General features: G+C 39.4%; 1 protein-coding gene across 2 annotated transcripts; it reads left to right on the forward strand.

Moving 5' to 3' along the window:
• The first annotated feature begins 3,241 nt into the window (after positions 1-3,241).
• nlgn2b (neuroligin 2b) lies at positions 3,242-119,792 on the forward strand. 2 transcript variants are annotated; one of them, XM_036143357.1, is made up of 9 exons: positions 3,242-4,305; positions 39,655-40,396; positions 61,862-61,915; positions 78,836-78,985; positions 99,531-99,716; positions 106,289-106,554; positions 106,654-106,807; positions 109,493-109,859; positions 113,522-119,792. In XM_036143357.1, exons 2-9 carry the CDS (start codon positions 39,907-39,909, stop codon positions 114,420-114,422), a joined length of 2,568 nt encoding a protein of 855 aa, XP_035999250.1. In that variant the 5' UTR covers positions 3,242-4,305; positions 39,655-39,906; the 3' UTR covers positions 114,423-119,792. The 2 variants fall into 2 exon arrangements, with proteins under 2 accessions (XP_035999250.1, XP_035999251.1); XM_036143358.1 differs by having other exon boundaries at positions 109,499-109,859.
• The last annotated feature ends 2,879 nt before the right edge of the window (positions 119,793-122,671 follow it).

The following is a 122,671-nucleotide window of genomic DNA, read 5'->3' on the forward strand; positions in this document are numbered from 1 at the left end:
TAATCCTGGAAATGTTCTTCAGGTGATAGAAAGCCGACCTTGTAATTGTCTTTAGATGCTTTTGGAGGTCCAGGTCTGAGTCCATCACTACTCCCAGATTTTGGGCCTGATCAGTGGTTACTAGCTTTAGCAACCGAAGCTGTGCACTAACTCTTGATTGTTCCTCAATTGGTCCAAAAATTAATTCAGTTTTGTTTTTATTCAATTGAAAAAACTTTTGCCTCATCCATCCATTGGTTTCTTTCAAGCATTTACTCAGCGCTTGAATGGGTTTGTCGTCACCTGGTGACATGGTGATGTAGAGCTGTGTGTCGTCTGCATAGTTATGGTAGCTGATGTTGTTTTTTATGAACTGAGCTGGAGGGAGCATGTAGATATTGACTCAGAGGGGACCCAGAATGGACCCTTGGGGAACCCCACATGTGATTTTTGTCATCTCTGATGTAAAGTTACCTACTGACACAAAAAATTCCCTGTCCTTTAAGTACGATTTAAAGGAGACAAATGCTGTACCAGAAAGGCCGACCCAGTTTTCCAGGCGTTCTAACAGAATGGAGTGATAGACAGTATTAAATGCTGCTCTGAGGTCCAACAGTACCAGCACTGTGGTTCTTCCACAGTCTGTATTTATATGGATGTCATTAAACACTTTGACAAGGGTGGTCTCTGTACTGTGGTGAGCACGGAAACCAGACTGGAAAACATCAAAGCGGTTGCTCATTGTTCAGAAGGTGTTTAATTGTTGAAACACGGCTCTTTCAATAATCTTACTGATAAAAGGAAGGTGTTAGATGGGCCTGTAGTTCTGCAGTAGTAATTTGTTCAAATTGTTCTTTTTCAACAGCAGTTTAATAAATCACATTTTAGAGACTGGGGGAATACTCCTGACAGAAGGGATGTGTTTGTTATCTGAGTCAAATCAGACATTATGACAGGCAAAACTTTCTTAAAGAAAGCTGTGGGTAGAACATCAAGGCAGCAGGAGGAGGAATTTACGTGGTGAATGATTTTTTTCAAAGCTTTTGTAGCTTATTTGGCTGAATTGGGACATTTTGTCAAGATAGGTTCTAGTTGGAGACAGGATAAATCCAGCCATGTTCTCAGATCAAATATGGGATCTGATTACTCTCTGGAGTGGTCTCCATCCTTTTTTCCAGTGCTCATTCCAGCTAAACACACAACACGCAAATATCCCAGTGGCCATCGTAATCAGATCCCTGATTTGATTCTACTGACTCCATTAAGGTTCATTCATTGGTTCTGATCTCCACTGAGTCAATCATCCTTGGAGAAGAGCTTTTTTGTGTTGCATATCTACCCTCTTCAGTTTTTCAGTGGCTAAAAAGAGGTTTGTTCAAATCCAAAATTATCTTTTGGGAAGTTGCTTCTAATAGCCTGTGGACACCTCTTTATGTGGTGGTAGAAAAAAAAATACACATACAGCCTTATCTAGCCCTCAAATGTAAGTGACCAATGGGGTACAGGTGCAGTGCCTAACAAAAACATTCATGGCCCCATTTTCATATTTTATCATATTATAACCACAAAACTCCACATATTTTATTGGGATTGTAGTGCAAAGTAGTAGGGAGATGATCCATGCTTTTCAAATTTCTTTTAGAAATAAATATCTGAAAAGTGTGTTGTGCATGTGTTCCCCTTCCTTCATTGTGATAGCCCTTAATCCACCTGTATTTAATGTAACCTGAATATAAAGCTATTCTGCCAGAGGTTTGTTTTAGAAGACAATTGAACAAACAGACAAATTAGCACACCAGCCAAGTCAGATCTGGATAAATGTAAAGCAGATTGTGGTTGGAAAATAATTTTAGAAAATGGAAAGAAGGTTGAGCAACCAGAAACCTACCCAGACATAGCAGTCCACTTAAAGTGTCAAACCAGGCGAGCAGAACTATCGGAAGCATGATGAGCTGCAGATATTCACAGGTCAAGGAGCAGAATCAGTTGACCGGACAACTTTTTACACTTAACAAACCCGGCTTTATGGAAGGAAATGGTGAAAATAAAAAAATGTTGAATGTAGGTAATTGCTGATATGTGGATGAAGGTGCTCTGGCAGGATAAGACCAAAACTAAAAGTTTTGCACTTCATGCAAAAGACTATGTATGGCAGAAAAACCGACCTTAATCCACCTGCCCCACTGTAAAACATTCTGGTGGCAGCACCTTGCTGTGGGGGTGCTTTTCTTCAGAAGGAACAGGGAAGATGGCCAGAGTTCATGGGGAGAAAGATGGAGCTAAAAACAGGGCCACCCTGAAAGACAATCTGTAAAAGGATGCAGTGCACATGTGCTCTGTCTGAGACTTAGCTATTTTGTAAAGAAAATTGGCAAAAAAAAATCAGTATGTAAATGCTGAAAACTGATCGAGACACACCCCCAAAAGACTCACAGCTGTAACTGCTGTGAAAGATGCTTCTAATAAATCACTCAGTGTACCTGGAAACAAATACATGCCAGACTTTTCAGATTTCTAATAGGGGTGGGAAAAAACGGAACCATGTATCATTTTCCCTCCGCTTCGTAAACATGCTCTGCTTTGTGTTACTCTGTCACCCTAAATCCAAAATGAAACCTACTAATAGTTGTGGCTGTAACATGACAGAGAGAAGTCCACTTTAGCAAGGCAGCTGTATTCTTCAGTAACTTTTAAAGCCCCTGCTGCGTGCTACCAAGAGCAGCTCCACGTGGACAAACACAAATCACTTGGCAGCTAAAAGGCAAAGGAATTTCCCACAGGAGCCGGCGAAGAACAAACGGAATATAATCGAGAGCAATTATCGGACCCAGGGTCATCAAAGAATCAATTGATAAGATGACTGATGGCTTGGCAGTCACGTTGCGTTTAGGCGTGCAGCTTGCTTTTGCTGCCCCCAAGCGGCCAATTTGGTGATATTTGAATGTGAACACAAGTTTATTTTTTGAAATTACCAGTAGAAATTATTATTATTATTATTAGTAGTAGTAGTAGTAATGTTGTCTTTTTTTACTGCCACTGTTGATGTACAGGTGCTATTTAATATTTACTACTACAACTACTTCTAGGACCAATATTTGAATAACCATGTGCACTTTCGATGGGCACCGAGGCACGAGGTGGAAAATCGTATAAAAAAATAACAAAACCACGAAGCTGACAGTACACGGCGACCAAAAAGCAATCAGAGGAGGCTATTGCTTGATTAGCAAACAGATGTCGTTTGCGCGATTCGAGCAGCAGCAGCATCAGCAGCGCCTGTTGATGGCAAATATGCGTCGCGCCTCGTCGTCACGAAGCACCACCGTAAGCTGCGAGGCTGAGATAGTGCAAGCGTGTGCCCTATAAGCGAGAGGAAGTCGATGAGACCGCACTGACGGAAGAGGAGAGGTGGGCTCTTCAAACGACGAGCCGTGGAGCTGTGCGCCGGTGCGGGCATCGACGGACTTCACATCACTTGCCTGCCTGATCCCCCTAACGTTTGATCGCGCCCCCACCCCCGTCTCTCTCTCTTTCTCTCTCTCTCTCACCATGAGGTCCAAGCGGAGGATGCCTGCTCTGTTTGATATTCCAACCGAGAGAGCGCAGCGAGCGAGCGCGTAAAGAAGAAGAAGAAGATCGGACACCGTCGGAGCGCTCGTTCATATTTTAGGACAAACCCTCCGGCGCTTTTTGTTGTTGTTGTTGTTGTTTTCCCAGGGCCTCAGCGCTGCACGCATCCTACCTTGGATTATCATCAGCTTGAACATATGGGCAAGAGAGAGGACACAACGGTGCGTTCACTTTTGAAGCAACGCACGGGGTCTTGACGCTATTGCGTTACGCATCTGTTTCCCAGTGAGTCTCTCCCTTTTCGCCCCCCATCCACGTCCACGTCCCCGTTGAAAATTGGCTTCTCTGCAGCATTTCTTTCGCCTCAGAAAAGTCACATATCGGTGGGGGAGAGGAGAAAAAAAAAGGAAAACAGAGCGGGGTGTGTTGTAGTCTGAGAGGAACGAGAGGAGGAGGAGGAGGTGGTGGTGGTGGTGGAGGAAGGGGGGGTGTGCAGAATGAGGTGTGTTTTCTCTCTTTTTGGGAAAAGCCGGAGAAAGACGGGAGAAGGTGTCTAAGCCCGCGTCCCTGCGAGAGCCTGCGTCGCGCTGCCCTCCCGAGAAATAACAGCGATCTGAGGAGAAATGGCCTAGTTGAAAGAAAGAATAGAAACCCAAAAGATCAGAGGACGGAAGAAGAATCGTGCCGCGGATGGACGAGCCAGCCAGCGTCATCGAGATCATCCTAAAACCCCGGCGCTCGCGTCTCCTCTCTAAGGTAAAAACCAATATGTTGACCAGGGCATCCTAAACCCGTTTTCTCCCCCTCCTTCCCGTTGTCTGTCACCGTCTCAATATGTGCGCAATATTGGTGACTTTGCACATTGCGCACCTTACTCGTCTTGACGCACTGTCACTAACTGGGTGAATGAGGTTTCAATGTAAGTAGTTGCCATAGCACACATTTTCTTCCTTTCAGGAGGGTAAGGGGGGGGGGGGGGGGGGGGGTGGCGGCTGGCGGTGGTGGGGCGCCTCGGATTGGCCTTGCCTGTTGATGAGCTGTCACATCCCAACATGATCAGCTTACTTTGTATAAGCAGCATGCGGCCGCCAACAAGAAGACATCAGAGTGATTTAATTGGAATCGGCTCATCATCAGTCAGACCGGTTGCTCTTCTCAGCAGGACCCTCATTTCCCTCAGATGTGAGGGTATAGATCATTCTGATAGGGATTTTTATTGCGCTGAATGATGACAGCTTAATTAGACTCACATGCTCCTGAGCCGCAACATAACTAATCTTAAACAGGAGTGTGTGTGTGTGTGTGTGTGTGTTGATTCAGAAGATACACCTCGGAAACCCACACATGTATCCCCCCCCCCCCCCCACCCTCCCCTCCATCCCCAGCCTAGAAGTTGCAGATAGGGGTTTGTGATTTAAATGCACACACTCTTGATGATCCAGGGGGGAAAAGGCTCCCATTAATATTCAGCGGTGGTTTTGGGCAGCGCTCAGTTAATGGCAGACAACAGGACCTCTGTTCTGACAGGTCACGGATGAGAAATGGTGTGGTCAGGTTTTGGTGGAAGGGTTCTTTTCTGTTATCATTATTACTTTAACACCTTCACCAAAATAGCAGTTTATAAAGTGGAGCATTATTATTTATTTATTTATTTTTTTTTTTTTTTTTTTTGTGGGACTGGCCAGCCAGCTGAATAAGGCTTAGGGTAACGAATCAAACGAACAAACAAAAAAGCATTCCTGAATGAATTTTTTCTCCTTTCCCAAAAAATGCCTCTAGTCTTGACGTGGAAGTGACATTTAAAATCCATCAGGAAGCCAATAAAGTACCATTGTAGACTTTGCGGAGGATTTCTCCTGCCGCTCTTGTGGGTGAAGTGTTGAAAGAGCTGTGATTGCTTTCTGTAGGCCGGCATCATGTCAGCCTGGTAGATGGCATTTGGCCTCCTATTGCTCAGTTACAGAGTTACGGTTGCCTTCATGGGAAAGATTTGTTTAGATTAAATAAGGTGTAACTTCTTAATTACAGTCAACTTGCCAAAAATATGCATAACTCTTAATGTTTTTTTCTTGTTAAAATTATATTTTAATGTGTTTTATTGGGATGTTATTTCATCAAGGGATAAAAAGTAGCAGAAAAATGATAAATGGTTTCCAATGTTTTTTTTTTTTGCTTTGTTTGATTGTTTTGTTTTTACAAATACAACTGTATGAAGGATGGCCCGCAATTGTTTCCAGCACCCTCTGCTCTATTGGTCCTAAATAAAATCCAGTGCAAACTATTTTCCTACAAAGTCTCCTAGTGTTTAATCTCATCATAAATGAAGCTGCTCTGGGAAGGCCTTGGAGGTTTTGTTGGAGAACATTAATGAACAAACAGCATCACGAAGACCAAGCAAATGGGACACGGGTTGTAGAGAAGTTTTAATCAAGATCAGGTAATAAAGCCACATCCAGAGCTGTGGATATCTGTTCAGTCCATGATCTAAAAAAGAACAGAGTCAACTGTGAACCTGCCAAGCCACGGCTGGCCACCTGATCTCCTGTTAAGGCAACTATTAACTGTAGCTTCCATAAATCGGATCTTTACGGACAAGTGGCAAAAAGAAAACCATTTCAAGTCCAGTCTGCAGTTTGCTGCTAGCTGTGTAGCGAGCAGGGAGATGTAGAAGAAGGGGCTCTCGTCAGATTGTACCAAACTGAATGTTTTTGGCCTTTTATGATAGCAGAAAACTAATTTTGCACTTGACCCTGAACACATCATCCCTGTGGAGAAAGAATGGCAGCTTCATGCTGGGGCATGGGAGGGTATCTGGTTAGAGTTTATGGGAAGGTGGGTGAAGCTAAATACAGGGAAGCACTGGATAAAAAAAAAATGTTTTGGGAGAGCAGCAAAGGTTTGGATCAAAACATGTTTATGGGTTACAAGGGACTAAATGAAGTCTTTACGTAAACTTAATCGGGCATTTGAGATAGGAAACAAACCAAATGTTCCCCATCCAGTCGGACTGAGCTTGTGTTATTTTGTCTCTATAGGTTCAGGGATGGTGGAGACACATCACTAAAAAAGGTTTCTATTTGTAAAACAATTGAAAATTGTATTTTTATATTACCTTTTGGTGCTTTTTCCTATAAAATCCCAATAAAATACACTGCAGTTTGAGGTTGTAACATCTCAAAATGTGAAGAAGTCCAAACTTTTACAAGATAACGTATTGATCTGTGAAAAATAGGCTATGTTGCAGGCTATTTGGAAACCAAACAGCCTGCAACACTTTGCCATGCACACTTAGTGATATGGGACCATTCAAATATCATTTGTAAAGCAGTTGTTTCTTTTATTCCTGCAACATATACTTTGTTTTGCCTGCTATTTTTTGCAGATTCATGCACGTGCCTTGCCTTCACATACCTCATGTTTCCCGCCGTAGAGCAGTGGACATGTGCTAGTCCAGCTTAGCCGTTTTCCAGTCTCCCGGAAGAGAACGCGGTGATCAGCAACGTTCTTAGAGGCGCCACAGCAAAGAGCCAGCAGAGCTGCTACTGTGGCACGCACAGTGTCAGCCGGTTTTCCAGAGAGCATACGGAGGTTAAGTGAAGATAGATGGAGAGAAAAAGAAAGAATGACTGTTTAATGGATTGGATGACAACATTAGGGGGAGACTTACAACCCAGAACAAAATGTGTCAACTTAATGAGGTATGTTTGGCTGATATGGCTGTGAGTAAGGTGAAGTGTTCAAAGGGGTAGTTTGCTCACAAACGCAGTGTGAGTTGATGTTTATTTGTTAGACTGTTTATGTCGGGGGGGAAGGGGGGGGGGGATTCTAATTATTATTCTACAGTTAATTTCTTTGCCATACCTTGGTGGGATTTATTAACAGGAAGTGCAGTTGCCTCCAGAAATATCAATTTAACCGTGTTTTTTCTAACGTTTGTCCGAAAAATCTTGAATAAAAGTTATTTTTTTCCCCACACACGCACACTGTATGCGATGTTAGCCTGAAGGGAGTAATACTGAGTTAAACAGGCAGATTATATGTTTAAAAGATGTAGGCTGCTGTCAAGTTAGTTTCCTGAGCCTGGAGACCTGCGCGCAGGAAATTTAAAGGCTGCCGGGAGTAAATCACCACATCCAAGGGTTGTACATTTTAAAGTTTCAATTATATATATGTATGTATATATATATATATATATATATATATATATATATATTATATATATATATATATATATATATATATATATATCTATATATATATATATATATATATATATATATATATATATATCTATATATGTCTCTATATATATCTTATCTATATATATATATATATATATATATATATATATATATATATATATACCCTCTCAAAATAGTTTGCTGGAATTCCGACTATTTTATCCTGACAGAACTGCTCTAACCATGTCCAGTTTATAAGCCGCCTTGCTCACACACACCATTTCAGCTCAGCCCAAAAATGTACTATGGAACTGAGAGCTTGGCTTAGTGACCGCCACTCCAAACCTTGACTTTGTTGTCCCGAAGCCGCTCTCTAAATAATGAATTCATTTGTGAAGACCACATAACGTGTCTCCAAAACTGATGTCGTTGCCCCTTAGTGCATTTGCAAATGGGAATCAGTCTTTTCATGTTGCTTTTGGAGTAATGGCGTCTTTCTAGCTGAGTGGCCTTTTAGCCCATGTCGGTGCAGGACTCGTTTCTCTCTGGGATACGATACTCCAGCACAGCGGCTTCAGCCAGCATCTCCGCATGGTCTTTTCTTTTCTTGTGTTCAGGGTTTGATTCACACATGAAGCTTTGAAAACAGGTTTGGTGTCCCTGAGTGTCTCCTTCCAGAAGGGTATGCAGGCTGCTGTAATTCTTTAAACGGATAAATGTGGCCCCTTTCAATCATCTAGCAATCGCACTCAAACATGAGTGACACTCGTGGAGGTCCAACATTCTATCTGTGACATCTTGGCCGGTTTAAGTTTCCCATGATGCCACACAAGGATGCAGTGTGTTTGTGGTTCGTCATGTAACACATCTACAGGCATTTAACCTAAACATGGTGAATAAGTGTGTAATAAATGTGCAAAGCCATGACCTCGACCCAAATAGTGTTAAGGCAGAGTGGTGACCTTAGTAGTCTTTAAGCTTCGGACTTCTAAGGTTGAAAAATAAAACTGATCCTGAAACTGATCCTCCTATACATCCGGCATTCAGTGAATAGAAATAATTGTGGTCATCCTAACTGACCAAAATAGGAAAACTTAAGCCCGAGTAATCTCAGACAATTGGAAACAAATGGTCAAAATTATTTACAGTTGAAAGCAGATGTTTAGTTAGACAGTGTAAAAAATGAATAACCTGTTGTACCACGTTTTTGTTTTTTCTTTCTTTCTCTGGGTGTTATTGGGGTTTTTCCCCTATGCTTGCTGTTTATATTTGATGGCATTATATGAAACATGAGCTCGTCCCTGAAGGACTGTCAGCATGATTGTGTCTGGGGATCTGTGTGGGTTCTGGGTTTGCACTTTATCTGGCCTCTGGTGTCATGTTTAGCTGTATTTTGCTTATGTCTGTCTTAGTTGTGTCAGTATTGTTGTGAGTTAGCACTGTTAGTTGTATGTATCCCATTTCCGTGCTCTGAAATCCCGCTTCATCCTTTCCGCATCTCAGTTTTTAGCGCTTCCTGTAGTACTCATGCCGTAGTTCTATTCCCTTGCTTATCAGCATCTGCGCGCAGGCTCTCTCTCTTTCCTGTCACTGGACGTCTGTGTTTGCCTTTTGCCTTGGTTCCCCTTCCATGTGCCTTCACGTTTTTGGATTTATGTTTGTTCTCTGGGTTCCCTGCCCCGCAGCGCCTTTAGTTATTAAAGTTTATGTGGTTGTTTAATCTGCCAGCCTCCTGCTCTGCCACTCTGTGTTTTGGTCCTTCACCTCGATAGGGCTGCTTCTCAGATTTTGTTTTCACGTGTGTGTGTCAAACCCATGAGAAAACACTCATGAATAGAACAAGTCTGTCAAGCACATCTGTCAACAGTGGAATTGGAAGGACTTTTTTTGACTTGAATATGTGGACGCTGTGTATCAATTGGGTAATTTGCACCCAAATCAATGCATCTGCAAATTTTTTAAGCCGTCATTCATACTCATAGATACACTTACTATGTTAGGCTGGACTTTCTAACACTGCGTCTTCATCTTTAAATGTTTAATTTACTGCACACTGGGATTCAAAAGTCTTGCTGTCAGTGCTCTGGAGTTTTAATTTCAGCATGAAGATGTCAAAAAGCAGGTTAAAGTGACCCAGCTCCTAGTCACGTCACCGCCATGGAGGAGAGGAGCAGGAGAATAGCTTGACCTGACCCATTATCCGTGAGCAATGTAGAACCTTAGACACACCCGTGCAGATGCCATGGTAACCACGTTGTCTAACCCTCCTTCTTTTTTTTACCATGTAGCATTAACAGTCATCCATAACGTAAACTAGGAAAGTGTCATCCAGTCTCCTTGTTGCTGGGAAGACTTTCACGCCGCAGCCCGTCAAAGTATTACTAAATTCAATGTGCCGTTTGTTAGCGGCACAGACAAAAGCTCATTAAATGTGGCAATAAGACAGAGCTCCCTCCCTCAGCTCTTCAAACACGATCCACCAAGCACGCCGTACCATTTTATTCCGGGATATTTTCGGCCAGTTATGCAGGAGCTCGAGCTGGCGTTCAGACCTGGCATGGGTTCTTGTAAAAATATTTATTCCTTACAAGCTGTGGTGGTGTGTCATTGAACTACACGTATAAGGCAGCCGGTCCTCTTATAAAAGGTGTGGGATGTTCTGCCGCTTTTACACCTCTCATCCCTATGCAAACTGTGCTTTTGGTGAGAAAGGCGAAGAGTTTCTGAAATCCCCTTCAAAATGGAAGATTTTTTTTTTTAAAAGGTTGTTGCTGGCACACGTGTCCTTGACATATAAAGATTTTGGGGGAATCTAGGACATCACAGGCCCAGTTAGTGCACCTCATTTTAGTACATGGTATTGTGTTCAGCATGTACAAGAAACCAAATCAGCATTGGTTCTGTTATGGCGCTTTTATTGTAGACCTTCCCAAATTCATCTGAACCGTATTACCAGACTTTGGCCAAGTAGCGAAAAGGGTAATTGTACTATTTAGTGATGTGTAAATTATCTAGAAGAAGAGGACTCTGGGTTAAGTTTTTGAGAACACTAGTTGGATCTTGCTGAACCTTCATGCCCACATTCAATGCTATTTTTACAGAATCATGGTGGTGGTGGTGGGGGAGGGGGGGGTTAAGGTTTGTCAACTTTTTGCTTAGCATGGTGCCTGATAGATACGTTATCCAATCAGTACAAAATGATCTGCTTATACTGTTTCATAAAAGGAAGCAAGTTTCTTCTTTTTTTTTCTGCATATGATCTTTTGCCTGATGTGTGTTGGCGCCATTGTTTGAATAGGAGTGTTTTTTATGCTTTATGTGGCACTAGTTGGCCTCCAGGAATGTGGACAGCGATAGAAAGGGGAATATATGCAAGAAATGGCCCGGGTCAGGAGTCAAAACCAGAACAGCTGCTTAAAAGACAGAATGTCTCTCTGTATATATGGCCACGCTCTACCTACTGAGCAATGAGGCTCCCGTTGAATGGTAGTTTTAGTCAAGGGTCTGATGCAGTTAAGGCATAGCAGATATCTGTGAAGAATCCTTGGGGACCATAGCGTGCTGGTACAGATGAAGTTTACATTACACAAGCTTTGTGGTCGAGTAGATGGCACAGTGATAAATATGAATTGGTCATTGAGAGTCTCTAATACAGGTCTGCACAGTGGTAGGCACTGTTGCTTTGCAGCAAGAAGGTCCTTGGTTCGAACCCTGGGTGCATGGAGTTTGCACGCTCTCCCTGCGCATGCATGGGTTCTCTCGGGGTACCCCGGCATTAGCGCACACTCCAAAGACATGATTGTTAGGTTAATTGGTTGGTTGGGTTTCCCCTTAGGTGTGCCTGTGTGTGCGCATAGTTGTCCATCCTGTGTTCTTTCTATGTTGCCCTGTGATAGATAGTGTGGTCCAGGGTCTACCCCATCTGTCACCCAGTCTCCACTGGAGATTGGCACCAGCATCCCCCACAACCCTGTACATATAAGTGAGTATGGAGGGTTGACGGATAAATGCGTGGCGTCTTGAATACTGTGTTACATTTACCTTATCATGGTGTTTCAGTTGCATTTCAGAAATCTTGCAGGTTTCGCTTGTTTTGCTTCGCAACTGACGTTCACAATGCAAGATTTGTATTGTATCAAATACTATAAGGATTTCGTCTAATAGTTGCTGTTTAGCAGATCTGATGCGAAACAGACAGTGTGCAATGGATTTTGAGGTTAGGATTGGTGAGAAACCTTGGACTTGACTCAAGCCCTTTAAATGCGCTGCTCGCAGAATTTAAGTTGTGTGTTGGTGTACATCGTCCCACCCCAAGTCCCTGGGTTCTTTGCTTTGACTCAGACTTGGTGTTTCTCTAGGTCCAGTTGGTTTAAGCCTCTTAAGTTGTGGTTTGCTCACAAAAATATCTGTTTGGAAGTATTGCACTGGTCTAAACCAGAATTAAAAAGTGGAAAGAAAAAAAAAAGAATTTAGAAATTTGAGGTTGATGCCAAATTTGTCTGTAAAAATAAAATGGAGCAACCTGTGTTGCTTAGCCCCCTCCATTAGCTTTGTTCATGACCTAAAGTGCCATTTAATAATCCAGCCAAACACCTACTTATCTAAATTGGTCATGATCTGTTAAACCAGCCTTTATCCTAACCCAAATTTGCTTCTACTAGTTAGGTTGTTTTCCTCCCTATTATTTCACTTTTCACTCACATCTCTGAACATTACCTCCGAATGTATTATTGCACATTTTTCATTGTCATCGATAAAATATACTTCCTTGTAGCATTTAAGTAGGTAGGTTTTGTAGTTAGTTTGTCTTCACTCCACTGTATATGTTTTGCAATGTTTCTATTATTTTTAATACAGGTATGACTAACTAATAATTATTATTTATTATGATATATCTGGAATAAATTAGCCACTGTTAGCCACTGTTACAGATGATCAATAAAATGATAAAATTGTGATCAAATGGGGTCAGCATGAGCTTACACCTCTCCTGGTTGCCCTTCTTCAGAAATTACTGTAATTTTACCTGAACTGAGCGAATCATTTGTTTCATGTGTTCCTGTTTTTTTTGGGTTTTTTTTTTTGCTTTTCAGTCTGTCATTTTGTACTCACAGCTGTTGTTGAAAACGGAGCAATGTAAACCTAGCTAGCACTTAAAAATAATGTGCAACTACAACTTGAGCGTTGCCAAAGTGTCACATTTTGGAACAGCTATTTTAAAAGCAGATTAGAATTGATTGACCAGGACAATAACAGGACCCAGTGCATTTAATATCTCCCCTACACTTCATCACAGTGACAGCACAAATAGCTTATATATATTGGCGCCCCTGCGGAAACAGTGATGTCCTGATGAGGCAGGCTACAAGTCAATAAGAGTTAGGGGTGCTCAGAGAAAAATCTACATAAAGATGTCATCTGCATGCACATATATATATATATATATATATATATATATATATATATATATATATATATATATATATATATATATATATACAGTTTCATTATTCTGTTCATCTATTTTATTGTGATAGCAGAAAACAGCATGTGAATAAAGAAGAATAACAAAAAGATGCACATGAGTTCAACATATATTCCATGTTATGTGATGTGTAAATCCACTTAGTTATATATCCCTCACTGGCTCAGTCTACAAGGAGCTGTTTTGTCTAATTATCCAACTTCTTTGCGCAATTTCTCTTAAATGTGTGTCCGTTTAGCTTCACACAAAACAGACAAGTTGATTCCGCTTTAAAGATCATGCATTTTTACTGTGTTTAGTTATTTTGGGATATACTGTTTGAATCCTCACTACTGGTAATAGGCCTTAGCTTTCTGACATATATAGTAGTTCTTTATTCTCCAGCCCTCCACCATTGCCCTGAGCAGGACAGTGAATGCAAATATACAAAAAACAAAACATTACTGTGAGTGAATGAAGAAAGTAAAAACAGATGCCCATTATTACAATTGTTTGTTGTAAGGAGATATCTATCTATCTATCTATCTATCTATCTATCTATCTATCTATCTATCTATCTATCTATCTATCTATCTATCTATCTATCTATCTATCTATCTATCTATCTATCTGTCTGTCTGTCTGTCTGTCTGTGTATATATATGTATATATATATATATATATATATATATATATATATATATATATATATATATATATATATATATATATATATATATTGGATGATTGGGCGTCTAGTTTGAAAATCAGCTCCTTAAGATGTCGTCGAGGTTTGTATGGCTACATTAAAGCGGCACTCCTTCCTTACCACATCTGTGTTCTGTCTTCACCTATACAGTATGAAATTGAAAAGGCTTTTATTATTGGTGTGGGCCAAAGGTATAATGTTGACTTGCTGTGTGTACTCACTGGTTTATGTCAGAGTGAAACAACTCTTTATCCGCAGTGCTGTATGTATTTCATCTCTAACAGTAAAGCTCATCCTATAGGTTGCTTGTCTTTATGAATTATAAATGTAAAGCATACAGCCATGTACTGTTGATGCAGGAAGAAGTATCCTCATTGTAAGGTTCTGTTAAACCCTGAATCAGCTCTTGTTACTATATACTTTATTTTTGGGGGAATTAATTCTGTTTCTGCATTTCGAAATGTAAGAAGAGCCGTGTTACATCCAAAGCATTAAAGGCACAATGAGAACAGCAAATTTACCACCTAGTTTAGCAGTGACAGCAGCTGTTTTTTTTTTTTTTTTTGTTAAAACAAAATGACATATTTGAACTGGATTAAACTGCCATTTAAAAAAAAAAATTCACTCTCCATCACATCACTTTTAATTTTTGCAGAGAACACGGAGAGCCAGTTAGCTGTTAGATGAAGAGCCGATTATGACAGATTGCATATTTGTAACTCCTCGCTGAGGTAACCTCCTGCTGTTGTGTAAAGACCTACTTGTGCCACGTGCACCATTAAATCAGATCATGATTTTGCGTTTTTTTTAAAGGCAGCTTATTGTCTGGGTTTTTGATTAAAACAGTGGGAGTCCACTGAGCTTGCTCTGTTAACACATTCTTCGTCTTCCCATCCATTTCTGACAGGCCAGCTGCTTTAAGATTCCTAAAAGCACTAATGCTGTTAATAAAGTAGGCACATTTGTTTGCTAATTAGGTGAGTCCAAATCTTTATTAGCTTTAATTTTAGCCAAGGATTTTTGCTGCAGCCTTCTATTATACAGTTTAACAACGTGTGTTTGACTGGCCCTGATCTATCGAATACAAATGCTAACAACACTTTTAAGTGTGGATGTTGTTACTGTAGGAAGAATACCTAAAGTTAGCTATTTTCAGTATATGTGTGTTACTGTTTAAAAATGAAGCCAATTGTAACACAAAAGTTGTAATACGTTTCTAGACAGGAAACTGTTTTCTATGGAGGCGTGTCAGCTATTCATTGAGGCTGCTATAGCAGGAAGTTAGCAAATGACAGGAAGCCGACATTGATAGTAAAGTTGTTTTTATTTATCCTTTTTGATGAGTCCATTTCTATCTGTCATTGCATATATTTGATTTGGAATCCAATATAAGCATTTTGGAAGTCCGAGTGGTAAAAGTAAGACTGGTACTCTAGAAATTATACTTTTAGTAATGCTAACTGTGTTGAGTGTGCTAATAATGTGAACCCATAAAAGACAACCTAAAATATATTTTTTTCAATACTGACATTTTGTTTCAGCCTCTAGTGAATATTTATATATTTATTATACCTGAAAGCTGAGGGAAGGGGAAAAATAGTCTATTTGTCAATGCATTGAGACTTGATTAACAAAAGTCAAAACTCAATTATCTTGACCAAGTTTTGAAGAATTAAGGCAGAACTCAGGACCACCTTAGTGTGACACCTGGATAGCCCATAGGATCAATGCCCTGCATCCCGCACCCTCTGCACTAAAGCAAAAATGACTTGGACAGGAGCCACACCACAGGCAGTGAATAATGTGAATAATAAAAGTTAAAATTAAATTTAAATGCAACAAAACAGGGAGCCAAATTACTGGCTTTGATTTGAAAGTTGAACTAAAACAGCTGATATTCCCTTCCGCCATAAACCAGAAGACTATTAAGCAAGTGAATGAAAAGCTTCGTCCTAACTTACTCAGAAAAGGTTAAGCTTGGTGCAGATGCGATTGTCAAGGGTTGTTGAATATCAGGGCCTTTGCGCTACAAATCGCTAATTGGTCATAACATCCCACCTGAAAGATTTTTCACTGAAACGGTTATCCCCCCGTACAACGACAACATAACCCCAAAGTGACGCAATCGCAAGCAGGTAGAACATCTCTTGCATCTGATGCATGGACAGCCATTCCCATGGAAGGTTATTTCACTGTACCTGCGCAGGATCGCATGTGTGGCAGCTAGCATGTCTACTCCAAATGGGAGGAGTGAACAAGAGTAACAATACTTTAGTCTAAAGATGAATGAGTTGGATAAGATTTTAGCAGAATGGCTCATCATGAAGAAGGACTTAGTTTTATTTACAGATAAAATGAGAGATCCTGGACTATGTTGGACAATCCGCTGTTTGTTTGCTCAAAACTTGGGGAGGTCCACAATGTTCAGATCTGGTCGTGCGGTTTAATCATGGGTATCATGTTACAACAATAATCAACTTACAATTGCATCATATCCCCTTGCATTGAAATTGAATGATAAATTGATTAAAGATTTCCAACCCAACAGAAAGGCTTTTTAAAGCTCTTTAACAGGTCCAATGAACAAATCAATTATTTAACATACTAAGGTTGGAAAATAGTTAATATCTAGATATAATTGTTACTACAATATTAATTACGCAAAATACTAATTTGTGTGAAATGTATATAAATTGACAGTTTTTCATTTGCCCAAATTGCTACAGTTATTCTTTCAGCGGAGCTGCAATATTAAAGACCCTCAGCAACTCCCCTCCATGCCACAATCAGAATAATGAGCTGCCGTTGGAAGCTTTATACTCTGGTAACATGTCAGTAGAAAATATAAGCCACCCTCTTTAGCCAGCAAGGCAAACACAAGAGCGTTGTTTAGAAGTACTTTTCCTATAAGGCAGACAGACAGGAAAAAACAAAAGTTAGTTAGTTGCAATAACCCAACAAGCTAGTGGTGCTGCAATGACGTTTGAGAGCAACGTAAAAACGTCTGTAAAGCTCCTTTATCTGCATCCGTGAAGTTGTAAACCCGCCGGAAGACATAAACTAATGCTGTCTGTTTCATTAGCTTTACGGACACAGACAGCCCGATAGCAGGGATCGGTCAGTCTGAGCTCCCTTGTCGAGGTGCCTTTCCAAGGCATGCCGTTCTGTACCATACTTTCCTTTGAAACACTATTATTACACTTTTATTATCCTTTTTTCTTCCCCCAGTTCTAAAATGTGTTTTTATCAACAGTAAATGGACAGGCAAACGGAAGCACACAGTGGCATACCAAAGATAGGCAATTATAATGAAATATAATAATTACAGGACTGAATCAAAGGTACATACTTCCATAAAGGATATTAAAAAATATTTTTGTGTTATCTTGTCTACTGTTCTGGCAAACAGGGAAGAGACTCTTATACGATAAATTTCTCTAAGCAAGGGTTGAATTGTCCCGTCAATGGTTTTGCCCTAATTAAGTTATAATTTTGCCTTATTGTAATTTATAATATATTTTGCTCTTAATCAAAAAGAACCCTATGCCTTCAAAAAATGTCGGCGTATAAAAAATAGCATTGAATATTGAGTATTTCAGTATTGTGACAACCCTAATAATAGCACAAAATATGGAATCAAACTTTTTCTTTTGAAATAGTAAGAACAGTTATATTGTAGATTTTGGTAGAAAATGATGTATATCTTCTGATATGAATAGAATAGCATACAAATACACTTTATTTTCCCACTGTGGGGAAATTTAGGGGTTAAAGCAGCAAAGGGAAACACAATGGAAGCATACAGATTCACACAAGTGAAGAATTAAAACAAAAAAAAAAATAGGAGTATGAGTTTATATAGTAAGTGCAAATTTACAACACAAGAAAAGATACCAGTTATTACAAATAGCCTACTTTGGTGCATATTCTCATGTACATTGTGGACTTCTACGTTTTAATTTGTGCTAATAATGAGAAGAATAAAGTAAGTAAGCAACATGCTGACTTGTAAAGGATTAAATTGAATATGTTGTAATGTTTTTGGCAATTTTTCATTGCAAAACTTCTTTTTCCTAACTTGAAAGATTTTATTGTATTTGTAGATTTTCAGTAGCCACTTTTGTTTTACGTGTCCTGTCTGGCACTTACACCCCTGACTTGGCAAGCAAAGCAGTCACAGGTCTGCATCAGCTGACCTGCATAGGGCCAAACCAGCTTTGCCTGTCAAGGGAGCAGCGTAGTTATGACTTGTGGTTTTTGTGACCAGCCAGCCACCCGATTTGAAAGTGTAAAATGGACTAATTTCAGAAAAATAATTTCAGATGACAACAGTAAGAAGGCAAGATATATAATTTAAAGTTACGTTTTTTGTTTTTTCTCCAGCCAAAAACCTAGATAACTACCCCAAGTTTATCCGCCATTATCGTTTTGGAAAGAAGGTTATGGGGATGCAGATTTTACACGTAGCACTGACATCGATGCCGCACAGCCGACATTATATTTTGAAAACTGACAGCTGTGTGGAATATTGTTGTATATACCTCTGTTTTCTGAATGGCCAGAGGGAGCACAGAATTGGCTTGTCGTTTGCGGATTTATGACGGAAATGTTTTCTGAAAGGGGTTAGTAATTCAGCAAGGGGAAACAGCTCTGTCAGTTCTGGTGGTTTTGAGAAATACTTATTTATTAACTATAAACATTATATTGTTTGAACATTATTAGTTTGTCTAAAACATAAAAAAAGTATTTTGTTATGATCCCTAGCTAATAAAAAATAAATTAATTTTGGGTGTAATTGAAAATAGCACGTTAGAAATTCACTTAATCAGTGCTAAAAAAATTGGCCACAAAATTTCGGATTGGTACATCTTTAGTTGGACTGTGACTAACAACAATTTTTGGTCTTCTGCACTATAGTTAGTCAGTCTGAAGAACAATTTAAACCATAATTCAGTTCTATTATTTTTGCCCACCCAGTCTACACAATGAGGCGACTCTTGGTTCGTCTGATTAGCTCAGAAAATGTCCCAATTCTCTGCCTTAAACGGATGCATTGTATTTTTCCAATTTCTTTCTGAAATGCCTAAAACTCTTGGAGACTGGTAGTGGAAGTGTGTCACCCGAAATGAATAAGCAATGTTCAAAGAAAAAAGAAACAGCTTGTTTAGTTATTCTTAGCTTCCCCTGCCACTATTGCAAGGGTAACTGCATTTATACATATAAAGCTCTTCTACTATTTTTTTTCCACCAGAAAATGGTTATATGCTCCCAAGACTGACTAACAACTCTATGCGGGTTATTCCAGACTTTTTGAATGCATGTGAATTATTCATTTGTTTGGATACTCTGAACATAACTGGACCACAGTGCATTATCACAGCGGCTAGAGAGCCTGGTTTTTAGCAGTAGTGAAGGACACAAGCCTAACAAACAAAGGTTGTACACCAAATGGATGATATGTACTGAAAGAAAGAATATATTCAGTCGCAAAATGGGAGACAGGTGGTGACAATCTGTTGTCAAAAGCAACAATTTTCTATCTCAAATGATAATATGTAATAAATAAGGTTGATTGAAATTTCTCTAAACTGGGTCAGGCATTAACAAATGTAACAATCAACAAGTGAACAGTTTGAGTTAAATAATTTTTTTTTATTATGTGGTGTAGCCCCCCCCAAAAGTTTGTAATGAGAATGCAATCTTGTTTCAGGATGAAGCTAGATTTAGAGAGTTGTATGAACCAGACTTGCCATCCATGACCTTTATTTCCATTTGTGTTGTCAATGATTATATTTCTGTCGATTCTTGTTGGGTGTTAGTATATTTTTATTTAAACAATATAAGCATTATTAAATGATAAGCTTGTTCTTTTCTTATTTCTTTTTTTTTTATTTGATAATGCCTGTGTTTGAATAGGAAACTGATTATTGAAGCCAAGGTTGTTGCTTTGATAGTCATTGCATTTGCAAAGATTTGTCCTCTCTAATGTCTAAAAGCCTGTTTCATTTTGCTGGCATTTTTTTTTTTGTTTTGGATCCTGCTTAAAGCGTAATCATGGAAATCAGAAACATGAATATTCTGTTGCCTAGTTTCAAGCAAATTGAAGACAGGCCATTAAAAAAAAAGCTAAAACAATCTTGTTACTTAATTTATGTAAGTTTAATCAGTCTACAGGTCACATTGAATGTGACGGGTAGTACTGCTGGGCCAACTAAGAAGTGCCCACTTTAACATAAATGAGCCGGTACATCGTGCCTTGCAGGTTGCATCCAACATATCTCTGTTGCTAATGTTTTCAAACCTAGTCCAAATATGGGATTTAACCCACAATGATCAACCTCAGATTTGAATTATGTAGTTGTTCATATTCTCCTGAATTGTATTTGCCTGTGGTGGAAGTCGAGAAAGATGTGAAACATGAGTACCGGCGTTAATATTTATACAGTTGTAATTCTTTGAGGTAGCGGGTAGCATGCTAGTGCTAATTAGACCAACTACCTTCCAAGCTAAGGATGGTTATGACCAAAGATAGCTAGCTTTTGTATTACAACACTTTGACTGATAAAAATGCAGTTTTATTTCAGTCCTTTTTGCATATTTCATTATTTGCATTATTTTAATTGACTTACAAAAGTGGATATTTAATGTGTTGCTAAAAACATGCAAGGGAAATGCTTTCTATTCATTTTAAATGTGATTACACCCGCTTTGCTTCAAGGATTATTGTGTTTAACCTACTTGCTGCAGTTTGTGCTACATTGCTGGACATGCTGAAAACTGGATGGGCATGTTATCACATAGGAAACAAAAACATGTCTAGACATGTAAGCTTATTCAGCGTGCAAGTGGATGTTCTAATAAAGCATTGTGTCTTTGGTTTTTTTTTTATTGGAAATTTCCCTCATCTTGCTTGTGAAATGAATGCCTCTGAACGCTTTTCCGAATTCACTTTCATTACGACCTGTGTTGTGTCTTATCCTGCATAAATGAAGCAGTTTACCTACAGTCAGTGTGTTTCACGTTGTGAAGACTCTCTCTTGCTTATGTTTTTTAAATCAAATATTCATCCAATCTGCATATTATACGCTGCCTTAGAAACAGATGTAGTGATCAGGGATTTCTGTTGTGACTGAGCAGAGGACTTGGTTAAATGGTTTGTGATATTTGTCCAAGCTATGTGGTTCTGTATTTATTACGTGTTGTATCTGAGACAACTTTGGGCTTGATTAGTAGGATTGAATTATCACTAAGAGGGTTTTACTTATTGTAAATAGACTTCATGCTGCACTTAAGCCAGCTACATACATACATATCTAGAACTGACTTGCTTAGTTCTCTTCTGTCTTAAAATGTGTCTAAACACATATGCAGGTCTAAATGAACTGCAAAACAAAAACAATTGTCTGCTATTACCCTCGTTCTCTAGAGTAGGGATAGCCAGTTACGTTCTCCAAGGGCCACATAAGTAACAACGTTGATGTTGATCATTGACTGCACTACATTATTCCTAAAAGATATGTAATATATTTTAGGAATTCAAGTATATTTAATATTATAGTATTTAACTCTAAATATCATTATTTTGTAACATTTTGTAACATTTAACTAAACAGTAAAATCAGGATATGATGACAACTAAAGCTTTATGAGTTTATTGACTCTAGAAAAGGCCATACGCAACTTTTTCCTCCAAGCTAGACCTGAAAATTATATAAGTTTAGCTAAAAAGCTTCGCAAGTAGGCGTAGTACTTCACATAACTCCATATCAGTGGGACCACTGGACATTTCAACTCTGTGACCTGCTGCATATATTTTGTGGTACATTCAGCAAGAAACAAAATTTGTAGGGTAGTGTCACGCACATGTCTGACTTGTCTGTCTGTTGACAACATTACAACAAGAAAAGGGCTGTGTAGAGCTTGTTTGTGACAGTGTAGCCTTGGTGCCCTGTAAACTATGTCCCTACAAAGAAGACCTATCTTCTGTGTAGGGCTCCACGGTATGAGGATGATATTTATTTGCAATGCTATTGCTGGATATTGTGATAATATGGATTATGACCCATTTCCTATACACTTTTGATTTATTAATTGTAAAATGGCCCCACCAGTCTCAATGCACTTCAGCCACTAAAGACAAAGATCTAATGTCGCCGTTAAGGGGAGTTAGCATCCATCCAAAGGGCCAAATATATTACTAATATGCAGACCATGAATTCCCAACACATAATATAAACCCTACCAAATATTGCATACAAACAATCTTTTGTGATTGCTACATTGGAGACTGTATGGTATTGTAATGAAAACTGTAATTTGATATATTGTGCAGCTTTACTTCCTTGTAAATTAAATGGGGAGAAATCAACCAAATAAAGGTTTTGTGTTTCCCAACTGAATTGCCACAATAAAGACTTTTTGGGGGCTCACCTGAGTTGTACCAGAAAATGTATTCATCAGGTCACAGAGATGAAATGACCAAGACTTTGTTCTTACTTTATTCAAATGAAACATCTAATTAAAAAATGCCGGACAATGACAATAGGTGGGCATTGATTTTCATGATCTGACCAGCTCATCTCACATTTCGGATGATTAACATAAGAAACCAAACAGGCCAATAAAGTGACAGTAGGGTAGTCTTGTGAAACTACCCCCCCCCCATTTTGTTGTAACAAAATGCATCATTGTGTGAATTTATTATTTCTCATATACTGATTTTGACTTGATTGTAGTTTCCAACAATAATCAATCAATCAATCAATCAATTTTATTGTCAACTACGATTTGCATTGCAAAATCGAAAGTTTAGTTCCAGTACAATCGTCCATCATATAACACTTAACAAACATTTTGGGGGAACGATTGACTGAGTCCTTGCGTTGCCAAGGAACGCAGCCAGTCGGCCGCTGCTATTTCAGCGCAGCTGTTAAGTAAGTTCCTCCAAACTGCCCCGGACCCCGCCTTACACGGACTCCACAGGCGCTGCCCTTGAAATCTGTAAAAGAAAGATTTTACATGGGGGAAGTGGAGGGAGATAAAAAAAAGACAGGTGCTTCACAATTTATGTTTCCACATATACTGTGGAGCATCCAACAAAAAAACTCATTGCACGAGGAGCACAAATAATTACGAGACACATATATGCAGAAAGGTAAACATTTGAGAGTGGTCGCTTTGTTCATCTATTTTTGTGAGCATCAGTTTATGTGTGTCTGCTTGGGTGAAGTGTTTATATTTCTGTGGAAGCTCTCCAGAGGCCATTTTCCTTAACATATGGATTGTATAATAACTGGATTGTATATTTTGTCACAGATTACTGTTTTTGGATCAGTTTTGTTGTAGGTTTCATGACTCTTAACAATATACAAAAAAATAAATCTTGCTGTTTCAAAGCAACAGTATCAGGACAGCTCTAATGTATGGATGTCGTAAGATGAAAGATCAATCAGTGATTATTGGCAAATTTTCTTAAACATAGTAGATTAATGAAAAAACTGTTGTAAAAAAATTACCTTTTGTCAGTTTGTTAATAAAAAAAGAAAACAACTTGTTTGGCCCAACATCTGTCTACTTCAGTAGTAAATTTGGTGTTTGTTCTTAAGATACAATACTTGCCTTCAAAGTCAAAACTGATGCAACAGAGGAGCGGTTTTCCTTTGTTCTTCGCTTCAAAGATTTCAATAAAGTGAGCAGATTTATATCATAGATGTTGCCGCTTTTTACATTGACGTGTCTCAATATTAAGAAATTCAGTTTCTTAATATTCAGGCAAAAATTTGTTGGTTGATTTAGAGTATTTTCTTAATAGAAATAATGAGAAGAAAATATTGAGTTAATGTACTTTCTGCTGTTCTGACAAACAGACCCGATGGATCTTCAAGCTTTGTAAGGCAGAGTTGTTGTTAACAACACAGAGATAGTGCAGGCATCAGGTTTTCAATTCAACTTGGTTTTTCGCAGAAAATACAAGAACATATCAGCATGCACTTACATCATTTTATGAAGTCACCCCATTTGAATCTTATTTTACCTATTACACTCTACATGTATTGTCTTTTAAAATAAGAAGGGGCTCTGAGAGTCTTTGTGTCTGTTTCTGGGGGAGCTCTAGTTATTTCACTTACATTTAATTGTACATTTTATCATTTTGAATGCAATTTTATCAGACAGTTGCCACAATGTATTATTTATAATGTGATATAAATATTTAAAGGACATGCTTGTTACTGTGACAACAGAGACTGCTTTAAGAGCTCAGTTAAGTTACACATCAAACTAGTTTTTATTCAGCATCGGTAAGCTTGATAAAAAAAGAGGTTTTGTCATACATAATAATTTGTTAGAAAGAAACGCTGCAATTCTGACATTTTTTTTTTTTTTTTGCTGTTTTTGTTTGATATTCAATCAAAGAATTAAAGATTTTGTGACAACTCGCTCCACTGCGAGCCTTTTAAATCTTAGGTACTTCATTTATGTTTTTTTATGTTTTGGGTCTAAATATAAAATTTGCAGCCTAATAAAGAAGGAAGAAAAGTTTAAGTTTTTATAGTACCTAACGTTTAGAGGTTAAAATGACTCATGACTTATCTATCTAGATTACTGCATCTTAGAGACTCATTATCCCATGTAACTCTCATTTGGTACAATGGATGCTGACTTGGTTTGAACTGATATGAGAGTTAGTGTTTGACTTGGGGGTAAGATATATTATAAATGTGTACAGTGACAATTCAAATAACAAATATCAAAACTTGGTCATTTCAATATTAATCTATTGACCTAGTTTTAAGGGACACAAAAGGCAAAACTCAGCATATACTTGCAGACAGTTTATGGTGAATAAGTAACAAAGTAACAAGGAGAAATCTATCACTCTGTATAGTAAAAAGTTATGGAGGTGTAGAAAAGCCACGTAATGTGTGAAACTAAACCGAGATATTTTAAAATGCAACAAACATGAAACGGTACCATTCAGAAGCAAAACAGAATCAGCTGACTGTACCTCCACTTTCATGTCACCATAACTTTTTGAAGGGTGGCAGCTATCGTTCTGTGTGCTCCAAAAAAAAATGGCGAATGAGTCACACAGGTGCAAATATTCTGGAGCTATAATAAAATGTAGCAAAGGAATCGCAGATCGATAAAACCATTGAGTTTTAGCAATTGATAAGGATCTGAGAGATCTTGGACTCATTATTCACTTGTAATGTCATGTTTGTTTGTTAATTTGGAATGTGCAGATGTCAGTACGCATATCTTTCAGAACCGATTATAAAAAAAAAAAAGATTTACTTTGTGGTTTTAAATTTATTGTATGAGGCATTTATTCTCAATTTTGTTGTTGAACTAAAGTATTTTAGGCTCTTCATTATTATCCGTGCACATAAGGGGGAGGGGGGGTCACTGGTTGTGTTGCGAGCGTATTAAAATGGCTCCATGTGAAGTCAATTGCATTACGTCTTTCTATATTGCAACTCAGTTTAACCATGATGGGACTAAAGGTTCTTATCTTTCGTGGTCATGGGTTAGTTTTGGATTGTCAGGGTATCATAACATTTGGAAGAGATGTCGCGGTTTAATGGTCTGCTCCTGCTATTAACACAATCCGTTAAAATAAATACTGTATGTTTAACAAAATCAGTTTTTTTTTAAACAGCCTGCCAGCCAGCTAGCTGCTTGCTTATTGTAGTTTTAAAACATTACCATGAAATGACTGATGACCAGCGCTTCCTCAGTTACCACACGCTCACTGTACATGTTTTTTGTGACTATAAACAGACGCGTTGTTATTTTATGTAAGCATGAGAACAATGTAGCAGCCTTCTTTCAGCCAGCTGACCTGTAAAGCAAAGCAATAGGCTTGTTATTCTAAGCTTAATACAGCCACGAAAAACTCCAGCCACACCAACACTTCTCTAGTATCGCCTTAAAATACCTTTGTGAAACATAATTCACATTATGATGAGATTACTGTTGCACAATGTTGTCGGGAAGTACTGGAACATAATAGTGTAATTTTAATATTTAGTCCATTACAGCAGGAGTTGTTGATTTTAGTTTGTAGGGTTGTTTAAGGTGGGCATCTTTATGCTGGATACACACAGGGCATCACTAACATTGCTGTTGTTAAAGTAAAAGTCCAATAAAATGTATTCATATTTCATAAGACAAGTCTCACTCAGAGTGGGAAAAGGACCCCTGACCCATTTTCTGTGCACTGTAGGAGCAGCTGGAGACAACTGGAATAATGTAACGAGACCAGAAAAGCTTTGCAAAAAGATCTATGGCCTCTACGAGGGAACCCATTGCAGAAACATTTCTTTCATTCCCACAAAGGTTTGGTCCCTGTAGTTTAAAAAGGATGTTTTTTTTTTTTTTTTTACCATGACTGTTTCCCCCTTTTGTGATGGTAATATGTGATGTTTTCCGTTACAGATTTTGGGTGTAGGTATTTCGATCTGGAAAGGCTCACATAGACAGAAAAGGCAATTAGAAGGATTTAATGAGAAAAGTTCTTTGGCACTCAGACCCTAGCCTCGTGAGACCATCCTGATCTCGCGAGCTTTCAAGGTTTTACTCGCAGATCAGTCTGGCTACTCTCCGTTAAAGAAAATTTGGAGCCGTTCACCAAACGAACGTCCAATCAGCGTTGGCTTTGAGGCGGGTTGAGGTGTGACGCAACGGGAAGCGCGACAGTTCAGTCTAAAGAACATGGCGGCTTCAGCCGATGAAACTAGCGTTAGCGTGGCTATCGAGCAAGTTTTATCGGAATTACAGAGTATTTCTCTGCTGAGCTAACGAGCCTTTACCTGCAGCAGCAAGAGTAGCTTGGCTTGTGGTTGTGTTTTCGTCGTCGCTCGTAACAGAGTAACGACAAATCTGATTGGTTTATTTGGCCCGTCTATCACCAACATGGGCCAATCAGCTAACCAGTATTTTCGCCCCTTCCCAAAATTACTTCAACAGAAGGTTTCCAGATGGATATGCGGAGCAAATCTATCTGGCGGAGTCAGGTAACTCAGACCCCGGCAGAAGACATGAAAGCTGCGAATGGCTAAATGCATGAATGTTCATTTCAGGATTAGGATTAGTAAAGTCTTTCACCCGGGGACCGGACACTGCTGGTGGAGGCCAGAGAAGGAAGCCAGGAGGAGCCTGAGGGCATGAAGGAGGAGATGGGGTGGATGTTGGTCGAAGCTCAGCTGAAGAGCAGGAAACTCCACGGATGGAGAGCTTTTTGAACAAAGCCTTGAAGGATGATTGGCTGAAGTAGGATGAGGACTTGACACAGATTGACTGAAGCACAGGTGAATGACGGGACGGCCGGGGAATGCAGGAGAGGCTGGGGCGAGTCTTCCAGTTTGGATTTACTTCTAAACTTCATGTGGCAGGCGGCAGAGGAAGGGTCTCTTCTCATCTTTTCTAGTGATACCAAACTTTGACGTTTCTTGACATTGAAATATTATGATCAATTACCAGCCTTTGAAATTCCTGCTGTGAGCCTCGTTATCTACTCAGATTTAGAGCAGAGGGGGGCATCATGCCTCGTATGTGAAAGAAAACAGGGCTTCGCTTTTTTTAAGCAAGCTAGCAGAGCAACTTTGCTTTTCTCTAGTCAGCCATCCTGTTATCTGCTGAAGGTCTGTCTGTCTCAAAGTCAGAATGAACCGCAGACATCTATCAAGATGCTATAAAATATAGTTACATTTTAAATAGCTTCTTAAATCTCTGTTTTTTTCCCCCCTGACTTTCAATTTACGTTTAGACGTCTAACTGATGATGAAATAGCTACATGTTATTTGTTCTTCATTTAGCAACAGCATCCACAATAGAGTGTTGTTGTCAGTGTGATTTGGTATAGCTTACGTGCCTTACATTTTACCATTTGCAAAAAAAAAAAAATTTCAAGATACTAACCAGAAAACTCTCAGATTCCAGTCACAAGCTATTTTCTGTGTATTACTAAAAAAAAAAAATCAAAACATGTACATGTGTAAAAACCATGTGTTTCCCTACACCTGCCTCTCTTTTAGCCACAACACCTCTCTCTCTCTCTCTCTCTCTCTCTCTCTCTCTCTCTCTCGTCTTTCTTCTTGAGTCATATTTAAATCAACCTCTACCTTATTTTAGTTTAACACCTTGCTATTTTATAAATGCCCTCACTACTTGATTTTTTTTTTTAGTTTCTGAGATAGGAAACCTTTCCCCTATTGCCAGGCTTTCCAGTCAACGTCATGAACCCACAAACTCTTGCAGAAACATTATCAAAGACTCATCGCCAATGTTGTGGCAATTTCAAATCCTTTTGAGGAAATATATGTAAAAGAAATGCAGCGAGGAACCCATCAGAACCTGCGAAGAAAAACTGAGATTTCAGTCAATGTCGGAAACCCCCATCGCGAGAGTTTCAAATGTGAAAAGAAACAGTTTAAATGTGACACCTTTAAACATTTAAATAAACCACCGGCGAACGGTTGCACCAGCATCCGACACCGCACTGCACATTTATGAGCCTAAATAAAATGGTTTTTGAAAGGCTTTCTCAAGCCATTATTTTCACATAATATTGGTGACCTAAATAGCTGTCTATCCATTCCGCTTTGATGGCATATTACTATGCAGACATTATTGAAATGAAGCGAGAGGCATTCGGTTGTCAGCTGGATGAGGTTGTCACAGACGGTAGTGAATCAGTCAGACAAAAATGTTCATAACCCACCCACATAGCGAACATGAGACGCGCGTTGACAGCATGTTGCCTGGGACTCCTCCAACGTACAGGGTACTTTGAGCGATGCTACAGCGAAACTGGGCTGTTGTCAGCGTTTCTCCCACGGAGGAAACTAAGCGACGGTGGAAGCATTTTGTAAAAAAAAAAAAAAAGGAAAAAAAATACATTTTGTAATAATGTCTTCCTCTGTTTTTCGCTTGTGCAAGCACCATCTTATCTGTTTAAACTGAATGAGGAGGATAACGACGCTGCTAACTTTTGTGGGCTATCTCGTTCTTGAATTGGCTCGAAGCGCGGGTGCAGAGCTGCTGTCAGACTGCTCCTTCAAACTGTGTACTTCACCCGCAAACACCTCCAAACATGCTAAAACAGCTAACATTTCACCTAGATCACCGCTAATTAGTCTGTCACCGGGCTGTGCCCTCTGTCTGGTGTCGTTATGACACATTCTTTTTGCGTGTAATTACCAAACAGGGTAAAAAAAGAAAGACAGCAGATAAATAACAGCGCCCAAAGGCAGAGGTATTCAGCCATAGCAAATTTTTTAAGAGTCCAAGGCAGCAGCTGTCAAGATAACTTTATCTGTTTTTTTTTTTTTTGCGTTGGTGCAGAGAGGGTCCGGACAAAGGGGAATTCCCCCATTATCCACAAGTGCTAAATAAATTCATTTTTTACACAAAGCAGCACCAACCAGCGGCAACGTTGATTTACTGGTCCAACAGTGACCGAGGGCCTTTTCTTTTAACATCTCCTATCTGCTACTATTGCCTGCTGCTTTATGATCCCTGCTGCTGCTTTAATAACCCTACACTGATGCTTCATTAAGACCCCCTTAATTAACCTCTGCTTGATCAATGGGGAGCTGTTTTTTTTTTTTCTCCCTTCCCTCAGTCGTGGTGTGTTGCATGCCTACGCTCTTTTGTAGTGGGGGAAAAATAGGGACATTTAATTGGTTTTGACCTGATATTTAAATTGAGCTCGGCCTCTGCTGCACGGTCACAGTCCGTCCAGACGGACTTTATCCCTTTTCGAACGAGGTGTGCGCGGTCATTTCTTGTGTTAATTGCAATTCTAATAACTTATAGGAGACACTTCCTCGTGAATATTGTTAAAGTCCTCTGGCTGTGGTGTGATGAAGGTGAAAACAGTGGCATATTGAGTCCGGCTGACTGAACAACTCTTGAGAACAGGAGAGCTTAGTTTAATAGTTTCACAGCTACCTCATCAGTTAGAAAGGACATTGGTGGTAATAAATATCAGTTTAATATGTAGAACAAATTATGGAGTAACCCCTTTTAAACATACCTTCTCGAGAAAATAATGTGTTTTAAATGTCACAGATGTTAGCCCTTGGCCCTAAGTCCTGAATGTTTGAGTAATATATCAATTTTCTGCATGATGGAGAAAATGTCTGTAACATGATAAACCAGCCACCATAGAATAAAAAAATCATCTTTTCAATTAAAAACCTTTCCAGTGAAAACCAGGGATAACTGTCAGCAGAATCTTTAGGACTTCCGTTTCTGTGAAAAAAAAAAATAAAAAATAAGAAAGAGGCTTGGCAGAAATGGGTTGTATACGACAGCTCCAAGGCCAAAAACACCCCTGACTCAAAAAGAACACAAAGGCCCAGCTCAATTTGGCGAAAAATCTTGATGACCCCCAAGACTTATAGAAGTATATTCTGTCCTGAAGGAGAACATCCATCCATCAGGTTGAGTTGAGACCTTACACTTAAGCTCACTTGGATTTTGCAGCAAGTCAATAATCCAAAACACACCTGCAAGTCCACCTCTTAAAGGCTAAAAATGGAGCTGAAGGTTTTAGAGTGAGCTAGTAAAATTCTGGATTTAAAGTAGATGCTGTGACATGGCCTTCAAAAGCCTGTTCATGATCACAGGTCCTCCAATTTAGGCTGAACTAAACCGATTTTAAAAAGTAAAAAATGTAATACAGGGTGATGTAAGATACTCCTGGCCATTTATTGCAAACACCATAAAGGCCATAAAGGGCGGACACAAGCAGTTATTAGTTGTGGCGGCAGATGCTTTTCCAGACATGGTCAGATTGGTTTCGATAACTTTTTCATAGTAATAATAATTTTTCCCTCAATAAATGAAATCCTCATTTGAAAACTGCAGTTTGTATCTACTCAGGTTATTTTTCGCTAGCAATAAAATTATTATTTTTATGCGGATCTTGTAAATGTGACAAAGCAGAAAAATTTGAAGAAATACTTTTTAAAGCTTTTCATGATTACATTTCCAACTTTTTTCAGTTATAGCGAATTAAATCTGCAAAATCTTCAGGACCTCAGTCTTTAGTAATGCGATAAATCATATGATCAAGCCCATTGTTCTAGTCAAGTTGTTGTATTCAATTACCCATTTGATTTGAAATAAGTTTGATAGTTTTTATTCCACAGAGCATGTCCAGATGCTGTGACCCTAAATTACATGTTGGCTGCAGAGAGTTATTTTACTTAAAGTTAGCACTGGTCTCAAAGCAAATGAATCAGTCGTGATGGTAACTGACAAGAAGTGCCTCAGACTGGGCTATATTTTGAAATGGACAAATGTGTTCCTTACTTGTTTTAAATATTTCATCCATGCTCCATTGCCGACTGTGTGTCTGCACTGTCAGTACATCATATGCCTGTTACAGATTACAACGCAGGGGTACTGAATCTTGTAGTGGTAGCCTTTGAACAAATCACATTTAATAACCAGCTGTACCTTCTAGGAATGTCAGTTGTATGTGCCCTGCTCTTTTGTTGGTGATTCAATGAGGATTTTGTAAAAGCTAACAGCTATAGCTCTTGTTATGGTCTCTAATGATGTTTTGGTGCAAAGTGACACAGGAAATCAATCTGCCCTCCTTATATTGGACATAACCAAATTAACCGTAGCCGTTGACTACCAGATCTTGCTTGACAGGTAGAGTTATTGGGCTGGAGTATAAGGACCTGCCTAACAGTGGTTTCCTTCATACAGTATGTGTCTGATCGTTCATTGTGTTTGGCCGCTTCAAATTCTAGGTCTTCCTTAAGTCATCTTAGTTTTGGTGTACCTCAGGGTTCTGTTTTGGGGCCCTTATATTTTCGCAGATGGTGTTCAGTTTTACATCTTTTTTAAGCCATATGAGGTGTTGAAACAGCATGTCTTACGTACATGTTTAGACTGTGTAAAACTTGGATGGCTAAAGAGTTTGTTCTACTAAATAAAAATAAAACTGAAATCATTGTTTGAGCCCCAGAAAAGTATAAACTCTAATTGTGGATACGCTTGGTCTTATAGCTCTATTGGTCTTATGGCTCTCAATCTACTCTAGTACACTTCAAGATCTTGGTTCTCACTTGTAGGGCTGTGGATGGTAAAGCTGTAGGGGAGGATAGAACCTTAAGAAGAAATAAAACACAGGCGAAAAACCAGACTCCGCAACTTCTCTTCAGTGACCAGCAGGGGGATTAGTTTATTCCAGACTTACAGTCATCTTCATTTCACAGCAATCCCCACAATATGGGGATTGCTGTGTTTCAGCCTTTATAGGGATACAGTATAACGTAAATGGGAACATGATCGCTTACTGTGCACAGGCGCTGCTCCGGACCAAAGTCCTCCCTCCCTACTTGGAAGGGTGTGTGAGTGAAATGGTGTGTGTGTGTACTTCCATTTCTAGGAAGTCTTATAAACAGATCTTTGGAAAAAACAGCAACAGAGTAGGAGCCAAGAGTAGTTCAACTAAAGTTCCTTTGACCTTACTTCACCTCTGTTGTGATTCAGTAAAAACATTCTAGAACTAATCATTCTTTGGACAGTGTTTTCAGTTATTAATACAAACAGGATTCAACCTTAATTAATTAATTGAGCAATAATAAGAGATCAGGCCATTCTCTTCAGTACCATACTGATGATTTCCTCCATACATCCCCCCTTGCTTCACTTAAGTGAAACATATCAAAGGGAAATCACACTGGGGACTATAATAAAAATGGAATAATGTAAATGTGGAGTAATAGGTCAATATAAAAGGGTAAAAATACTTGCTGTTTCTGTTATCAAACAGAAAAAGAACACAGAAAAATTAGTAACATACGGTCATAAATGTAGAATAAAATGAAAACATGCACTCAACTATATACAAAGGTACAAAATGTCCATTGCTTTTCCATAGGCCAGTTATTTCTGGGCCGTATGCAACCGAAAAATCCCTGTTGCTGGTATTTATGTGTTCATTTAGGTGTGTACTTTGAGAAATCAAGAGTATTAATTGTCATTATGTAACCATAATAAAATGTTTGGTGAGAAAATAGGCCAGGTTTAAATATTGTGTCAAAAGACTCATGTAATAAATTGCCAATAGGCAAAAGAGGCTTCCAGACAGTACAATATTTCACTGTATTTAGCAGTTAAATCAACACAACATAGCTATAGTAGGTTAAGTCGCCATTGCAGTTCAAATCATCTACATAAATCATTTACATCCCAGAAAAGATGTAGTACTTTTTACATGGTTTTTACTCTCAGAAATGGCAGGAAATCAAATAGGAGCCTGTTTGAGATTTTTAGAATGAGTTCACACAAGTAAAGATCTGTCAGCAGAGAGCTTTGCTCCATTACGCAGCAGTAGTATTTACAACATTGTTAAATGTGTTGTCAATAAGGCTGTCAGCAAATATTTTAAATAATAAGAACCAAAGATGATGAAGTTAATGGAGAACTGTAAAATGTGCCTGTGTAAAAATATATAGTTCAGTCAGTTTATACACCAAGCTCTGCAGGAAAAGCTTGAATATTGTGTAACCGAGTTGTGCAGAGAATCGTCCGACAACTGATGAAACAACGACAAGCAGGCATGTAACCTCATGTAAAAAGAGTGCTCTGGAAAAAATACCCCACCCCCCCACCCCCCCATGCATTTCTTGATGTTTTTGCTTTTTAAACACATTTTAAAGGTTAATAACATCAAACATTTTAGGATCATACAAATATAACTTTAGAAAATACAAAGAGCAGTTTTCAAATTAGGATTGTATCTACTAATAAACTGGTTGTGCCAGCCTTGGCTGCAACAACTGCCATCAAGCATTTGTAATAGCTGCCAGTAAATCTTTTACATTGCAATGAAGGGATTTTGGTCAACTCTCCTTTATAAAATAGTTTTAATTCAGGCACACTGGAAGATTTTGACCCTGGACGAGTTGTTTAAGATCATGCCACAGTTTTTTTTTCTTTTTTGTTAGCTTTAGGTCTCAACGCTCTAAAACCTTTATTTAGGCTTTTTATTGCTTTTTTTTTTAGCAATTTATATGTGGAATAGCTTGCGTTGTTCAGATAACTGTCCGGGTGCATAACCAAGATGTGCTTGAGTTTAAGGTCATGAACTGATGGTCGAGTAAGCTCCTTCTGGAGTTTCTGCTAAAGAGTTGAAATCCTGGTTCTATCACCAATGACAGTCACCGATTCATGAAACAACAAAACCGCTCCGGTCAATTAGACTATACCATGTCTGACATTCATTTTGTGCTAGGCTTCTGTTTTAAGACAAATGGTTGCAATCTTTCCAAAAATATATTGCCTAAAACATCTTGACTTTCTGAAAATATTAGGTAGAATGCTCAGATGAAAGTCAAAGAGGAGATGGGACTTATTTTTGGTCAGCAGTGGTTTTAGCCATTGGAATTCTATGGACACAGTTTTTGCCAGGTCACTTTCTTATTGTTAAATAATGGAACACTGACCCTAACTAAGGCAAGTGAGTGGAGTCATTAAGATGCTCTTGGATTAATTTTGATAGGCCAACCACTCCTGGGAGGTTTAACAATTGTTAATTTTTTGTCTACATTTTTTAATATTGGCTTTTGCTGTAGTTCACTTAAGTCCAAAGATGTAACCCTTTCCAGATGGAAAGATGTCAAGGTTTTTGTCAATGTGTCTCATCTGTTCTTGAATGTCTTTTTATCAGGGCATTATGTGTTGCTTTTTGAGATCATATAGCCTCCTATATGTTGTTATTCTATATCTATGCAAGCTATTTTCTTGATTATACGACTCTGACACTTATCAAGCTTGGGTGTGGCTGGTGAAATTAAATTCAGCTTACCGAAAATTGTGTTTTATTGCAATATGAGAGTTTAACAAGGGAAGTGATGACTTTTTTTTAACATAGGCCCTTTACATGTTACTTTTGTAGAGGTTATTTACTGATTATGGATTACCACTGCATATACATTAAACAGATTCCTGCATTTACTGCATGTTTAAAGAGCACGACAACACGTAATGATCTAATTTTACAAGAATAGTTAAAAACTTTGTGTCCTTTTAATAATTCAGCAGGACTGATTTGTTCACAAATGCCGACTTTTAAAATATGGCGTTTTTACATGGGTTGGAAAAAAAACTAACGTGGAATACTAAAAAAAAAAAAAAACATCCATTGAACCTTTTAGCAAACCACTCAGACCATATCATTATTTTGGTATCCCCCTGTGAAGCCAGTCTCACCTTCTTCCAAAGCCTCGTTCAACAGAAATATCTATTATATAAAACTGAAGGAAAAGCAGCTTACATCAGATTGCTGATTTTTGTGCCTGTTTATCCCGTTTTATGTGCATAGATGTGCATTTGGTGCCGTTGCAGCTCACGGATGGTTAACAGGAACAGATGTTAGGGATGTTAAGGTACTGCTATTTGCGACGCACACATTAGAGGTTGAGAACAGACCCATTTGTGCTCACCGTCGAGTCTCTACTGACGTGCAACGTTTGATGCATCATTGGACTTTACACATGTCCGTGTACATCATTGGTTGTGCATGAGAGAAGACGAGGAAAACAGAGAGCATTGTGACAGGCGGAGAACATTTAACCCGTCTCTGAAATCGGCAGGAAGGATATACCTCCGCAAGTGTCTCTGCAGCTACTGTGGCATACTAGAGGTGCTCTGACCTTGGGCTTGTGCCATATGTTCATTCACATTTACCAGCAGAATACAAACACAGATGGCTCCTCTGAAATCCAAATGTGTACACAAATATAGCCAATGCAGGCAATGAGCAGAAACAGCAGCTGTTGTGTGATTTACGACTATTTGACTATTTGATCTCCCAATCTTTAGTGTGTACAGTATTCAATATAATGGCTACGTTTTTTTTTTGTCTCTAAGAGTGTATGATGCTACGCTTGTGAATTTCTGATTTTCTTTATTAGTTCTCTATTAATATATCAAGCTTCACTACATATTTGCTGGATTCTGTTTGAATTACATGCTTAGCTGATTCTGCACCTGGCTGCCATGATCTGCTTTTTTTTCCTGTCATTCCTTCAGTCTTCTCATTTAGGGAGCTTGAGTTGCACTCTTTATAAAAAAATATCTTTCAAACTTTTAACCCTGGAAAGGAGTCGGGACGTCCATAACTTGTATGGCTTGAAGCGAAATTAAGACCTTGTGTTTAACACTTGAATAAATCACATACTGTGCAGGTAGTTGTAAGAAATCTGGCTGGTTGCTTCATGTATGTAGCAGCTGGGGTTCCGTTTCCAAGGTCTGAGGAAGTCCTCGGGAAATTGTTGCTGTTATTTCTTCTTTTGTTTTCACTATCAGTTATTCACACAGCCTATTTACATATGATTATTTCTATATTTCTTTATATCAGTATCCATCCTTTAAGGATAAACACAAAAATCGTATATAGACATCTAGGTGGAAACACAAAAATACAATTAAATGAAGGCTACAGCAAAAAAGACACATTGAGAGTGTGTAGTTAGAAATGATAAACCTATTCAACTCGCAGCTCATGTTTCGTGTAAAAGCCGGGTTTACATCAACTACAGGTGCATCTGAAGAAAATCCAATGCCATTTCATCTCTGCAAGATATCCAGTTAATGAAAGCCCAGACTTTTCTTTCTCACAAAGTCAAAATATTGCATTAGCTCAAGAAAAAAAAATTAATTCCAAAATGTTAGTCTACAGAACAGTATATCCATGTACTTCATAATATATGCACTCAATACTTGATCAGGGATCAGTTTGCTTGAATTACTTCATCAGTGCAGCATGGCATGGAGATCAGCCTGTGTTGTGTTCAGAAAGGCCATGTCGTTTAAATGGCATCCTTCAGCTTGTTTGCACGGTTGACTCTGGTGTGACTCCTCCTCCTCTTAATTATAGCTCCCACCTAGTTCATAGACTCTCTATAGGGCTTAGGTCAGGCCAGTTTGGACAATCAGTATGCTAATTGTCCAACAAGTGGTCAGTCATGGTCATTAAAGCCTGTATTGGCAGCGTGGGCAGCTGCCCAGTCCTACTTGAAAATGAAATCAGCATTTCCATAAAGCTTGTTAGCAATGGAAAGCATGGAGTGCTCCAAGATTTCCTGGTAGATGGCTACACTGCGGGAAACCCCAGTGGATCAACAACAATAACAGTGGAAACTTGGAAACTGAACCTCCAGTGACCTGGATCCTACTCTTCTTCCTGACTCCAGGATTGTTTCAAAGTGAAAGGCAAAATGTACTTTTATGTACAAAGAGGATTTTGGTCATCTGAGCGGTAGTCCTTTTTCTCATGTTATGACACATCTGACAGTATCTGTTTAGGAGTGGCTTAACAGAAGGAATTCAACTTTTGTATGCCCTGTGTCTGGTGGCTCTTCATGCAGTTCATTATCAGATTTGTTTCTCAACCCTCTCAAGTTTGCCTGTTTTTTTGTTCTTTTTGTGCCTTTTGCAATCACATGTTTTCATTCAACGTAACTTTCCATTGACATGCTTGCATACAGAACGCTGCAAACTACAGGGTTCTATAGCGATGATGTTTTGTGGCATACCCGCCTTGTGGAAGGTATTGATGACTGTGTGCTGGACAGCTGCCAGGTCAGCAGTATTCCTATAATTGTGTAGGCTATAAAATGAATAAAACATAATATTTCTGTGTCAAAAAGATTTTATTTTTTTTCAGTTGATCTTATGTAATATTCTAATTTCCTGCCAAACTGTCTTAGGGGTTCTCATTAACTGTAAGTTATAATCAACACCGGAAGAAACGAACCCTTAAAATAAATCAATGTTTGAAATGAATCTAAATAATGTATGAGTTGCACTCTTTAGAAAGAGTCAGTAAAAAAAAAATAGTTTTCGGTTATTTTTAAGATAGCCAAAAGAGATATAGCTGTACTAGCTAACTCAATTCACCAACAGATCCTTTGTTGGAGAGAAAAAAATTTGGTCTGCACAGTTACATATCATAATTTTTTCTGTTAGATTTCTCAGCATGATTTGTTAACTTTTAAAAAAGGATTAAAAATGTCACGACACATCCCATCCCACATCCCAGGGTGATGCAGAGTCTTCCTTTTTTGCTGGCTTCTTTCAAGCAGCTTTAATGAAAAAAAAAAATTTCATTTTCAGTTCTAAAGAAACAGAGAACCTCTCACATCACCAACTTCAACGTTTTCTTCTGATGTTGCACACAGTCTTCTCTGTGTTTGAGGGTCCTTCCCCTTGCTTGCTAGCTGACTGAAAATGGAGATGTGGACACTGCGGGGTCGAGGGCGGAGGGATGAGGTAGCATTTAACCAACAGTTACCACCACATAAAGCCTTTATCTCACCTAAACGGCTCCGACTCCCAAAGCCAGACTGCGATAAGCGCAGCCCATTCATCTGTAATGACGTGGAAGCAGGAGGAAGCTGAACTAACTTGAGAGGGAAAGACTAACTCTGACACAGTGGATGGCTGGAAAAAGTGCAAGGGCTTTGGCAGGTTTCTTTTTTCTCTGGAGACTAATTTGTTTATTACTATCTTTTTAGTGTGTTACTACTATTCAAGCGTTTTTTTTTTTTTGTTTTTCAGTTGTTTGTGTCCTGTCATTAGAGTGGATATCTGCCATAGTATAATGTGTCAGAACCTAAATATGTATTATATTGAACATTTCTAAAAATGCTGAGACTTGTGTAAAGCTACAACCCAAACACACTTCACAAAAACATAATACATTTTGAAACAGATTGGGTATGACTGCTAACAAAAAGTTATGAACTGAAATCCCAAAGGCAGCTACCCCCAAAAAACGTTTTTGTTTTATTTTGATTATTACTTAACTGCAATTTGTCAAGTAAATGCTTATAGACCAATGTTATTTTAAAAAGTGAAACAATTCCGTCATCACTTTTTAAGGTTTTATGTCAACTCTCCATTCATTACTTTGTCTTTTCATAAGGACACATGGTTGTATGACACGAATAAATATGTCTCAGCAGGAAGTTGCTCAGTTATTTTTACCTGATCAGGATGTCCTAATTTCACATTTCATAAGATTCAACTGGTCCAAATATTGATCAGAACAAAAAGTAGCTGTTGAATATTGTAAAGTATGACTTTAAACTACAGATCAAGCAATAATATATGTGATCTATGACCTGCTTTCCTTACAGTAGACATCAATATTTAATCATCCATTGTCAAATTAGATATCAAATATTTCAAAAGTGAGTTCAAATTGATGCATGGACCTTTTTAAAAGTCTGATGCGAAACACGTGAAACTGCAACAGTAAGAAAAGGTGATGGGCCAAAATGACCAGCACCCGATAAAACATCATCTCACCGGACGGAAAGATGCCTTTGTTGATTTTCACCTGATAAAGTGAAGGCTGCTGGTATTTCAGGCAGTGTCTGTTTGCCATCTGTTGTTCCAAAAGCTGGAAAAATCATTCAGTCAGAATGGTAAACACCATTTGCAACAGATTTTTGCATTTCGAAGTTTGGACTAACAAATCCGTCTTCATAATATATTTTGTTATTATGCCATATAACAGTATAATTATATTTTCTGAATTTATCTAAAGGTTTTATCCAAAGCTTAGTGATGTTTAGGTTGTGTCTCCATCTTGCTGGTCCTTAGGGGCTTGGCTCGTGTAATCCTAACCGCAACCCTTCAACACAATGAGATGTCTGACAACGCCGTTTTTCAGCCATGCTTACCACAATCTGCAACTTGTCTGTGTCTTTCAGGTTTAATTGGTGTCCTGACTGCAACGCTGGACTTAGTTTGAAAGAGCAAGACGGATGACCCCACAGCGTCTAACTGAGAATGCTCCCCGTCCCATCACCTCCTCATGTCTCCATAGAAACGCCTTTTACTGCCCCCCTTCCACATCTCCTCCTTTTGCCTTTGTCATTTCCCTATAACCCCCTGGGCCTTTGATCTCCCCTCTATCCTAGCCACAGTCCCTGTGATCTGAGTCCAATAGTTTTATTTTGGAAATGTTCATTTTTCCGTTCAATGCTGCCAGCCACCACGGCTACAGGGGGAAGCGTCTGAACTCTTCTCAACAGGCCCCCAAACCCTGTCTAATGTGGCTCCTGGGAATAGTGCTGCACCTGACTCTCTCTTCCTCTCAGCGTATCGACCTGAAACATCCCGTAGTTTCTACCAGCTACGGAAAGGTCCGCGGCGTCAGGAAGGAGCTGAACAATGAGATCTTGGGCCCAGTGGAACAGTTCTTAGGCGTGCCGTACGCCACCGCACCCATCGGCGAGCGGCGCTTCCAGCCGCCAGAGGCCCCGGGCTCCTGGCAGGAGATACGCAACGCCACCCAGTTTGCGCCTGTGTGCCCCCAGAATGTGCACGGCATTTTACCCGAGATTATGCTGCCGGTGTGGTTCACGGACAACCTGGATGCCGCAGCGACCTACGTCCAGAACCAGAGCGAGGACTGCCTTTACCTCAACATTTACGTGCCCACTGAAGACGGTGAGTCTGTTTCGTAAAACCAATCTCTCCAGACACGGTTGGGAAGGGTTCAATCGGATAAATGTGCCAGCTGGGAAAATAATCACTGAATTAATGAAAACAATAATGAGTTACATCTCGACATATTAGCTCCACCCCTATTAATTAAAATTGTGAAATCGCTCTTTATTATACTGTATCGTTTTGCATAATTTCATTATACAGAGGGTATTCTGTCATTAACAAAAATTATACAGAAACAACTATCTACAAGATGTTGAACCTTACACAAAGTGTGAAGATATTGTATCACTAATTTATGATCAACAACCATGTGTTGTCTCTTTTTAACTGTGAAAAGCTGATTGTTTGGCTATAGGTTTTACAGACAGCAAACTAAAGCTAGTTGCTGCAACTGAAGAGGAACCTTATCCAAGTTTGCTAAAATATTTGAAACAAGGTTCTATTAAAAAATTATGCAATTCAGATTTTACCTGCAGTAGATTATGCTTTTGGTGACTTAATTTTGTATTAGTCCAGATTACTTGGTCTACAGAAGATGAAGAAGCTGTTACTAATACAACAAGAGCTGAAACCAAAACTGACTTCTACCATGTCAAAACCACTCCAGCCTCACAAACATCATACTAGTTTATAATAAGTATATAATAATATCTCATAAGCGTTTCAGCAATAGTCATGTTTACATTAAGTGCTTATGATTCACCTACTCATTACAGTTTGTGTTAAACAATCAGAAATTGCTACATTATGCTTTTAAATAGGATACAAATAGGAAACCTGAAAATATTACCCAGATTTACATTTAATCACATTTCACAAGTAATTTTGTTGGACTCAATGAATCCTCCTTTGTAATTAAACATCGTGTTCCTTAAAAAAATGCTTTAGAATTCTATGTTCTGAGGATCAAAAAAAGTTGAGCAGGTCCTCTGGACAGGTTCTTCTTGGTTGAAAGGTTTCGTCTCTTCTCCAAGAGACTTTTTCAATCTGAGGAGTTGTAGGTAAACTCAGCCTTATACTGTAAGTAGTACCTTTGCATAGTGGATCAACAAGTTTAGCATTGACAATCAAAACTGGTTGCTCTCATGGAAACGATAAGCGACCATCAGTGCACTAACTAATTTTTCAACTATAACAAAACCTTTATTATTTAGGCAAAAAGCCAATTTACACTTTACATACTGTTCATATCAGGTTATTATGTTGGTAATATTTATTCAAAATCTAAAGCTATTTTGAATACATTAAAGCAAATTGGGTTATTTCCTAAGGTTTACACAGAAGCTGATGACTGCTGACAGAGCAAGTGAGGGTTGGAGGCTGCACAACACTAATGATCTTCCTGTACAAAACACATACTGAGAGGGGAACACATAAAGGGATTCCTGTCAGAGTAACTAATAGAAAAGTAAATCATTGTAAATAGAAAAAGTGTCCAACTGCTTTTATTTTATATGTGAAATATTACTTCCTATCAGCCCCCAGTTTTCCAGGGACTCAATTTCACAATCCAAAACTGTGGACCTATCAGGCATCATGACCAACATTGTCAATTTTCTTCCTATAGTGTCCAAAAGTTCTCCAGATTTGGCTCCATTGGTCACCTTGGACCTGGTCAGCAGTATGAACCCCACAGAATGAGTTCAACTTAATTAACTGTCCTCTTTAAGCCGAGTATTTAATTTTTAGCCTTTGATTCACCATGATACCTTTTAAGAATAGCATCCATGTTTAAGGACCAAGAAGGCATGCTGTTTAAACGAAAGTGTTTACCATCCAAATAAAACAAGTCAGAAGAATCATGATGTCACATTTGTTAAACCTTTGTCTAAACATGGACCCCTTGCAGGTATGAAGGTATAAGTTTTCTAAAAGGGAACTGTCAGGATTCAGTTTTTGGCCTGCCTCACTCTGGACAGTTCTAGACTTTTCCACGCTAGATCACTTCCACCTGCCGTCTCTAATTAAGGTTACTCAATCAACCTGTCCACCAACCTACATAAACCCTCCCCAGTCAGCTCATCCCCGCCGGAACGTTCCGGCCAACGTGAATCCGTCGCCCACACAGAGCACAGAGAACCGGCCAGATGGACCCAGCCCTTTACCCCGTGAGCAGCGCAGTTAAGTCCATACTCCAGGGACTGAGAGGTTGTCCGGCCACTGTTGCTGCCCTGAGCCCACCGTCGCTGGGAGCGGAAGCAGCAGCCCAGTTACGAGACGTCTGGGAGGAGCAGGTCTCGAGTTTGATGCAGTGGCATCTTGGACACCCCCGGGGGACTTGCCTCCATTCTTTGCTCCCGAGTCCCATGAGGGGGTCCAGGAGAACCCGCCTACAGTCTTCGCTCCTGAGTCCCATGAGGGGGTCCAGGAGAACCCGCCGCCAGTTTTAGCTCCTGAGTCCCGTGAGGAGAGGGTCCAGGAGGTCCAGGATTTCTGGACTTAGTTTTTTTTTTTTAGGTCATCTGAGATCCGACCTTGAGGAAGGGGTGCTGTCACGAAATTTTTTTTGGCCTGCCTCACTCTGGACAGTTCTAGACTTCCACGTTTGATCACTTCCACCTTGCCGCCTCTAATTAAGGTTACTCAATCCACCTGTCCACCAACCTACTTAACCCTCCTCAGTCTGCTCTTCCGTGCTGGAACGTCATCCTTCTTTCTTCTACCTTCCTTCCTCTGTCTCCTTCACCTTCACGCCTGCATCTTTCTACCTGACCGTGCCTGCCTGCGGACTCACATGTCGCCCGAGGCTGCGGAGCCTGCCGGCTTCCCCTCGACCCCAGCGCTCGCTCGTCTGCCCAGGAGGCTTCCTGGCTCCCGTCGCCTGACTCAACTACGTAGCACAGCACCCACTGTCCTCCTGCTCCTTCCCGTCCGCTTGCTCCTGAAGTCATCATCCACCTGCTCCAGTCTGGTACAGCTCTCTGGTTTTCATCCTCCACAACCCATCTCCTCTCAATAAAACTCTCAAACGTAGTTCTGTGTGTGGTCGAATTCGGCTTCACCAGATCAGTTTTTTAAAAAAGAAGAAGAACGAATTCACCTCTCCTTGGTAACATCTTTAAAATGAGATACTAGAGGAAGGGCCTGCCTTTTTTCCAGCTCTATGGAACATATGGTAGCATATTGCTGCCCCTCCCCTACCTGTTACTGCTGTGCCAACTCTCAAATTGGAATGTTTGGGAATATTTCAGGTACCAAAAAACAGAAGTTGGCATGGTGTGGAAAGGAGCTCCACCCAATTTCTCTTATCAAGATTACATGTTTTAAAACTGCAATCAGAACATCTAAGCGACCAGCTAATTTTAGCTTTTACTATTGCTGCTACTCCATACAGAGCACGGCAAAGAGAAAAGGCTCTAAAAAAAAAAGGGCTTTTCAATTTAACAGGTGTTTATGCTAGACGTTTTGCTAAAGTCTGTATTTCAAAATAATAATAAAAAATAAATGTTATGGATACCGTCATAAGGAACACCGTGCCATATTTATGCAATTGTGGGCCAAGCGATGAGCTTATGTTATACATTTTTACTTTGCAACTTGGCATAAAACCCCGATACTGTGAAAAGATTGTGTTTTTACTCAAGGCTATCATTCTGTGGGGATCTAATAACAGTTTGTATTCCTGAAATATATTAGAAGAATTAAAAAAAATATCATGGTGTAAATCGCTAACATTTGTGTATTTTCACCAAAGTTGCAATGCCTCCACCCTTTTATAGGACTATATGTGTTGTTTTTTTTTGCATTAATTATCTTATTGAGAGCATTTGCGTAAGTAAACACACAGGAGAAAGGATGGAAGTATGTAGAATGCAAATGATAATGATGATTATAAGCAGCATCAGTGATAAATATTTAATAAGCATGTGATTAATGGGCTCACCTGGGAGATGCCCAGCAGTGTTCATGAAAGCACATGTTTATGCATCACTGCTGCAGGAAATGAAGAGCAACATGGGGAGCAGTCTGAAGCTGTGTATAACATTGCGCTATTTCAACTCCACATCTGAAATTATAGCACCTTGCAAAAATATTCATACCGTGTGCATTTTTTTTCCATCTTTAGTCACATAACAACCACAAACTTCAGTGTATTTAAATAGGATTTTATGTGATGAAACAATACAAAGTAGAGTTTTATTGTGAAGTGGTAGGAAAATGCACGATTTTCTTTATTGATTTATTTTTGTTTGGACAATAAAAAATCCCCAAAATGTACTATGATTGGTATTTGTTACCCACCATTCTGACAGGCTTAAATAAAAATCCAGAGCACCCAGTTGCCTTCAGAAGTCAGCAAATTTGTTAATCTCGTCCACCTATGTTTAATTTCACCTCACAGGTGCTCTGTGATGGCCTCAGAGGTTTGTTAGTTTCCCCACCAACAAAGTAATGGATATAGCAAACATGTGGAAGAAGGATCTCTGGTCAGATGAGGCCAAAAAAAATAAAAAAAACACAAATACAATCAATTTGATTGTAGTTGATGGCTAGATGGAAGGAGCTATTACAGATTAATACTGAGAAAAAATGGCTGCAAGAGACTTGAGACTGCACCAGAGGTTACATAACAAATCAATGTAGACCAAACTTTTTTCAGATTTTTCTTTGGCATGTCATAAAGCACCAATTTCCTCATCATATTTGAAACACATATATGTATCATTGTTATCGGAAACAGAATAAACACGGTTCTAAAAAAAAATAGCAATGCACAAGACTAGAGTGTGACAAAATTGACTTCCTTTAATCATACTAGAAAGTTAAATTAATGAGCAGTTCTGGCTGTGCAGTGTGTAAACTGTGCGCTGCATGTCACACACCCAAGGACAAGATGATGTTTAGTCTCCGGGCTTATTCCTTTGGGAAATGGTGTGCAAATGAGTGAGACAGATTTTACATGTAGACCTGTCTGCTTGTCGGATTCTGTCACTTATTGTCAGAGGTCACTGCTTACACAAGGCGGCTGCTGTCTCCAAGGACATGTTTTACCTTGTGTGTGAGAAAAATAGAGAAGCAGAGTGAATTACTCCTGGAATAAAATAGATGTTGTACTTTGTACCAAAGTCCCAGTCCCAGAAATTGTTTACAGTTGTTGGAGGTAGAGCGAGGTCGACCAGCTTCATTCAACCGTATTTGAAAGCTCGGTTGAGTTAAGCTGTGATCCAGAATGAGTTATGTACTTTTTGGAAAGCTTGAGAATTTAGAAAGTATATCCCATAAAAAAATGATCGAATTCATGATCGAACTCAATCTAAATTGATTCCATTTGTCAATCTCTTCACACTATAATTAGCGAGAATAGGAGTTCAGATATTTCTTTAAAATTTCTAAAAGAAAAACTTAAAATATTCTCATTCAAAACAAAATTCAATAAAAAATGTCTACAAATATTTTAAAAAGTGATGTCTTTGTGAGCTGTCCGTTCCACTCATTGATTTTTGCAACCATTGTTAGCCGGTCTGCTCTTAAAATAAGAGAGAGAGAAATGTGAGTTAGAATGATCAGATCATGCTAAAAGAGATTCATATAGACATAAACCTTAGCATTTACAGAAATTGAAGTGAGATGAGTGTGGAAAATAAAGTCAGTTGTTCTCGGGAATAACAACGGGAATGTAAATTTAAAATTAAATTCAATGTCATCATTGTTGACAATGTGTTGTTTTTTTTAAATAAAAGGATATAATGAATAGAAAGTTTAAGTTGTTAGTAGGATGGCTCTCGAGCATAGTTGCACTGTTTCTAAAAGGAAAACAAAATTGTGTTTGCAGTTTATTACTAAATATATCATACTTAGGAAGCCAATTGTCTGGCTCTGGATAACAGTCATAGTTGCTGTGGAAAGAAATATTGCCCAAACCTAAATACTACACATCTAAGACATTTGAGTTATTTTGTGACCAAGGACTGGGTTTGAAAAGATTAACCCATTGCCAGGATTACTAAACATGTAATACTGGGGTCACCAGTCCATCACAGTTAATTAAATTGGTTAAACATTAGCAGATTAAAAAAAGATACAGCCTTGCAAGATGGGGCTGTGGATGGAAGCCTCATTACTTTGTTCTCTTGTACTCTGCGTGTTTTTGTATGTTTATCCTGCTCTCCGCCAGCATCATGTGGTCACTTTTAGTAGAGAGGAACTTCTAAACATCAGAGATTCCTCTTAGGCAATAGTTGCTACATTTTTCACCAGCCCCAACTTCACTGTCATCTTGGTTTGCTGCACAGAGGCTCTCTATAGCATTTTCCTTCGAATTGCCCAACTCATGTGCACACTTCTTTATTTTGTTGAGCATGCAATTTTTTAAACAATTAATAATTGTATTGTATTTTTTTTTTTACTTACATTGTGTGTTTATGCAGACTGTACAGTCTCTTCTTCTTTTACCCTTTTGTATATCTGCATGCTTCCATTTGCCTTTCACCCTGGTACACCAGAATTTCCTCACTGTGAGACAATAAAAGATATTTCTATTCTCATTCTATTACCGGAGACCCGGACTACATAAACCGGCAGATGAGCTTGTGAAGCTTCAGTAACGGAGACTCCAGGCACCTTTGCCCCCATCCACCTGGCTAATGGCGGCTCCCTGGACCAACTGCTGCTCCTCAACTTCAAAAACACAGACTTCCTCGGATCTGTCGTCCTCTGTTCCACCAAAACGTGGCCCCCACCACAACCTTGCACATCAGAAGCTGAAAAAAAAAAATGCTTGCTTAGCTGATAACAGACGTGGAGAAAAAAACAGCCAAACTCTCCTCAATGTTCTTGGGAATCTTAACAGTAAACATCCAAAATACAGACAGCATATTAAGTGTCACAATAGGAATAAAAACGCTCTGGAGCACTGTTAGCCATCTTTAAAAGAGGAGCTGCTTTTGGGACTTTCTGATCACTGTCTGTCTCATTTAGTTCCTACTTATAGGCAGAAAACAATAACTTCTAAGCCTGTTACAGGCCTCATTTGACCGCACTGATTGGAGTGTTTTTGGAGCTTCAGCCTGAATGAACCTGCTGAAACTGTGACTTCTTAAACCACCATAAGTTGTAACAATAGACTCTATTTGAGAAATATCTATTGTAGATGTAAAAAACAATACAGTAAAAATACTGTAAGAGGTTTAGTTTTTTGTTACAAATTTAAATAAAATATTGTCACACTGATGTCGACATGTTGGTTAAACTGCAATGCATTCTGGGTAACTGATGTATTCTAGGTCCGTCCAGCCAAAACAGCAGTGGGTAACATTAAACCTTTTCAGTTTGAACTTAATGAGAATGTAATAATGATAATACTAATAATAAATAATAAAACAACGAATGATGCGTACCGCTTGTAGGATTGTATGATCAGGAAGTAGTGCTCTGTGTCCGGTGTCAAATCCAATAACACTCGCTTAGGATCTGATTGGTCCGGTCTTCAGTCTGTTAACACCTGCTTGGGGTCCGGTCTTCAGTCCGGTGTCGGGTCCGTGATTGCACATTCGGTACCGGCGGCGGTGGCGGTACCGTTGTTATTTAAAAGGGCTTCCAGCGCTGCCTGTCTCTGATGTTTCGGCCAGCGTCTTTCATTTGGCAATGCAGCATGTTTAGGCGCTTTATGGATAAACATAGTCGGCTCACAGTAATTTCAAAAGTTGTGCTGGTTAACATGAAGATAATCATATTAGCTCGCTATCTGACATGTTTCCATGAAGCCCAGTTGGTTCAGCAGAGAGAAGTTGAATTTCCACTAACAGCAGATAATGAATTGGCAGAACACGTTCATACTTAGCCTGGATAAGTGTTTCGGTGCCAGATCTGTTTGGCATTTTGTGACCTTCCCGTTCTGGCTTAAGTCGTACACTGTGTGTCTATTTCATCCCCAGAAAGATGCTCACTGATCATGTTCTCGATGTTACTCTTTAGATGAAAAGAAATTCAAAGCCTCCTTTTCTTCCTGCATCTGTTCACCCCTCCTGTTCTGTCCTCGCTGAAAACGATTCCTGCCTCTTCTCCTTTCCACTCTCCTTGCTCCTCCATCTTTATGCGGATGGCAGTGGAAGGGGTCCTTGCTCTGAATGCAGATGAGCTTAGTGCCCTTCCCCAACCAGGCCAACAAAGCACACTTGACTAGAATGAAACTCAAACAAATCTTTGCATAATGTAAATAACACAAATATTCTCTCGGACTGAAAAGTTAGTCCCTCCCCTCCGCCCTCGCCCTCCTCCTGCTCTCCTTTTTATCTCTCTTCCTCCTTCCCTCATGTGTGGATTGTTAGGAGAGAGAAGCGTCTCACCGCTTTCCTATTTCCTCAAGACACTCCCCAGGCAAAGGGCTGAGATCCTTCATTTTTATTACCACTAGAGCAGCCATTTACCGTGCACTTTATTAAAAACCATATTTCAGGGGACATGACTGCAGGGGGAGGTTGCAAGGATGGAGGTGGGTGCACCATGAAGAGATGGAGAGCAAAAAGGATTGAGCTGCATGTGCAGCACATTGCTGTCGGGATGCTTGTTTATGTGTGTGTGTGTGTGTGTGTTTTCATATGTGCATGAGAGGAGGGGTAAGGAGGGTGACGTCGGTGGTGGGGGGTGTTGTCAGGGCCATGTCTGACACGTTGTCAAGAAGACAGGCCAACTTCAGACTTGACGGAGGGCAGCTTCATCCCATTTACTGGTCTGAGGAAATGGAGAGGGACGGGAGACAGCTTGCGTTCTAGCCAGTAGCTCACTGAAGCGAAAAGAAGTGCTGTTGACTGAGAGACGGCGCTGCGTTAGGTCAAACAGTACAGTCCTGGGACATCCCGAGCTAAATGTCCCACCACAGGCCACTGAGTTTTACTGAACGGTCGCCCATCACATGATGTGGCAGCCGGCATAACAATAACCCTCTGTTCCGGGACCCGATGAAAAAGATGCTTTTGACCCTTAAATTGCTATGTTTGTTGCACACTTTAAAAATCACAAACAAACAAAAAAAAAAAACATCCTGTTTTTGGGCTGAAAAGCTATTTTTAGTTGTAAAAACCTGAAAAAGTAAATGTGACATATAGGGACAATAATTTAAATTAGCGCAGAAAAGCAAGGTAGTTGTAATCCTTAACGTTAATGAGTGAGTTGTCAGTACTTATACCTTTAAGTTGTAGGTTATTTCAACTGGTGAAAGTTCTGCTGGCTTTTGTTTTGAGTTAGAGACTTCATTTAATGTTCAATTTTAACAATAAAAACTGCTGCCAAACGGAATTCTGTTGTACTGTCTGTGCAATGACAATATCGCCTCTCCTTTATCTCTCAAGTTTAAAATTTTACAACTCATGCTTAAATTACCAGAGGTAAGGATTTGTGGCTGGTAGAGTGTGGCCTAGTGGTTAGAGAGCAGGGCATTTGCTGCAATGGTCGCTGGTTCAAAGTTCAGATTGTTGCTGTTCCTGAAATAAAAAAGCACTTGGTTGTAATGCCGATGGCAAATTTCTCCACTGAAGGAAAATAAGGGCTAACTGAAAAGCATAACTTTGTTTATGTAAGAAGTTGCAGATTCATAGTGTGTACATCAGTAACTGCTACTTTCATATAAATTGAAAGAAATCAGGATTCCAAGTAACAAAAACATAAAATTCAAAGTTCGGCAAAACGTAAATAGTTAAGTTGAAGTCCTAAGCTTAAAATATTCCTGAAGTTTGTTGCCTTTACATTTTGAGTTCTGCCTACTGTTCTTTTTTCACAGCGCATGAGCAACATACAGTGGTCATAAAAACACTACCCACACCTATTAGCGGGGTGCATCTTTACTTAACAGTATTTGCCCACTCAGTTTTGCATAAACGCTTCAAATCTGTTACAATGTGAGGGGATCTCACTTGCACAGCCCTGTCTGTGTGAACCACACAGATTTCCAGCCCAATTCGGGTGTGGGCTCTTGCTGGCCCGCTGCACTGGTGACGCATTCTTTTCTTGATTTGGATCTATGCTTTGGGTCTTTGTGGTGCTGAAAAAATAAGTTTGTCTTCATCTTTGGCGCTCTAGCAGAAACTTCAAGTGTTTGTGCCGACACTGACTTGCATTAAGAACTGTTCATAATTTCATTTGCCTTGATTAAAGCCCCAGTTCCAGATATACAAAATAACAACCCTAAAACATAATGCTGCCACCGCCGTGCTTCACTGTTAGTGGAGTTGTTGGTCATGTTGTTTTGAGACTATACTATGCAGTGTTGTTTTTTGCACCAAATGCACCATATTGGCCATAAAGTTCCTATTTTGCTACATCAAAAAATAACACATTTTCTCACATGCCTTACTGCATGGCTTCCTACACCTCTCAGCCTAAGACCCCCAAAATAACAGTGCCAGGGACCGGCGACCCCCTTTTGGTGGCATTGGGGTGGGGGTGGGGGGGGGGGGGGCATTTTCCTTTTCTTTTTAGAAATTTGGTGAATATTGTCTTAAAATTGTGGGAATGAAGAAGTCATTTTATGAAAACTCTTCCCCCTGTATAAAAATGAGGAATGTTGAGCATCTTGTAAAGTTATACTTTGGAGTTGATTTTACTATTAAGGAAATAGTACATCTTTTTAGCAAATCAGCATCAAATTATTATTAGTGTTAGGACTTTGAAATGATTATGCAATCAACCGTGTCACTTTATTCTCTGAATATTATGACGTAATTCTCGTAATGATCTTTATTCTTGTACACCAAATATTCAGAGTTTATTCTTGTGATTAAAAAAAAAACAAAAAATGTTGTATTACAGTCTTTTTAGATTAAAGATGATAAATTACAGAGAAGTAAATTTCCACAAACAAACGCAGAAATTTTCAGAACAATTTCACATATTTGCGAGAAAAAAGTCGGCTGTTTTCTGATGTCAAAAAGTCGTAAAAAAAAAAAAAATCTTTCTCAATGATTAAAGGCATATATTTTCTACATTAAAACAAGTATATCTCTGATATTTTAAGAAGTAATAATTAAAAAAAAATTGGATGATCATTTGGATCATCTCCCGACCCCCACCTCTGCTTTAGAGACACTTCAAACATGTTTTTCTTACAAAATGTAGCTGGGTTTGAAAGTTTCATATTTATAAAAGGCATCTTACTTCCCCATAGCCCAGACAGATGACGAATGTGGGATATTGTTGTTAAATGTACTACACAATCAGTCCTTGCCAGACTATCCTGTAGCTCCTCCTTTGCTGTTGTTGTAGGCCTCTTGACAGCCTTTATGAACAGTTTTCTTCTTGCCTCTTCCCAGGGACAGTTTCCCAGTCGATTGTACCATCGCAGTTGTTTTCTCCACTTGCTGATAACCATATTCCATTGTGTACCAATACCATTGAAAATTATTTTGTGTCTTTCTCCTGACTGAGGAATGTTGACAGTAAAATCTCTGATGAATATGGGTGCTCTATGCAGACTGTGGAACAGCTGAACTTTATCTGGAGTTCATCTCGTATCACTGTAAAATAGTGATGCCAATTATTTAATTGTCTGCTGTTAATGGGGGGAAAGTTATAGCTATATTTATTATTCATCCTTTGTCTATAACCGCTAATTTTCTGCATGGTCCAGGGGGGTTGGTGGGTCTGGTGATCATTTGGCAAAAGGCGGATTACACCCTGGACAAGTTGCAAGTCCAACGCATTGCAACACAGAAACACACAGAACATCTATGCACACACACATTCATACCTTAAGGCAATTCACAGTAACTGATTAGGCTACGTTCACACTGCAGCCTGAAGTGACCCAATTCCGATTTTTTTGCCCATATGCGACCTGGATCTGATCTATTCATGACAATCTGAACAGCACAGATTGGATTTTTTCAAATGCGACCCAGGCCGCTTGGATATGTGGTCCTGAATCCGATACGTATCTGATCTTTTCAAATGCGACCTGTGTCTGTACGGCCGGGTCGCATTTATCTGACCTGTACGTCACCGATACTCGACAAACCTCACTATTCTGCGTCCTGCTATGCAGAAACGGGAAGAAAGGCGACACCCATAGCGGACAACAATGAGAAGCAGTCAGTGGACGGAAAGCTCCGGTTAGAAAAGGAATTAAAGAACGCAAAATGCGCGCCAGCATTATAATCCATGTTTTCTTCCGCAAACACTGAGGACGCTTGCTACGTGTGACGTCATCGCGTCCTCGAGTGCGCATGCGGGACTCTTAGGTTGAACGCATTCAGTTCACACAGGAGATCACATACAAGTCGCATATATTTGGAAATGTGAACGGACACGCAAAAAAAATCAGATTTCACACAAAAATCGGAATTGAGCATCAAGGCCTCCAGTGTGAACGTAGCCTTAGTCCTGTTTTGTACTTTGTGAAGAAGCTGGAACACCTGGAGAGAGCTCATGCATTCAAGGGGAGAACATGCAAACTCTGTGCACAATGAGCCCAGGCCGGCATTGTTGCTGCACGCCAACATTTCTAACCAGTGCGCCCCTGTGCAGTGATATTAAGATCCATCATAGCATTCCTTTAGAACCATAGCAGTTTTTTGTGGACTCTGCTTGTATGAAATAACAGATGGACTGCTAAAAACCCTGTGATGCAGTACCTACTATTACCATGCTTACTGTTACCATAATTAATGTCACATGATATTTGTGTATTTTATTCAGTCTATATCATCCATCCCTGCTTTAAAACGGTAGTGATTCCTCTTTAACATAAGTTTGAATGTGGTGGTTTATTCTGGACCCAGCCACAAATACTACTTATGCAAGTGTGTGCACACTTATGGGGCCACATTGTTTCAGCGGTTCTTGGTTTAAAATGTATAGTTGTTTTGCCATTTGAGGCCTATGGGTTATGGGTCACATTAAAGGTGGAAAAGGTTCTAAAATACACCTTGGTCTCATTTTCTACCCAACAAAAACCTTCCATTTATTCAATACTGTGTGTAGGCTTTTTTATGTCTACTGCATATAGTCTCTCGTATTGTAATGTGCTATTGAAACCTGGACTGTCTATTGAACAAATGCAAATGATGTACATATAATAGCCAGTAAATATATCTGTAGTTTAACCTCAATGGAAACACGTTAGACATCGTATTTTACTGTCATTTAAATGTTTTTTTTTTTTTTTTTTTTTTTTTAAACCCATCTTTGACCTTTTTGTGAAAGCTGTCAAGCCGCTGTCTGAGGTGAGAACTTGTTACCCTAGAAACCAAGGCAATAGAGGTGGTGGTTTGCTTTCCACAGGAGAGCAAAGTAATTTCAACACATCATTGGGCTCCACCAGAATGATTAGAGATTGTGGTCATTTCATAAATTTCTGTGAGACCAGACTGATATTGAAAAGGATTATATACAACCTTAGGAGCCTCAGTGGCAGCAAATCAAGAGAGAGAAAAGCAGAAACCTGCTCAACCCTTCCACACAAATATATAGACACACGTTTAGATTTTTTTTTATTTTTTTAGTATCTAAAAGTAAAAGAGAAAACCGAGTGCTGAGTATTGCAGTGCATAACAGTACATCATCTTATAATGCTAATTGTTATAACGCCTAAGATTTTCTTCCCTGCAATAAACTATAACTCTCCCTCAATCTGTTATTGGGCTATTATTGGGAAATATATACATGTCTGTTTAATGCACCAGCAGACAGAACCGATCCATTTAAATTTAGATTAAAAAAAAAATAATTGTACTTGAAAATGTTTAGATGTAATTGAAGCAATTCAAGCTTAAAGCGGCAGTATAAATATTTAATACTTTTTAAAGGGTGCAGTGGGTAAAGCATGGGCAGTTAGTATCTTAATAACTTTTCTTTATTTTGTAAAAATACAGATAAGTTTTTCACAGAGAGTCCAATCGGAGCCAAGGCAGGAGAGGAATTCCACCATTTTACAACCTGCTAAGTCTTTTACAAAAATCCTAATACTTTATGCTCACATTATTTTAGAAGCTCTTTTTATCACTCTCTCGCCTTTTGCCATATAGTATTACTGACACATAAGTCTTTAGTTATTTACATTGAAGACCATGGTGAGCCTCTGTTACTTGTAAGGACACAACCATGTGAAACCTAAATGGTAAAAAAAACAACAGAAAATGTACACAGAAAAGCATATTCAACCAGAGTTCTGCTCCAAAAGTAATGCCATGTTAAAACGAAAGCAGTTCAAGTGAACATTATGTGGTTAATTTGTACATTTAGGTAGTAACTCCGGGGCACAAGATCACAGATTTCTGTGAATATGACCGCTCACCAGAAAAAATTAAAAATAATTCCTGATGTCAAAGATTCAGAGTAGCAGTTTGTTTAAGGCTCAGGGAAAATCTAGTATTCTAGTTAATTACAGAAGGAAGACCTAAACAGAGTTATCTAAAGCAGATAACACCCCAACAGCTAATCACCTCTCCGCAGACCTTTATTTAAAAAAATAAATAAATACAAATGCACAGAGCAATGATGTTAAGTATTCTATTCATTGTGGATTGAGAAGTTTGCTCATCTATAACGGAACAAATAATCTGATTTTTATAGTAGTTTGATTATATTGAGAAGAGACACATTATATGGAAATTAAAAATTGATTTGCCAGTCATTGTGCAAAGTAATTAGTTGTTTCCTAACAACCCAGTCAGACTTTTGACTCTCCCAGATTAGTTATCTGCACATGTGGCACAAAAATCCATCACTTAATGTGTTACAGATACTTTTTACCTCAATTTGTTTTGTGTACAAAGCACAGCTGTCCACAGAATCAATGGCTTCCCTTACAACTTCACCACCAACATGGACAGAGGCGAAGAGCTGTTAAAGGACATCGGGGGCAAGGTAGTAGGTCTGCACGAGGCTGGAATGGTCTACCTGACCTTCAGTAAGAAGCCTGATGAGATGGAGAAGGTGACAACTTTTGGTCATATTATGTAGAATCGGAGAAATTAACAAAAGACAGTCACACTTAGCCGGTAGCTTCATGTAACGTCTTTCGTTACAGGGTGAAAATAATTTCAAGGAAAGCAATGGATCAGCTCGCAAATAATTAGGAGGAGCTTGTTAATGATCTGAGAGCAGTTAAGACAAAATGAATCAAAGACACCAATGAAAAACTCTGTAACTGTAATGGATCGAAATCTAGCGCCCTTCTGCAAAACAAGCCACATCTACAGATTAGGCTTCGGTTTACAGGTGAATGTGTCAATGATTCAGATTGGGAGAATCCAATGTGGTCAGATTAGACTGACATTATAAACTCTTTGGCATCTAGTTAACCTGCCATGTGTGGAGGATCAGAAATGCTGATAGATCCAAAGAACGACATACTCAAGCACAGAGGTGGGAACATTGTGCATTTGACTTGTTGTTTTTTTTCTGCCAAATGTACAGGAAAACTATTCTGCACTGATGAGCCAATAGATGGGGTAATGCAGTATCTTGGATACGAACCTTCTTCCCTTATCCATAATACTGATGGGGTAGTGGATATGTCTCTCAATTTGAAGATGAGCTAAAACATACAACCATGGCAATGAAGGAGTGGCTAAAGGAGAAGTACATAAAGGTCATGGAGTAGTTTAGCCGGTCTCCAGACCTCAGTCTTGCAGAAAATACACGAAAATACAAATTGAGATTTGAGTGACCAAGCAGCAGCCAAGAAATTTAAAATACTGAGAATTGTTGTAAAGGTGGATGTAGCCAAAATCCCTCTTAAGATGTGTAGGAACCTGGAGACCATCGACAGGACATATCTTACTGAGCTTGCCAGTTTAAGTCACGCTTTTCTATCAAAAGTTTATTTTCTTTTCCCCACATTACAATAAAACTACTGTTACAAATTAGAGATTATTCCGTTCTTTATAGGGGAGCAAACCAGAAGGTGTTTAGTAAAATCAAATATTACCTTTTCACCTTGTTCTGCCTTAATGTAAATACATTCATTTTTGGCTGGTTTGATCCGGAAATATTCTCCAAACTTTGCAAAAACTCTTGACATTTTTTTTTTACAAGCCCCATGAATGAAATCCTTACAATTTAATCATATTCTCCGTTACAGGATGTGACTGGCTGAGTGGTGCTCATCCTAAGATACAGTTTCCCTCTTTAAGAAGGAATGGGAACTGAACTGTAACCAGAGTCGTCTCCGTTAAGCGGAAAGGTGTGGTTTCAGAGTGGTGCTAAGTAGTGTGGGATCGCTGACAATCCAGAGGACTAATGGGCCTTTCTATCCATTACCAGCCGTCTAACAGTTTTTTCTAGCCCAGGACCTATGGCTGTACCATCTCCTGCGATGGCAGTAAGTGCTTTCTGGTTCAGGCGCCTGCAGTGTGGTACTGAGAGGATGCACCTAATCCACTCAGCATTGATCTATACCCATTAAGAAGAAAGATAAACATTTTATATCTGGAGAGCATATTCATACAGATGGGGGAGCGAGGATGCAGGAATACAATGGTGGGACGTGGTGAAGTCCTGCATCTCCCCTGTCAATAGATGCGCAGCACTGTGAAAAGGGTACATGCCAGCGCCTCACTGTGAGGTTTCCTGCAATGGGATAGAAGCAAAGATGTCAGCAGCGCATCGTCAGAATGATAAACCTCCTGGTATTCCAAATACAATGTTTTTTTTTTTTTGTTTTTTTTTAAGAACGACCGCAAAGCTCACTAATGGAGAGAAGGTAAAATGCCTCTGGGGGGGTTTTAGGATGACATCAACACATGATGGACAGTGGTAATATAGTACCTCGCAAAAGTATTCATATCCCTTGAGCTTTACAAAATTTGTCTTATTGCCATCAGAAATCTAAATGTATCATAATGGGATTTTGTGTGACAGACCAACACGTGGTAACACATCATTGAGAACTGGTAGGAAAATGTACAGTCCATGTGCATTTGCTTTTGTGCACTCTGCTCAGATGTGCTTTTTATATCACAGCAATACAGTAATTTGTTAACGTATTCAGATACCTTTACCTTTACCACTTATTTCAAGTAACAATCACAAGCTTTAGTGTTGGCAAGTTTCCTTTGATAGAGAAAACAAAAGTGTGGAAATTAAAGGTAAATGATAGCATGGTTTTAAAAAAAATTTTCTAAACAAATAAAAGTATAAAAAGTTTGTGCTCTGCTTTGTTGGTCCACTGTCTGTTGCAATTACAGCTGCTGGTGTTTTGGCATGTATCTGTTAGCTTTGCACATCTAGAGACTGGTTTTTCCCACTCTTTTTTTTGAAAATACAGTGCCTTGCAATCTCTATGAGCTCACCACATTTTGCCACAGGGATTTTGGCCAATTCACCAAGGCAAAACTGCCCCAGCTGCTTCATGCTGGAAAGCTTTCGGTTGTCAACAGTGGTGTTTACGTCTAACCACTGATTCTCAGTTAGACTGAGGTCTGGGTTTTGACTAGGCCATTCCAACATGTTTAAATGTTTTCTCATCAGGAATGCATCTTTGTATTCCTGTCTTAAGCACCAGTCATCTTTACCCTGGCTCAGGCCATTTTCCTACCTCTTGTGCTGGGATGGTGTTTTTGGGGTAATGTGATGTATTTTCCTTGGTGGCCAAAAATGCTTTTCCAACAAGGAAAATATAGTGTTTTCTACGGAGCCCTCTAGGGGACATGGGAATTTTTTATTTTTTTTTTGCATTACCTCGCAAAAACATTTGCCTTCCCTCGCAAAAGTTTTTGCGTTCCCTCGCAAAGGTTTTTGCGTTCCCTCGAGGTATGGCCGATTTATTTGTTGTGGTCCCTTGTCATTCACACACAACAATAAACCGTGAGAGCCGACGTGAGTTTTAAAAACGGCAAAGGTTTCTCTTAAGCGGAAGATCAAACGTGCATTTACTCAGCACAGCGCACAGACCAGTGTGATGCATTCGCGAACGTCAGAAAGCTGTGGTGCATTCAGGAGCGTGGGACATTAAATATTTCAGAATAAAAAGCTAGCAGATGTGCATAATAAAAAATAACAGAAATACAATTATAGAGCATTCAGTATTGTAAGAAAGCCCACACTGTTTCTGGATAGACACATTATTGTATGCGTTAAGTTCTGTCCCGTTTTAAGCCTCTTTCCTTGCAAATATGAAATGTCCTATGCTCCTGAATGCACCATAGCTTTCTGATGCTCGCGAATGCATCACACTGGTCTGTGCACTGTGCTGTGTAGATGCACGTTTGATCTTCCGCTTAAGAGAAACCTTTGTAGTTTCAAAACTCCCGTCAGCTCTCACGGTTTATTGTTTGTAAATGAATCTGCCAAATAACCACAGTTTTTTTTTTCCCACAACAGGTATATTAAAACGTTTTGGTATCATTATTTTAAGAACAAGTAAGTGCGTTGGTCAAATTTGAATCCGTTTTCCTCGTCGATATTCAGTTGTACAGAGCGAGGCGCGTTCCCGCGACAGTGGATACATATCTTGGCAGGCATACACTTTTCGGAAACATGCACTTTGCGAGGGAACGTAAAAGTTTTTGCGAGGGAACGCAAAAGTATTGCGAGGGCACGCAAAAGTTTTCTGCGAGGGAACGCAAAAGTATTGTGAGGTAACGCAAAAATAAAAAAAAAATCCCCATGTCCCCCAGGGGGCTCCGTAGTTTTCCTTGATAGCCTAAAAGTAAACTTTAGTCAAATTTGATCAGAGCGCCTTCCTCCATATATTTGGGAAGTTGTCCACATGCTTTTTGGACGACGAAAAACATGCCTTCTTATTTTTAATACCAAGCAGTGGCCATTTTCTGGTCACTCTTCCAACCCAAGTGAATTTGATGTGTCTTTGACGTCACTTTCAATTCACGCTTGTCACAACTCTGCGGCAGTGGCTCAGTGGTGGATGGAAGTGATAGCAGTTAGCATTAGCAAGACAGCTGTCTGCCACAGCACTGCTCAGAGGAGAGACGGCAAGCTGTTACACCATATTGATATGACCAAACTGGATGTCTCGTATAGGAACTGTTTGGACGAGGGACATAGCGCTTAGCCATGCAAAATTTGTGTCTAATCCTGGACATGAAGGACTTTGCAATGCCGAAGAGATTTTCACTCGTTGCTGTCCATTGTATCACATTTCAGTAGGGGCGATGTGTCGTAGTCTGCCCTTGTTGCAAAGCGATACAACCAATTGCAACAACTGTCCTGCCTTCGGAGTCGAGAGAAGAGGCGCTAACATATATAATTAAAAGTTACCCTCGACTTTTTAAAGTTATGAATGAACTCGGCCTCTGTGAAGTTGTTCAAAGTCTCTGCCTGTCCATTCTACATCCCTCATCCAAACACTGTGCAGCCAAAGCTCCGTAAAATGCCAGAATACAGAGTTTCACTCTCTTTCTATTTGTGCACCCTCACCCTCAGCATCTGCTGACGCAATAACTGTCTTCCATTCAAGACTTTAAACAATAAAATGAATTTGTTTCCCATTTGCCGGACCTAGGTGGGCAGATTGGGCTGGGCAAGAGGTCGTTGTTGTTGTTCTTTTGCGCATGTGGGCCAGTGTGGAGCCCGAAGCAGTTCACACTGGTTGTACCATCCACAGATTCTTCATCATGAGCTGTGGATCTCTGCATTCTTCTAGCTTTATTATGGGCCTCTTGGCCGTTTCTATGATTAATGCTTTCTTTGTTTTTTCAGTGCTGGTAGATGTCTTTTCAGGTTTGTCGTAAATGTACTGAATTCTTATACAGCACATTTTTAGTCATACTGATCACTCAAAGCACTTTACACTATAGCCACATTCACCCTGTCACACTCACTGACACACACACGTCCTCTACCGCTGAGCCACAATCGCCTACATGCCCTCATGCTATTACCCGGATTTGTCCGCCATGGTCCTCAGTCTTCATGATGCTGTTTGCTCATTAGGCTTCCACAGAACAGCTTTAGTTCAACTCAAATAAATACATTTGGACTCTTGTGTACTAATTGCGTGACTTTCCAGTTCACTGTGCTGGATTTAATTTTGGGTTATAAGAATATAAAAGGCTGTTTACAAATTCATGCTACACTTTTCGGATTTTGTTTGATTTTATTTTTAATTTTTTTGGGGATAAAACACATCAAAAACAGTCCTTCTGCTAATTCTGCCAGAATTATAGGCTACTTTGTGTTGATCTGTCACAGAAAGTCCCAACAACAAATGTCAAAGCTGTTTTGTAAAGTGATAAAAGGTTGAATAATGTGAATACTTTTGTAAGGTTGCTGTTTTTCCAGTCTTCTTTAACACATGTCGATTACATTCTCAAATTCGCATTGCGGCGCATTCCCATGACATTAGAGACGTATGGAGCAGTTGGCGTGTGAACAAAGATGCTTTTAATGACCTTTAGATGTCATGTAGACAGTAGCTGTGCGTGACACAAAATGCAGTCACTTAATTGCTTGCTGATGGAAACCTCCACTGACTGAAACAAGAAAAAAACAAACTATGGGATCTTTATCAGTTAGGGCTAACAGAGGTTGACACAGCAGGCCATTGGTTGGTCACAGTGATAAATGCTTGTAACTGGCTATGCCCTATGGAGCAGTTATCTGTTGTTATCATTAAAACTTAATGTGAGGCTCCTCTTTGACCTTGATGTGGGAAATCTTGTCAAAAGACTTAGCAGGATGTGTTCATATCAAAACCAGCCCACTGTTCGGTGATTCCCTCGCAAAACCTCAAAGTCCGCTTTCAGGCTAGCATTTCTTACAGTGTGAAATTCAGCTATCCAGTATGTCCAGCATTATTAATTTTAGCCAGAGGAAAGGCTTGGTTAAAATCTGTGCAGAACACGTGGTATCTTGGAATCACAAACTCAAATGGTATGGAGGACCAAAATGTACATAATTAAAAATAAAAGCAAAAAAAAATACATATTAATCAGATTCTTAAAAGGAATTTTACTTAGAACAATCTAGCAAATATTTGATCAGTTTATGTATTTTAAATTCTGTAGTAGACTAAAGAAGTGTGATGTAGATTAATTTAAATATTCCTTTTATTCTGCACCGGAATCTGATAAATTCAGTTATATTAACCCAGCTGTAGCGACGTATCCCCTACCATTATCTACCACATTAGTTTTTCTGTTTCTATCTATGTGGTCGCTCTTCAACAATAAGCTCTCTTGGTCTCAACCACGCATATTTGGCATCATATTTGTGCCACCAAATTCACCGCGCAGTAAAGAATCTGACGGTGCAGTGTGACTTGTTTAAATCTCACTCATGCCCTCAACTCGGACTAACTATATTCCAACTATTCTGTGCTTGTGCTTGGCTTTGCCTCTGCGTGCCCTTGCCCTGGGTGCAGTGCCGTATAGCCTATGTTAAGGCCTACTAGCACTGGACCATTGCTTTAGGAAAAGATCTTAATGTTTACACACTGCAACTAAGGTGGATTTAGAGCTCAATGTTTTAACTGTTTTTATTTATCGAAAATGTCCTCTTTTCCTGCAAATGAAAATGAAACTCTCTCTTTTATCTCTCTCTCTTTTTTTTTTCTTTTCAAAACTGCAGGTCCCCTCACAAAAAAACAAGATGAGTCCACCATGAACAGACCAAGGGATGAAGGTATTTGTCTTTGCATGTTTTTTGTCTGTCTTTATACACAATTTTTTTTATTTTATTTTACAGGGCCATGGGAGAATGGGCATATGCGTCTGTTTGATTAATCATCAGTCTGTGTGTACATCGCATTGTCCACCCTTAACTGCTTTGATTAGGACACAAATCCAAGATTCTTTGTCTCAAGTATGCAATCAGATAAATAAAAGCTACACATAAAACAGTTGTTCATCATTCCCTTCTCGTCACAACTGCTGCTTTTTGAGTACTTGCAAAGTTAGCTAATTTACTCTCCTTTCTTGGTTGCTATGTGGCTGATCAGCTACACGCTGATGTTCCGGCTGCCTTCTGTGATGCATCTCTCAAAATCAATATTCAGTCCAATATTCACCTGCGCTTTTACTTTGCCATTAAAGTTCTCATACAATGTTCCACTCGATTATTGTCCTCCATGGTTTCTTCGCTCAACCCGACATTTATGACAAGAAAAGATCCATTTGCTGTTGTGCTTCATTTTCAAATCTAATGCTGTCTGCTTTTCATTGGTGCAGCAAAAATCACTCCATGTGCAACTGTTTCTGTAGCCCCTGCTCAGTTGTTGATTTGATTCCACAGCAAAGCGGTGCCTTGTTCTTTCCTTGAACCTCTCCGGAATCAGAAGAATCATAATCAGCTTACTGGCCAATGTTTTGGGCACAAACAAGGAATTTGACTTTGGTTTCACACGATCACAGCATACAGACATTAGGCGTAAATATAATAACTTTAGAGGAAATAAAATAAAGGATAAAAGGAACAGTGCATACATGTATGTGTATGTATTGCCTATACACATACATGTACACCCCACCTTTTTCCATGTTTCAATCAGCAACAGGGATTTTTTTTTTTTATTTTTTTTTTGCAAAGTCTTAACACAAAATAGGGGAAGTGGGAGGATATTTATACCAGATTTTCAAAGTTTCATAAAATATGCAAGTCTTTTACGTAGTAGGCATTTGTATTCAGCCAAAATCTGTTGAACCACCTTTCAGTGCAACTATAGTTGAAAGTCTTTTTGTGGTACCAGAAGGTTTGTATCACTGCACACACATTTTTGCTCAATATTTTTTTGCTAAGTAGCTCCAGCTCAATCAGCTAGGGTGGCATGTGTCTGCGAACAGAAAATTTCAGGGCTTGCAACTGATTCTGAATTTTGCCAAGGTTGTGACTTTTACTAAATAATATTAATATTTGGATATGCTTCTAACTAAAGTATGCTGTTTGATGCTGGGTTGCTGTCCATCTTTAAAGTGAACTTCTCTCTCAAGTTCACGTCAACAATTTCATCTAGGATTTGTTCTGGATTTTGCTCCATCTATTTTCCCCTAAAGTCTTACCAGTTTTCCTGTCCCTGCTGCCTCCCCACAGCATGATGCTTTTTTATGGTGGGGAGGGTGCATTTCAGGTGATGCAGGGTTAATTTTTCACCACACACATTTTGTATATTGGCCAAACCGTTTTAATCTTGTCTGAACAGAGCACCTTCTTCCACATAGCTTGTTTCAAACTTCAAACTAGACTTTTTATGGCATTCTTGCAACAGTGTCTTTCTTCTTGACATTATTCCATAAAGGCTAAATTAGTCAAATGCACAACTGATAGTTTAACAGATTATCCCACCTCAGCTGACGATCTCTGCAGCTCCCCCAAAGTAACCTTGGGGCTCTTTACTGTTTATATGATTAACATGGGGGGTGACACGGGTCTGTTTCTTGGCCTTCATGATTCATGGGGAAGCTTCATCACTGAGATTAAATCACAACCAGGCTGACTCTATTCACCAATTAGGCATCTTCTGAAAGTAGCAGGTTCTACTAGATTGTATTTAGGGACTTCAGAATAAAGGAGGCTGAATACCTATATATGCCAAAAAAATAATGTGCCCTTATCCTCTCCCCTTCCCGATTATATGCTTCTTTGTTTTAGTGTGTCACATGAACTCCTCAAAAAGTACAACAAAAAAATTAAGAAAATGCTGAGAAGTTCAAGGGGTGTGAATACTTTTCCAAGGAAGAGCATGCACACCTTTTTTTTTCTGCTTCGGGGAAAGCTTAAGCACATCACATGTTCTCTTCTAGGCGTATTATCTACTTTGCAAGGCATCGCACAGCTTAAATTGATGTAGTGTTTCTTGGCTGGGCAATAAAACAATAGAGAAATATATTGCAAAATAAGAGATATCCGATAGAGATATGAAACATGGTCGATACACTATTCAATAGATGACGTTCATCCAGGTTTTGACAGACAATACGAAAAGCCAATGATAAGGAGAGGTGTCCTGCGCTGAACCAACTATGTGGGTGGAATAGAGTCATGGGTGTTAGCGCACAACACTGTAGCAGATCAGACGCTAATGCCAACCGGTAGCAACGCGCAGCCATCTACCTCAGCAGTGGAGGTATTTTGGATATTTGAGGTCGGGCAAGAAACAAATTAATCTCCACTGCAAATTATGTAGAGTACATGTTCCCACAAAAACGGGGAATAACACAAATCTTTTTTACTACTTAAAGCAGCAGCATACGCTAGAGCACGCGCAATGCAAAAGTTTACAAACCCCGAGCGGAGCAAGCGGCAAACAACCCGCAACGGCTGTGCAGCAGCAGCAACATACCATTCAGTCTGCTTTCTCCTGCCCCATGCCTTACAATAAAAAATCGAAGAGGCACAGAGATATCACAAATGCAGTGGCTTATTGTATTGCAAAAGACACGTTACCAATAAGCACAGTAGAAAATATGGGATTCAAGTCAACGGTTAAAGTAATAGACCCTTGTTACCAACTCCCTGGGTGTAAACGTTTCTCCAAGACCGCACTTCCACTGCTGTACACGGAGTGCAGAGAGACAGTTGAGAGTGAATGTGCCACCACGTCAGATATGTGGTCAAGTCGCACATCAGAACCATACATGAGCCTCACCGGCCACTTCATAGACCAAGTTTGGAATTTGAAGAGCAAATGTCTTCAAACTAGCATACTTCCCTGAAGACCACACAGGTAAAATCATTGCTGCGGGACTATCAGAAGCACTTGCATCATGAGGCTTGAGTGAAGACAAACAAGTTTGCATCACAACGGACAGAGGGACCAACATAGTCAAGGCTGCATCCCTCAATGACTGGACTCAAGTGCAATGCTTTGGGCGTCGACTTCACCCAGCTGTCGGTAAGTTCCCCTCTACTGTATCTAAACCAGATCTGGGCAGGGAGATGCACTTGTGGCATGTTAAATTAACAATTTACTCATTGTACTGTTGCATATTTTCACATTAGTTATTAGGGCTGCATGATATTGGAAAAATTTGACATGGCAATGTGTTCTAATCATGCGATATATAGGATTTTAAAGTACCATACATTTCAGCAGATACCTTGAACAGCGCTTTATGCTGAACTCCTGCATCGAACCAGCTCTGATTTCACCTCTTTGTGTGAATGTGTGTTGTTGGTTGTAAATAAACCTTTGAATCTTTTGAGCTCCACTACCTTGAAGTTTAGTATTATAGCTTCATAATTACAACTAACGAGGGACAAGCAGGTCATTCAACCGTATTTCAACAGCTAGCATCTTTCACAGACAAAATAGATATTTTTTCCTCTTCAGAAATTATAACAATAAAATTAAATAAAAGCAGCTTTAGAACAGATTCCTATATCTTCCACAGACTCTTGTTTTATGAATAGTACTAGAAAATAAATAAGCAAGCTTTAACAAAACGTTTCAGGTACCCTTTATATTAGACATTATTATTATTTCCTACATTGCACGGCCATGGTGATGTGACCATTGCTCACACATACAGTATATCGCCATGGCAATACAAAAACTATATATTGTGCAGCTCTAACTCAGCATATCTGCCAAGAGTGAAAATATTTCCCTTCTTCCTGAAGTAATGTTTATTTTATTAACTGTCTGAAACATTTCTAAACATTTAAATTCTTAAATAAGCAAATAAAATAAATATGGAAAAACATGGTAAACATCTGGTAAAAATCTGAAAAGACAAGGATATAAACAAAACATCAGATAAAAAAAATTGACAAAATATATGCTGTAAAATAACCTCAACAGTTAAATTTTTGCTTTTGCTGTTTACTGTTTTTCCTCAGGGAACGCAGGAAAATACAAGAGGGTGGAACGAGCTGTGGGTTTGTGCGAAAAAGTGCTGGTTTCCTTCACTTTCTCATGGAAGAAGAAGAGAGACTTGGTTGCTGCTCAGGAAGACTTTCACCTACCCCAACACAAGATGGTGACAGAGTCACCTACCAGGTGGGGCACCTGTCACAAAATGACTGTGAGGGTGTTGGAGCAACACATAATCATTTCTCAGGTACTGGGAGCAGATAAGAAGACCAGGCAGTTGGTTCCCTCCTGGCATGACCTAGAAGTACTGGAGAGTATGCATGGGGCCCTTATTCCACTACTGGAATTCACTGATTCACTCATTGGTGAATGTTAAGTGAGTGTGTCATATCTCAAGCCAATGTTGCATCTCATCAGAACACAGATTCTGACAGCGCCAGATGATGAGTCACAACTCATAAAGGACATGAAGATGACAGTCATGGCATACCTGGATGGAAAGTGTGCTGACCAGAAAGCGGATGACCTGCTCAATATTGTTCGTTTTAAGGTACAATACATCAAGCCAGGAACGATTGACACCATCATAATGAGAGCAGTGTCCGAGATGTTGGAGGGTAACCAGGACCTGACTACTTCAGAGCAGAGGAACCAGGAGAAGAAGGGGCCAGAGCTGCTGTAGTGCTACCCATCCAGAAGAAGCAGAGAGAATCATTGGGCAGTTTTTGTTCAAGAAATAATTTCCCACCGTCAGCACAGGACTTACCAACAGAGACAGTGGAAAGGGAACTAGATAACCACTTGCTGTCACCAAATGTGGACAGTGAAATGGGCCCACTGCTATGGTGTAAAATGCATGAAAAAAAAAAAAACGTCCCAAGAGTGAGCTTCCTGGCAAAGCGTTACTTGTGTATCCCGGCAACCAGCACCCCCACTGAGAGGGTATTTAGCGCAGGGGTAATATCGTGACCTGCCACAGGGCAGCTTTAAAACCAGAAGCAGTCTTCCTTATGTTCTCTTTGAAAACTGCTTGAAGTTGCACTGAACACGTAAACAATTGTTTGTTGTTATTGTTCCATTTTGTTTGTTCGGAAAAACAATAGTTGAAAACAATCCAAGGAGAGATTTTGAGAATTTATTTATATTTTAGCACCCATATTTATTGTTATGACATTGACAAAAGAAAGTCCATTTTCCTTCTGTTCTCCTGTGAAACCTGACAGCTTGAAGATTTTAGTATCAGAGTCAGAGTTGTTTTTGTATACCTGACACAGTTGTGTAATGTTACATGTCATGTTCAACTTTGAGAGAAAATAAATATTTAAATTAAATTAACCCTCTCATTTATTTAAACTAATTTAAGAGTAACAAGGAACATTTAAGATTGACAAAAATAATAATTAGTTTTATAACGTGATATATATCGATATTGGCTAATATAAATATATATATATATATATATATATATATATATATATATATATATATATATATATATATATATATATATATATATATATATATATATATATATCAGTTGTGCATTTGACGTTGTTGCCCAGCTCTAGTTTCTTCTATTTGGATGTTGAACTGTCCTCTAACTACCATTCTTTACAAAGAGACAACAAGGAGCCAGCACAAGCTAATCCAATTTTGTGATTCCTTAATGGGGGAAAACAGAGGGGGAGGGATTCATGCAGGGCCGTAGAGGAGAGGGCTAGAATGACTGGAATGAGGTGAAAGAGAAAAAGGAAAAATTTGAACACTGGATAGGGCAACTTGGAAGGGAGAGAGGTGAAAAAACACTCATAATGAAGACAAGTGCATGATGAAATGACATTTATAGAGCTTTGAAAGTGAGAGGGATGTGGAGAAACAGAGAGTGAGAGGGTAGATGGAGAAGGACACCGGTAGAGTTTGACATTTATGCCCACAGCTGACGGATCTTGACGGGATCACGAGGGCTGGGCTGCAGTTGAGCTCTTACTTAATTGCTCAAGCTTGGACGGCCAAAACATTGTTTTAAAGGCATCTTATTTGAAAGTCGTTTGTAAGAAACCGCACTGCTTATGTGTGGGTTTGGTTGCCGAGAGAAAAGTGCTAATTCAGCGTTCAGTCTTTTACACCCAGATCAATGGAAATTACCATAAGGAAATGAATGAGAGAGGAGCCGTGGAATGGAAATGAAGAAAGTAGGCATTTTGCGTAGGAAGGTAAGACATTGCTATTAAGAACTGGAGCTAAGAAGGGTAGTCTCAAGTTAGGTGATATGGACAGGAGTGAATAATGTGTCAGTGTTTTTTAAGCTGGCTGGAAAGACAGTGAGCTCCTTGTTGGCCATATAGATTGCAAATTGGGCGTCTTAGTTCCTCCAGTTACCTCATATTTTCTGCCTTAAGTCATTTAACCACTTCCATAATTCAAACACAAAAAGATTAAGGCCAATTAAGCCTTAAAAACAAAGCATGCATTATCTTCTATTTATTATTATCACCAGTTGCTAAACAGTTGAATTAGTCTGCCTGTCTTCGCATTGAAACCTGTCTGTAGCCAAATTTCATTGAATGCAAAGTGCAGAAAACATTTTGATGATAGTTAACACTCCTCATTTACTTGATTGCTACCATTAAAGGAATAGCTGAAATAGTTTTGAAGAGGCAAGGCAAGTTTATCTAAATAGCACTTTTTAGTAATAAGACAATTCAAAGCGCTGTACATGAACAGAAAAACATTACATAGGGAAATATTACATAGAAAAATAAAAACATTACATTAACAAAGGAATAAGCAAAGTAAATCATTGATTACACTCATTTAGTTTCACTGTAACAAGCTTCATCACTCATATCCAAAGCTTAGTTGCTTCTATTCATACATTAACAAACATACAGAAATCATAAAATAACAGTACATAATTGTTTCTGTTCTTAATAAGAAATACAATTGGTAAATCATTGGGGGTTTCTGATCTGAAGTAATTTTGTCCAAAATAAATCCTTCACTAGACTTCTTTAGTTTCACTGGTACAAGCTAACACTCAAAGCTTAATTGTTTTGTTAATATATTACCAAAATCCTTAAAGCTAAAACTTAAGTTCTCTGATGTGACCTTTCTGTAACTACAGCTAAAATAGGGCCAAGCAGAACAAAGGAAAGAGCACAGCAAAGGTGCTGTGTGTGCATGTGTGTTAGTGTAAAAACATTATCAGGCAGTTCAGAAGCGCTCTGTTCCCGGTTACAGATGTCACAGAGCGTCTTGTAACATCTGTAACATTGATGAGAAATTAAGATTATCAGCCTTTCAAGGCCGACAAGGGAGAGCTAGTTTGTATAACAGTATTTGTTTTGGGGCAGGCTGAGTCTTTTTTGCTGTCTACCTTAAAGTCTCACTAGTGCTTCTCAAATGGTGCCAGATTTTTGGTGATTCTGCCAAGGACGAGCATCCAACTTCTCCAAGAGGTATACCACCCTGCCAGCGAGTTCAGGAATTGCATCTTTCCTACTCATACAGCATTTCAGTCTGGGTGACGATAGCACGACATATCCCTCACCTTGTTAACGCAGCCTTGACATGATCTGAAATATCCGCCGACATTTTCAGCATTTTTCAATACTGCCAGCTTCAAAAAGCAGAAATCCTGTTATCATAAATCCAATTTTTACACCAGAGGTGTTTGTTCTGTCAAGATTTTTTGAAAAGCAATTATCTTCCCTTCTAGTAGGATGCTGTTTTAGACTCTTCACTTTGATAAAAGAGATTTATTGTTGTTTTTGTTGTTGTTGTTGTTTTTTAGGAATAACACAGCTTGGACACTTCTACTGCTTCAAAACCATATCATAAATGTAGTTGTGGTTCATTCAATTCCTGTTTTATAGACCTTCCCTCTACTATCATAACATTTTCTTATGTTGCCAAACCCATCAGTTGGTGTATCTAATAATGTTTATTGTCTCAATGTAAAGACAAATTGATTGTATTTTGTGAAACATCTAGTCCAGGCCTGTTAGATCTGTCAGAACAAATCGTAGACTTGGCAGGTGGTTATTTTTTGCACTTTAAACTATTATAGCACAAAATCCTTTGTAACACTGACTAATTTCCAAATACTGAAAGTGGAAGTTGGGTTGGACAAAAGAAGTGACCGATTACACTTTGTTTGACAATTTCATCGCCATAAATTCCAAATAAATTCAGGTCTACATCACTGTTATGGCTGGACACGAAAGTTTATTTACATTTGAACCACATCCTAATCCATAAAGTGGTTGATATGAAAAGTTAACATGATTTACTGATCCAGATGTTTCTCCATCTTGGAGACTCTGGGCAAAACTTACAAAACTTCCTGACAAATCCCCAGTTAAAAAAATAAATAAATAATTATATATGCATTTTTATACCATTTCTTAGATTTTAATAAATAGGACTTTATTTTTCTATCCTGTTGTCTAAATGTCGATATCCTTCCTTATTGATTCCTTTTTTCCTTATCTCCTACATGTTATTTATTTTTGTGTGCTTATGTTTTTGTCTACTTGTGTTTATTTTATGCATTCTATACTTCCATGCATTTGTCTTACTTCTCCCTTTCTTTGGATACATCCAAATACCCTTATTTAGTAATACTACATTCCATTTGTCCTCAGAGGTGGGGAGTCACGACCTCTGGGTCAAAAAATGTAACTGAAATGGCCCCTAATGTCGGTATTACGAGTCGGAAAGTCGGTGCAACAGGATGGTACCTGACATGGGCCTACATGAAGACTGCTACTTGCCGCAGCACTGAGTAAGACCTCATACTTTGACTGTTTGTAGCAGCTCTCTATTATTTATGTAACATTTAGTCAGTTGTTCATCAGATGGGATGTTGCGGCTCTGTTTATTTGCACGCCTAGAACAGCATTATTGTCATTGTTAATGTTTTACCAACATTGCAAGCGTCCATGTTTTTTCCTACTGTCCAACGGAGGGAAACTAGAATGCAAAAAGGCAGAGATGACATAATATGCGAATCATGAGTTCCGACCTCTGAGGCAAAAGGAATGCACCATAAGGACTCTTTAGCCAAAGCAGAAGTGCGTCAGCGGTTGCCATTATGAGTGCTGTCCGAATAGTGCTGTCAGTAAGAAAGGAAGTAGGTAAAGGAGCCTGTAGCATAGGAAGCTCGCAATGTCCCTTAAAGGCGCTAAGGAGCTTAAGGAATCCCACAATCCTTTGCGTGACATGATGTATAAGCACATCCCCACCACAGAAATGAACAAAAATGGCTGGAAAGAAGGGAGCACACACTTTGTAGTTAATTTTCGGAAGGCGATAGGCCCGGATTTGACTTACATCATCAATGTGTATTTTCGTCACGTACTGATGTCGGACTTAAAGACAGACCCAAATCAGCACAGCAGTCTGAGGCTCTTTTCCTTCCCACAACATAGTTCTTACTGTTGACCCCATGGAAGGTCAAGGAACAGGAGCAGGAGCTATAATTAAGGCTATTCGGATTGAACCCTTATATCCTTTCATCCTTCTTTATTTCCTTTCTTCTACCTGGCCTTATTCCTTGTCTTACTGTGTCTTTTTCGTACCTCTTTCCTTCCATCTTTTTGTCCTTACTATCATTCCTTTGTTGTGTATTTCCTTACTGTCCCTCCTCAGGTCCTTCGCATATTTCATATGCCCACATTTTTTCCCTTCTTGAATCTTTCCTTCCTTGCTCCTGTCCTTCCATTTTTTGTGCCCTACCACTTTCTTCCCTTATGTTAGCTCATTTCCTCTGCTCTATACTAGGTTCCTTTTTCTTCATTATCTCTTAGTGCGTTTGTGTCCTACTTCTGGTCCCTTTTTATCCCTCATTTCATCCTTCTCTCCTTTCCTTTCTTGAGTAATTTTTCCTTTACACTTGATTTAGAAGGTATAAGCCTGATAATAACATTTAGTTCCATTTTACACATTAATAAGAATGATGCATTGCTATGCTATATTTAATACACATTTTGTTAAAAAAAATGTTGTAGCCATTGCTACTAATAATGGAATGCTTTTTATTGTAAAAAAAAAAACACAATACATTCTTTATCTTTTCAAAAAACAGTGATATGTTGTATTTTGGGTTTAATATTAGGACCAAAAATACAGACAATAACTTGGAACGGACATCGTAAAGGTTTATTAATGATAAAAACTAATTTACAGATCTTACACGAGAAGAACGGGACATGGAGCACAGGCAGAGTAATTGACGGAACCAATAATGAGCAATGAAAACTAGATTCAGATTCAAACTTTATAGTTCCCAAAAGAAAATCTGCCTTCACAAGCTGTTACAATATTTACAAAAAACATACAGTACACAAAAATATTAAAAACACAAAAACTTACAGTACAGATAAAGGGGAGGGGAGGACAGGTATTTTAAGAAAACTTTGATGGATTGGTAGTTGCTATTCTGAGACATTGTTAACATCTGCTGACGGTACTGAGAGCTGTAATTTTGTTCCATGGCAAGATGTTTTAAATGATATCTGGCTGCATCTACAACCGGACGGTAGGGGTGGGAAGCATTTAGAGGATGATGACAATCATGACTTATAAACAGGGCTTTGCAGGCAGGCAGGCAATGGCAGTGTTAACGAGGACTTGCAGACTGGGTCTAGCAAGACCGATTATTTTGGAACATCTATAAGTGGTTTTCAATATTTAGCTTTGATTGTTGAGAGTAAGCATGGGAAAATAGAAGTAGGACAATAGAACAGAATGGACTCTATGACGCTACGATACAGAAGAAGCAGAAAGTGTGGCTTGATGGAGAGGAAACTGTGCTCGCAGATGACATGGGTTCTGTCCTGACAGTGCTGATTTAAAAAATAAATCATTTTTCTGGCACTAGTGGCTCGTTTTTGTCAAAGTAGGCTGACAGGAAATGGGGTTTTAGAGAGGGGGGAAGACATGCGATAAAGGACATCAGGCTGGAATCAAACTTGGGCCAGCTGCCCCAAGGACTAGGGCCTCTGTACATGGGCTGTGCTTACCACCCCTGCACCATCGGAGCACGGCTGACAGCGCTTATTGTTGTCCATGGTGTGATGATTAAAGTTGAGTCATGATTTTGCTGTAATCAAATACAAGTTATTTGGTTTTAGTGAGGGCTGCATGGTGGCACAGTGGGTAGCACTGACGCCATTTTTGTTTTTAATGTTTAAGTGTACTGTATTTTTTTGTAAATATTGTAACAGCTTGTGAAGGCAGATTTTCTTTTGGGAACTATGAAGTTTGAATCTTAATCTAGTTTTCATTGCTCATTATTGGTTCCATCCATTATTCTGCCTGTGCTCCATGTCCTACCCTTGCCCTGGGTCTTTCCGCATGGAGTTTGCATGTTCTCCCTGTGTGTGGATTCTCTCTCCCACAGTCCAAACTCATGACTGTGAGGTTAATTGGCCTCTCTAAATTCTCCGTAGGTGTGAATGTGTGCAAGAATGGTTGTTTGTCTCTGTTTTGCCCTGCAATAGACTGGCGACCTGTCCAGGGTGTAGCCCACCTCTCGCCCATTGACAGCTGGAGATAGGCACCAGCACCCCTCACGACCCCACAAGGGATAGGCATGTTAGAAGATGGATGGACGGTTTTAGTGACGTTGAGGAGAAGATGGTTGTCTTTGCACCACCGGGCAAAGTGGCCAACAGCGTCTTTGTATGCTGTCATTGAGTCCTGGTCTGAATATACTTTATGTGAGCTTATATACTGATGCAAAGCTGGAGAATGACATTGGATCCAGGTGAGCTTAATCAGGAGAATGTGGAACAGCTGTGGAGGAGAGGTAACGGGAACAATGATGGAAGGCGAATAAATTAACACAGAGAAAGCTGAACTAGAAATGAAGGAAACCAAAAAAGAAAGGAGAAAAATGGCAATACTTTCATAAGAGAACAAATCAAAATGCACAGAGGAAATAGCAAAAGAAAAAAGTAAGATAAACACAAAGAAATAACCTGTCTGGCAAGACCTTTCCAACATTATTGAAATCAGAAAATAACTGGATAAAGCAAGACTATCAAAACCCCAAAAGAAAAGGAAATTATCAGAAAACCGACACTAACAAAAACCAAAACCAGGGCACCCAAGGATCATGGCAAGTTACTTTACTAAGATGTTCTTTCTTTGAATAAAAAATATGTTGAGGAAAAACATGTATTAATAAATTCTCATTTTCCCAATGGTTTGTAGATTAGTGTGCACGATGCTCCATAAAATCCTCCTATTACTACTATTGTAATAATATTAATTTGCCATTAGATCCTAAGAAAAGAAAGAACATTTAAGTGCAAAGTAGATCTACAAAAGTCTAAATAAAAATTAAAATGTGGAAATTAGTTAGCTTTCAGGGTTTAAATGGTTGAAGAGTGCCCTTTTTATCATTTTGTGGCAGCTGTGGCCTTTATTTGACAGTTGTAAGACAGGAGAGACTGCGGAAAAAGAAATGGAAGACATACAGTAAAGGGCCCAGGTCAGGAGAACTAGCACTTTCTGTACAGGTTGCCACCTCCTATAATGCCATTTAAGCATCATCATTTCAAGTTCAAGTTGACAGAAATTGTACAACTCATCTGGAAATCTGATTAAAAATATGAAAAAACATTAACAAGCAATAACCCGGTTGCATACGTGTCCATGCCCTTCAACCAATACTTTGTCAAAGCACCTTTTTCTTCAAAAAACAGAATTCGGTCTTCATTGGTCTGCAGTCTATCACCAACCCATGTCTAGAATTGTCGACTCTACCCTGCAAAAGTTCTCTAAACCTGTCGAATGGTGTGGAAATATCTTGCCCACAGCGCTGTTCACCTGACCCCAACTGGCCCTTCTAAAAGTTGTATATCCTATGTGTGAACATGTATTTTTATTGATTTTGACAAATAATTTGACACAATGTGATGCCAAAAAAAAGAAGAAGAAATTATACCAGTTGAGGAATTTGATCAAACACCGACTGGTGTTTGAAACTCCTCCAAATATCACGAGCCAGGACATAAAACCCAGTTGCTACCAACATGTTTAATGCTTGGCTTCCGTGTTCTTTTCGTGTTTTTTTTTCCGTGGCAATCAAATCATTTTGAATTGCGACCCAGGTATTTACAGTTTGGTTTTAGCAGATGAGCGAACCTTCTCTCTGTAGCTGTTATAATGTTTTAATGTGGCCCGAACGTTTGAGGGTTTAGAAATAAAAAGTTCTGGGCTCAGTCAAAGCTCAGGTCCAGAGCATCTCAGTGAGGTGACCTGAAATGAGCTGTGCATGCAGAAAACAACTCCTCTAACAGCAGAAAGGGAGGAGTGGGGTAAACTTTCCTCAGACCGATGTCAAAGACTGGATACGACAAGCAGTTCATTCATGTTCTTTGAACCATGCAGAGGAACAGATGCTGTTAGGGTGTGGGGTGTCTCGACGTTTTGCCTTGTTAGAATACACATTTGTAGAAATGTTTTGTAAAACAAGTAAACGAGGTACATTTTGAATGTTTGCTTTTAGTTCAACAACATTTCTTTTCTAAATAAAGGATAATAAATCTATAAATGCTTTTTGTTTTTGTTAAGTAAGAGGGATCTATGAAATTGTTGTACACCCTATTTTTTAACTAATATTAAATGTTGCACACTGTAATGGACTGGCGACCTTGCCTCTTGCCCAACAACACCCACCCTCCCAAACCCATGATCCTCCACAGATATACAGGTGTGGACATTGGATGGATTAATGCATGTGACATACCAAATTTACCACTGTTAGGTATTATCCATATTGTTTTAATGCTGATAAAATTGAGCGAAGGAAGAGAACAGTACATATGAGTTGCAACAAAGTTTCTGTCTCCCGTGGGAGTGCTGTGGACACATGCTCTTGGATATTTGCATACATTTGCGGAGGCAAAGAGGTCCAGGTAACTTGTCAGAACCACAAACTGAATAAAGAAAGACGACAGTAGCATTCCGTGCAATTCCTTTCAAAATGTAAAATTCCGGCCAAGCTTTGATGATTGTAATTATACTGTTTTGTCAAATCTAATCTTTAAACTGCAGACAAAGAGGGAACATTTCTGTTCAGCGTTGAACTTTCCAGTTCAGCAACGAACCACTAAAGGAAGCCTTTTATGGACCACTTTTACATTGACAAAGCCTGACAGTTCAGCAGTCTTAAAGAGCCTGATTATTTGCTCTCAAAAATGTAGACATAGGCCATTTCTTTTGGTCCGTGTCCCTTTTGCTCTGGGTTTAATTTGCATTCTGAGCGTTGCTCAGAGTGTGGCCGATGACGGCCGGCTAATACGTCACTCCTCCATACTGTCTTAGTAACGTCAAGATAATTGAACCTGTTTACATATCCTCTGGGAAATCAGCCGGCGCTCAGAATACACCAAAGAGAAGATGAGCGCGAGCAACGCACTGGGGTTCTGTCACTTGAAATGTGTGTTTTTTCTGTTGTGTTTTTAAAAAATATATATATATATAATCCAGCCTGCTCGTGTCACACGTATGTTCTAACAACACATGAAGGAGGAAAACTCTGCATGCGTGCATCCGCGTGTCGCCTGTCCACCGGCATGTCCCCCGTGCGCGCGCGCGCGCTCGCCGCTGTGAGTGACGCGCCCCCGGTGCATGTGTAACCTGAGATTCAGGTGGTGATGCAGGCGGGTGTGCAAATACGTGAGTGGAATTTGTTACCACGGCAACAGTCGGTGCGATGGAATGGCTGGTGCAGTTCTATTAGCGAGAAGCAGTTTCCATAGCGACTCAACATCGCAGCTGCCTATGCAAGAGAGAGTGTGTGTGTGTGTGTGTGTGTCTGTGTGTGTGTTTGTATGAATACGGCGTGAATCCTGTGTGAATTTGAGTGTTCATTAGCGCACCTTGCCGTGTGTCTTGCTTTGTGCCGTTAATTTTTTTTTTTTTTTATCCTTGATATCTTCTTTTATCTTTGCAAACCTCCATTCCATTTCTCTACCCTTCACTTTTCTCACGCTGCCCTATTTTCATTTTTCTTCTCTGTTTCTATCTTGCAGCTACCCCCCCCCCCTCCACCCCTTCTTCCACCCCAGCTCTCTTTCTCTCCTGTTATCTTCCCGTCTCCCTCCCTTCTTTGAGCGCTGAAGCTCATCAGGGTAAACAGATGCTGTGGCTGTTATTTATGTTTCCACTTGGTCTGCCTTTCATACAAATTATCCACAGGGCCTGCACAGTGCAGACGCTCAGCCTAACTGGGGTGCTCTGGCAGCTCTCTCAGCCTCATCCACGCTCAAAAGATCAGAACATACCACAGACGCTGCGAGGGGGGGGCGGTCAGGAGCGGAGGAGTGGTGGGGGTACACAGGCTCACTGAGTGAACCATGGCAACACACTGATGGGCGCAAAGACACCAATAACAGATAAGGCATCGGAACTGCCTGCACCATTTGCTGCACACATGGAGGGGAATAAGAAGATACCATCGCTGCAGAAAAAGGGAAAAACAAGCATCACAGAAGGAAGTAACGAGGCCACATAATGGGACATGCACAATCTACTTTCATCCAACGAATCAGAAATGTGTTGACAAGAGATGCACAGATCAGAAATTTGTGGCCAATTTACAATCTCTAGTATTTTGTCTTGTGTTCCATTTTTTTTTTCTTTAAGAGATATACTATAAAATATAAGAACAATATTGGGGGGAAAAAATTGAACATTTATAATAGGAGAGGAGGAGATGTCACAACACTGTCTGAAATAGCAGCTAGTGTGAAACAGAGATTTGCTGCGATTTGAAAAGAAAAGGCAGAATGATTACAGTTAGTTTTTTTTTATTTTACTGGGTTCAGCATCTATTATCTGCAGTTTGCATCAGGAAGCATTACAAAAACATCAGTTTCCATGTCTATATTCTAGAGAATGTTGATTTGTACTTTAAATCTGGGAAACCCCAGAAAAGGACACCAATATTTTGAAATCTAATAATTTTCATGGCTTATAGCTAAAAAAGGATAAATAAGACCAAAATGACTCTATTTCGTTCAGCCTTCCCGTTATATGGTGTAAGTCTGGTAAGGTGAATTCCAGCAACACTGAAAATACTGAGGAACCACCTTAATTAGTGAATCGAAGAATTTCAGCTTGTAACAGTGGTGAAGGCCACAAACTGAAACATGTTTGTCTGCAACAAAAGTTGGTTTCTCGGTATGTCAAGTGTTGCTGAACTATAATTGCATCTTTGTCAGTAGGTGACGTCATGCCAGAAGGTTCTGCTGGAATTTTCATAATCTCAATGTTTTGTCTGTAGATGTCGAGTGAATTTTCTTGAAATAGCTTTTTACATCTCTGTGCCTCACTGATATGGAAAATTCCTAACATTGAACCGTCTTCATTCAGTCACAACGTCAGCACCGAAGAGTGTTGTTGTAGGAATGACCGACTAGCTTTAAATATGGTGCATATCCTAAAAAAAGAAAAGTAAAAAAAGTTTGAATTTGTTATTTTAGTGTTTGAAGGCTGGTCCTGGTCAAGCTAAAATACAAACTAAAATACTCAAAAATAGTAATTTTTTATCCAATGTTTCCTGTCTTTTTTCTGTCTTAACATTTTGAGAATGACTGCATGCCATAATTCTTTTTGTTTTATTTCAATTTTTTTTTACTTAAAGAGAACCCCATTTAAAGCCTTAAAGTAATCGTCTATAGGGGTTTTACTTGTGTGCTAATAACATATTACTACATATCAAGGTGAAAATTAGTATGTAATAAGCACTTTTTTTGGGAAAAATCTGTATTTTGCAGATATTCGAGATCGTCGAAAGAAACCAGTCATGCTCTTTATCCACGGAGGCTCCTACATGGAGGGTTCAGGGAACATGTTTGATGGGAGCGTCCTTGCTGCCTACGGAAACGTGATTGTTGTCACCATGAACTATCGCATTGGTGTGCTTGGTGAGTTCGCTGCATCACATTATACAGTATCTGCCGTGTTTCTGACAAGAAGTGAATGATGCAGGTGTTGTAAATCCTCAGACTTTGATTCAGCTCCACTCTCTGATGTGAAACTGTTTCCTTTCGAAGTGGTGGTGAATTCATGAAGGTGAAAATGAAAATCTGAAGGGGAAATTTTCTCTTTAAATCATTGACTCCTGCTGGAGTCAAAAGTTACAAATTTGTTTTATTCAAAGTAGTTTCCATCAGTCTCTATAACAGGGTGTATGACCCTATGTTTATGCATTTAGAATAACTACCAATAACCTTTTAATAGAACCACACCTGAAAAACACTGAGCTCTCCCTTTGATTTTAAAGGTTTGTGTAGTATTCAGATCCACTGGTAGAATGTTCAAAATTAGTTTTTCAATTCTGTCAATTATCTTTTATTATATATGTTTGAAATGTTATACACCAGTAATTAATTTTGTACTGAAAATTAAGGCTGAGTTAAAGTATATTTAGTTGGTTATATTCTGCAACTTCACAACTAGGTGGCAGCGCATTTCACACACTCTCCCTTTAATCATGTAATTTCTTTGTGCTAAATATGTACATTGTATTCTGAAAAAAAAATTTATTTGTGGGAAACTAAGTGAGAATTACTGCCTATTTTACACCACTGTTTTCCACAGTGTAAAATATGTGTAAAGTATGAGGTAGTGTAAGTAATATTTGGTTTAGCATGATAAAATATAGAGGACCTGTTATCCACAATGTGTTCAGGAATAGGACAGCTTCTTAAGGGAAAACAGACAAAGGTACTTTGTTGTTTTAAATTAATTCAAAATATTTGCTATAAATGTCTTTTTATATTCAATATTTTCTTGCTTAAGTCACATGTACAAAACTCTACTCTGTATCAGCTCGCTATGTGGAAAAGTTTACAACATTCCAGAACATGTCAAAACCATTGTTTGTACTTTACCTGTAATGTTTGGCTCCTAATTCATATATGACATTTTATATGTGAGACAGACCAAACTGATTTCCCATTTATATTTTAAAGATCATTTTGCTGTAGAAGGAGGAAATCTGCCCAGAACTTTAAAATACCAAGGTAACAACAGCCTTAAAAGAAGACAATTAAACCAATTAAAGGGTTCTTCCAATAAGTGTTTGTCTGTTCTATTCAGAATTTCTGTGAAGGATCGCTGTTCAGTTTAAGGTAATTTGTCTCAATAACTCCTATTATTTATCTTGTTATGCCTGAAGATGGAGGTCTTGATATCAAAATTCTGTTTTATAAATAGTATTTTTCATAAACAGTATTTTATGGTTGTGAACACTCTAGCTAGCAATTTAAACTTTATCGAGGATTTTTTTTTTTTAAACAGTGCTGCCAACAGGAGTTATATATGCCAGCAGAGGCAGAGTTTATTAACACCACATGAACTATGAAGCAGGATTTATAACTTACTGACATAACGTCAAGTTTACTTTTGGATTTCCAGTATCACAAAGCTGATTGAATCCTTACCTGCGTCTATCACCATGGTAACCATGGTAATTATCTGTGATATCAGTAAGTCTCTGATTACGCACATTCAACAGCTTTATGTTTGTCTCTGTTAAGATTTCTTGCTGCCTCTTCAGGGTGATTGATCCATTTATTCCCACCTGTTTATAATAATCACGTACATATCCAGAGTGAGTTACACTGGGTTAAGTTAAAGTTGATAACCAACGTATTTCTCTTCACCTTCCTGTGTGTGTTTAGTATTGGCTTGTGCCAATCATCATCAATCTTATGATTGGGGCCCTTGAAATTACTGTGCAAGTTTAGGAATACCACTGCATCCACTGAGTTTAGCTGGACTTTATTTAATACTTTGTTGCTTACATGTAATCTTTTTAGAAGGATACTTTGCTTTGCAAAAGCATGAATACCCCTTAAACTAATTCAAATTCTCCAGCTGAAACCTTAACATATTTTATTTGGACTTTATGGGACTGATCAAAGAAATACATATGTATAAAGTGGTTTTCAGAAACTTCTCACAGATAAAATCTGAAAAGTTTGGCATGGTATTGTATTCAAATTATCAATCTGATAGCCCTACATAAAATACAGTGCAACTAACAACCTTCAAAAGGCACCCTATCAGTAAACAAAGTCCATCTATGCATTGTTGGGCCAAGCTTTGGGAGGGAGAAGGACTGAAGTACACAGCGTTTCAGATTGCACTGTTGGATCACTTGTTTCCCAGAAATTTTATTGCTAATGAAATTTGAGGGCTTTTGATATTTTCAGTCCGTGGCCGACAAGGATGAAGAGTCTGAAGATATTTACGCAATTGACTGAAATCATGCTTTTATGTCTACGCTACAAAAGAAAAATACAACCAGGTTCATCCTATAGGCGAATCTTACACGACGCCATTGTTTATGTTTTCCGCAGTGCCTCATGGGGCATCACAGTATTGTGTGGAGGAAGGGAAACACCGATAGTGTGATTGTTTTTATTGTTTTGTAGTTGTCTGATTGTTTGGAAGAGGATTTAACGACGCTGATGGTACACTCTTGCTGTGTAATCAATTGTACGGCCCGGATGGGGGCTGATGAAAAGTTTTTTTGAATTCCTTCCCGAAAAAATACGCGGTAAAAGAAAGAAATGGGGTCCATATCTGGTTAATCTCATCAGGAGAACAAAATATAAAGTTCTGCAGGTGTGGTTTGCTACCTGCAAGCCTCAGTGGTAAACGTAGCAGTTGTAGTAGTGAGTCCTATCCTGACTCCTGCCTCAACTTTAAACATTAAAGCTGCTACGTGACTGCATGTTTCTCCTAGACTGGATTTGAAACAAGACGGAATTTTTAAGCTGTGACGGGCAGTTTTTCACCCAACGGCAGTAAAATTCTGAAGTTTCAGGACAACTGAAATACAACAGCCACATTATTTCCAAGAATGATCAATGGAGACTTCCCCAGCTTTAGAGTCGCAGTGAGCAGTGATTATTTCGCCGTTCTCCTTAGCGATCACCCAAGGGAGATGCGGATCCTGCTGTGACTCTTCTTGGCCAGGTCTAACCTTCGCTTTTAGCACACGATCGCGGCTTTCTGTTTTTCGTAGAAGAGACTGGCCCAAATCTCCTCCAAACAAAATAATTATAGGTCTCTGAGCTTTTGAAAGCCTTTAATTTTTTTGTGAGTGAAGGGTCCATGGTGTTTTATTAGATATAAATGAATGCATCCCCAGCAGATTTGTGGCCAAGACACAGGTGAGTCGGACCATCGTTTCTCGTCATCCTAGATCTCGTACGGATTTTGAATGGATTGAATGTTGTTCCCGATAAAGATCTGAAGCTTCTCTCTAAACCTCTTCCGGGTGTCTGGTGTTAATCCCTTATTGGGGATTTCGCCCACTTACTCCGTTCGTCACATGTCTGCAGCCCGCCATTTTGTTTGCTTTCCTGCCACCCGACCACTTGCACATGTGCACAATGATGTGAACAAAGATTCGCCTCTCAGGGGATTTGGAAAAGTTCAATTGGTAGCAATGGTCTTGGAAGGCGCTATATCCTTCTGAAGAGATAACACACAACCATACTGGTTTATTTGTAGTGACCCTCCAAACAACCTCATACTTTAATACATTTAGCCATTGAAGTCTTTCCTTTCCTTGTTACTGAATATTGTTGATAATTCCAGTAGCTTTCATTCCACTGGATAGTTTACTGTGTGAACATGGAGTGCGGGCTGAGCGTATGCATAGCCCTCGTTGCCGCTGGATATCAGGGAAGTCAAGTATTTACATTTGCCGTCGTCTTCCGGAGGTGTTTGCACAAAGACTATTTGTGGCGGTCTTTGTTGTTGCCAGGTTGTGTAATCAGATCTTGTTTATTGCATCAGGCCTGTTTCAACATATCACAATAATGATAAACAGAGAAACTGGAGTAGTTTAGGATGGAGTCCAAGAGTTGCAGTGAGTATTAACAGAGGGCAACATAATCCACAGTGTTATTGACAGTGCCGGCGAAGAGGCACAGGGACAAGGACAAACCGGCAGGTTTTGGAAAGGAGCTGGACCTGAATCCGCTGATCTTCCTGATGGGACGATAGTTTTTAAAAGAATATTTCAGGGTTTTTCCTTGTAGTTTAAAATAAACTTACACTCACTGGCCTCATTATCGTCCACCTCTTGCTAGAACCAGGCTGGGCTCCAGTTCCCCTTCATAACTGCTTTATTTTTTTTGTGACAGGTGTTGAAATACTCCTTAACAATAGATTTTGGTCCATAGTGACATGATGACATCATGCACTCACTGGTGCACATCCATGATGCAACTCCCCCCCCCCATTCCACCACATCTGCTGCTCAATTGGATTGAGATCTGGTGACTGTGGAGTACCATGGACTCATTGTCGTAGAATGAGTTTGTGATGATTTGATCTTTGTAAATGATCAGAAGATGGCTACAGCGATGGGATGAACATGGTCAGCAACAACACTCAGCTAAACTGGGGCGCTATAACAATGTTCTATCTGCATTATGTGGTCCAAAGTGTGCCAAGAAAGTATCTGTAAAGCTGAGAGATGGTTTTGTGTAAAGATCTCAGCACCAATATGACATAATTAAAGTCAAAATCCCATTTTTTTCCACATTATAATGCATGTTTTGACTTTGACAAGTCATTTTCAACGTGTCGAGATGCCTAAATACATGTGATTGGCTGACTTGCTATTTGTGCTGTTTGTATTTGTGTTTGCGGCGCCTGCTGAGTGGAAAACTCTAAGGCGAACTCTTCATTTGCACCAGTGACAAACACCTTGACCTAGGTGTCCCGGGTGTAAATGTGACTGACTTAGTCTGACATCTGGACTGTGATTCATGCCTGAAATCTTTAAAGTGCACTCATCCATTTTAAAGTTTAGAACTCTAAAACTCCTCGGAAACCCATTGAAATAGATACAAGGTATAGAAATGCAGAGGAGATCCGTCTGAGTTATTATGAGAGATGATGCAGTGTCCTCGATTCTGTAAAGATTGTTAAAAATTTCGATATGTGGGCGACTGCAAGCTCTCCCCCTCTCACTCACACTCTCAGATATGCTTTAAATGGGTTACTGTACTAAGGCGATTATCCTTATATGTGTGAGTGTGTGTGGCAGAGGCATGCATGTTTGCCTGTGTACACGCCAATTGCTTAATGTGCACGCAGTAGCGTGTGTGTGTGTGTGTGTGTGCGCGCGCGTGCAGTAATTAGTTGCGTGCCGTGCGTAAAACACACACATGAATAATGCACCATCCGTCTGAATTTTTAATATCCCTCCTCTCTGACACTGTGCATTTGAGTCAAAGTGAGAAACAGAGGGACACAGAATCTTAATGGTTTTATGTCCTAATCTTTAGTATTATCCTGTACTTACACTCACAGGAGCTTACACATGCCAGCCCCGTTTTATGCGATGCCTGCGCCTTTAAGGGAGTGATAGAGAGTCAGGAGTAAAGGGGGGGAAAAAGAGAAAGCAGGGGAAAGAGACGGATGAGCGACGGAGAATCATGGAGAGACAGTGAGGGAAGAGGAAACAGAAGGGGGGAGATGGGGGCAGGCTAAAAATAAACCCAGAGAAATGCTTTTTAAATCTGCACTGAAGCAAAGTATTCATTGGAATAAATGCTCCATGCAATGTGACGGAAGCTCCCTTCTTTACGGTTTAGTGCTTTACGCAGTCGCCCGCGACCCCTCACACATATATGTGTTTAACAAACGATCATCTTTAAGGAATTTTCTCATTAATTTATCATACGCTGAGTGGTAGAGTGGTAAAATAGGTGAATATGAAGAAAATGTCTGCTGCACAGAGTCAAGGCCCGGAGCTTTGGTGAATGTTGTGACTTAAGAAGCGTTTCGCCTCACCTTCTCCTACCTTCCTCCTGCTCCAGGCTCACAGAGAACCCTGATTTGTGCTGCACAGCCATCTGCTCAGACTAATTAACCAATTAACTAATTAATGAACTCTGGGGAAAGGCCCACCACTATCGTGGGCTCCGAGAACATTTTTAACCTCGGGAAAAGAGATGAAACGCGTCTTCTGGAAACATTTCGCTTCACTTTTTTTTTTTTCTTCTAAATTCCAATTATCACTTGACAGTAGGCAAGTAAACCTGACGAACCCTCCAAAAAAAAACTCATTTTGAGGTCCTCGAGATATTTATGTCACTAAAAAGGGCTATGCTAATTAGTCTGGTCTATAAATGTTATTGTACAAGGTTCTTAAACTTTATGTTGACAAGTCCACATCTGATTTCCAGATAAAGTTACAGATCTGGAACAATTAGTAACGACCAAATCTCTTTTATTAAATCTGGTTACCCTTCTGCAAACAATAATAATCTAACTTGCCTTAAACTATTTGCGTATGGCCTTGAGCGCCCAAATGTTTCATCTGTGAAGGATAAGGTGTCCGAGTGTTGCATACAAAGTCAACTTAAACTTGATCAACTTAGTTATTTTTTTCCCTTTAACAAATGAGTTCCCTATTTCATTGCACACAAGAATAAAAAAAAAGATAGTAATCAAACATATTCACTGTAAATTCAAAACCTGTTTAAAAATAAGCAAGAAAATGTGTGCTTGTGCAGAATAATGCATAATGTACTCTGGCTCAGCAGTGTCCAAACTTTTTGCCATACGGGTCAAAACTGTCAAATGCAAAGAACTCGTGTGTCACATATTTTAGATTTTTTTCTATTTATAAAAAAGACAAAATTGGGATTTCAATGACTCATCATTTTATTTATAAAAAAATAAATTAAAATAAATGAAAGCATATAACATGTTTGATAAAAGAAATCTACTTTGTGTTGTATCTAACATTTTTCAACTCTGGAAAAAAAAGAAAACATGTAATTGAATTCACGGTACACAAAACCATTACAAGGGGAGCAAAGCAACAGCATGGAAGGAACCGGATACCAATGACGAGAGATGAACGCCAAGCAGCTTACATAAGACCGAGAGGAAGGACAAAAAGGTACGGAGAACAGGTGAGAGAAATCAGGTGGAAATGAGCAGCAGCTGAGAACAATGAGGGCCGAGAGCTGAGGGAGCATGATGAACCGAAGCAGAGAGGAAAGGATCTAACAGAAATTGAAATGTACAGGAATACAATAATAAACTTGGACTAAAGCAAACAAAGGAAGGAGCAAAACTGGCCATACTATTCCAACAATAAGGAACACAGGAGAGCGTGAAATAAGGCAAGGCCTAATGATAAACTGATGGAAATGAACACAGATGACAACCAAAACATTGGTTGTCATGGGAGAAATCCTGACACTTGCAGCTCCCCAAAAGAATTCAGATGTACAAAACACTGAGCTATATAATACACTGGAGTGCTGATTTTGCCGAAAAACTGAAGTCACTGGCCGCCATCTTGCTACTCCCTACTCTCATAGAATCCCATAGGATTTGCTTGCAATAACATGCAGTTTTCTGGCTGAGTGAAAACGTTTCACAGGTAATTCTACAGTCAGTGGATGTAATAACACTATCAACTGCTAGGAAATTAGGTGCTGAAATATTTTACATGTTATTCATATTAAATATATATATATGTATATAAAAGTATGTGTGTATGTATATGTATATATATGTATACAAATATGTAAATATATGTTTTTGTATATTGTTATTTATATATTTATAAATGTTAAACATATATATTTAAATGAATAAAATGCAAAATATTTCAGTACATGACTTTCTCAGTACTTGATATTTTTAGAACATAACATAAAACTATATTGCATTTCACATTTTAAAAGTTTTAAGCTCCCCCTGAACATGAGAAAATCCTCGTTATTCGATGCTGTAGCGCACATATTCCCTTGTTACTGGGGGGAAATAGGGAGTACCAATATGGCGGCTGGTGGCTTCAAAGCGACTCGTTCAAACAGACGGTGATTAGCACTCCAGTGTATTATATAGCTCAGTGGTACAAAACCATGTATAGACGGGTCACCGCATGCCTTGCCTTGATCATTCCCGATTTGCGTGGAATTGGACGCACCTGTATGTGTCTGATGGGCCCCTAAATACATACACATGCAAATCCCTATAAATACCCGGAAGAGACTCACCATATGTCTAAATAACCACGTCTATCAAATTCAAACGGCGCTGCCTGTTTGCTGCGTTGTGATTGATTACAGCTCAATACTGATCATTGTAATGAACACCGAATCATTGGAATGTAGTGAATACGCCTCCCATTTGAAGTCTGTCACCACACACTTTGTGGAGTACTTTAAATCTTTAAGACGAGTCAGGCTGTTACATAAAAAAAAAATTACCAAGTCAGCCATTGTGCGGCGCAGAGCCTGCTCTTATTTCGTTTCCAACACAACTATTTTAATTGGAATAATTAGAAATATTATGACAGTAAAGCAGAATCCTGAGTTGAGGTGGACTACAGCAAGATGAGTGCAGCCATAGCTCTGCTTACATTTAGAAATCGGCCCCTTACTGCATATGAGAGCCACAGTTTAGGGGACCTTCATGTATCTAAACAACTTATGGATGCGGTCGTCCCAGGGGGCAAGCTTGAGACGGCCTGGGGAAGTTTAAATACCCAACTTGTCAGTCAGCTCCCTCTGAGAAGCTCACATTGCTAAGACCGCAGCGCAGTTAGAGCGCACGGTTCCTCCCGGTTTCCCCCTATAACGCTGTGGCCAGTACAAAAATAATTTCCCTGGGCAATCAAAACTGGCTGATAAGCCACTCATCATCATGTAGCAGCAGGTCAGTAGGTTCTCTGTCAACATGCTCCCTTCCGCATTCTTCCGTCAACAATGTCCTCCACCAGTGCCAACGTTGCCATCGTTCCACAATTATGCGCAGGTTAATGCAGCTATTTATGGACACGTCATTGTCTCCGCCTTAGGAATCATCACACCTGACATGTGAGAATGAAAAACCCCGTTAAGTGATTCTCACATGCCTTTTATGCTCATCAGCGCACAGACCGTTGTGCATTAAATCTACATGTGGCATGTTCACAGTTCATTACAACAGGAAATATTTCCTAGCTACTGAATTTTTCTTTCTTGTAATCAGAAGGAAAGTGCAAGAGCCTCCTTTCAGATGACTGGCGGTGTTCAGCAACAAGTGGTTGTCAATAACACGTGGGAAAATGCCACTTGCTCCAGCATTTTCCCATTCAATAGACTTTAAGCCATAGGAAGGTTATTGCTTACAATTTTGCTACAACCTTTTAAAACCTTGGTTCAACTTGATGCAGTAAACTGACTTATGCCTGTTTTGACTCTAAAGCTGCCAATAATTAGTTAGTGTTGTAAAAACTGATTAGCTAGCAGTGAACCTGAGACTGGAATGTTAGCCTTAGCCTCGTGAGACCATCCTGATCTCGCGAACTTTCAAGGTTTCACTCGCAGATCAGTCTGGCTACTTTCCGTTAAAGGAAATTTGGAGCCGTTCACCAAACGAACGTCCAATCAGCGTTGGCTTTGAGGCGGGTTGAGGTGTGACGCAACGAGAAGCGCGACAGTTCAGTCTAAAGAACATGGCGGCTTCAGCCGATGAAACTAGCGTTAGCGTGGCTATCGAGCAAGTTTTATCGGAATTACAGAGTATTTCTTTGCTGAGCTAACGAGCCTTTACCTGCAGCAGCAAGAGTAGCTTGGCTTGTGGTTGTGTTTTCGTCGTCGACGACGAATCTGATTGGTTTATTTGGCCCGTCTATCACCAACATAGGCCAATCAGCTAACCAGTATTTTCGCCCCTTCCCAAAATTACTTCAACGGAAGGTTTCCAGATGGATATGCGGAGCAAATATATCTGGTGGAGTCAGGTAATGTTAGCCTACCAAACCCCTGAAATATCATTTAGCTAGTCCTATGTCCTGAATTCATAAGACTAGTTTGAGGACTGCTTCCAGTCTTGAAAATGAACCTAAATGTCCCGTTACTAGCTAACAGGGTCTCAATAGTTAATAGGCCTTCATGTTCTTCAGTATTAACACATTTGTTACAGGTACATGTATTCACTATAGGAGAGAAGAAACGAAAATACAAAATAGACAGAGAACGGAAGACTGTGTTAAGCTAGTGACTTTACATGGAACAATTTTAACAACACATCTCAAAACCTCCAAATATCACAAGAAAGTGGGTGTTAAAGGGAGAAAAAAAATCATTGTTGGTTGAAGGGTGAAATGTGCCACCAGGAGAAGGAATTTAATGATATTCAATGAGCCAGTGAAGGCAAACGGTTTAATAGTGCATCAGCATGGCAGGAAGTGATATCTTACGCCTTACCCACAGACGTCAGCCACAGCTAAGCATATTATTATATTATGATCCAAAGCTTTGAAAATGTGCAGTGCATAGCCCTTAGGGAAGAATGAGAGCCGTGAAGAGAGGAATATGTGGGTTAAATTAGAGAAAAAAAAAATATCTAGCCTACCGGGAGTCATAACAAAGGCAGGTCTTTGCATGAAGACATGATGCACACGAGAATGATGTTGAGATTAAAAATCTATGGGTCCTTTATCATACTAGGTAATTTGAGGAAAATTTGGTTCTTACAAGTGTAAAATTATCAGAATTGAGACCGTGTAAGATTAAAACTGCTGTGTTGCCTTCAAAGGCTTGGATTAGTTTTTCCTTTCATTTTTCAAGAATGCCATCAGTCATTGCTGAATTAGAACTTTTCAAATATTTTTGCTGGATTGTTTTTATTCCACTTTATTAACATAAATTATGGAACTAAAGAAATATAGTGTTGTGAAAAAGTAGGCCTGATTTCAGCCAGACCGGTAGAATTAAGAAATCACCTAAATAAGACCTGTTTGAAAACATGAAGCAGGCTAAAAGATCTCAACAATCAATGGCTTCATCCAAAGAAATTCAAGAATAAATCAGATACTCATTGACATCTATCAGTCTGGACAGGGTTACCGTATCATTTGCACAGTCATTGTCCAAAAAAACAAGAAAAAAAAAACATAGAGCAGTGGTGAACCTTCCCATTAGAGGACAGCCTTCCAAAAGTATCCCAAGATACCTCACCCAGGAAGAAACAAAAGAACCCAGAAAAACAACTAAAGTACTGCAATGCTCACTTGTCTCAGTTAGATCAATGTTCTTTATTCAACAATAGGAAAGAGACTGGATAAAAATGGCCTCTATGGGAGAGTCTTAAGGTCAAAACCACTGGTGATTAAAACAGAAGATTTGCCAAAAAAAATCTTAATGATCCCAATACTTTTGAGAAATAGACTGTGGACACATGAGAGAAAAGGGGCAACTTCTTCAACAGTGTGAGACCTGAAACAGCCCTGCGATGTATTGGTGATGTGTCCTGGGAGTACCCAGCCAATGTAGCCCAATGAGCACTAGAGAAAGGAACCAGCTCTTCTCAACCATTATGGATGGATGGATGGATGGATGGATGGATGGATGGATGGATGGATGGATGGATGGATGGATGGATGGATGGATGGATGAATGGATGGATAAACTAACAAGATGGATGGAAGGACGGACAGACGGACGGATTTTGTCCCATTACATCGGGTGTCACTCATCAGAAAAACATAATTACACCAACATTCAAACAAGGTGGTGGTGGTGTGATTCTCTGGGGCTTCAGAACTCAGGCAATTTGCCATAAATTATGAAACTATAACTTCAACTTCCTATCAGTAAATCATTAGTTCTTGACCTTATGCTTAAGCACATTTGCTTTGTAATCCAAAGCCTAGTCAAAGTCTGAACTTCAATCTGATTCCGACTAAATGCCCGAGTCTAAATGTGCATCAGAATCTTGAAAACCCCACTCATGCTTGAAACCCTCAAGCGTAGCTTAATTGAAATAATTTCACAAAAGAGTGGGCCAAAATTCGACCACAGTGATTTAAGTTGTTGCTGCCAGGGGCAGAACAACCACTCATAATGTTTAGTGGCAATGCCTTTTGCACGAATGGACAGTTTTGTTTTTCCCTTAAAAAATAGAAGTATCTTTTGAAGACTGCTTTTTGTAAAAAAAAAATAAAAATAAATAGATAAAAATTAAGGTTTAAGGTGCAAAATACTTTTTAACAGCACTTGTTGTATTGCGCAATATTGACAACCATTCTATCTATCTTTATGGCTGATCATACATTGTGTATGATCAACCATAAAGCTGGCCTTCAGACTGAACCTTAACCTTCAGTGAGACTTGAGAGATTTACATCGGGTGGTCCAAAAAAATAATAAAATAATAATAATAAAATTGTATTTATTTGTTTCTTCTGGTACTGCTCACCTGTAGCTAAATCTAGATATCAGGAATGAGCCACCATCTTTCATAATTCATCACAATGTTTAAAACTCTGATCCAGTGTGTGTTCAAGACTCACACATAAGTTACTTCTTCTATTCCTTTTTTATGAAAGCTCAGCCCGAGCTAGTGATTTACCTCCATGTCCACATTTAAATCACCTTTTCTGTCTGCATTAAAGATGACTTTTGAAGCCTCTCATCATACCTGTGATTTCATGGGGAAATTATATAATGTGTCCTTCATCATTTTCCTTTCACCTCTGCCAGTCAGTATCTGAAAATAGCTTAAGGCAATATTCCCCTTCCTACGTGTTTTATGTCTGTGGATTTTTTTTTTAATCCTTCTCTTCCCTGGACCCAATGCCAGCCCCTCCCCTCTGCCCTCACATTGTCCTGTGCAGATAGTTCTCGGTGACCGAAGGCAGTTGCTCTGTTCAGATTACTCTGCAGATGTCTCCGTAGTCAGACAGTCAGGAAGTTCGTTGTTTCTGAGAGGGCCCATGATTAAGACTCCAGAATTATAGGAGTGTCATGAGAGGGGTCACAAAATATGTCAATCAGTGAAGATTATGAATGAACATGAAAGGAATAAATAAGAGTATATAGTGCAATGGCAATAAATAATAAATGAATGCAGGAAATAGAAAAAAAGATTATTAATTTTTTAAAGAAGAACCAAGTCAGTAAAAACGTGGCAATGAAAATGGATAATATAATCACTGTAATACAAAATATACAGCAGCGTAGGAAACATAAAAGAAGAACTATGCATTTGTTTTATGAATGTATTTTATAGACAGCGGAAACCTAAATAAATAAACTGTTATTACATTGTAAAGTACTTATCGTTGAATTTGTTTCCACGTTTATTGATTTTCTCCTGTAATTTCTCATTTCATCATTCAATATTTTTCTTATTCCTCAACAGATATAATCCTCTCACTCCACCGCTGCGCTGTCAGAGGATTTAGTGAATAAATCTGGTTATTATGGACCATTCAGCCTGCTATACCAAATATTGTGACGAGTCATGTGATGTGTGTGCTGCTTGTTTTTAGAAGAGGTCTCATTTTTCGGAGAAAATAAAAATAATTATTAAACACATTTTTTTTTTACTTTTAGATATGTTGATGTAGATTATTAAAAGAGGAAAGCTTTTTCAGTGATTTATTTTATCAGTTCATAGTAGAAAAAGGTTAAATGCTTCAATTGGGTTTAGGCATGAGTCAGTTGGGGGATATCAATGTACACTGAGTTTTTAAAACCACACTTAGTCAATCATTGTGTCTAAACTAAAGGAGTGCCACCAATTACTTATATTAAGGCAACACCGTTAAAACTACAGCAGGTTAGCTACAAGCAGTGTGTCTGTCATTAGCTGATTCTATTTATGTCAACTTCTTATAATTCCTCTTGTATAAAGAATAGAACAGTTCAAAGTGCACCACAATTCAATTGATTATACTGTGATCCATTTCCGATCGTATTCCCTGTAGAATAAGAAAACCCTTACCTTAACAAAGGTCTGCTAAAACATTTCCAAATCCAAAAGTAGTGTGTGACAGAACTGGTCTGTTCAATATGATATAACACAGCAACAGGTGGTGCAATGAGTTTAGCCTTCCCATGACCTAACATGCTGATGTCTCCCTGTTTTTGGCTAATGGAGAAAAGGAAGGTCTGATTTTTTCAATCGCCCTGATCCAGATCAGTGCCTATCGATCAGAAAATCAGTTGGTGACAAGAAACAGACAGGCTTCCATGTGCGGTACATCTATAAATTGAATCAGTGATTATTATGTATTATAATACACTATGTTATACACTATAATTAGTTTATCAAAGTCAATATGCTATATAAACACCACTATATGTGTAATTTTAAATATATAGATAGATAGATAGATAGATAGATAGATAGATAGATAGATAGATAGATAGATAGATAGATAGATAGATAGATAGATAGATAGATAGATAGATAGATTTGATACCCATATTCTGTCTCAGGATTATCATATCATGAGCATTTCTGGAGAAGGTCTTTGATTTGAATTTCCCTCCTTCGCTCGCACGCTGCTCCTGTGTTCTCTCAGCGACTCATCACATTTTCTTCAACCTGTATCTTTACTTAGAGCCCGATGACTCTTCTCACGGTTCCTTTGCTCTTACCTAAAGCGAGATTTGAATATGCATGAGTTCAGCCTCATGAATTGCTGCTCTCAGCGCTAAAGTCAGGATGAAGACCAGCTCAGCAGAAGCTGGTGGGGAGGCTCAGAAAGAAAACTTACTGCAAGGGAAAAGGCAAGAGAATCGGCTGTTCACGGAAGAGAAACTAAACATGCTCTCTTTGGACGTGGAGACATGCCGGCGGTGTTAGCGCCAGCTAGCATGCTAACTACCTGACTCAACAGCCGGTTCTGACTTTACCTTCCTCAGCTCACACACACACCTGGATTCAGATGCCGTGTACTTGAGTAAGGAAGTGCTCGAATATGTGTATGCAAGTGCTTTTGTGAGTGTCTGTCCATATAATTTAGCCAGAAGCCCTGGACAGTTGCCAGGCAACTGTGGCATGCTGCTCAGCACTCGGCTGGGCAGCAGACGCGTCCGCATGCTCATGGTTTTGAGAAGGAGCCCAGGTCTGCGCTGATGCATGACCGGGTCAGAGTCATGGCGGGCTAAAAGCCAGACACAATCGCTGGGATCTGAGAACGACTCGCTAAAGTAGGGAAGCGCAAACAGTATCTTAATCAGATGGACTTCTCCTTATATTCCAGCATCAACAGCGATATGACTGGAAGTAACGAGAGATTTCTATTTTTAACGACCTATTCAACGCTGCACAGGGCTTTGTGGAAGCTGGAAGCAGCTGTGGTTTTTCATGAATTAGGTAATCCTATTATCTCTTCATCCCAATTCAATCATGCTTTGTTTTTGTTTTTTTTTGTGATCGCTGCCTCATTATCATTTTGGTTGAGGACGTTGCTGAATCACTGCTTGTAGTTGCAGATTTTGCACTTAGCAAATTTGCAAGATAGAACAAAAAAAAAATGGGTCAGTTATTTGAAAATGGAAATGACTATGCTGAATAGAAAAATAAATATTTGATTAGTGTCATTGTTCTGTGATCAGATTGATTGAACGTGTTCATGGTTAAAATAATAACCTGGAGTGGAAATGCAATAAAATAAAATAAGTTTAGGCCTACGATAAGAAAGGTTGAGTCAGTTTGGCATCCCCACCATCAATACTGCTGCTTTTATTATCAACATCGTCACTTTCAATAGTCTCTCCTCTTCTTTCTTGTCGCCGAAGCATGCTGACTGTCTCGATTTGAACCATCTGTGCCTGTGTACTGTACTTTACTGCTGTCCTACATTTTACAACTGCCCTTTAAAACATACTGTTTAATTCAGTCACTTGGTTTATCTGTGTCATCTTTAATTCCCAAACAAGGGAACTGCACCAGGGGAAAGCCGTGCAGTTCTCTGTGTTGTATTTTAGCTTTTCAACAGTCGTTTACTGGCATTACTTTTGATAAAACATTATAAGTGCAGTCAGATGTGTGCATACATCATGGACATACATATTCTACTCAACTCTCTTTGCTATATTCTAGAGTAATAATGACTTTTTACTTGCTTTAAAGTCGGAGGTTTACATACACTGAGATTACTCTCCCTTTAACCTCTTAAACCTGGCAGCCCCCAGTTCTGGAGGAAGAATTGAACCTTTTCGTTTAGGTTCATTACTGTGTTCCCTTTTGATTAAAAATAGCAAATTCGGTATCCACAGATTATCTAAGATTAAACCAAGATTACTGAAATGGAGTTTGTAATTGCTGAACAAAACGTGATTAGATTAAAACATTTTACTTTGAGCAAAAATTCTGAAAAAATAGGAGGTGGGGGGACCTGGGAAACTCACCATCAGTCCACAATGTCTATTGACCTGTTGCCCTGACATTCCACATCACGCCGGTCCTCGACCGACTCCTGTTGGCTCACCTGGCTAATTATCGCCATTGAGTTGAGGTTGCCATCATGCACCCGCTTTCAACCCACTGTCATCAGGACAAAGCAGGCAGAGCTGAGGATCATGGTCTTTAATTTGTTCAGCCACAACCATCGCCTGGATCCATGACTCGAAGGGTCATGCGTCTGAGGTGGTCAGCAGCACAGGAGCGCCAGAGGTTCGATTCATAAAGCCAAAAAGAAATTAAATGTAACAACTGTTAGACATTTTATGCTAAATCTCTGCCAATGACGAGTACTTCTGTAAAATAAAAAATGGGTTGCCATCAGAAATGGTATGCCGATTTTTAAATTCTTCCACTTACTTTCTATAAAGTTTTTTTTTAAATGTTATGGGAACCCTCTTTGTAAAAGATTTCCTGTCTTCAAAAAATCTTTAAATGGACTTCTTGCTGGGTTTCTAGCTCTCCATTCTTGTTTTTATCTTTTTTTTTTATCTCTAGATATGTATGGAGTTCATTCATTCATTTAGTGATTGATTCAGAGAACTAAACAAGTAAGGATGGACACTCCTAAAAATAAGATGAGACAGAGATCAACCCAAAACCAGCGGCTGAGTTTCAAATAAAAACTGTATTTATAATTGTTCTCAGTTTTCACACACCCACATGGATGCAGAGTTATAGTCATACAGGTTTTGACTCATGGGTCCTCTTTCACATTTTTACACAAGTAAAGAAACACAGACAAGTATTTTAGCATTATACCAATGGCATCAGTGAATGCTTTGTTATTTATTCTCTTCATAAATCAATTATGTTTCAGTGTCTTTAAAAATAAAAGTGGTGACATCAGTCTTTTCTCTACAGCATCGACCACAGAGTCTGATAATCAATCACTCTTCGGTTTAACTGTCTTAAATGTACAGAAACATCAATTCAATAGCAATGACCTGATTTATAAAAAGAAGCCTTAATTCATACCTGAGTCATAGAAAACATCACTGGGCTTAGCTTGGAGATCAAATTCAAAAGATTCTTCATCCAGGCTTTAAGAATTAAATTTGTCACTCGCATAATTGGGTTTTGATGATAAATTTAAACCGAGATCTTAATATATTATTTTAAGCGACTTCAGCTTCAGATGTGATGGGACTCGAGAAATGCCTGTGCAAATTCTCAGAATAGAGAAAACTGAACAGCTAGAAAAATATAACCTAAACAAACATATCTATGCAATACCTGGACAGATTAAATTTTTATTTTCTGAACTCCAAGAGACTCCAAGTACATAACATTTAAGGGCTAAAAAGAGGGATTTTGCACGACATGTCCCCATAAAGGGAAAAAGTTTTCCAAACCAACCTGGTATATATATATGAGAAGTGATAATTGGTTGTGCCACCCCTAATAGCAACAACTGCCATTACACATTTGCTATAACTGACAAAAGGTCTTTAAGGACGCTATGGAGGAGCTTTGTCCCACCCTTTTTAAAGAGCTGTTTTAATTCAGCTCTTTTTTCGGGATTTTGAAACTGAATGGCCTGCATAAGGTCATGACACAGCTTCAGAACTGGATTTAAGTTTTGACTTTGACTAGACTGCTCAAAAACATTTTTGAAACATTAAGAATTGGGCTTGCTGGTGTGCCTTAGATCATTTTCCTGCTAAAAAACCACTTGTGTTTGGGCTTAAGTTCACAAATGGATGACTAAATATCCGGCTTCAGGATTTTCTTCTACAGAGCATACGTGATGAATTAGAACCTATGTTTCCCTCAATCGAAGCAGGTACATTCAACTCCTGACTCAGCAAAGTAGCTCTCTACCATGTTTAACTATCTTTATACCTTTCTATTTCTGAAATTGTCTTAGTTTTATGTCAGATATGATTGGAGCCCACCTTCCAAAAAGTTCCACTTTTCTCTTCTCAGTCTACAGAATATTTTCCCATAAATCTACAGAATATTATTTTTACCAAATTTGAGATGGGCCTTTGTGTTTACCTCCTCTCCAGACTGATAAATGTCAATGACTCCGACTTTTCTCATCTGCTTTTCAATTTCTTTAGAGCAGGGATGGCCAACCAGTTCAAAGAGCCAGAATAAAATCCATCAGCATTGCAAAGAGCTGCACAAAAAAAAAAATGTCCACACATTTATAATAACTTAAACGCCTTGTAACATGAACCTAAACAGTTTTTTAAAATTTTATCATAAAATGTTCTTGTATTTTAAATGATTACTGAAAAATCAAGTGCCCCCTTTTCTGGACTTCAAGCCAAGCTGTGTCCTCCTCCTCCTGGCGGTCGATCTGAATACATGCTTTTACACAAGCATCAAAACATTAATGTTACTAATTACAAACCAGCCTCACCATGACCTTAATTGATTGTGGCCCAATCTGACTAAATTTATTTTAAAATGGACGTTAGTAGTTTAGGCTGTGAATGTTTTTTCCTACTGTTCTTTTTTTTTTCTCAGTGTGGGTTGGAAGGGGGCGGGGCTACACATGTGCTGTACCAACGAGCACAATGACTTGTGTTAAGATAAGATAGAACTTTATTGATCTCACAATGGAGAGATTTACTTGTGACATTGGCTCTTATAAGCAACAGAAGGTGCACAAAGGAGGAAAAGGTGCATGAGGTATATACAGTACATCCAGCTATATACAGTGGATGGGAAATAAATAAAATAATATCAAAATATCAAATAGTTATTGCACAGTTATTGCAGTGTACAGGATTATTGCACAGGTTATTGCACAGGGTATCAAATAGTTATTGCACCGTTATTACAGTGTTATGAAGTGATACCACTTTCTGGTTTAACTTTGCTACCCCTAGTGGATCTATTGAAGTAACTTAAATAATGATGGCATAATGGCCAGCATCCTCGCTGGATAAAGAAGTCGTAAGTAGGCGGAAGTTGTTCTTTTAAAATGTATATTTTTAAATGAAACACTGGTTTAAATGAGACCCTGACAGGTATATGTCAAGTCGCTGCATTCCCTTTTTTGACGATGTGGCTTTTTTAAAATCTACATTTGGTGAGGCAGGTTCTATTTAAGTGGTTTCTTGATTCATATGTGATCACAGTTAATATAAAAATTTTCTTGATGATCTAAAACGTTCAATCGTGACAAAAAAGGAAAGACAGAATAAATCCATAGGGGGTAAATATTTTCTCACAGCACTTTAGGTACAGTTCTTTCCTCAACGGTTTAACAATCAATTAGATCAAATAACTAGTGCATGAAAACAACAGAAAAAACAAAACAAAAAATATGTGTAATTATGATTCATAATTTGTTAACAATGTAGTGGAAGCAATGGGTAATGAAAGCTAGCACACTAAGCTGTTGGCAGGGAGAAAACTGTTGGGACATCATTAGCCATGCACCCAAGGCCACTAAGTGAATTGACATAAATTTGTATTACCCCTTAAATTATTACCAGATCACTCTTGCTGTACATAATGAAGTTGAGAACTCTTCATGCTATTTTGTGATGATGCATTAGATCCAAATCAAAGTTAAAATCGTGTGTCAGTTCGCTAGCCCCTGGTATCAGTCATGGTCAATGCTGTGAGACTGAAGACCCCCACAGGAAGTGGCACAATTAATTCAGGTCATCAGCAGTGCCGGGACAGGAACTGGCCCCATCAGATATGCTGTTTTCTCATTATTACCGCCACTGCTCTGAGGAGAGTTCACATCCAGTCTATGGAAATCATTTGACATGTTTTCCAGGTGTTACAAGTCAACAAGTAGTGGAAAAAAAAAATTATAAAGCTGCATTTGTCACTGGGCAAAGTAGTGTCAAACCCATCTGAAATACTATAATGTACCCTGAAAAGAACAAAGTCTTCCAGCTCGCATAATGTTCAGTTTATTTTTTGTGTGTTGTGGGTGTGCACCTGCTGTGTAAGTGTGTGTCCAGGAAGTAGGTGAAACATGCCTTCTGTTGCTCTCGCTCCCTTACATTTTTTTCTTTCTTCCAAAACCGTGCCGCGTTTTCAGCGTGGGCTTTGAAAGTTTGGAATTTTGAGATTGCGAAGTCTTTTCAGAGAGGCAGGGTCTTCAAGGCGGTGTGGCCGCTGACGGGCGCTATCTACCACTTATATGGCGTCGTCGAGGAAAAACTGATTCTTGTAAATTGAGTCCCTGAATTTCTGACAGGCTCCTCCGTTCACACACATAACCTGTGTTTGTTCTTGTTTACCCTGCAGGATTTCTGAGCACAGCGGACCAATCTGCAAAGGGGAACTATGGTTTGTTGGACCAGATCCAGGCTCTGCGCTGGCTCAACGAAAACATTGGCCACTTTGGAGGAGACCCAGAGAGAATCACAATCTTTGGTTCCGGAGCTGGTGCTGCCTGTGTGAACCTCCTCATTCTCTCCCATCATTCTGAGGGTAAGTTTCTTCTTTAGGTATTGTAGTTGTTTTAATAAACTCCGGAGAACGACCTTGTTTAAATATGAAATGATTCCCCAATGATAGAAATTTCGGTGTCACTGCGCAACATTAAACAAAAGAATTAAAAAATAGTTCCAAATTACAAACCTTTTATGGCTCTTGTGAATATAATCAGCACTTGTAGAGTATTTATTTCCCCTTGAGCTTGTTCACATTTTGTCATGTTTCAGCCACTGTGTCTTTTGTCGGGATTTTATGCAACAGGCCAACACAAAGTGGCACAAAATTGTAAATTGAAATAAAATGAGCATGGTTTTCACATTTTTTTTCTCGATAAAAATTGTGGATTATTTTTCTGACACCCCTTTGTCAATGCTTTGTAAAACGACTTTTTTGCTTCAGTTACAGCTGTAAGTATTTTCCTACCAGATTTGCAAATATGTAGACTGATAATTATGCCAATTCATTTGTGCAAAAAAAAACTCAAGCTTAACCAGATTGCACGGACAGCTAATCAGTGTTCAGATGTTGCCACAGATTCTTAATGGGATTTGTGTCTGGACTATTCTAAAACATGAATATGTTGCAGGTTTGCAATGGTTCTATACTGTAGGTATTGCAGCTTATCATGTTTTATAATATAACACAGCTTTAACTCTAAATGTGCGTGCTGTGTTCGTAGGTCTCCATCGGGTTTTTTGTTCTCTGATAAACTTTGAGGCCATCACAGATCTGGGTACTTCTGAAGGCAGATGGCGGTACTGGATTTAATTTAGCGGTATCAAAGAAAAGGGGGCTAAATACAAATGTGATCAAATGTAATCCCCATTAAGACACATTGAGGTTTGTAGTTGTATTGTGACAGAATGTGAAAAAGATCATCATGTACGAACACTTACACGGAAAGTCACTACAAGCATCCGAGATATCTTTAAAAAAAACTTTTTCAAGTTTGGCGGAAAAGCCTAGGGTTTTTTTTTTTTCTCCTTATATCAGCTCATAAATCTCTCTTCCTCAGATAAAACACACCAATCTGCCGTTTAATCTTATCAGTTTGTTAGTGGGCGTCATCTTGACTGAAGGATGTGTTTTGTAGCGTGGAGGAAAAGCCAAAGCGCAGCTCTCTTACTAAGCATCCCAAGCTCACGCGCGCACAAACAAGCCTGACCCACAGCCATCCTGGCTTCAGAACATGAGAAAGAAACGCAAAGCCCACAACCAGAGAACCAGACTGCAAGCATTAGGTTACGATTATCAGTGTGATTACTTCTCACAGCAAAAAGCCATTTGCTGATGTAATTACATGGCAAATAAAAACATTTACTTTCTTTAAATACAATTTGTTGACATACACAATAGCATTGAGTAATGCAAAAGCACCAGTTTTGAATCTACCAAAAAGAAAGCATAAATGAAATGTTACATACCTTGTGCCATGGATTTCTCAAAGTAGCCACATCTGGCTTTGATTGAAAACGCTGCTGACCCTCTTGATATTTAATATTTTTTTGCGGCAACCCTCTCGCAATGCAATACTGAACCTAGTCTTTTAAAACGCTTTGGTCAAGCTGATCCTAAACGAGCTCTGACTGCAGTGACCATGACATGACTGATGTGCCATGCTTCCCTTTTATCTCCCAGTCGGGAGATTCGGCACGGCCCAGAGATTCACTAGATGTCATTGTCATGTGCTGCATGATAAATATTTATATAGTTTGAGTCTGCAAACATAATACTGCAGAATAAAGTTAGATCTTTGTTCCCTCGGTGTGACTAACTTTGCCTGTGCACCAAAACACCCTTAAGACATCTCCCTGTTGCTCCCCAATGCTTTATGGTGGGGTTTATACCCAAGAGATCTGCTTTTATCTCTTCTATAACAAACAAATACATGTGTTTGAAGCCAAAATCTTAAACTTTTATGAGTTTAGAATAGGTCGTCTGAGTTGCATTCAGACCAATTGTAGAGCGCAGACATTTTTTAGTCCCTTCATATTTTGCTTCCAAGCAGAGATTTTCTCGTAATTATTTTCAAAGTAATAAGTAATTTGTTTCTCCTTCATCTTTAGGTCTCTGAATTTACTGTTTAGAGGTATCAGTTTGAGGAAGATGAAAAGGTTTGGCTTGTTCTATAAAATACAAATATTTCTTCCAAATTCAACTAATAAATCTGTTTTGAATGCAAGCATTTATTTGCATCATTTATTATCTAAAAAAAATTGCGCTGAAATAATGCAAAAATGAACTAGTTCAAAAATAAATGACTTTTAGACAACACAAAACTAATGTCTTAAACTTAGGAAGATTCAGATGTCAATATTTGGTGGAACAACATTGATTTTAAGTTGAATCTTTTCTAGTTTTCAACATTGCTTTTGGGCTTCATTAAGACGGATTATGTTGTGCTTGTGTTGGAATTCAACAGCAACTGGAATGCAATGGTTGCTAGTCATGTAAAAAAAGAAATAAGGATTTTTTTTTGCAGGTGTCAATAATTTGTTTCAAAAGCTGTTTACTATACTGTATGTTGAGAGAGAATGAGACTGTCATTGTATGCTTAGAACCTATAAAACAGAAATCAAATTCTTTGTATGTGGACAAACTTAGCAAGTAAATGTTGAAATTAAATTAAGTTCCTCTTTTCATAAACCGATGAAACACAACCTTGGTCAGCAAAGTCTGTCCACCAAGTTATGTTCAGTCTCTATGGCAGGGGTGTCAAACTCATTTTGATTGAGGGGCCGCATACAGCTTAATCTGATCTCAAGAGGGCCACACGAGTAAACTCATTGCAAGATTAAATAGAACTAATAAATGTGGACTTGTTGTTGATTTTTATATTAAGGTAATTTAACTTTTACACAATATATTATGAATAACCTCAGCGTTTTTAAGAACAGTATGTGCAATTTCAACAATACTTTTACTCAGTTAAACATTTACTTGTGCATTATGCATAAGAACTGATCACAGTGATTATACAATGTTGAAAAACATTTATTCACATTTTTTGGAACTTAAAAACACTGTTCTGCATGTCAAAATACATCAAACAGATAAAAATTAAGAAATGATTTAAATTTTTCCACACCTGAAGCTTAATCTGCTAATTAAAACACAGCGCTGATGGACAATATAGTAACTGCAGATTTTCAATTAAACGAAGTACATGTTTTTTTTCAATAATTGTTTTATCATTCTCTTCCTTTTATTTCCTCTTTCTTTCACCTTTTGTTTTTTTTCTTGTTCTTCCTTTCCTCTCCTACTTTCCAATTGTAGTGTCCATATCATTTGAGATATTCCCCGCATGAATCATAATAAAACTATTCACATTCATAAATCAAGCGGAGCACCATGGCAAAAGCAGTTCTGCTCCACTTGTGAAACTCAAATCTGATGGGCTCTTTTTGGCATTAAGACAACAATTCTTATTGCCACATTGCCAGACAGGACACAGGGAAAAAAAAAAAAAAACATATATTTTTTTTTTATTAATGATAATGCATTTAGCCACAGGGCCGGACTAAATTGTTCGGCGGGCCGGATCCGGCCCGCAGGCCGTATGTTTGACACCCCTGCTCTATGGTAACCCTTGAAACCTTTGGCATATAAACTGTTTTACATCCGATGTTGGATGTTTGTTATTGTAATGAGTTAAAGTCGTTGCTTTGGAGCCGGCCACCAACAACTGTTTTTTTTTTTTTTTTTTTTTTTTTTTGTGGATTCTTTTCCTGTTTCATGCAGGTTAGCTCTAAGTATTTTCCAGCTGACGGCCCTGCTGTCTGGCCTTTGTCTGTAAGCATGGTGCATCCTTTGTGTCGTTACTCAATCAGCTTGTTGTTGGGTTTTCTCTCAGTCCTGGGGTTCAGTTGAAGCTCTCCTCCATGACCCAAAAGCAATACTTCTCAAAACCCCTTTTGAAAAATTACATGGAACTATTTGAGGCAAAATATAGAGGGTTTTGGGATGATTCAAGCACAGCACTGTTGATAGACCTAGCCCACTTCAGTTTCTTCTCCACTTTGGAGAGAAAGGTCAGCATTATTCTCCAAACTCTGCAGTGTAAGCCTGCAATGCCACAGTAAAATCTACTTTCTCCGTTTTATTTCTCGTCCGTCAATTGGTAATAGTATCAGCTATAAAACTGGGATTTGTTGGGTATATTTATACCTTTGAAGTGGATAAATGAAACTTATAGAATGAAACTGGCAGCGTCTCATCTCTAAAACACCCACCAGATGTTTGTTCGCTAATCCTCTCATGTGACAGTATTTGGAAGAGCTGAGAGGAGAGAGAGAGAATGGTGCTCTGAACTTCCAGATTATTACTTTACTGTTAACCTTCACACTGACTCAGTGACCAAGGACAGATTAAAAGAGTTTGTCTGGAAAAGTAAGCGGGTCGTCAGTCTGCTCAAGAGGACAAGCTCAGTTCAGAAAACCCTCAGGGCGACCTTAAAACGTACGCTTTATTCACAATATGTTTGTTACGTTGCGTTTGTGTAAACTTCAATCGATATGTGATTATTGATAATATTTATGTCACATGGTACAAAAATATTCACAGCCCTTGAACATTTTCACATTACGTCCCATTACAACCATAACCTGACAAAAGCCAGACGTATATTGCTCCGCCTAGCTCCACTCACATACATCTGGGACATCGCCCGTTGAAAGTGATTTCTCCAACCAATTTTATGGTCTGACCAATCAGGACACAGGGTTGGCATTTCATAGATGTGACGTAGTGGAGACGCGACCATGACGTGAGACTGTTTTGATAGCAATGGCGGCTCGTCGAGGAAGCAAGCGTTAGCATTGATGCTGCTATTTATTCCGTGTTGTCCAATCTACCTAATATTGTTTTATTAAAAGAACATCAGAGAACGCCTCTGAAGGCTTTTGTTGGTGGAAACGATGTTTTCGCCCTTCTCCCGACCGGATTTGGCAAGTTTTGTTTTCCGGGGCGCGTCCGAGTCTGCAGCGGACGTGCAGACGCGGACGCGCCCCGGAGCGGTTAGCGGTTAGCGCAAACCATATTAGGAGGCCTTTAGTCCTCAACGCGGTCGGCCCGGGATCGACTCCGACCCGCGGCGCTTTGCCGCCTGTCTCCCCCCCCCTCTTCCTGTCAGCACACTGTCAATAAAACGCATGCCACTAGAGCCGCAAACACATAATTTTTTATTTTTTTTCTGCGTCGCTCTCATCAGCATCACGGGTTAGCTTCGATGTGAGTGGTTGAAATAGCACGTCGATAAAGATGGCAGACAAGTGGCTTATCCAATCATATGCAAACATTTTTGATAAGGCCCAGCCTTCAGTAAAGGCAATTCCTATGGCGGTGTCCCAGATGTATGTGAGTGGAGCTAGGCGGAGCGACATGCGTCTGGCTTTTGTCAGGTTATTACAACCACAGACTTTTGTGTAATGTAGTTAACAGGAACGTTATGTGATCCACCTACAAAAAACAAAAGCATGACTGTGACGTGCAAACACACACACACAGTTGTTTAACATTGTTTCCAAATAAAAATCGGAATATGCCTACTCTTTGATCTTAATCATTCTGGCTGCATGTTTTGGACAGTTGTCCTGCGGGAAGGGGAACCTCTAATTCGATCTCTAAGTCTTTAGATGCCTCTAGCAAGTTTTCCAGCTTGCCCCGTCTTTAGCTCCTTCAATTCCCCCATCAACTCTGATCTGCTTTCTAACGGCAAATGAACGGGTTTATTCACAGAGGAACTTTTGCGAGTCACCGTATCATCGAGCTCATGGCTCTTTGGTTTGGTTTGTGTTAGTCTTCCGTCCAGCCGCTGGTGGTATTATGACTTAAACATGGATAGGTGTGGTAAACATCAGTGTAAGTCTTTACAGTTCCCGCGTTGCAACAGAGATGAAAAGATTAATGCATAAATCTGCTCGTGTGAACGGCGCGGAGTATGGCGAACGGTGCTTTAAGACGTGCTGTATGTTACATGTTTGCAGAGGAGAGACGTGATAAAGGAGCACGGTTGGAGCTGCAGCTGAGAGGCTTTCTTAATTGATTTCATAGGGAGAGGAGCGGGGGTGGGGCACATGCAGAATACGGGGGGGGGGGGGGGGGCTTAATTATTAATGACAGAATCTGCAGATAAAACAGAGGGACAGCAAGTCTTTTTACATAACAGCACATCGGTGCAACAGTGCGAGAAGTTTCCCCTTTTCTTTCAGTCTTTTTCGCTTCATCCAACCAGCCCACTGCTGGGTACAGAGTTTTGTCTCTGTTTTTGCCGCTGCCGACTCTCGTTGTATGTAATGGAAAACACTCCATTTTCTCCCACTAATGTTCATAATGATCTTCCCCAGCTGTTAAAAGCAGCACGTTATCCTTTTCATCTTGCTTTGTACATTATAGTCTTGAATTGCGCCTTCCCCAAGATGCGTGCATTATTTAAAGCACTCACACTAGAAGGCTTTAAAGGCCTCCTTAGCTGCTGAACAAAAGTGTGACAGAGGGAAGAAGAAAAAAAAAATTCTGAACAGCATACATGTTGCATATCTAATAATCTATGGTCTTACTTTGTATAGGCCTGTTCCAGAGGGCCATCGCTCAAAGTGGCTCAGCCATCTCCAGCTGGTCGATCAGCTACCGACCTGTGACACACACCAAGATTCTGGCCAAGAAGGTGGGCTGCACTCTGGACAACATGGCTGAACTGGTGGACTGTCTGCGACGGAAGAGTTTCCGGGAGCTTGTGGACCAAGACATTCAGCCGGCCCGCTACCACATCGCCTTCGGGCCTGTGGTGGATGGAGACGTGGTGCCGGACGACCCGGGGACTCTCATGCAGCAGGTGACATTGACCGAAGAGTCTGTTGAACTGTTGTTGTTCCTTTAACCACCGCCGTGTTTGGATCACTGCAGTGTCCTTCTCCTGCCCTGTGATCTCCAGGGCGAGTTCCTCAACTATGACATACTGCTAGGCGTCAACCAGGGAGAAGGCCTGAAGTTTGTGGATGACAGTGAAGGAGAAGACGGGATATCGGCGGCTTCGTTTGACTACACGATTTCAAACTTTGTGGAGAATCTGTATGAAAACCCTCCGGGTCAGATCACATTCTCTCTTACCCTAAAATGACTAAATGATCCAGCACTGATATCTGTATCGTTTCTCGTTTACAATTTGTACTGCACAAGGTTACCAGAACAACTTTCACATGATAACAAATATTGGAATCAAAATGCAGACAGGGATTCTAAAAAGGCTAGACACATGATTTAATAACTTGTAGCATCACTCGTAGCAGAAATAACTGAAAGTCATTTCCTCCCCCAACATCTTATCAGTCTCTCCCATGCAGAGAAATGTTGATTGTAATAATATTGCCTAAGTTCAATTGTTTATGCACAACTCCCTGTAGGTCCCAATTTAGCACGGTAATTGGTGCCGTTTGACCCGACCACTTCGGCCATTTTCTTTTCCCGTTATTCTGCAGGAGATTTGCTCCAGTGCGTGAGATGATTGTCCACTCACCCAAGTGGTTCCAATGCTTAACTAGGGCTGGTGCTTAATCTGTCAACTAATTATAGGAGTGATTGACTAATCTCAACAAATTTGTTTCTAAAAAGACTATTTTATTGTTGAGCTTTATTCACACCACACCTTTTTTTTTTTTTTTTTGCCCACCACAATATAGCTTGTTTAAAAGAATTGCACTTAAAAGTTTGAATTGTCTGCGTAAAAGGCCAACTCCGTCGGTCGGTCAGTCGGTCGGATGGACATTCGACTGCATTGAATCAAAGAATCAGTTTGGATAACCGCTGCCAGAAATCCAGCTTGATATTTAGTGTTTGCATCACTATTAAGGGTGATATTCAATCTTTTACTATTTTCTTGATTTTTGTGAGTGATTGCACTGCACAGAGACATATAACTACACAAATCCCATTATTTATTCCTGTATCCCTATTATACAGTGGTCTCAAACTCCAGTCCTGGAGGGTCGCTGTCCTGCAACTTTTAGATGCGTCTCTGCTTCCACACACCTGACTCCAATATAAGCTCTTTAGCAGAGCTTTATGGCATGCTATTAATGCAATTTATACATTGGATTCAGATGTAGTTTGCGAACACTGCATTAGTTATCCTTGTTGATATTAGTAATAGTAGTAATATCATCTTTATTGTCATTGAAACATACATTACAACGAAATGTGTTCTCTGCTTTTAACCCATCACCCTTGGGGAGCAGTTGGCTGCCATGTGCGGCGCCCGGGAAGCATTCTGGGGTTAAGGGGTCTTGCTCAGGGACCCAGAGTGCAGGCGCTGGGGATCGAACCGGGTACTTGCATCCTTCTCTGAGTGCAAGCGTGCTGCTCTAATCACTAGGCCAACACTCCCCATACACCGAGACGCAGCTCTGTAGGCGATTTGGGGTTAAGTGCCTAGCCCAGGGGCACATCGAAATGTGGCAAGGGGAAGCTGGAATCGAACCCACAACCTTCTGATTGCCAGACGACTACTCAACCGCCCCACAGTTGCCCCATTTGTCATCGTAATATCACCAGCTCAATTTATTAGAGCTGTAGTAAACAACAGGCAATGTTTGGGAAGATGTCAGAAACTCGTACAACATTTTGAGCTGGATTTTATAACATTAAATATTTTAAAGACCAGCAGTCTTAAAGACCTGTGTCAGAATTGTTGTTTATGGATCGTGTAAGTGCAGCTCTATGCATTAGCCTGTTTATAGTACTTATCACGATGAACAATATCAGAATAAAGAGCGAAGAAATAAGAGATGGTTGGCTCATACTATTAATAAAATAGCTAATTCAAATTTCTGTTGATAAAAGAGTCCAGAAGTCACTTTTTTTAAAACTTTTAAGCTTCAATCCTCGCAGTCGCTATATTTTAAATATATTTGTTGGCTTCCAGGATCCCACTTGATGAAAGCGGATCATTCTTCTGCCGCAGTGTGAAGTTGGTCGTAAGAGAGCGTGGTTTGTCAGTCAGAGAGTTGTATCTTGCAGAGATGGAAAAGAAGAACTGATCCGAATCAACACTTGGCATCACATTTGATGCTTGAATATTCTGGAACATTGAGAAATTAGTTTCTGCAAAACAAGCCCAAACCATCAGCTCTCCACCACCGTGTTTACCTGATAGGGCGCATCACGGTCAAATGTCTTGACTCTGTTCCTGTCTGGGCAAAATAATCGTTTTTTTTTTATTTTGGATGCTTTGTGGTTTGTTTAAATGTAATGCGGTACTACCGTCACCTTTTAAAAAAAAAACAAAAACAAATGGCCTTTCCTTGGCAACCATTTGTGCTTAAGAGCAACAAAATGTGTGAGTGTTTTGTTCCAAACCCTTTAAGACTTACCAAGCTAATTAAGATCAGTACAGTTATCTAACCTGTCCTTGGGGTATACTCTTTGGCGCATCAACATATCGGAAGCTATAATGAATGCTGTTTAACTGGTGATACTAAATTGATTGAAACCAAGAGGTTTCAAAATGTCCCTAGAACAGTCCATGGATTTACGGGGGGAATAAAATCTTTCCTAAGATCATAGCTGATGTGATATCCATCTTCATCATTATTTATCTCCATTCCACATTGGTAAACATGCTTTTTTAGCTCCTAAAACACCAGTTAACCAATACCTCAGAAACAGATTGCTATTTAGCATATCAATAGCTTTTTGTCTTTTGGTTGTCTTAAACTACTATGGACTCTGACTGTATTAAATGACAACTTATGTTGAATGTTGTTGTTTTTCCCAAGGTAAAGATATCCTAAGGGAAACCATAAAGTTCATGTACACAGACTGGGCTGACAGGGACAACAGTGACATGCGCAGGAAGACCCTCTTGGCTCTGTTCACAGACCACCAGTGGGTGGCCCCAGCTGTTGCCACGGCCAAACTGCACGCAGAGTTCCAGTCTCACGTCTACTTCTACACCTTCCACCATCACTGTCAGACGGAGGCACGGCCGGACTGGGCAGACGCCGCCCACGGAGATGAGATCCCGTATGTGTTTGGGATTCCCATGGTGGGAGCCACCGACCTTTTTCCGTGTAACTTCTCCAAGAACGATGTAATGCTCAGTGCCGTGGTCATGACCTACTGGACCAACTTTGCAAAGACGGGGTAGGTAAAAGGCCAGGTTTAACAAGAGTGATACTGATTTAAGTACATAGTGCCTCCCACACTCACAGCTTATTGATTGCTCAGGTACAGATGTGTAAAAAGTCAGTGAAATTGAATAATTGATTCTGTGTTTGGGAATTATTCGTGCGCTGATTTGGTCACAGGCTTTTCATCATCATCCTATTCAAAAAGTCCCAGGGAGGACCTGTTTTCTTCTTTCTGACAGGCCCACAGCATCACTGATCCCTACCCAAACTGAGCAGCTGCCGTGTGTTGCTTTCACACATACTTTTTCTGCCAGATGCATCTGGAGTGTCTCATTTGACCAAAGAACTTAAAGTTTCAGAAGAATTTACATTTGCGTTAGCGATGTATGGACAGACGTGTCCTCCAAACAACTGGTTGGCATGACATTTTTAACAATTCCTATGCCATATTCCTTACTATTTGTAGGGGTAGGTTAAATATCCACCTTCATTAGACTTTTTTCTGGGGATCCAGTTGTTTGAAACATTTCATTTGCCGCTCTAATTTTAGACAGGGAGATGTGTAGACCAAATTGTCCAACAGTTCTGGTAGTTGGTTAGTTTTTAGGATTAGATTTTCACTTTCAAATTCTATTTAAAGTCTTAATATATATATATATAAAGCATGTGCCCTTTAATAACTACATTTATTTTTTATTTCATTGTCATTTCATCATCATTAAGACAACATATACCCAGCACGTTTTGCTTAATAGCAGACTTGGGAAAACTCTTTTATTAGATTAACACACAGCAAGTGTTTTGTAAGAGTGACACATTTTTTTTTTTTATTTTTTTTTTTTTTTGTTGTATTTCATGCCTTTGTGGCATGAAGTTGGCCACACCATTGGTTTAGACAAAGAGCTAAAGGTCTAGGCATTGCTTGGCTTAGGGAGATCAGCACATATCTGCCTTACTTGAATGTGATGTTCTCTTGTCTTTCCTAATTTGACAAGTACATAAGAGTAATATACCTCTGATGTAATGTCTCATACTTTTCCCAGAAAAAAATGAGATGTTATGGATTATTAACTAAAAGTGCCTGGACACTTTGATGAACCGAAGCATAGTGCAAATTACAAATGCTTCGTTTACATTACTTTTCTAACCATTTAGAGGGGTGTTAATTTCTAGAATAATGTGCTTTTTTTTCTCCTCTCATTTTCTCAGATCACAGATTAGATGTTCAGTCATTTTGGTAACATTTTACTTGAAGGGGTGTGAAAAAGATTGATATTACACTGTCATTAACATGACATAACACCTGTCATGAATGTGATAGAGTCTTTATGAATGTGTATGACTGTTGTCATTAAGTGTCATTTGGTAAATTATGACATTTTTAATGGAAAGTTGACATTGTTTAAAATGTCTTTGTAATGACAACTTGACAACCAAGAAATCATAACCCATCATAAATATGTCACGACAGGTCTTATTCCCAACCTTTAAAAAGTAATTTAGATGTATGTGTTAACATTACGTTACACTTTCCTATGTGATTAGTCTTAACTTTGGCTGTCATGAGACCGTTTTAATTTTGTCATTAATATTTTCCCTTCACTCAAGTAAAGTTGAACAAGTTGTACTAGTTGCTAAGATGTCGCTAAGGGGTTTTATACTGACAAATTACATTTTTGTCTCTGCTAATGTCAAGTTGTCAGAGCAAAGACATTTTAAAAAATGTCAACTTTGCAATAAAAGTGTCATGATTTACCAAATGACATTTAATGACTACATGTATAAAGATACCTTCATGTTCATGACAGGTGTTATGTCCTGTTTATGACAGTGTAATAACAGTCTTATGCACACCCCTTCAAATAAAGTGTTACTGAAATTTTCAAATGTGATATTATTCCACTGCACTAAAAGATACATTTTACATCAAGGCTTTTAACACATCATTACCAGGGGTGCCAACAACTATGGATGGTGCTTTACATTATACATTGGTGTAAGACAAGAGTCATAACCTCGGTTGTAAAGTTAATATTCCATCTGATATTTTGGTGAGGTGAACCTCTTTATTAGTACATCCTGTGCTTTAGCACTGACTAGAGAGGAATGAGTCGAATAGTGGATGTACAAGTAGGTCTCAAACACAAGGTTTGCATACATTTTACGTATATTTCCCAACATCAGTTTTTCCAGCAGTGCGGTCTTTGTTTTTTTTTTTGTTTCTTTTTTGCTTTCTAATCACTTGCAGCAATAGATGTAAGTGACTTGATGCATACAGTGAAATACATGGAAGTGCTGTTTCCGGGAATACGTCATATGCAGATAAAACCTTGCGGTACTTTCTTTGAATTCGAGGCCTGTTAAGATTCTGAGCATTTCGCCCGTGTAATGATTCAATCTGTTAATCATGTGGTAGCACTAAATCAAATGACAGCATGAATACAGACACATAATCAGGAGCTTCAGTTAATATTCTTGTCAAAATTAGCCCCGTATAACCAGTTCAGCCACTGGCTGCTGCTATTGGCATTGTTACTTAAACAGAGAAAATGCATCATGATTTCCTTGTTTTTAATCAAAATCCTCCTTCAAGTCTACAGGCCAGATAAATACCTTACGTTTTGTATAGGCAGAAACACGTTATTGATTTAATTTTCACCCCTTTACTGTTAAAAGAGGACTTGGTAATTGTGATCAGCACACCAACTGTACAGATCTAGAGAGACATTTTCATGTACAAATATCACATAAGTGAATTTTGAGTGGGTTAATTTCAACCATCCCACTTACAACTTTGATGATTTTAAAAAAGAGTGATGCGCAGGTAAAGTTATTCTAGCTTCTCTGGAATTCCCACTGGGTCAAGATTATACATACAGGCCTAAATTTATACAGAAATGTTGTGCATGATTTTACTTAAATGCCCTTTAACAGGTGTTGGTAAGATCACACGCTTTCTGTCGTCATGAGCAAGGCTCTGGCATAATTCTGCTTGGATGTTTCATGAAATTGAGTTGGTGTCCTGGCATGCACTATGTTTTTAAGCATAGTTTACCAGGATTGAGGTCATGCTTCATCCCTTCCAAAAGTAGTTTTGCTGTCTGTGTGGTATCCCTATCCCAAGAGAACCTCTGCTGTGTCCAGCGTTTCAACCACATAGCAACCTATTTTGAGGTGAAGTTGAAAACTTCAGAGGTAGTCCTCTAAACACACTCGCTGTCATTTATGTCAAACACCTCAGTCTTGTGTGACCATAAAACCTTACTCCAAGAGGCGTTTAACTTGTCTCTGTGAACAGAAACATAGACATATCTGAGGGAAGCAGGCTATCATTAGGCTTTTAGAGTAGCCCAGATGTCAGTGCTAATAAAAATGCATAAACAAACTGTAAAAGCCAATTCAGCGTCCAACAAATTTCAAGGAACTCCAAATTCTGCCAGACAGTTGTGAATGGCTAAAAAGAATATGCAGTTTCTCCAGGCTGTCCGTGCCTTTGGAAGCACTACTTCTGTAAGACAGCTAACGGCATGTCGTCCAATAAAACTGCCATGAATTGGAACTGCTCAGATAGAGCTCTGTGTTCCAGCGGCGGACTTTTATCAGCTCAGAAGTGAATACTAAAAACTATCAAACTACACAAATAAATCTTGCGACTCTCTTCTTTCTATGTTCCAGGGATCCGAATCTACCTGTTCCTCAGGACACAACATTCATTCACACCAAGCCTAACCGTTTCGAGGAGGTCATCTGGACCAAATTCAGCTCCAAAGATAAGCAGTACCTGCATATTGGCCTAAAGCCACGCGTCAGAGATAACTACCGTGCCAACAAGGTCGCTTTTTGGCTCGAGCTCGTGCCTCACATCATCATCCCGGAGCTAAGACCGGTAGAGCCCACAACTCCGAAGGACATTCCCTCCGGCCGCGACACCAACACACAACACGTAATACAGACCGACACGTCGGAACCTGACCCCGACAGCTCAGAGAGACCCCCTTCCTTTCCCTTCCCACGCGAGACGAGGGACTACTCCACCGAGCTGAGCGTGACTGTGGCAGTCGGCGCCTCTCTTCTTTTCCTGAATGTGCTGGCCTTCACGGCACTTTACTACAAACGGGATAAGCGCCACGAACTAATGCAGCGGCGTCACCGCCGGCTCTCCCCACAAAGAGGCACAACGATGGGCATGGGCGTCGGCATGGGAGTTGTGGGCGCCCCACCGCACAATGACCTGGCGCTGAGTCAGGAGGAGGAGCTGATGTCGCTGCAGATGAAGCAGCAGAGGGTGGAGCTGGAGCACGGGACGCCCCTCCCCTCCCGAGCCGTCCATGGCGACCTGGAACCCCTGCGGCCTCCCGTGTGCCCGCCCGACTACACGCTGGCGCTGAGGCGGGCACCGGAGGACGTGCCACTGATGACCGCCAACACTATCACCATGATCCCCAGTACCATTAGCAGCATCCAGCCACTCCACCCCTTTAACACTTATCCCCCCGTCCCAGCCCCTTCGTCTACACCTGTCCCCAGCCACAGCAACAATGCCCTGCCTCACCAACACTCTACTACTCGCGTATAGGACCAGGCACAAGCGCTGCTACTCCTTTGGGCTCTGCAAGACGCACCACACAAACTGCTCCATTCCAACCTTCACCTTTCACCAAACCTCTATTCTTCTTTATTGTCTGTCTCTACATCTTCCTCATCAAGCCCTCAGACAAAGCTGCAGTTTGTAAGATTTGAAGCAGTGAAATACCTCGAAGCTATAATCACCACTCAATGGGGACTAGATTGAAAAAGCTCCTTTGGCATCACGCTCATTCGTGTTATAGCTCGATGGATATTTGGTGCTTAGGAAAGGTCACCAGTCATGCCGCTTTAGGCTCGTAGCTCCCTCAAAGAGGTGTCATAATCAGTCAGACATTTAACGTGCAGTTCAGTAGTTTGGCGCATGTGTTTTTTTGGGGGGCGGAGGGGGTTTTGTTTTGTTTTTTTCATGTGAGTATTGAGCTATGTTTAACAAAGAGTACAAACACACATTGTCATTCATTTAGGCAGAAGACGATACAGTAGCAAACAGCTTCTTGCAAAGACAGCATATGTCCCAGCAAGCTGTCTGTCATAAAGCGCTGGTTTCTTGAAGCTTACAAATTGCAGCTTTATAGACCCAATCTGGAATGGGGATTTGGCACCCAGTACAGAGCACTGTGCTCCAAGCAGCTGTCTCCGCATTGTGATGTTAGAGATTATTGTATAGTTTAAAATGTACCGGTGAGACTGGTAATAGAGCTAATGTTTGACAGCTACACATGACAAAATCAGTTTTAGATTAATTTACAATAATTACAGAAGCTTTGAAAAGGGTTCATATATCTCGAAGCGGTTCAAGTTTTTGTAACGGTGCAACCGCAAGTTTCACTGTATTCTGCCGTGGTTTCGATTTGATAGACCGCCGCAAAGTAGAGCCTAGTGGTGGGCAGAAGGGAGAAAAACACATGGTTTTCCAAACTGTTTATGAATAAATCTAAAAAGTGTGTCGTGCATTTTTTATTCAGCCACTCCAATCCTTTTGGGGAGTCCTTCTAGATTAGTTTTCAAGTGAATTTCAAGCTCTTCTTCTTTGTGAAATAGTTCAATCTCAGTCGGAAAAGATGAATCCGTGAGAATGAATTTTCATGTCTTGCCACAGATTCCAAATGGAATGAATCCTCTCTTTTCTATTATATTTTTTTGAATTATTGCACCACAGTATTTGCTGCAGAGCTACTAAACAAGCTCGTAGAGGTCCGGCTTACCAATTTTGCGAATGCGCCATTTTTATTTCTCGGATTGATTTTGTAGTCTAAGTTGAAGGATGTCACAGCTACAAGTAGAAAAATATTTGGTTGCTTATTACAGCGACACCCCAGAAAACTACAAAAATGGCCGAACGGGGTGAAATTGAACGCTCCTCGACCTGAAAGGGGCCTGGGTGCAAAGTTCCTCCTTTAGATTTAAAGAGACAGCACCAAAACGAGTTTTTCTCAGATGTACCTCAGCACAGGCGTAAAAAGGGGAACCTGGGGGTAAATTAATAAGGGGTTCAAACCAAAGCATTGCACTTCTACTTTATCTAGACCACAACTGACTGATTTCTATGTGAAAAGGACGAAATGAAAAGCATGACCTGTGCCCTTTAAAGGGTGCAAAAAATGTCAGATTTTTTTATTGTAAAAAGTTCCCTTCCAAAGACCCCAATGAAGCACATTGATGTTTGCGGTTGTGACAAAATGTGGAAATACTTCTGCAAGTACTGTTTAACCTTGAATGCCATAAAAACAGTGAAATATGTCTGGTTTTGTGGTTTTGTTTGTGGGGGATGCCACTGTCCAAACATTTCCAGATTGGGGCTTGAGCTTTCGAGCCATGCTGAAAGTAAGTGAATTCCAATAGGCAGTATGGTGCCCTGGAAACCAGGCTGCCCATAAGACCTCACTGCATCCACGTCTCCCAGACTCTGCTCACATTCATTATTTTATTTGTTTCTCCCACGTTATCTCTCTGTCTCTATCATCCACTTCAGCTCATTTAACTGCTTCTATCCTCTCGCCGGCATCACATCCCCCCTCCCCCTTCCCAAGCATCCTCTCTTGTAGCTCTTCTTATTAAACAACATCGACACGATCCATTTTTTGTGTCCTCCTTCTCTCAATCACTTCTAGACTCTCTTTTCCTTTTAGAGTCTTTTATACAAAAAAAAAAACACAAATGTAAATGATGTATTATTAATAAATTGTAAGGATATGAATGAAAAAAAAAAGATATTCTGATATCTCGTTTTTACCAGCATTCTTGGTGCCAAGTACTGTGACAAAGTTCCTCTTTGGCCGGCGTCCGGTGGACCGCTTGCCAAAGTCTGTCCTGACTGTATCTCATGAAAAAAAAAAGGAGTTCCCATCAAAAGAAAGTGCCAACCCCTTTATCTTTCATTTGGAACCACACACCCTTTGTGTTTATTTACGCTCAATGTTGCACTGTGGCTGGTCTCTTCTATAAAGGGAAATCAGATTCAATATATCCTCATTTAGAAGAGAAAAAAAAAGTTTTATTACCTACTTTGCTGTGTGGGATAGTTGCATGGTTTTCTTTTTCAGTTAGTTGCAAGTGTGTGGATAGAGTTTTTCATTTCAATAATTTCGAATGCCTTGTTTGTTTTTTTTTTTTTTCCATTGAGTTGTTTTTATTTTGGAAATATTTTGTTTTCTACTTTAATATCAGCTGCACTTTGTGGTACTTCAGAAAGTATTAAAGAGATAAATATTTGTGTAAAGCTATGATTATAACAAAGAGAGTAAATATTTCCTCTTTATTTTTTTTTCTTCATTTACTAATACCGCGGCTGTGCCACAAGACTACCAGAGACTGATGAAAACCTTTTTTTTTTTTATTACCCAGTTTTTTTTTTTCTCTCTCTCTTTTACAACTGTCAAGTTTGCACAGTCACTGTCTCTCGATCTCATCTGAGGAAAGCACTTTTTACGTTACGAACGAAAAAAACAAGGACATGACTTCATTACGTGAGTAATCTAAGCTAGATCCATGTGTGTGACTGACATTAACTCAATGCCTCGTGTATTTGAGGACCGCTCAATTGTTACGTTTTTCTTTCAGCTCTTTTGTTGTCTATTGGTTTTCGCTTCGGCACGGCGGGTGAAAAGAAAATATATATTTATGGTAAAAAAAAAAAAGATGAGTCAGCCTTGTATGATCGTGTCACTTGTTTCGCACAACTGAACACAAGGACGGGTCGTATTCTGGACAATAATGGGGGTGGGGGGGGGGGAGAGAAAAACTTTTACATTAGGACTACACTGGGGAAGCAGTGATTCACTTGTGAGGACGATGAAACAGTCTGTGTGATCTGTCATTGCACAGAGAATGCATTGGGGTGGGGGTAGGAGGGGGAGTAGACCCCCTGATTAAACAAGATGTTACTCACACCATGTACCACAAAGAGCGAGGCGTCTGGGATTAGTACCTGTCCCGTCTGCGACGCCCTGCGACCGATGTTCTTAGGACGACGATGCTCCCGGGTCCAGACTGCCATCCCTCACGTTGGGCTGGAGCGAACTGGGAGGACGGAGAAAAAAAACAACAACAACAACAAACAAAAAAAAAAACAACAACGACACCACAGAGACCCACAAACTGAACTTTTTATTTTTTATTTTTAAGTGTACGCGAACAAACTGGAATTTGTAAATATTATGTTTGTTGTTTGGTTTCGAGTGATTGGCCAGATCTTTTCTTTTGAGACAACAGGTGCAAGTTTAGATGACTTCCGAGGTTTTAACGCTCGTGCGCACGGCCGATTTGATCCTCGCCTATTTACAATGCCCTGCGAAGGTATTCTAGGTCCTAGCCCCTATAGCTGTTGTCACGTGGCAGCCACAATTTTCCATGTAGCTCAATAGGCTCTAATACGACACACAAACTATAATTGTGAGGTATACGGAAAGCGTTACATGATTTACGTTTTTTATACATGATTTAAAATTGTAATTCTTTTGTTAATACTTGAATATCCTTTGAGCTAAACAACTAGCTTGGGGTCTTTGATATAAGTTGAAACTTGACCCCGGCCTCTTGTCGACTGCAGCCTCAAGCAGGTTTTCTTTCAGGATTAGTAGAGAGTTGCTTGCACTGGGTTTTATTTGAGGGTATCAGAGTAAAGGCTGGATGCCAAAACTTGGTCCATCTTTCCCAGTTTGGGTATTTGTTTGTTTGAAAAAAAATTTTTCTGAAACCATTAATCCATTTTTACCAGTTTACAATTTATGCACTACATTATGTTGTTCCATACATCCCGATGAAATGTTTTGAAGTTTGTGGTTGTAATGTAACAAAACGTGAAGACGTCCATAATGACTTTCGCAGGGCACTGTAATTGAGCTCAAGGTCAAATCTTCTAAGGTACTGGGCACATGAGTTCATCTATCAGCATACATGAATGATTAAATAAAAAAAAAATAGATCAAAAGCATGGTTGAGGTAAACAAAGAGAAAAGGGAATGCTTCTGGCTTCGAGTAGCCTAGATCTTGTGATTATCTACGGTCGTCTAAAGCATACTGTGCACACTTGGCACCGTCCCATAAATCATAAAAGGCAGCTTTTGAATGAGATGAGTTCTCTCATTGGTGAAGAAGCCAAAGAACAGCTGCAGAGAACAGATGAAGGAAGTGGAAACAGGAAGAATTTGAGTAATGAGACAGAAAGAAAAGAAAAAAAAACAACAGATTTTGTTACAAATTGGTTCAAAGCAAGCCGTAAATCAAGGAACTCAATATGTGGATGCTAGTGTACTTGATCGTTATTGTCTCACATTGTCTTGAGCATACGGTATATACCCACGTTAACTGGCAGGTTGTGAAATCCTTTGTACTCTTTTGGTCTTATTTCAAACTATACTCATAGTGGTCGTTTTGCTAACTTTTTGCCATTTTTGTCCGCACATCCGGTTAACGGGATTGTTGACCCAGCTGTTTGGTGTGAGTTTCAGTTTCCAGCGCTTCAAAAGTTAACATGGCGGAATAGTTTTTTTTTTCCCCTTTACCTCTCTTTTGGAAACAAGGGTTTTAAACCAGCCAACGGAAAAATGGAAGCACACTCACCAAGTCTACATGTTTACACTACGGTTCCGATGTTGGCTTTACGACTGGAGTTGCACACAATGAAATATCCTACTCTCAAAAACGTTTGATGCCAGATGTTACAGTGAAGGCTTGCACCTGTTTGTCTGTTTCATTTAGTCTGATTCAGTAACCTGCTTGGGGCGCAAAATACACCGAGGGAGCATATTTGACTATAAGGGGAGAATTTAAGTTAATATTTCTATTTCAAATAGAGGCTATTACACACTGTATGTTGTGTATCTGAACTGGAAAACATTAAAAGACATTCTTAAACAAATGCCTTCCCATCATTTTTATGGCCAAAGGTTTCCTGTTGGAGCTGCAAAACCTTGTTTGGCCACTTGAGGGCAAAACTACAATTAAATGAGATGTCTTCCGCAGCAGGCCTCTTTTTCAGTCCCTCACACATGCACACCGCATCATTCTCAGTTATTTGGTGCCTAATAAATGATTTTGCTTCGTACCCTAAGCCCTAACCCTAACCCAGATGCCCAAAGTGCTGTGAAAAAGTATTTGCCCCATTATTGAGTTCTATTTTTTTTCACAATTGAAGGTTTCAGTCAGACAAACGCAACCTGAGTATGTCCAAAAAGTGTCGCTCAAAGTGACGATTTCATTCAATAAGAGAACAACGTGAATCAGGCTAAATGGTCTCAACATCGTCCCTGGATCTAAAGAAATTCAAGAATAGATGAGAAACTAAATCAGTGATGCCTGTAAGTCTGGAAAGGCCATTTCTAAGACTCTGAGACTCCAGTGAGGCACAGCGAGCGACATCATCCACAAGAAAGCACGGGACCATGGTGAAGCTTCCCAAGAGTGACCGGCATACCAAAATTACTCCAAGACTAAATTTACGACTCAACCGGAAGGTCACAAAAGAACTCGGAACAACATACACATCCCTGCAGGCCTCACCTGGCTCAGGTAGTCAGTGAACATGTTTCGACTCTTGGAGAGGTTGAAGGTGAAAACCACCGCTGACAAAAAAAGACAACAACCAAACAACCAGTGACCAGTTAACAGATTTAGGGGTCAATTACTTTCTCTCAAAAGGACTGGTTGGTTTAATAGCTTTATTCACTTAGGTTACCCTTGTCTGATATTAACATTTGTGTGGAACCTTCAAGTGTTACAAAAAAAAAAAACATATGAGGGTGCAAATACTTTGTCACGTCGCTGTAGTCCTAACCAATTGGTAAGTTCTATAGGTGTGTTTTGTTAATTATCCTAACCATGAAGCTGAAAAGAAGGATATGTTTTCTTTTTCTGCCTGCAGAAACCTGAAATAACGTTGTTTCTAAGCTCAAAACAGTGTTGAACTGTGGGCCCTAGGAGTGGTGTCTAGTGGTTTGAGAGTCTGCAGCTATTTGCAATTTAATTAAAAGGTAAAAATGCCTTAGCTACAAGGCTAACTAAATGCTTGCATGCACAATATGGTTGGCATTTATCATAGAGTTGATGGTTTCCATGGACACCAGAACATGGCACATCTCGTTTGTCACTCATCACTTTCAGACTGTGTCCTTTTTCACTTGATGATTCATGGTTTAAATCAACCTCTAACCTTTGGACTGTAAAGTTACGGTTAGCTTAGCTATAAGATTTTTTTGGCAGTAGTGGCCTTTGTTTGACAGTAGGGTGACAGGAAATGGGATTGGGAGGGGGGGGGGGGGGGGGGGGGTGGAGGCATGTAGCAAAGGTCCACAGTCTGGGATTTGAACCTCCGTCTAAAGCAACCAAAATTACTTTGAAGCCCTGAAATTTTATATAGACATATATATATTATTCTTTCACATGTCGTAAATTAACTTTATATATATATATATATATATATATATATATATATATATATATATATATATATGATGGATTAAGCGGTTGGGAAAATGGATGGATATATATATATATATATATATATATATATATATATATATATATATATATATATATATATATATATATATATATAATTCTTTCACACATCATATTTTAACATTGTTCTCGGCCATGTTTGTGTGTGTTATCTGTTACCTTAAACAGCTGTATAACTTTTTCATGTTCTTTGCAGTTTCATAAGCCAAGGATATACTGATGTTTATTCCCTTTTTAATATGCTGTAACATAAGACACTCTCAAGTATTCCGCTGAGTCCTGGTAAACATATAACCAAGAATGAAACTTGCTGTTTTGTGCAATGAAAACTTGGTAATGTAGTAATTTACAGCCTAACTGTTCAAACAATATCTGGGCCTACTTACGCTTGTGCAGGGAAGCCTGTGTCATGAGTATTGACCAGCACTGAGACATACAAAACATAACGACTATACACACTCTCACACTCACTCCATTTTCCATTTTAGAGTGGCTAATTAACCTAACACTCAAGTTTCTGGACCGTGGGAGTACTCAGGGAAAACTCACACTTGCAGCGAAAGAACACAGTTTTGTGGAATATTAAGTGTGGCCATTGGTATATATATATATATATATATATATATATATATATATATATATATATATATATATATATATATATATATATATATATACATATATAAAGGTACAAAGGTACAAAGGTAAAGGTGCGGACAAAGAACTAACATATATATATATATATATATATATATATATATATATATATATATATATATATATATATATATATATATATATATATATATGTTAGTTCTTTTGCTGTACCCATCAAGATTCAGAACCTTTTGTACAGTTTTCGTTTTAGACACTGATCTTTTAAAGTCTACCCTTCATCTTTAGGAGAAAGAATGTCTGCTCCTCTCAGCTCATGGTGTCTCCATACAGACATTTACACAAACTGATGTTTGACTTTAATCCCATTCACTCACATCCAAATGACTTTCATTACAGATTCCAAAATATCTTGGCAGTGTCTGTTTCACGATGATGACCATCCTCTGATCCGTGTTTATTCAGCTGCTGGGCAAAATACATGTTTGCTTCAGCATCCGCCACGATCGCAAACACTACTGTTGCTCCGACACTAGATGGCAGTGTGACAAGAAAAGCAGTGGAAAATTACTGCCGCTAACATAAAGGAGTCCTCTATCTAACAGGATATCTAACAGCCCATATAAACACATGCACAAATAGTTTTGTGCCTCTTGAAGCATCAGA

This window comes from Fundulus heteroclitus, chromosome 11 (assembly GCF_011125445.2).
Source record: "Fundulus heteroclitus isolate FHET01 chromosome 11, MU-UCD_Fhet_4.1, whole genome shotgun sequence".
Lineage (NCBI taxonomy): Eukaryota > Metazoa > Chordata > Actinopteri > Cyprinodontiformes > Fundulidae > Fundulus > Fundulus heteroclitus.

Excerpts from the sequence above, each read along its gene's own strand:
- nlgn2b (XM_036143357.1), top strand. The coding sequence starts at position 39,907 with ATGTTCATTTTTCCGTTCAATGCTGCCAGCCACCACGGCTACAGGGGG. Across the intron at positions 40,397-61,861 it reads TTACGTGCCCACTGAAGACG|GTCCCCTCACAAAAAAACAA; the intron begins GTGAGTCTGTTT and ends TCAAAACTGCAG. Across the intron at positions 106,808-109,492 it reads TCTGTATGAAAACCCTCCGG|GTAAAGATATCCTAAGGGAA; the intron begins GTCAGATCACAT and ends GTTTTTCCCAAG.